General features: G+C 40.7%; 3 protein-coding genes across 4 annotated transcripts; 2 read left to right on the top strand and 1 right to left on the bottom strand.

Moving 5' to 3' along the window:
• Positions 1–27,829: 27,829 nt before the first annotated feature.
• CRYBG1 (crystallin beta-gamma domain containing 1) lies at positions 27,830–69,559 on the top strand. The gene is made up of 22 exons (XM_074581019.1): positions 27,830–27,933; positions 29,146–30,632; positions 36,215–37,679; positions 37,765–37,941; positions 39,339–39,386; positions 39,498–39,616; positions 40,951–41,113; positions 42,259–42,398; positions 45,142–45,268; positions 45,597–45,632; positions 46,042–46,184; positions 46,440–46,566; positions 46,658–46,803; positions 53,057–53,183; positions 53,378–53,410; positions 55,171–55,280; positions 55,552–55,681; positions 59,436–59,575; positions 61,957–62,080; positions 63,265–63,423; positions 66,236–66,398; positions 69,281–69,559. Exons 2-22 carry the CDS (start codon positions 29,884–29,886, stop codon positions 69,367–69,369), a joined length of 4,515 nt encoding a protein of 1,504 aa, XP_074437120.1. The 5' UTR covers positions 27,830–27,933; positions 29,146–29,883; the 3' UTR covers positions 69,370–69,559.
• Positions 69,560–72,148: 2,589 nt separating this feature from the next.
• On the bottom strand, positions 72,149–96,847 carry RTN4IP1 (reticulon 4 interacting protein 1). Of its 2 annotated transcripts, XM_074581017.1 has the most exons (9): positions 96,589–96,847; positions 94,445–94,596; positions 93,567–93,635; positions 93,201–93,325; positions 87,976–88,024; positions 86,308–86,444; positions 84,058–84,241; positions 82,593–82,685; positions 72,149–72,282 (listed from the first exon to the last, which is right to left on the bottom strand). In XM_074581017.1, exons 1-9 carry the CDS (start codon positions 96,845–96,847, stop codon positions 72,166–72,168), a joined length of 1,185 nt encoding a protein of 394 aa, XP_074437118.1. In that variant the 3' UTR covers positions 72,149–72,165. The 2 variants fall into 2 exon arrangements, with proteins under 2 accessions (XP_074437118.1, XP_074437119.1); XM_074581018.1 differs by lacking the exon at positions 82,593–82,685.
• A 128-nt stretch (positions 96,848–96,975) lies between these two features.
• Positions 96,976–110,461, top strand: QRSL1 (glutaminyl-tRNA amidotransferase subunit QRSL1). The gene is made up of 11 exons (XM_074581016.1): positions 96,976–97,170; positions 97,428–97,587; positions 98,747–98,845; positions 100,237–100,333; positions 102,092–102,268; positions 104,490–104,665; positions 104,791–104,903; positions 106,460–106,652; positions 107,050–107,167; positions 109,304–109,509; positions 110,004–110,461. Exons 1-11 carry the CDS (start codon positions 97,147–97,149, stop codon positions 110,213–110,215), a joined length of 1,575 nt encoding a protein of 524 aa, XP_074437117.1. The 5' UTR covers positions 96,976–97,146; the 3' UTR covers positions 110,216–110,461.
• Positions 110,462–144,179: the final 33,718 nt, after the last annotated feature.

Here is a 144,179-nt window from a genome sequence, read left to right as displayed (position 1 = left end):
GCACCTCAATACGAGAGAGATATCGAGGTGCTGGAGCGAGTGCAGAGGAGGGCAACGAAGCTGGTGAAGGGCCTGCAGAATAAATCTTATGAGGAGCGATTGAAGGAGCTGGGACTGTTTAGTTTGAGGAAGAGGAGGCTGAGGGGAGACCTCATCACTCTCTACAACTACTTGAAAGGCCATTGTGGAGAGGTTGGTGCTGGTCTCTTCTCACAGGTAATTAGTGATAGAACAAGGGGGAATGGGTTCAAGCCACAGCAGGGTAGGTTTAGGCTGGACATTAGGAAAAAATTCTTCACAGAAAGAGTGGTTAGACACTGGAATAGGCTGCCCAGGGAGGTGGTGGAGTCACCATCCCTGAATGTGTTTAAGACTCGTTTCGATGTGGTGCTAAGGGATATGGTGTAAGGGAGAACTTTGTAGAGTGGAGTTGATGGTTGGACTCGATGATCCCAAGGGTCTTTTCCAACCTAAATGATTCTATGATTCTATGCCAGCAAGATACAAAATTTAATCTGTTACAGTGATCAAATTCCTTAGTTCAGATTACCAGGAGGCAAAAGAGTGAAATGGTGATGAGCATCTGGTACAGGCCCGACGTAGATCGAGCTTTATATCATGAAGATTTTAACTAGCTATATAATGGCTGGGCTTCTGGTGCAGCTAAAAATATTATTCACTAAGTTTCCAGATTATCTAGGAGATAACCTCGTAATTCAAACGCAGCTATTCCCAGTCTGAAGTGTCTGTATTTGGTTTATTTCCCAATTAGTTGAGGTGCTAAAGAAGTTAACTTTAAACATAATGAATAACTGCAATAATTTATATGACAGTGGGGCTTTTTGATTTTGCAAAAGGGAAAAGGGTCCCTTGGAATAAGAAACCAGAAGCTGCTTGGATTCAGTGTGTTAAAGATTTGGCTACAGAGCAACACTGTGCATCTGTGTTAGGGCCCAGGGAAAACATGTTTTGAAGGACTAATGACTGTAGTATTTCCAATTGCACGCTGTTTGAAGCACAAGAAAGCCCGAAGCTTGAAACCATTTCATCTCGTGAGCAGTTGCTCAGAGCTTCAACAAACTGCCAAATGCAAACAAATACATTTAATAACCTGAAATTAATATATTGTACTGGGAAGGCAGTAGGGCTGAAAAAACAAATACGTGTAGGTATGGCAGTGGACAACAAGTATGACAAGTTTGTGGTGTTACAGTGGCTCAGAAAAAAACTCTGTGCAGTCTTTGTGTGTGCAAATCTATCGTGGAACAAAGCGACGAGGCACCAGACCTGCTCTTCGTGATTTTTGGTGTGACTGGAATGGGAACATTGTGTCCAGCTCTGGATGCATCTTTGCTGGAGAGATGTTGTCAGAAGAAAATAGAGAGGAGCACACAGGAATTAATTTACAAAAGGAAAGATTATGCTAAATAATGGATGAGTGAGAGTTAACAGCTGAAGCCTGCAAATATTTAAATGGTGTGAATTTGCCAAACAAAGAAAGGAATTATTTAGGCTGACATAGTAAGGCAGAGCGGAGTGACTATAATAAAGGGTACTTTTAGGTGAGGTTTTAACCCTGTTATTAAGATGTATGACAAAACCATTCGAAGTAAGCCAGTAGGAATACATCTGCCCCGACAAGATGTGACCTAAGGTAGTTTAAACAGCCTTTTCTATCTCTAGGATCTAGAAAGGTGGAGGCAGAAAGGTAAAACTTGATTCATTTGTGAAGCTGAAGCCTGGCCATTAGATGGCACAAGAGGGTGCGTGCCTCCCCGCCACTTCTGAAAGCCATGCCCCAGGAGGAGCTCAGAGCCACCCATCAGTCCCAGGGCCTGGGGGAAGTTTGAGTTTTTTTCAGTTTCCCTATAAAAATCACACCCTGTCACTCCCACGGCAGAAGGTCATACAACAGCCGTGTCCCAAGCACACGTCCCTTCAAGGACGCGTTGTGTCTGGCTCTGGCTTTTTCACTTCTTGAAACCCTGTGTGGGTGGGTAGGTAGGTAGGTGGGTAAAAGAGGTGTTTAGTTACCCCAGTGTAACAAACCACTTTGTATAGGAGCTGAAGTCGGTTTGGGTCTGAACGATGCTCTGATGAAGGGAGGAGAAGAAGCTCTTCTCTCCTCTAACCGGGGATACAGTAATGGGACTGCTGAGGCAGTGGGAGGAGGTGATGTGAGTGCAGTACGTAGCTCGCTGCAGACTGCTCAGGAAGTCCACATACTGGTTTTGTGGAAGAGATGACAGAAGGCCTAACAAGCAGTAGCTCTGTATGGAAAACTTCAGCCCAGAGCAGGCTGTTTGAAATGCTGAAAATACATTAAGACTGTAGCTACAGCAACTCAAATAATGTGCAATAAAAAAAAAACAACACTTGTTTAAAACAGAGTCTACACTGCTAAAGGATCTGCCCCAGGGAACGATCCTTATATATGCATCCACACCTCTAAAGATTACACGCCTCTAGAGTGAACTGGCTGTGTTTGTGCTGCCTAACACTTGACCTGGGCCTGATGCCCCCGTGGCTCTAAGACCATAATTATATTTTTGTGGCCTCAGTTCAAAGTGTCTGAGGTAATGTGAGGGCTGCTTTGCTGCCTGCAAGACTGGTGTTTTTATACCATTATGCCAAAGGTATGCTGCATACTGTGGGGTGGGGTGTGGGGCATAGAGGGGGTGTCTGAGGGCAGGAGGCTAGCTGGGGTAGTGTAGGGCAGGAGGAGCCAAAGCTGGTATAGTCCCATCCTTGCTCTGCCATCCGTAGGGCAGTCCGTCCACAGAGCTGCGCCTCGGCTTCTCCTCGGAGGGAAGTAGCTGGTTTCCTCCAGAGGAGAGTCCAAGCACAAAGTGGTGCATGTGCAGTATGGCTGACAAGGGGACCAGGACCAGGGAATGAACCAGGGAGGTAAATTATTTGACAGCATAGGTGCGCCCGTCATAGTGATGAGCACCTGTGTGGTGGGTGTGCTGGGGAAAAGCCCTTTACTGCTCTTAATGTTGTTCTATGTTTTGCAGTAAATCTTTAGCATAGACAACTTTGCTGATCGAGTTGATAGTTGCTGGTCCCAGGGAAAAATTCAAGTGCTGATACGGTGTGGGAGGGGGGAGACTGGGCAGAGGATCTGAATAAACAAACAAAATGTCATTCCGTTTTAATCAAGTTGCTCTTGCTCGTACATGCTCTCTCTTTTTTAAAAAATGATCTCATCCTGTGTGAAAGTGTTGATTGAAAAATGGGAATTAATATGCAAGAACGATCTACCGGGCACAGAGTGAAGACAGTTCTAAAAAATAGCAGACTGGAGATGGATATCAGGGCTGAATATGATGGATTATGAGGGAAGCCATGGCTGTAAAATTATAAAGATGCCAATTTAGTAAGCATTATTAGTTTAAAAGGTATGACAATGTCCTCTTTTCTTCTTTTTCTTTGTGCATTGTTTGCTTATTGGTGTCATCTTAGTGTTTTCGTATATTTTTGTCTTCCGGTGAATTTCCTTCAGAAGGATTTGTAATTGTCCTGATATTTTAAGACAATATCTTAAGTTGGTTAATAGGATAGCATTAGAGGCAATAGAAAGCCGAGGTGTGCGGTCTTCAGCATAAAGAGAGCACCGCCCAGTTTAATACCTGTCTGATGGTTTCCTTTGCTAGTCAGTTGTTCTGCTGTGAACCAGTATCCCTGAACTGGTAAAGAGGAGATGTATGTACCTACAGAACTTCTCCTTCCTCCTTTTAGTGCCTCATGCTCTCCTCAAAAGCTTGGTAATTTCCAAGGCCTCCTACCTGCTCTTCCTTTGCTTCACTGTGAAATTAGTTATTATTTTCATTAGCTAGATGAGAACATGCCAGACACACATTGCTGTAGACCAGGTAAACATACTTTGAGCATTTTTTACGTAATTAGTTGTACTATTTAGTAGCCAAACATGTAAAAAACCAATAAACTACTCAGTCTATCATAAATATTCACCCCTGAATATTTTTCCTGATTTAAAAATTCTTACCTCCACAGACAAAGCTCCTCTCCAAGCGCCTCCGACAATTGATGGGCCTTGCAAAATGTCTGGGAGGGTTTCAAAACATGCCTAGCGTGTTGCAAGCACCTTTTTCCCCCTGGGCCCTCGGGGCTTTGAGCGAGAGGGTATGGTTACACAAACAAGGCCGGGTGAGGAAAGCAAGGGTGTGGGTTGACGGTGCGTCAGCTCCTCCACTGGTAACTGTCCACCCGCCTGCCCTTGCCCCACGGTGAGTTTCTCTGCAGGGAGTTGGGGCGAGCTGCTCCCCATTTGGGCCAGAAGGAGGGAAGGTGGCTGGGCAGTCAGGGCAGAGGAGGTGCAGCGCCGTGCCTTCACACCCCGGCTTGCCCCCCCCACCCCGGCAGCTTGCGTGCGTGCCCGTGCCTTCGGGCGGGAAGCATACCGCAGCGTTTCCCTGGAAAACTGCCCGGTGCCATAAAATAAAGCTTTTGGGAGGCTCTGGTGAGCTCAGCTCGTCAGCAGATTGTTGGGAGGATAGACCTTAAACCATGAAGAAATTCAAAGAGTGGCTCTTCTCACCCACTTGGAAATCCGGAGTTGGCTGTTTTCCAGCCGTCTTCGCGTTGAAACTTTTCATGCTGCTTCTGTCAGCTCCAGCTTTTGGCATGAAATAGTGTCTGTTTAACAAAAAAAAAAAAAAAGGTGCCTGAAAGAAACACTGCTGGTTCACCATAACTCTGAAAGCAGCTGCTTCGGGGCTACCGCGCCATGGACCTGCCAGCACCCTGAGGCCTAACGGTGTCTCAGGGACTGATGGTCCTCCTGTGTGGCCAGGAGTGGGCCCGTGGGGGCGAGGTGTGAGGGTGGCCCTGGGCGGGGAGTCCTGCCTCTGCTGCTGGAGGGGAGCCAGCAAGTGCTTCCCAGTTGGATGTTGCTGGCTCACCTGGGGACTGGCACAGCGTCCTTCCACAGCAGGACACAAGGGATCCTGGGGAAACATCATGACTTCCTACCTAGGAAGCATTTGCTCCCAGAACTTCCTCCTCTTGGCACTTCGACATGTGGGATCGGTGGCACGTTGTTTTCTGACATACCTTCATTATACAGCACTTGGGGTGCAGACGCTTGGCACCAGCCCAGAAGCGCCATTGCGAACGGTGGCCTCTCGCGGAGAGTTGGTGTCACCTCAGCACTTGACAGCTCTTCCATCCGCTTCCTACGGCGTGCCGTTATTTTATTCCTTCTTACTCAGACTTCAACCAAACGCCTTCCTGGTCTCCTGCCCATACTATGTCACTTGTTCCACTGCTCTGAGTCACTGAGTTGATAGTCCTCAGTCAACTGTAGCTCCCTTGAGTGGTCTTACAGAGGCCTCCAGTATATACATTAGACAGGGTAGGATGCAACAGAATCTTTCAGCACTAGGTGAGCAGCTGGTTAACGTGACTGCTGAATTCTCTCGTATACAATGTGTGCGGAACTACCCCAAATGCAACCTCCATTGGCAGAGGCAGAAAATGAAAATCAAGATGGACAGCTCAAAGTCAGCTATGGCTTGGAGAAGGTAACCAGCTATTGAGAGGGATGCAGTTTCTTCCTTAGAAATAGGTAAATAAACAAAATAATTGCACATGTTTATTAGGATATGTGTTAAAATGTCAGAACATTTTCACCACAATTATGCAATAAACTGAATGCCTCTGTAAATATGCCTGAGGCTTTTCTGCTCTCTTATTTACTCTTTGAAAACTCTGTATGGCAGTCAGTTATAAAACTAAATTTGCAGCTAAACTACAAACAGAGCTGGATTTGGTACTTTGTTTTTTTGATCCAACTGAAATGGGAAATATGCATATTTTAAGGACAAAACAAAACAAAAACATTTTGAGACTTTTTTTTTTTGCCGAAAGAAAAATATTTGGTGAGGGTATTTTCTGCCTAGAAACATCTCTGTGATTCAAACTGGAGTGAGTTCATCGGATGGCCACCACTACGGTCAGGCGTTGCCTGTGAGGTTGCACTTGTCCTGTGAGGAGAGGATGGAGAAATGGGGCTTGCTCAGTCCGGAGGAAGAGGCAGCTTTGGGGGGTGATGAGAGGCCTGGAGGCCCCCCAGTACATGTGAAAAGGTCCCCAAGAAGACGGACCCAGAGTCTTCACAGTGGTACATGGCAGGAGGACAAGAGACAACAGGCAAAAATTGAGAAAGGAGGGATTCAGACTGCATGTAAAGGAAAACATTTTTGTCGTTGCCCAGAGAGCTTGTGTTGTCTCTGTCATTGCATGTTTTCAAGAGCTGACTGAGCAACCTGGTCTGATCCCATTGCTGACCCTGCTTCGGGCAGGACATTGGACCAGAGACCACCTCATCTCCCTTCCAACCTGAACCGTCCTATGATCCTATGAAAAATACAGTCCAATTTTGAAATATAAATATCAAAATACATAAATTAAAAAAAAGCTGGATTTTAACAAATTGTTGAATCATCCAAAGGACTAAATATATAAAATATAAACCTTTTCAATGAAACCATATCTTAAGAGAATTTTGTATTCTTGCTGCTTTGATTTTTCAGACAGTGAAATGAAAGAGATGATATAAGTTGGTCAGTTTTTAGTATTTTATTTCTCTCTGAGGAGGAGACTGAGTGAACTTTTACACGTTCTTTGGATTCAGAATTTCAAGATTGACACTGCAGAATAAACGTAAGCAAAATTAGGTCTGTTAAGCTTTAGGACTGACTTGCTAAAAATGAATGTATTGTTTTAAAGATTGTATAGGCTTTCATTGTGACAGCATCTTCTCAATAAATGACCTTCTGTTCTGAGAATTCAACTGATTCTTTACTGAGACAGCTTCCAGAAGGAAGGTGAACAGAACATGTGATGTAATGTGGAACTATAAACTCCAAATGTTGTAATCTGCTGTGTCTGTAGAGGTGGAGTGACATAAGAGAAGACGGCTGATTTTTCTGCCTTGTGGCTCTCATGTGGTTATCCTGCTGAATATTGTATTCGGTTTTTGGTTGTTTTGTTGTCATAAAAAAGCTGACAAGTTAGAGTTTCAGATACCGAAAGCAGGTGGGAAGAATTAATGTCGATCAAGAGAAGCAAGTAGTTTGGCTAAAATAAAGCCATAAACTTTAGAAGTACTGGAGGCCTGGAACCACTACAACAGGAGAAAACAGCCTAATGTGTTTTGTTGAGAAATGCAGCAGATATTAGCTCAGACTTTATTTCGCTAGGATGTATTAATTGAACAATGCTTACTCTTCTTTCAGGTACTATGATATACCAGGCAGACACTATACTGTTGAAGAAAACCAAATACCATCAGTAATCTGTCAGCACTCTTACGTTCTTCCAGCGATATCAATGTCTACAGCCTCATTACCAGCAGCACTTAGAAAGGTAAGAGAAAACTAAATATGTGTGTTTACATAAAGTACATATATATATGCACACTTAGGTATATTGTAAAGAAGATGATTATTCTGAAAACAGAATCTAAAACTAGGTATAATTGTACTCTTCCTTTAAAAGACCTGTGTTTAAAGCACTGGAAAATTTTCAAATGAATATCACATACGGAAATAAGGAAGGTACATAATAACTATAGCTGGCATGAAGAGCCAACAAAGGAAATGGCTCGAGGAGATGTTCCACATGCTCTCGCAAACCATACGGCTTTTTACTTTTGTTCATAAAATATATATATAAGCCAAGATAATAAAGGGACAGCACCTACACTTTCACAGTTTCTCACTTAACCTGTACTGTTTTTTATGTTAAGTTTTATTCCAGAGAAGGAGAAATGGCTACGCATTTGTTTTCTTCTAGTGTTCATTTAGCTTATGTAGTGTTACTCATTTGCTTGGCAGTAGTATTACTGCATGGAAGCAAGCTAGGGAAAATGCTAATTACTTCTAATGTGAGAACTTAATTTCAGATTGCAGACAAGGTTGTGCAATGCCATTTTGTCTTTGTTGTAATCTTTCCATGGAGGGAGAAATACTTTTTTTCCACATTAACAAAGTACACAGCAGGCCAGTAATTGAAAAAGTTGCTTTTTTCTTCGTTGTGGAACTAATATTCATCCGAATGTATTTGATGAGGGCTTAAAATATTCTGTCTTTAAAACAAATAAATTTATTCTCTGGTCTTGTCAAGCCAGCAAATCTCATCTACTAATTTCTATATGAAGCCTTTGGAAAAGACTCACTGGTCTTTAGTTGAATACACAAATAATAAAAACCCCGAGCGTCCCTTGTGCATGAGCACAAACCCCTTCAGCATCTTAGTTCTACTGTTACTGTAGAAACATGCCTCCAAAAAGAGCTCAGTTTTTCACAGTTATGAAACAGCAAAATAGTGCAGTACTGCGGTGGGATGACATTTCTATTGCACTAGAGCTAGCTGGGGAATTAGCTTTCCAACAGAAAAAATTGCTGTTCACCCTATTGCTGTCTTGGATGGACTTGTGTATTAACTCCTTGCAAGGAATTCTCCTAGAAAAGCAAGTAGATGTTTGATTTTTTCAGTGGAAATTTAAGAATGGCAGAATTCAGCTGTTATTTAGTGAGCTCTGAGTTGTCAATTTGTTCCTCTTTTGGAATAAATTATTTGTACTTACAGCTAAGTTAAACTGTTGGGGTGTCATTCTTCTAACCTGGACCAAATCCATTCATACTGAGAACATTTAAAAGCCTTTAAATGAAGCATCTAAAAGAGTATCAGAGCAGGCCACATCATTTTATACTTTGACGCATAACACAAAGGTCTGATTGTTAGATAAATCATAAAAATCAAGGAAATTGTGTGTGTGGCGCGTGTGTGTGTGAATTCAGCAGTTTCTTCTGTATTGGCATAATCTGCTAACGTGTGTAATAATAGAGTCACCTGCTGATGATAGATGGTTTATGGGGACTGGGATTTAATGAAGCCCTGCCTTCCCTCAGCATTTCTTGTGGGAGAGCAGTAGAAAATGGTGCATGACACAGAACATAAGCTGTTTGCACCAGGCTCCTCTCTGTTGCTGTTCTCTCTACGGAAATCTGTTCATAAGCCTTTCAAAGGTGAATGTACTAAGTAGAGTCTTGCAGACTAATTTACACAGCCTAATTTGTATTATCCTCTGTTTTTGCCTAATTTAGGTTATTCCCTTTACCTCGGATAATTAAGAGCTGACTCCAGCAATGACTAAAACAGACAAGCTCTCCTGCATTCTTTTATTAATTAAACAGTCTTCCTAAGAAACCTTGCTTATCAGTTTCTGGAGCTTGTTAACATTTGGTTTTGTTTTCGGGGGTGGGGGGGCGGAGTAATTTTATTTTGCTGCTTTCCCTTTCCTTTTTGCAGTAGTGATCATGAAATGATGTGGTTCACTTTCACCTAAATTCCCTTCCACTCTCAGCCAGTTCGTGCCTACTAGTCAGCAGAAGATCTAAAATAGCCACTCCCTTAATGGTTTTGTTCACCTTCTGAAGAAAAAGCTGTCCCCAGCATATTCCAAGAACTTGTTGGACTGTCTCTGTCTTGTATTTCTTTTCCAAAAGAAAAAAAAAAATAATTCCAAGAAGTAATTAAAGCCGTCAGGTTCTGTCCTTTTGGATGCTTCCCTTGCTTGATCAAAAAAGTCTTCTCTCCACCCAATTAACTAGTGTATAATAAACTTCTATCATAATACACGCTGTTTTTCCCCTTTCATCTTCTTCCAGGGTTGTTTAACAAATCTTCATCTTACCTATTCCTGTACTTCACAGCAACTGATCTTGATATACAGTGCAACTTTGTTTCTCTTTCTTTTTGTTTGACTTTCATAAATGGTGTTAGTAAAACAACAGGAATTAAAAAAAATAATGTTTAAAAACACTTGTTTGATAGTGTTGTTCAGTGAGTAGATGTTGTGTGGCCCAAATTATAAGGCAAAAATATTTCCTCTCACTACATCATTGTTTTAGGAAAAAAGTGACATCCTTCTATATCAGTATTGCTTTCTCATCAAATACCTCTGATGCCGATTCCTATGTATTTCAAGTTCTGACAGAGATTTCCACTTTTTTTCCCTTTGTGAGGCCCTCTGGAATTTATTACTGTGTTTCAGTGTAAGCTTCTGATTTGAACAAGTGAAAATGTCAGCTCTGTAACAGTGAAAGAGAGATTTTTAGGTGCTCTTATCAAATATACATATAGCATATATTTATTAAATCACTGGCAGAAATGAAATCTATGAGAAATTAATAAATTATACAAATTTAAAAAAAACATTTCATTTTCTTGACTCTTCTACATATACTATTTAATGTGCAAAACATTTGTTTTACAAAAATGAAGGTTAGCAGTTTCTCTTTTGGTATTTTGGCAAATAGAAGTTTGGTAACACACTATTAAATACTAAAAAAACCCCCAGAAATAATTTAGAGATGTCAGTTCTGCAAAGTACTCTATTTCTAGATTTCTGAAACTCAGCTTATTCCTTTTGCTTTTCCCAAATAATGCATTCCATCCCTGGTTACATTTGCAGAGTTTTACTTGGTGGAGCTAAATAGGAGGACTATTTGGTGTCTTTGAGTTTGTTTGCAAATGAAAGCAAAATAGCTTGATTACATTTCTGTTTATATTTAGAAGGTCTATGCAGATCAACACTGAAGATTATTTGAGCTGTCATGTAACCTATACTGCATGAAGTAGATAGCTGTGGCATAATTTTATGACTGTTTATTTTTTAATATCTTTAAGACTTTAATTAATAAAACACTGTGGACAGTGTTCTCACTACGAATGAAGAAACAACTTCCTGATTGTTGGATTCATTCCACTCTCTTCAAATAAATAAGAATGCCATTTGAGGACCAAATTGCAGATAAATGTATATTCTGCAGTTGTACAGCTTCAATAGGGACAAAATACTAATAGCAATTGAGAAGGAGTCCTACCTGTGATATGGCAAACTCAAATGACCTTAAATTATGTAGTTAAAGACAAATAGGCTTTAAGCTGATAGGTTTCCATATAGTTAAGCTGAAAGGCATTTATTCCTGCAGAGAACAATTTCAAATTTAGATTGACTTCTGCTGATAGTAAAATGAGTGAATGAAAAGAGAGTTCTTAATCCTTCATTATTTATACATTTCCTGTGGAGTAGGAATAATGATCACAAAAATCTAGACTTTAAAATTCCATGTGAGATACTTCGGTCTAAACAGTTTGTTTTTTTTCTAAGTCACATCTATGTGCTCTAATGCTGTCTCTCTTATATTCATTCAGGTGTTGATTAGTCATATGTTCAGACCTATAACAAGGTACCTGTCTAAGGGTTTCTCAGGATTCTCCATCTAGATAAGAGTTCTCACACCTACTTGCTACCTGAACACAGCCACTGCCTTTCACACAAAGATTCAGTCCTATGACATGAATATTTAACGAAGGAAACTGGGTGGAGTACTTCTAACACCCAGGTGTGGCTGTGGAAGCCCATTTTGATTCTGTGTCAAATTACTGGATTAAATAAGTTTATTCTATCGCTGCCTTTGCCATATTCCTGAGACAGCAGATATGCAGATCCTTGATTCCTCCTGCACTTCTAATTTATCTTTCAAGATGATAGTTAATCAAGGTGTAGGATATTTTCAGTTTAGAATTTCTCATCTGCTTCTTTAATTTCATTTCTGCCTTGCTTAGAGAAATGTTTGCAAGACATCCAGCCCAGGTCCTCATACTGCTTCTCCTTACGGTGCTTTCGTTTCTCAAGAAATAACAAAGCCCAAAGCCTATTTGGGATCCCACAGGGTTACAAAATCACCTCCCAGAGTGATGTTTTAAATGGTGGAAACAAAGCATTTTATATTGCCGTTTGATAGATTTCCAATATCAAATAAGTGAGAAGGCAGGTGAGCCACTTTCTAAAGTAACAGGCAACAAAATTATCAGGCTGTGGACAGGTGAGAGGAGGCTGCCCTGAGGAGAACAAGTCTTTGCCTTAAGGTTCACCACAATGTTTAATAGATAAGGCCTTTCAGTGGTTAACCAATCTCCTCCCAAAACTTAAGACCGAAAGAAGAGAAGGCGTCCTTCTCCAGCTTGGAATCCAAAAGCTAAACAAAACCTTACAGACAAAGTCCTACAACGTGAGTCATGCAGGGGGCGAGAACATTTGCTGGTGTAGGTTTTCTCAAAGTAGAAAAACCCAACAATTTCAGGAGAGCCTTAAGCTGCCTTGTGCAAAGACTGAAGGGGAAAAAGGGATGGAAAATTGTATGACGCTATAGGATTTTTTTCTTTTGAGGTGAAGGGCAGGTATAGCAAGGCAGTCACCTAAGAGGGGCCTAGGTGAGGACAGGGGAGTGGTTTGGTTTTGTTTTCTCTTAAAATCGGGATAGGTCCTCAACTGTTTGGAATAGGTTATACCTTTCCAGCTGATTAAATGTTGCAGCAAGACATAGTTTTATTGTATCACCTGAAAAAAAAAATGGGAAAAAGCCTGCTCAGTGCCGTGCTGGACATCCGGATTCTTGCCAGAGTTTCTATCTGTCTAATTAACTTTCGTATAAAATAACGCACTGATCTGTTGGGATTTTTTTTGTTTTGTTTTGTTTGTTTGTTTGTTTGTTTTCCTCTTCTTCAGTATAACTATTGTGTTCTTTAACTGGTAAAATTACTGTAATTCCTCGTGTGGGCAATATAGCAAGGGTCACCAAATTTGGGTGGTAGGCCTCACTAGTACCACATCTTCAGCGCAGACAGTTCATTGCTACCACAGGATGCTTCCAGTCACCTTCCTCCCCACAGCGTAACTTGTTTCCCTGAAACAATGGTCACATTTCCTACCTCCCTCCCAGGCTGAACAAGTTAAATAATATTCCTTTATTTTTTCCTTTCTTTTTTTTTTTCACCAAGAATTCCCCCTTGTTACTAGACAAAATCCCTTGATAATCCCCACAAAAAGCCAACATTTACTTACTCCCTTTTTGATTAGTCACGCTTGTGCTCGCTCCGGTAGGGCTACTTTTTAATCACATTGCTCTCCATTGTCATTCCTGCAGAGGAGACAGTAGCCTCCCGTGTTTTAAATTTTAAAGCATAACTTTTAACCTCTTTAAAAGGCCAGATCTGCCTGTGACAGGCACCACCATGTTATATGCCTCTAATGCACTGATTTATGGGAAATCTTTGGTTTTCTTTGGTTTAAATGAATCAAAAAATACAGCAATGGAGATTTTTATAGGATAGAATATGTGTAGGAATTTTATTTACATTTATATTTATACATGTATACAGATATATACGTATGGATGTATATTTATATTTAGGTATGGATTGAAGAAAGTTTGGGGGATATTATCCATAAGGCAGGGATTTGGGATTGCTGTCCTGATGTATTTGTACGAATTGAAGAGAATGGTATATAGAGAGAATGAAAGAAGATCAAATGTGATGCAGCATGGATCTCATGAGAGGTCTTTGACAACATTCAGAATAGCTACAGTATTCATTGTCTGTATGGCTTCTAATATGGATTTTAATAGGATGTTATTGTGCCGGCCAGCACATTAATTCCTTATTGTGGTTTAAAATGTCTAGGAAAACATGAGAAAGCTGTAATAGTTTATCTAAGTTGGTTTTTTTTCCTTTTATCCTATCTACGCAATTTGTTCCTATTGTTGGGCTGCAACCATGCTGTGGTTTGGGCAAGAAAGTGATGTTAATAGGAGAAGAACACCAAAGTCTTTACTTTGAAATTCATGGGGGGAAAAAAAAGTAATCACATTTTCAAACCAAACCAGTAGAGTAGGGTGGAGAGATGTGGGAAGGGAAAAGAATGCCTCGTTTTGTCCTGGCCATGCCAGCATTTCTTACATGGTCGACAAAGTATTTATACTACACTTAGCAAATATTTAATTTGCTCTGTCCTTTAAACTTTTCAAGTTTTTATAGGATGCTTAGCTCTTAGTCATGCTATGTTTTGCAATAGTTTATGATGATTAATACTGAAATATTGTTTCAGAATTATTTAGTTGATAAATATGCAATTCATAATTAAAAACACAACACCACCACAACCAATAAGAAGCAAAGAAAATTTAAATAGTACTGAAATCATCATGAAATACAGAACTGGGACAGAATTTAAATGCTGACCATTTAAGTCACAGTGATGTCTCCCAGAAACACTTGTGCTCCGAGAAGCCACTGTATCTTAAATTACTTGTCCACAGTATTTGGTGAGTGGCATCATAAACCAGTAACCTGAAATGACATGGTGAAACGTTAAAACCCACAAAGTACAGGGGGAATAACTTGAAGACAGCTTCTATTGAAATGCTTTCCATTGAGAGAATATTTAAGAGCATGGTCTACAGCGACATAATGGCAGTGTTGACTGCCATAAGTATATTTGACAGAAAGGGGTGCTCAGAATCATGGAAACAAAGCTAAACTGGCCCCAGCACGTACAGACAGTCCTTGTGTAATACCACCTGCTAGCAAGAACCCATGTGTAGGCCAGCTCTTCCTAAAGAAGAGTACTAAATAACGGCAGAGGACTGAACTAATTTTTGTTAATTCTTTCAGTTTTTATAACTTATGATGCTGTCTTTTAATGTAAATATTTCTCAACATTGACACTAAAAACTACAGAAGTAGCAAAGCCCCTATACAAGCACATGGGTACTGTGGCACCTTTAGGAATACTGAATCAGGACACTGGGACAGCCATCCGTAATTGTAAATCACTATTGGGAATGCTTCTCGGGCTCACAGAACTTAGATAGTTGCTTTAAAGAAAAAAATAAAGATAAACGTGACGTGAATTTGTGTATATTGGGCACTTTTGCTTTGGGCTACAATAATTGCATGTCCATTGCCTTATTCGTATTTTTGTCAAGGCCTCGATAGGAGGAGAGAGAAGGGACAAGAGGGATACCAGAGAGGAGAGACTGAAAAGATTGGACCAAAGCAAGCCAAAAAAACCAAAGCAAACCAAAAAACCAAAGCAAGAACAATTAATTGTGTATTGAGCAAATTCACAGCAGACAGGAAAGAAAGCAAACCCCAAAATGTAAGTAGGAATGTTCAGAAGATAAAATAAGCTGTTTCTGTTATTTAAGTCCTTTCAGTTACCTGATATCAGGTTTATGCGTTTCTAGGACTTTACCAAGTCTGGTTTATTTTATGTCTCTGGTTAAAGAACTACAATTCTGGTAGTTGCATCCCCAGAAAAGTAAGCCATTGATAATAGAGTTTTCTTTCTAACAGGACTGATCTGTCCAAGGCGCACAACGGAATTAAGAATTCCTGAGTTAAGAGTATCCATAATGATATGTCCCTTTAGTTAAGCATTCTGCCTATATATCCCAGGACACAGCAAGCATTCATAGCACTGCAGCAGAGATGGTCTGCATAAAAACCTATGATTCTTTCACAGAAGAAAATGCCAGGTGCCCTCTATTCAACCGCATTTGTTAATAATGAAGACAGAAGAATGCAGCAGCTAGTTATACATGAACATACTGTGTCGGCAGAGAACAAAATACTGAGAAGTCCCAATGTCAAAAAGCTTGGACATCAGGTCCACTGTAAAACTATCTGATTATTATGCTTTGGCTTTGTACTACAGCTCACTAAAGACCTGCTCGTCCTTTTATCGTCCAAAAAGTCTGGAAATGTATGGCTAATTAGAGCACAAGAGAGGTTCTCAGCTATCCCTGACAGAACTTCTCTGAGTATTGCTCAACAAAATTACTTCTCTGCTTAATAAAATACCATTCTGCTGACTAGACTGATGGCATCACTGCAATTTCCTTGTCAGTCCACTCTTTTCCATATTCCCAGCTCATTATTCCTCTTATCCCCATTTGAACCACAAATTCATTTCTGTATTAACTTAAAAAGGTTTTCATTTTGCTATTTCCAACCTGGCTTAAGACACCAACTCTCTTACTTCCTAAAAATAACATCTAGGTTATGTCCAGTTCTTATGGCTGGTTCAGAGAGACCTTGAAAACGTCTTTCTCTCTTGTATTTCTGCTGCTTTTTGGTGAGGAGTTTAGCATAAGAGGATTGAAACTATGGTTGATTGCAGGTGTACAGGCCTGCAGGTGTACAGGACTACAGCTGACAACTAACATGGGCCTCAGAGAAGAGAGGTGCAAAAGACAGGAGGGAAGATGGCATGGAGTAATGTAGCATTTCCATAGAAAAAACGTAGCTCCTGGAATATTGGTGCGAGAGGAATCTGTCTTGTAGTCTAGCACTTTGGCATTCAAGATGGCAATGGCTGTACTGAGGCAAGAAGGTTCCCTCCACCTCTTCAGAATATAAATAAATTTGAAGGCAGATTAGGAATACCAGTAAATTCTTACTCTGATAGACATCTTTCAAGCACTCACACAGTTTATTGAGGAGATTGCTGGTGTTTTTTTACATGCAGTTTAAACCCCAAACCGTAACATGTATCAGACAGCTTGCATTTATTTACTCTTGGCTGGCAACTTAAGACAAACGTTACTTGGAGGACTCACCTTCCAAGCAGTTCAACACGTCCACCTTGATATAGGAGAATTATAAAAAGGGAGCTATCTTTGGAATCAAATGTCATCTTAGTTATTGCACGCTCCATGTAATACTGTGAACAAATTTAGAGGATGCAATGGGTGAAACTGTGTTTCTGTTGGAGAGGGTTAGCGATGGTTTAAAATACAGACAAGTGAGCAATGATCCAGGATGTGTGGCAATGCTGAGGTCTTCAGGGCTGGATTGCTGAATAACCTACAGTCCCCCAAGCAGTGACAAAATAAAACCAGCGCAGTACTGCGCTGTGCAGGAATGCGATAATATGGATAGCCACATACTCGGAGTGGCACTGCCCAGGGAAGGCAACGAGCCATTCGTGCGTTGCAAAGCATTAAGGAGGTCTGTCGTCAATGATCAAGCATGGACAGTATGTGATGAGTCTGGTAATGGTGACATGGGAGCGTGCACCAGGCAGTCCAGCGTTATCAGTGGCCGTCCTTTACCTGCCCCACCTTTGTGTATCATCATGCCAAACACCTAGCTACAGAGCCTTTCAACATTTCGCTGGTGTTGCTCATGCTACTATGTAACTCTTTCTTGGGATGACACCAGACATTTCACTGCCTTCTCCCCAGAGGGCATGCTCCTCCCTTCTCTTTCCCTTGGTGAGTACAGTCCTGTGAAGTTGCTCTTTGAATCACCAGGGTTTTTTTTTTTCTGGCCTCCACGCTGGGCTACTGTGCAGTGATCCACGCGGAGAGCTGTAGAGGGTTTTACATCATACTTTTCTTGTACCACTTCCACGCTTGTGCAATGAGCTGGAATGGCTTTTCAGGACCTTGGCAGCTAGCTGTGCTCTCTGCTTGGGCGTAACCCTATTTCCATTTTGCCATGCTACGTGACCAGGTGGCTCAGCATATGCACAGGACACCTGTGCGCCCTCAGATCTGAGACGGTTGCGACACAAAGCTTTTAGTAATAGTTCATTCCTCCTGACCAGGCTGTTGCCACTTTATACGCTATATAATGCATATGACAATTAGGAATGTGTAAATGTATATAGATCTATGTGTAATTCATTGCTCTGTAGTTCCAGCTGCAGTATAATAATGGGTTTGTAAAGGGTAGTCATGAAAAACTTCATCTTTCTGGTTTTATTCTCTTGAGAAATGATTTATAGTGAATAAGGTGGAATGCTCCTTCACTTATCCTTTTAAAACAAGCACTTCGTCTGCCATAGCTCAAGATCTGCAAAAGCAAAGTGTGATTCACTTTATTAAAGAATTGCCTAAATTACTGTTTAAGTGAGATTTACAGATTATAAAAGAAATCTACCATTCCTACAAACTGGTTTTGCTCAGATAATTTTCAAAATCACAGTGGGTAACATTTCAACAGGTAAGCTTTGAGTTTGTTGTGGCTGCAAACAATATCTAAAGATTTAAATATAATGTTTCATTCTACAAACATTGCTTTTTATAATGGAACATGCCGTTGTAACTTCCTCTAAATTATACCTTATGACATGCAAATATAATATAACCTCTTTTCCCCTCTCATCTTCAAAATCCCTCTCCCCTTATTTTTCCTTTTCTTTTTACTGATTTGATTTCTAGGGTATTGAGAAGTCTAGCTATTGAAAAGTTAGCTATTGAAAAGTCTGAAAAATCTGAACAAACTATACTGTAAATGTTTAGAAGCCAGAATTTAGATAAAAAGAACATTAAGATCTGTTTACTTTTTTTGTATTTCATCTAGCTAAACTGGTGATTTTAGAAGGCTTATCAGTGGTAATTCTGGATATTCCCTTCCCTCTTCTTCAGGGGAGTTTTGATTGTTTTGCTTCTGGGAATGCTGAGGGTATGTTTTCTCTTTGGCATGTAAGGCTTAATTTTTATCAGATAAATTTCTGACTCTTGGAATTGAAAAAAAGCCTTTCCGAACATGAGAAAGGTATAGACAGTTTGTGAGGGTTTTTTTTCCTAAGCAGCCGCCCAGTGAAACAGAAGCTCACCCTGCTTGTTGCTGGCTGCTGTTCAGAGCCTTGTGCACAACTGGGAAACTGAAGAGACTTGTCAGGTTCATCACGCGGCTGGCTGGGAAAGCCTGAGTTGCACCAGAGACAAAAGATGGAGTCACTTGCAGATGAAAAGGGTAGGTAGCTAGAGGAAAACCATACAGAGTAGCAGAGATTTGTCTTCCCACCCCCTTCCCACCAGGTGCCAAGAAGGCGTGGGAAGGAAGCGGCAGAGTAGGAGCAGGAGAGAAGACACACACCTGCCTTCTACGCACAGGAAGCACTTGTCACCTACCAGGTTTTAATGGTAGGCAACCAGCTCCCTCCTATATTCTCAAGCAGTGACAAATAATGGAGTAAGTTTATGCAAAGTGGTCCCCAAGAGCTGCTGATGGAGTGTTTGTACCATATTTTATTTAGAAAGGATCTAAAAGAGTTTGAGCCCAACACTAGAACTGTTGTAGTTAAAACTGTTTGGTTAATCATGATGCTTTTAAGGGTTAGCTTTAAAAGTACCTTTGTAATATCTCTTGTTCTAAGCCATGGACACCAATGCCAATCCTGGAGTATGTTGGATTGGCCTGTGTGCAAACTAACGTGTTATTCAGAAATTCAAGAGCAGAATCAGTAATCCTGTGTTTTTCTTGACATTTCCTGGAAATGCTGGGATTTCTGAACAGCATAGCTTCATCCAGTTTGATCCAATTCCCTGTTGCATTATTGTTAATCCACAAAATATATTTTTAGAGGTAAGATCTGATTATTTTTTTTAAGAATACCAGGTAGGAATTTGAACTTTCATCCAGTTATCCACTCGTGAAATTTAAATGTTGTTGTAGTTATATCTCTTTAGCAGCTAACATTTAGTAGTTTGGGTGCACAGTAGGATAATGCAACATGTCTGTAATAATATATCTGTAATAGCAGGAAAACATACATCTCCCTTTTTCTTCAGAAGTAATAATGAATCTGTTTTCTGGACAGACACGTATTGTTTATTTTAATGTTTTATATACTAATTAGTTCTGTTCGGAGCCTAAAATAAACACACCTCAGAATATAAATGCATTTCATTAAAACATTTTCTCTTAGAAGTTTCTCTTGCTTAATGGTGAATATTAGGCGATACTGATGTAATCGTGGGATTAAGAGCAAAGAGTTTGCAGGACTGTTCCACTTGATTTAATTTTTGCCCACTGCACTGCAGGGAACCAGTGGGTCTTGAGTCATTCCTATCTTCTCTATACTGGTTTTATAAAGTTTATTCTAATTAATAACAAGGCAATTCTCTGTAATAATTATTATAATAATTAGTTTGAGGGAATTCTGGGAGCCTTAGGTGAACACTGTTATTTAGAATAAATGCTAAATTATAACATTGTAATTCAAATGTAAAATGAGATGTCCAGCCATTTTTATAAATTCAGGATAAGGTATTTTACTAATAATAGTTCCTTGTACTTAGTAGTCTTCATCTGATGAAAAATCTATACATCAAAGAAGTTATCAAGGGGTGTAAACACTTTACACATTTTACAAAAGCACTCTTTGAAGCACATAGACTATCAAGCCCAAATTTTCCAAAGCAGCTGCTGTGTTGGGTGCCTTCATATTGGGGGGTTGACTTGGCAACACATTTCAGTTGAAAGATTCTGTTTGTTTAAAGGTACCAAATGGTACCCTGGCATAATGTGGAATAGAAGTTACATTCCACAATTTTTATCTGTTTAATGAGAACTTCTGTGGAGCAGAGAGATTCTGTTAATTTCATATTTAAATACACTTTGATTAAATATTGTCATTTTTCATCCTACTGAATGATTTTCAGCGTCATAAACACACAGTAATTTTTTCCTGTTTCAATACCGTCACATCAGCTTCCCAAAGCAAGCATGTCAAACATGCAGTTCACTTCGTTGCTTATTAAATTTGTCTTTGGTCAGATGAGCAGTCCAATTTGCAGCTTGTTTACTTTTGCAGTTTTTCAGTCTCACCTTAACAGCACAGTGCTCAGAAGGATGGCTTTCTGCCTTTTGCCCCGTTCGCCTGTGACAACCATCTTCTACTATGCCTGACCTGGGGAAAGTCCTTGTGTTACTAGCAAAAGACTTTCAGTTTTCCATTCATAGTTTCAGACTGTCTGCTTTACCCAGTGAAAAGAATCCCAGTTTTCTAAATTTCAAATGATTCAACAAGTTACTTTTTTAGAGGTTTAGAGCTAGAGCCGCTGAAGGACTGAAACACTTGGGTGCTTTAGTTAGTTAAACTAACTCCTAGGCATATTTTCCCTAAACTGAATTAAAACTGCAGGTAAGGACCTAGGTTTCCCACCTAGTGCAAGCAGAGAGTGAGATAATCTATATCCTTCATCTGCTGAGCACTTAGGGCTAGCTAACAAGAAAGACTGAACAGGAACATGTTCGAAATCCTGCCTTGCTCTTGAGCTACCTGCAGAATCACGTAGAGTTGCCCAAGCTAGCCAAAGAGGAGCCACATCAGTGCTGTGTTTGGCAAAGGCTAATAATATATGTGGCCCCTTGGGATTATTTCCTCTTTGTCCCATAATCATTTAGTATAAAAATGTATAAACAGTCTGGAGAAGATGGACTGGAGTATCTGGAATGAGATCCAAGGATTACAATGAGTGTGACAGTTTTAGTACAACTTCCACAGTCTGATTTCAAAGGTATTTTCCGTGTGCATAATTTCTCTTCTGGGAATATATATCAGTTTTACTGTACCTAAGTGCTTAGCAAATAAATAAATTCGGATTGCTACTTAAAATGCTTTTTCTTAGATGAGAACAATGCAGAACGGAAAACAACTGCTAACCAGCAGTTTTTGTTTGACTATAGGTAAGTTCAGTAGTATTAGTAAAACTATCAGTCTTTGTAATAGTACCTAATTTTGGGTTGCTCAGGGAATTTACTGACGCTTTTATGAAATTGTTGCATGTGCTCTAAAATGCTGCAAGACTTTTTCAAATGTCATACACTTTCAGGACTGTGGAGCTCCTATTGACAGCAATAATTTTGTGTGAAAGGAAGGGGAAGAGATCAAGATTGATGGTGCCTAAGAAAGAGCTGATTTCCAGAGATTTATAGTTTAGTCTGTCGTACAGACGTTCTTAGATTTGCAGCAAAAGGATCCAATTTCCTATCTCCAGTAGTTATACATAAATACTTATTCAAAAAGGAACTGGGAAGTGTTACTGTGATCTAAAGATCTAAATTATACAACTTATGTTAAATCTATACTTACCAATATGCACCATTTAGAGTAAGTGACAGGACACTGTAGGCTCTCACAAAACAGAAGAGAGACCTACAAACCTAGAAGAAAGAGACCTAGTAAATGCAAAACCATTTATACAACAGATTCTTCATCATTGTGAATTGCATTCACAATTGAAAAAGAAAAAAAGGAAAGAGGTTACACTTACTAGTTGTGGCTTCTGGTTAGGGAGACCTGAAAGAGTTCCAAGCCCCTCTCTTCCCCTCCAAAATGCTTTGGTCATTTATCCTCTATTATTCAACAGAAACAGTACTTTCAAGTTCCTGTGTCTCAGAATAAAACACATAAAATTTGTCTATTTTCACTCTTTACTTCAAAAGAGGTGATGTCTCACTGAATTTTTACACTGAGCAGATGATCTAATGATACAGCTCTGACCCAGCAGCAAGACTCGAAATCCTGAGGGCAAAGACGTGAGGCTAACTTATATCAGACTTTCTCCCTTTCTCTTACATTGAAACATGAACAGTTAAGAGTACAATAATTTATGTTAATGCAATTTTTTGCATACAATTTTATTTTGGGAAGCCTTCCAAGTTCAGAAGAGTTTAAATATTCTCTCAGTTCTTCATTGTTGAATGATCCCTCCTCCTACTTTTGGTGCTGCTTGTTTTCTACTTCTTCAAATCCCTTTTTAGTATCATTTATCTACAAGTCGCTAGAAAAATACAGATTTAATATACTAACTCAGGAAGCTGAAGAACCAAGGATGCCTGCATAAATCAATCTCTTGTTGAATAAAGGCACGAGTGATTTTTTTTTTCCTTTAGCCATCTTAAATGTGGATCGGGAAACAGTAATCAAGTTTGTGAGAACCAACGTGTGTGGTATATTTTTTCCTACTGTTGCATATCTACATTCTAGTATTGCATGTTAATTAATGCACGTAAGGCATTTGCCCAACACTAACTTCATAGTTCTTTGCAACAGGTTCTCTGCTTCTGTAGAGGTACTTACTGAAGGACTTGCTGCCACAACTTCTGCAGCTCTTTCTCCTATCCTCTAATTGAGTCCCTTTCATAGTTATAATTTGTCTGCCAAATGACTTATCAGTTGGAAAGGCTCAAGTCAGATACTACTTCCTTTTTTGCTTGTTTTTAACTGAGTGCTGCCAGAAGAAAGAAGGGGTTAAAGCGTGGGAGGATTGCTAAGAAAAGGGGTTTGGTTAATGACACGCAGGACTGCATCTCACACACCATAGTTTGTTTATTCTTCTGTAAACGGCAAAAAGAATTATCATCATCATGGTAAGGCAAACAGCACTCTCTTCTTTCCTCTGTTCAAACGCCACCAGAAATCTTTGGGTTAATAGGCGATTAATTTTTTAAAATCATAAGATCAACTGATCTCCATTAGTTTTATAGAGCGTCTCTTTAACTGACAGATGCTATTGTTGACAGAAGGGGAGGGGGTAAAGATTTTAGTATATGGAAATAACTAGCTCTGGGGAAGAGGAGATGGGAACAGGCATGCCTTTTCTGACATGCCTGCTCTTTTTTATCAACCTCCTTTCCTAAATACTCATGTAAGGATCTGTTCAATTTTTATTTATGCTTCTTTGTCTTTCATGAGCTTTTCCAAAAGATTTCAATTTATTTGATTTGCTTCTTTCAGTTTTGCTGGGGTTTTTTAGATACATCCAATATCTAAATCTCTGTGTTTGGCACCTATGAAATAATATGGGTTTTATACTTACATCTATGCTTCTTGAACTGATTATGTCCTTTCAAAAAATCAGTTAAACACGCAGTCTCAGTATTCTCATTAGTCTCTATGTTATTGGAAAATGGTAAATTTTCAGTGTACATTTGAACTAAAAATATAATTTTACAGTGAAAAAATAAATTGGAAGCAGGTAGGTCTTGTTCTCTTGAAGATGTGGACTGCTTTGCTAAAATATACTGAATTAGTAGAAAATAGAAAATACAGTTTGTGGAAAAATATGACTATTAAGAAAACTTTTGTTTGTTTCACTTCGCTCTGCTCAACAGTTTTACATTCATAGCTCCTTGGTTATTCAGGTAAGTTCCTCAATCTAGATAACTACATTCCGTGTACACAGAATTCAGCTAAAGCTGCAATTGTTTAAAATCCAGCTATTGCTGTTTACAGCCTCTTAAGTGTAGCAGGCAAAGAGCTGGAAGAGGCAGGGAGTAAATGCCATGCTAGAGTGGATGTGTTAAATTTAGAGTGTATTTCTTTCTCAGCCTCGGAAGAGGACTCTGTCAACCTAGAATCTAATACATTTAAAAGAAATGCTAAAAACGTTTAGTGTGTATATGCCAAACTCTTGGTATTTGGAAGAAGGCAGCGTGTGGGCTAAAATAACATAAGTTGTACTTTTCATAACAGTAACCCCTCTTTTGTGGCTTTGTGAAGGGTCAGCATAAACAAGGAAAAATTACTCTACTGAATTGAAGTAATTTAAATCTAGTTGACTGACGGCAAGGTTAAGTTTAGAAATCATTTAGGTTAACTTGAAATATAATTGCTTGTTTTCCCTCAGTGAATCACAAAAAAAAAAATTGGTTTGTGTCAAATGTTTTGCTAGGTATAAATTTTTTCCTGTGCTTTTTAAACAAGCAAAAGCCTTTATTTCCATCTACAGCTCCCCGCCCCCCCCCTCTGCCAGTAGTTAGGGCACTCACCTGTAGGAAAGTGGTATGAAATCTTCTCTCTGTAGGACCTGAAACAGGGACTCGAGTGGGTCTTGTGCTTCTCAGACTTTTCTCTCTCAAATCAGCTTTGATTCGCGCATCCTTCCTTCTAGCTTTCCCACTAATATTTTTCAGCACATTGTGGCAGCAATACTCCAGACGAATTTTCAGCCTAACAAAGCCTGGCATTGCTAGTGTTGAATATTTGAGAGTCAGACGCTGCAGAATGCTAGAGCCTGAAGAGTAGTAGTTTATTTATTTAAATGTTTTTGGCTAATGCACTTTTTGGGGTACCACGTGACTGCTGGAACTCCGAGGCTTTCTGTTTCTCGTGGTTGTGAGAATTACGATACTGTGATTTAAAGATACCCAAAGTTACTGGCATTCCAGTATGAACTTAGAAGGGTCCTACATTATTAGAATTGTTCAAGATAGAAGGGTCTCACAGGTTTTCATGTTACTTGAAATCCAGTTATTTATGACCTTCTAGTGAATGATAAAGCTCAAACTTACTCTTCACTAAATAATGAATACTGCTTTTTTCCCCTCTCTGAAGGTGAGCATATGCTAGCAAATAAATGTTTAAATTACAGAACTGTCCACACTAGATATTACTACCTATTAGCTACCACAAAGTTGCTAATGACTAGTAAAATTACTACTTTTTTCTATAATGTGTGCTCCAAGAACTGTTTTCAGTCATGTTCAAATGACTCAGATGAACTAATCTAAGAAAATAACATCCAATTGATCCCTTGAGACACAGCCTGAAGTTCTGATTCAACAAATCACAGTAGCTTATGCTTTCTCTCCACTGGAGACCAGCAAAGCACATGTTTAATTACGTTGTTAAATTAGGGGTTTGGCTGTGGCAACTTATATTAACTAATGAGAAAAAACCCCAGCCAAAAACAGAGGAAATATTTTAATGCTAACATAAACAGGTATGAATACAAATACAAACAAGATTTACATTTCTTGGTTAAGAAGGCGGCGTTTTGCTTTCAGATTAGAACAGCGCTTTAAAGATTCATGCAGTGTACTTGAAACAGCTTCCTCCATGCTGTCCAAGGAACGGATAGGCAAGTCCTCTGTTTTTTTCAGTTGCCAACGCCTTTGATCAGGGATTCCTGAAACGGCTCATGTCTCAAGGGTAAGAATACTTGTGCAGAGACACGTTGAGGAAGCCTGATCTGCAGAGCAAGGATACTTCTCGCCTTCTGAAAATCAAACGTTTCAGTGCGGTGCTCTGGAAATCAAGCATTCCTGCGCGGTGCTGTGTCAGGCTGGGCCCTACTTGGGAGCCTCTTGAGAAGCTCGGTCTCTGTGCCCTCTTGCACTGGCAATACTGGCTCACCTACATTTATCTGAGTTAAAATACAAGCTCTTCAGGGCAAGTACCTGGCCTTTTATGTGTTTTGAAAGAGCTGTATATAATTAAGGTACTTTGTATGAAGAAATTACTTCAAAACAGTTTACATAGGGCAGCTATTTCAAGATCAAGAAAAAATCTTTAGCCTCGTTCCCTGAGGAAACAAGGCCTATGTGACTGGACTGGCTGGCTGGCTGGCTGGCTGTCCCTCCTCCCTTCCATCCAACACCTTTTGAACTTGTTGGACAGTTTAAACTCCATTTGAAAGGGGGAGACGTCTCAAAGATAATTAAGTTCCCATGGACTTTATGAAAATCAGCTGCTGGGAAGAGAGAAATACAGATCCACAGTTCAAATAAGTAATTTTTCCAAGCATAATCTTGCAAACCCAAAACTTGACTGCAAGTGTAATAATGACTGTCGGGTTGATAATGTAATCCCAACTAATTCAGAGGACTGACAGCCATTATGCATCCAAATATTAATATGCAGATTGACACCATAATGAAGTTAGGTTTCCCCTATTTTGGTGTTTTAGTGGTTTTTAATAGGAACAATATAGGCATCCTCCTCACACTTTTAGTTATTGTGAATTTTCAGAGAAATTAGTGTCACTCATTGCTTATTGGCTTAGGTGTTACTGAAAATTTTGTATTTTTACTTTTTTTTTAGCTAGCAATGTTCTTTACTGTCTCCTTATCCCTTCCCTATAATTAGTTAATACTGGCAATACATACATAACATCAAGAAATTAGATAGTAATTGGGCTGCATTACTCATGATTGTTGCATCTGATAGGGAAATTCATAGTTGTTTTTGTTATCACAAAACCACTTCAACTGTCTGAGCTGTACGAACTCAACGCAACCCTCAATGTTGCTCTTTATTTAATTGAGCGTTTTGGTTGAAAGAAGTCGGCGAAGGGAGGGAAAAAACAGACATAAAATTTTCTCATTTGCAGATCATTTCAGTATCTCTCAAAAAAAAAAACAAACCCAAACAAACCCAAGAACCCAGAAACTCAAGCTTAGGGTCATGATCGTAGACTTGCCTATTTGAAAGATGCTGGGGGAAGATCACTATGTGTGTGGAGATGGGACTTCGCTGGTGGTACAGTTGCTTATTGGTTAAGTAACACAGGTAAGACAGGTCAGCGAAGACAAGGGTTCCTGTGGATTTCTGTTTGGTTGCAGTATGGTAAGTTAAGGCTCCATATTCCCCAGTTCAGGTATTTTTCACGTGTTTGGGCAAGCTTCGCTGCTGCACATCGTTCCGCTGGCAGCAAGGAGGCTCCATGGGGCTCTCCTTGTGCTGAGATGATGTTTCGCAACTCACATTTTGGGGGAAGTTTTGGAAACAGAGGCCAAACGTTAGTCTGCCGGTGAAGCAAAAATAACTAACTAACACGGAGGAAGCGACCGTGTTAAAAAAAAAAACCAAAAAACAAAAAACCATAAAAAAACCCCCTTATTTTCTTCAATAGCCACAGGGCCAGACAGGCTGCGGGCTGGGCGGCCTGGCCAGCCGCAGGCAGGTTGACCTGGTGTCTCTCCCGCCTCCACACCAGGGCCCTTCAGAAGCACCCAGGTGAGACCTGCGTGGTCCTTCCTGCCGAAGCTGTTCCACTCCGCATAAGTCATTAAGCCTTAATTAGAAGAGGACTAGTTTAGCAGTCACTGAACATTACATACTAATTGAGCGCCCCGGGGGAGAGGGCCGGCACCATTAGGCGGCGGAGTCATTCTCACGGCGCCCCGGAGGGGGGGACGGGGGCAGGTGAGGGAGGGGAAACGCCTCGGCGTGAGGCGCCCGCCGCCCCGGCCCCCTACAGCTGGAGCCCCGAGGCTTGGGCCGCCCGCCGCCCCGGCCTGGCCCCGGCCCGCGGGCGGCGCGCCGGGGCCAGGCCGGGGCGGCGGGCGGCCTTGGGCAGCGCCGCCCTTCCCTCCCTCCGCGGCCGAGGGAGGTGGCTCGGGGCGGGCCGAGGCGCGGTGCGGGGGCGGGCGGGGGCGGAGCGCCCAGACAGGTGGCGCCGGGGTGCGCGGCGTGAGGGGCAGCTCCGTGTAGGGACTGCCGAGCCGGGTCGGGCCGGGCCGGGCCGGGCGGTGAGTGTCGGGACCGTTGGCGGCGAGGCGAGGCGGCCGCACCGGAGGAGCCGGGCAAGGATGCGGCGCGGCCGGGGGCGGATAGAGTCCGCCGCGGCTCCTTCTTCCCGCTCGTCCCGTTCTGGGATGGGGAAGGACGGCGGCAGTCTCGGGGGGGGGGTGGGGTGGGAACGGGGGCTTCTCCCTCCCCGTAACGCGGCTCCCCTGTGGGCTCGGGGGGGCGGGCGCTGAGGTGGGACCGGTCCGGTGCTCCGTAGCCCTCCCCGCGGGGAAGGAAGCGGCGGGAGGGGGGGACCCGGCCGGTACCTGCCCCGCTAGCGGGGGGTCCCCATCAAACCCCCCGACGCCCCCGAAGTGTAAAAAGACGGCGAAGCATCAGTGTCCGTAGCGCCGAGGGGGATCCGCGCTCTCCTGGGGAGGGCTGCGGTCCGGCGGAGTGGGGAAATAACTCGGGGTGTTTTTGGGATAGACATCTCCAAACAAGTATTCATCGTACCGGCATGTAAAAAGTGCGACTATATTAAAATGCAAATGTACATGTGTACTCGGCAGTGGTGTTGCGTGTTTCCTGTTTACCATGTTAATTAGAAGTTGTAAGGGAAAACTTGCACCAAGAGTAATCCAGGGCAGTGCTTGACCCAGTAACGCTCACTGAGTGATGCAGTGGCTTTTATAGTTCTGGGTTTTCTGGGCCAAAACCAAGATGTGTATTTAGTGGACTTCATTAACAAGAAATGTATGAACTGTAATACAACTTACACCTTTGAAACTATTCTCTACCATTACAAGTGTCAAAACTAACTCTGCCAGTATGGAGGGAAAAGTTAAACTCCCCACTCTTGTTTCTGTAAGGAAATTTTTGACCAAGCAGTTTGTCCTCAGTCTTGCAGAGTGATGCTTTCCTGTATTATGTTGAGTGACATTAACTAATAGTGCAACAGTTTCAGATTTGGGACATATACTGCTGGTGTTGTACGGCGAGATGAGCATACTTATAAACAAACACAGGCAAAAACATACAGAAGGATCTTGGGATTTTAATTGTTTTTTGAGTGTTTTGTCTTGCTCTCTTTTGAGAGCTAGCATTGTTCAGTAAGCTGTTTTGTTCCAATTCACCGTGTCCTTTTAATTTATAGGTAGTGCTAATACAAACAAATGTATTATAGAAACAAATTTAACATTAACCAAATGTTTGTTTGTTTGTTTTTATAGTCCACCTCACAATTTCCAGATTCGTCCAGAGAAGAGAATAAAAAGAAACCAGTTTTAGAACGACTTGGAAATTTGTTTGGCACAGGGAAAAGAAAGAATGTCAAAAGTTCAATAGAACACGCTTCACATCGGAAAGGGGAGAGGTCAGTTTCTCCTCACAGAGCGCAGCCAATATACTGTAGGCATGTAAAGGAAGCACACGAAGCTCCTCAGGTACAGAAGCAAGTGAGAAGTGTGAGTGCTGTTTCTGAGACGCAGGAATATAATTTTAGTGGGGAAGTAGGACCACCGTATCGCGATACCATTTCGGAATGGAGTTGTAGGGGCGTCTCTTCTGACAGCGAGTGGTCAGCAGATTGGAGTGGCAGCAGTGAAACCATTAAAAACTCTTTCTTTGAGAGTAGCCTGAATGTGGAAACCCTGGAACTGGAGAAAGAGTCCATCACAGATATAAATAATTCCACGACTCCAGATTTTATAAAAAGCTTGAGAAGTTTGTCTAGTGAAGACTTAGAAAAGAGTATCTTAAGCCACAAGCAGCTTGTGAACACGTGGGTGTCTGAGGAGCCTGGGCATGCAAAACCAAAGGATTTGCCATACGAGTTGGAATCTGCAGCAAGTGAACACACACATTCTGCTAGAGTGTTAACGGTTGATATCTATCTAAGAAAAACAGAGGAACTTCTTAATGAACCCGTGACTGTTACATCAGAAGAGAACTGTAGTGACTCGGACACAATGGATAAAAAATCTGCTAATAAAAGATCTGGGAAAAGGAGAAAATCTCAGTCGTCTGGTGACATTCCAAATGGAGACAGAAACCAGACTGACACTGCTGCAAGAGAGGAATCCGTTTTTGAGGATGATGCTTCTGAGGTGTTTTCAGACAAGGTTATAAATTCGGAAAGAAAAGCAAAGTCTCCTCAACAGACTCCTGAAAGGAATCTCTCATCACCAGGTAACAATCAGGACCTAAAAGTTGGATCTGCTCACAAAGGGGCATGTAAAACTGAAGCTGACAAAGGCAAGCAGCAGATCTCAAACACAACCCCTGCAAGGAGAAGATCGTATAAAAAGAATCAGTCGGACGCTGTCCCCATTTCCCCTACTGGTTTGAAGGGTCAGGTAAAAGATTACTCCTCAAAAAGGCAACCTTTACCATCACCAGAGAGTAACCCCATGACAAAAAGAACTTCAGTGGAAAAGGGAGCTATACCTGTGGCTTCTGGGGAAGACAGCTTGGAGTCTCCCAAAGTTTCTTTGGCCGATAAGACAGAAGACACTGCCTTGGCGTTTGCTGAAGGCAGAAATGATACCAAAGCAGTAAAGCATGGAAATGGTTCGGATGGAAGAGCTTTCTTGCGTACTGATGGGATTAAAAATGGAGACCTGTGCATGTCAGCTGAGAGACAGACAAATTCTGATTTAGACAGCTCAAAGCTGAAGAGTTTGGATGCTTCCAGAACAGTCACGACAAAGATTAGCCTGTAAGTAACATAAGCTAGTTTACCTAGTTTACCTTATCCCTGTAGCTGTAATTTTGCCTGTATCTGTGTTTAGGATTCTATAGGAACACTAGCTATGTATCTGTTATCTATCTAGATTATTTTAAATTAAGAACTGCCTTTTTTTTTTTTTGATTTATCATAATTACAGTTACCACTTAATAAGCATTGTAGTTTACGTGTGTTAGAAAAATAATTCTTTTTCTATTTTTTTTTTCTTATGGACAGGGAATTTCTTTGTATGTCAATTCCATTATATGGAATAATTTAACATACATAAAAGCTGCTCTGTTATCATTGTCAGTGCTCCTGTTGTTGCTCAGATTAGCTCGGCTGTCATTGACCTTAATGTAGTTTTTGCCATCTGAAACCAACTGAGGATGTGGTTGAAGATTTTTGTATGTGAAAGTCTTTGAATAAGGAATGTGTTCAAGTTGTTCTTTGAAACAACATAAGCTCTGCTATTATTTTATGAAGAAATGTGGGATGCACTGTAGAACTTGATCCTTCAAATGATACGATAGATCACACTCCAGAAGTTTGAATACGTATAGTTGCTTTCATAAGTATATGCAGGATGACTCATGTAAATTTTTATGCATGTGAATAACATCGGGCATTTGCAGAATTATGCATATATTAGTTTGCAGGATTTGGTTTTACAACTCAAAGAAATTCTCATCTGTCAAACAGAGGTGATCAGTGCTTTCCTTAGGATTATAAAGAAGTGGATGTATTTATAACTTTCACTGTAATCACTCGTATGAGTGCCGTGATTGATTTCCTGGATTCTATTACAGTTCTCTTCTATGGTGAATCATTTTATTACATTCATAATTTCTATTGTTTAATCATCACGGCTGTGTGCTATACGCTATTGCTTTCCTCATTCTGGTACATTCATTTATAGGTGTCAGAGTACATTGAATTCTGTAGGTCCACACGAGGTACACTGAGTGTTCAGAATTGTTGTTCCGCCGTGTTAGAAGGATGTGAAGGTTCAATATTATGGCTTAAGAAACACATACATTTCCAATTATGCTTCCCACACCTGAGAAGCATAGGAGCATTAGGAACAATTTCCTTTGCACTGTTTGTAATGGTCTACATCTGATTTGTTCATTTGTAACTGAATTAAAACCACCTAGTACTGAAAGTTAAATTGTGGTATTTTTGTACATGGTGATGCTTTGCTGTCTGGCAGTATAGATCACAAATCTTAAACTCTAAATTTTTGTGTCTTCATAACTTCAAAGGAAAGGTAGCTTTCATATTTTTCTCTTTGGGTCACTACTGTTAGTGATGATGATGTTCTAAATGCTCACGTAGCTGGATTTCATTTTTCTGGGTATCTCCTTGGCTTGCTGTACAGTGAGTTATCTTCTGCTGTACTCTTAAAGTAATAGACAAGTATCCTTTCTGACAGATTTAATTTTAATGAATAAACAGCCTGTTCTAATTCACCTGATTTTCGTGGGGTGTGTGGCACACTCTGTCTTGGCCTTATCTGCTGCTATAGGAACTTTAGCCCTGGGTGGGGACCACGGTGTTGCATGAAGGGTTCCTGGTACGTCTGATAACTGTGCAATGGCAGCTTCTTTAGCCAGACAAATTGATATGGTCAGATTACCTGGTATAATTTGTAGTCATTCATCAGAACCCACGAACTATAAGCCTGCATGGGGATTAAGCTGCTGTAAAATAGGAAATGAAAAGATGGTGCCATTACTAGATGAAGGTGTGGTTTTGTTCTCTTGATATTGCTTTGAACTAGAGAAAAGATACTCTTCCATTTTCAAAGGTTAAAAAATTACTGTTAGATACTTCACATGAATCCTTTTCGGGTTGAAAAATACTCATTTACTCACAGACTTGCTTGCTTCCTGTAAGATGAATTTTGTATAATCAGAGTAGTTTTCACTTAAAAATGCAAAATGTTTCTTCCTAATGACATTGTGCCGATTCTGGGAATCAAGTTTCTTTAAAAACAATTTTTAAGACAAGTTGGTTTTGCTGGTTCCCTGAAAGTGATGATAGCATTTTCTGTCTTTTCTCCTTTTATGTCTGTGTACTGGGCAACTTGGAAGTCACGGGATACTTTGCTTCCAGCTTTTGAAAGGGAAACCTATCAGGTTTGAGACTAAGCTGAGTTGATGGTACACTTAATCAGCAAATAAAACCTCAGGCAGTAGTTACTTTGATGTGCTTAGCGGAAAACTTGGCTTCAGTTGTCATATTTGATGTTCAGACATGGTTTTGTAGTTGCCTTTGCATTTATGCCCACTTGTTGAATTATTCTGCTCTGTTAATGTGCCGTTTTTCTTTGCTCACCTCAATCTGATGTTTTGGCATCAGTGTTTTTTGGCATCAGTTACATGCTTGACGTGGTCGTTTGGACGGTATGCTTCAACTAGGTGACTCACCTTCCATTTACGACTAGATTGGGAGAGGTTTAACTGCTTGCTTCCACAGGTTAGCTGCAAGGTGTAGCCAAAGAGGAGGAAATCAGTATTTCTCTTGTGCCTGCTTGTTCCTGGCATTGCAGATCAGCAGTGGGTAGTAGGAATCAGCCACACTGGGTTGTTTGTAAGAAAGAGTTTGCACTGTTAAATGAATCCATCTTTCAATGCTTTCCCCTCATACTAGAACGGAGGGTTAAAGGATACTCAAACAACATGCCTTCCTTTTAAACAAGCTTAGAAACTCAGTTCTTGCAATAAGGCGCATCTTTTGGCTGTATTTAACACCAGTATTTCTAGGTGTGGAAAAAGGTGTAATGGAAAGATGAGTTAGTGGAGGCCTGCTGTAGTGGATGGAGCTCCAGGGCTGAACTTTCTATTGCTCTTCGGTCTCAGCTGTTTTGCTGCTGCTGTGCAGAAATACTGCAGAATGTAAACTACCAAGTGCTGAAGTGGTTGTTTCTGGGTAAATTTGCAAAGCTTGAAACTATACCTTTGAGGTGTTAGCTGTTCATTTAAAACAGGTTTTAGGTGTGGCTGATAACAATCAGTGTTAACCATTAAACTTCCTTGTGTCAAGGCATTCAGGGAGAGACAGATTTTATTAGGAAGATACATTTTGTTATGTTGAAATACACATAGTAGTGCAAGTGACAGGCTGACAAAAGGATGGTATGGAAATGAGTCTGTTAAGATAACCAGGCCGTTAGCAATACCTCTTGAAAATACAGGTAGAAGGAGAGGATAAGTACCTTCTTCTGATCAGAAAAGGACATGAAGGGTCCTGGTGAACCGGTAATTTCAGCATGTGTCAGTAGTGCATCCTTGTAGTAGATGAAGGCTACATTGGCAGGAGCATAGCCAGGAGAAGATACTTGGTGCTCAGGAGGCTGCATCTGGGGCATTATATTGAGTTGTACCCCTCCCTCCTCTTCCAACTCTCTTCTCTTGGTACAAGGGAAATGTTCACAAATTGGAATGAGTCCAGTGGTGAGCCATTAAGAAGGTGATGCCATTGGAGCATATCACATATGAGGAGAAGCTGAAGGAGATTGATTTGTTCAACTGAGAGAAGCACACGGGTAGATACCTCTTATCTCTCGCTACCTGTAGATGTACTATAGAGAAGGCAGAGCCAGATTCATCCCTGAGGTGTGCAGTGAAGGGACAGCAGTGGTCATGGTTGCAAGTTGCAACAGTGAAATTTCAATGGGATATAAGGCAAAAATAACTCACAGTGACAGTGGCTGACCTGTTGCAATACTTCCCTGGTAAGGCTTTGAAATCTTGACCCTTGGAGATACTCAGAACTTGGTCACACAAAGCCTGCAACAACTTGATGTAACTTTGAAGTTGTCCCTGTTTTGAGCAGGAAGTTGGACTAGCTGACCTTTAGAGGTCCCTTGCAACTTGTATTCATTTTCCAAAAAGAAAAAGAATATAATAATTTAACTTTGAAAAGTTTAGGAAAAACAGTCATGCTGCAAATGAAAAGTAGTGTCTTTAAATATATTTAATCTTATGCTGTGTGATAGTTCCCTCCCTTTCTTGCCTCTTTCAGGAATAATTTTTTTCTGTTTCCAAGGGTATTTTATTAGCACCTACCTGAATTATGGTCAGTCATTTTTAAGTTTAATATTTACTTTTTTATTGATCATGTATTTTTTGTAAGAGTCTTCCTGTTGTGAACCAACATGAGCAGGCTGGTAGTTACAGTGAGCACTGTCAGGAAGTCTTCTCCAAAAAGACGTGGTGATTTTTAACAGCTGCTTTCTGTATAGATTCATAGGCAGCTGATTTTGGGTTCCTTCTGTTATTTTGGTAAGTTTCTTCTTCATGCTTTTCCCAAGGAAGGAAGCTTCTACAATGGAGAGTCTTGCTTTAGTAAGGTTTACTTTCTTACTTGCAATGGATCTCTTGAGGAAGAGGAGAAAGGAGTGATCTCAGTTTTGGGGTTGTTCATGTTAACTCACTTGTATCTTACACTTCTTTCTTGGGCTAAAGAGCTGTCTGAGAGCTCAGTGAACACAGTTTGTGTAGGTAAAAAAGAACAAAGCACTTAAATACCAGAATCCTCCATTGATTGACAGAGCATTTGAGGCCCTGGAGATTGTAGCCGCCAGTTTCTTTTATCTCCCACCATCGTCAGTTTTCATGTAGTGCAATTTCTGCCTGTTCTCCCACCACTGAGTGTCTCCAGATTCCTCTTTGGAGAACAGGTCTGCCTTTGAAGTGATGGTAGGCTCCTTGACGCTCCTTATATCTGACTGATAAATTTTGAAGACACGTGCCCAGGAAGGAGGCTTAAAACACTCAGCTGCATGTCATCAGCCTTCTGCCATAGTACGTGAGTACTGTGTGCTATGTACTTGTATGCACTTCTCTATCCACTGTGATGGAGAAGTTTCTGTGTTTCCTAATTCAATTCTTGTAAAATCAGCAGGGTTAGTTTACACAATATAAATTGCTGGTTGACTTTACCTGAAGGAAATGGGAGAGTCCTCGCATCTGGTGCCTGCTTAGCCAGGTGGTGATGCAGTGACGGGGGACAGTTACGTTTTCCACCAGCACTAATGAGGCCAGAAGAGGTCTTTTGCTCCATTCAAGGTTGCTTCTGCAGTGTAAAGACTGCAAAGAATCTGGGCAGATGTCTTCAAAACTTGTTGGAGAAGTATATTCAAATGTTAACCAACTCATTATCACCTTAATGAATTGGGATTTGTTTCCTAAACTCTGTAGGGAATTCATGCATATAATTTATTCTGCCTATTCACTATTAAATTTTAATGTCTGTCAGTCATAACTAGTTAAGTTCTCTGCCTCAATTGCAGATGCTGTAGGCTGCTGTGTTTTTTGTTTTACTGAGCATTTAAGAACTGTGTATGTGTTTGAAATGTATTCTCCTTATTTAGTGTATATTTTTTTTTGTCATTTGTATAGTTATTCCTTTTTTTTTAGTTAATTACTTTTGAGATACCAAATTTTAAACTGAATATGACTATGGAAAATTTCATTATAATGCTACATTTTATTGCTTTGAAAATTGTTACAAGTCTTTTCAAGATTAATCAAAGATGTAACTCTGTATCGCTTTGCCTCCTGTAGTCCAGCCAAACCGAAGAATGTAGAGCTGAATTTTAAAGCATCTACGAATCAAGACAGTTTAGAAAGTGAGCAGGATACTCTTGAAAAACCAGTTAATAAAACTAACAGCAACATTGCCAACAAAATTTCATTGTTTGAAAATAAATGCGCTAACCAGAGCCAGAGGCCTGCTGACATCCCTGCTTCAAAAAATAGCACTGTACCAAGCACGTTTGTTGGCAGAGCAAAGCTGAAATTTGGAAAACAACCTAAGGAAAATGAACAGCCTGATAAAACATTAAATAAGCAAAGCAGTCGCCAGAAGTTATTTGAGAATGGCACAGCAGAGAAAGAAAGCACTGCAGAATTAAAAGGCAAAAATGAAGAAGGCTCTGCCTTTTCTGAGGATATTGGGAAGACAACAGAACTTAAGGTAAAAGCTGCAATATCCCTTTTTAACCAAAGCAGCAAAATTGATGCTAGTAGTGTCTCTCTGAAGCAACCCGATCCAGAATTAACCACAGCTAAAAAAGAAAGTTCACCTTTTAAACTGTCTTTGTACTCATCCAGTAAAAATGAAAACGCTCAAGATACTTCCTACCAAAGGAATAACACAAGCTCAGAATTCCACAGAAATGAAGAAAAGGTCCTCCCAAACGCAGAGGTTTTATCATCTAGTGGTGAAGGTAAATATCCTGTACCATCTCATCAGGTTTCTAGATCAGAATTTAAGAAGATGGAAAATGGAGATAAAAAGGCAAAGCTGGGAGAATTGAGCTTTGCAGCACTACAGTATGATGACAGCAGTCAAGATAGTATATTGCTATCAGAGCACAACATCAATACACAGAAGAGCCCAGGCAAAACCTGTAATGGATCTGCTGAAGACGACAGCGTTTTTGATTCCCCATCCGACATGAAGAAGTTTGCTGAAACAATAAAAAACTTGGACAGCTCGGTTTGTTTACCCCAGAAAAAGAAGAGGTCAAAGCTTCCCAAGTCCCCAGCCCCCCACTTTGCAATGCCTCCCATTCATGAAGACAACTTAGAGAAAGTATTTGATCCTAGTGTATTTACTTTTGGTTTGGGATTGAGGAGGGAAAAAACACAGGATCTGTTACCGGCCCAACAAATTAAAATGCAAAGCCTGGAAACGATAGCCAGAGTCAGGCCCAAGCGTGCATCAACAGAGCAGAGTATCATATTCAAAGCCCTGCAATCATGTAATAGAGAGGAACCTGCCTTTACTCAGGAAACAAATGGAAAAGAGAACATTGATGGTATAGATGGTGAAATTAAGAGATCCCGGCTTGAAAAAAGCTCCCTCTTCTCAAGCTTGCTGTCTTCTACATCCAAAGAAAAGTTTTTTAATTCTTCTGTCACCTCAGTAAATAACACCACAACAGCTTTTACAACTGACTCCTCGGGGATGCCTCCTTTACAACAGGATGCTTCTGGGCCATTCGGCATGCCTCAAAAATCTGAGGTAATAAAGGTCATTCATGAAACGCAACCACGTAAATTTTTGTCTACCTGCTGAATGCCTGTTAATTTTGATTTTTGCAATTCAGTCTCTTTCAGATATGAAGTTTCCAAGTTTTGTGGAGAAGTACATGCAAGCAGATAGTGCAAAAAAAGAACTAAGTTTACAAATGCCCAACTATGGGAACCCTGAGAAAAGTTTTGCCAGCTGGTTAGGGACAAGCAGATATGAATCAAATGTCCCCACTGGTTTATTAGATGTGGATGTAAGTATTGTGGCATTTAAAATCTGTCTGGAAGGTTATTCAGCTTTTATATTTTTATGGATGATGTGCATACTTTGTTTTGTTTTCCCTCTTAGGGCCATACGTAGATTACAAATACATAGAGATGAATGTAGGTATGGTACCATCTGATATTGGCTATACATGAAAATGAGATGGCATCTATTAACATGAATGTGTTTCATCATGGTGCTCTTATTTTGTATGATGCGTACCTATTGTGCATCTTCCACTGACTAAAAAAATAAGGATGCAATGGCTAGCGGGTAATGTGAAGGAAAAGAGTAAGCGCAGCCCAAAACAATGACTTTAGTATTCCTTAAAACACAGAGCAAGTTCTAACTGGAATTGAAGCACAGGCTAAAAAACGAGTCATGCTTCAACGTGTTCTGATGATACCTATAAAAATCTGATGGTGGTTAGGAACTCTGTCCTGAGACCACTGGCTGCCCTTCTGTGCTGACTAATATGTTCTCATTAGTTCCTTGCACATGTTGCTGGTTATCTTAGGGTACAACCTATTTTAGGGGCAGGACCTATTAGGTGGTTTTTTGTTTGATGAATAGTTCCTAGAAGAGCAAGACCCTGTCCCAGAATGAGCACTCCTGTCCTTGCTAGGAAACTAAATGCATATTTGCAATGCTCTTTTTATTTGTTTTAAGATGACATAATGCAACCATAACTTTCCCATGTATTCTGTATCATATAATTTACTACTGACTTCAATATTGGTTTAGATTTTGTATACCTCAATGTGTTTTATTTGTTCTTGGCATTTTACTCTATCACTTATTGCACAGTGTTTCGCACTTTTTGGAGAAACCTATCTTGTTACAAGCTGTTCAGCACAAAATGGGTTTTGCTAATTAGTTCATGCTTGCATATACCATCATGCTCTTCAGTCTTTTCATATATTCCCTCAAAATTATTTCATGGTTTATGGTTACCAGACGTTTAAGCTTCCATTACTCTTGTTATCATTGTACAGCGTGTGCTTTATTAATGCCAATTTTTAAAGTAGTCTCTTGGTATGAAACCCCTGGAACGTATAGGAAGTTGATTAGAAGGATTTTAAAACATTTCAAGTCTGAGGTTAGTTGGCTTCAGTGAGATGATAATTCAGTTTAAAAAGATTAAAAAAAAAAATCCCAAGTGTGTAAATTTGTACATTTGTTGCAAGATACTGCTTTTTATGAGGAAGAAGGAATTGAAGCAGTAAGTAGGTGTAGTTGAAGTGTTATCGACTTTTTATGATTCAGACTAGTTTTTATTTTGGTTCACTAGCTCGTTTTTTATAGCTGAGCCTCTTTATTGAATACATTTTTGGTTTGAGGTTTTTGGTTTGGTTTTTTTTGTGACTTTTCTCTCGCCACTATTAGGCACTTTCAAGAAACGGACAAAGTAAAATCAATCCCAGACCTGGCAAGGTAAGATCAGTTTTATGATCCTTACTGTTCCTCTCTATATTTAAAGCATAGCAAGATAGAATTATATGTTGTTGGTGTTTTTTTGTTTTGTTTTGTTGTTTTTTAACATAGCTGGTGATATACTGTGAATCAGACTATCAAAACAATGGTATTGAAGTTTTCCATGATGTTCTGGATTGCAGTTCTTGGGTTCTGTCACCAACAATTTTAGTTAAAGTCATCAGAGGATGGTAAGAGATTAATTTTTACTCTTTATCATTGGTCTGTCCAAAAATCTTTAGAAACAGAACCAGTATGTAATTCACAGTAAGTCTGCCTTGCAAATGGCAATGTAACGTAGATACCTATGAGCAAGAAATGTGGCATTTTACCTCTGCAATAGGAAGTTCTGGTCAGAAAACTTATCTTGCTGACAAATTGAGTGAGTGTTACCATCTGGAGGGGTGCACCATTTCACCAGGCATAGGGATGGGATGAAATGTCAGATTCTGTCCAGCTATGCTGCCTTTTGACTCCTGTCCCCTTTATGGGTGCTTGCATATTATTTGGACTGGGCTAAAAGGCTAGCAAAGGGTTTTAAAGACAGGTCTGACATGAGTTTGGATGCAAGAGATTAATTCCACACCCAAAAGTATAAGGTGATGCTGTAGAGGTAATTGTTTCTCTCATGAGTTCAGAGGGAATTTTTCTCTAAAAGCTAGATTGACTAAGAGTAATTCAAAGCAAGTTGATCTCCTACGTTTTTCGTAGCATTAACAGAACAGCCATTATTAGTGTGGATAGCATGGCAAGTTAAGTTGTGGTCAGGCTATAATACAGTCAAATAGCAGGTTCTCAAAAGTATTGATCTGATAGGAAGCTGCAGAAACAAGGGCTAGCTGCAGTAGGAAGCACTGGGAAGCACACTGCTGCGTAGCTTCAGAAAACTGGAATGAAAATCTTTTGATCTGTGTGAATCAGGTAGTCTTTTCCAGCATGGACTAGAGGACTGTGTTTCCCCCTTGCTCCCCTCTTTAACTGAGAGCTCCAGGGGAGGGTTTTATATTTGCAGATGGACATAGTTTTTATCTAGTTATATATTCAAACCTGTGGTTAAAAATAAAGTTGTGCTTGTCTTCTGAGCAGTCTTATCATCCTTTGGCAGATCTGTACCAGCCCCTGTGGAACTCCAGGCTGCTGTTCACAGGATCCAAGTAGCTTGTGTGTTTATACATGACACAGAAGTCTGCCGTGTCAACATTTTCTGACCTACAAATTGGTCCTGATTAGTATCTTATGCAAAAGTCTGGTATTCATAGACAGTAGCCTTGCTGCCCCAAATCATCAATTTAAAAAGGTGGAGGAGTTTTTGATGGAATTACAGAGTCAGCAGTAGGCATCTTTGTTTTTATCATTGCTTTTAAAAATATCACAGAGACCAGAAATGGCTTGCATCAGCTGTATTGGGGTGGCGGGAAGGGTCTGGAAGTAATACTTCTTGTGAAAGGATTTGTTAAATGGGATCATGATTTTTCCAAATTACACTTGACAAGCAGCATTAATAATGAGAATTTTTTATTTTAAGCTGGGTACTCTATGAGAAACCAAATTTTGAAGGCCCCTCTATTCCCCTGGAAGAAGGAGAGCTGGAACTCCCAGATATTTGGGGTGCAGATACTTCAGAAGAGCAAAATGAATGCAAATCTCTAAAGCCTGCAGTGATTGGTTCAATAAGACATGTTGTTAAGGCAAGTAATAGAAACAAAGAAAACTCTGTATAAGTGTTAATGTTTGGTGATGGTTTGTATTGATACAAAGAGTGGTTGGTGTATTAGGACACAAGTGTAACATGAGTTGTAAATGCATGAAACACTCTTCCATGTTGAATTTCTTGTTTAATCACAAAATAAATGTGGGGAGTTTTGCATAATGGAGATTATAGTAACATCCACTGGAAGGATAGGGCAGGAAGAAAACTGGGTGTTTTTCATTAGAATAGCCTCCAAAATGCTATGTACAGCATATACTTTTTAGCCTGGTCAATCTCTCAGGAAAAACATCAGTAATTCCACAGACTCATATTTTTCAAAAGCATGTGTGTGTGTTTTTCTTTTCTCCCCTCTCTCTCCCCTCTCTCTCCCCTCTCTCTCCCCTCTCTCTCCCCTCTCTCTCCCCTCTCTCTCCCCTCTCTCTCCCCTCTCTCTCCCCTCTCTCTCCCCTCTCTCTCCCCTCTCTCTCCCCTCTCTCTCCCCTCTCTCTCCCCTCTCTCTCCCCTCTCTCTCCCCTCTCTCTCCCCTCTCTCTTCTCACCAAATTTCCATTCAACATGAACTTCAGTGTCAAACACCAAACCTTGTTTGATACTCAAAAAATAGCCCTGTATGTGCAAACTTAGTAGGGAGCTTCACACGTGGTGGAACAGCCTTCCTACATGCACTTTTAACCTGCTATTAAGTAGTTATTTTTGCAGGTTGCCCAAACAAGTATAAGCTATTAAGTTACTTGACTAGGACAGGAAAAAGGAGGAATATATATTGCTTGTAACTACAATTCTTGTTTAAATTGCAGTTGTCTTCAAGAATGGCTTGGTTGGTGTTATGTTAGGATTTAATTTGCTAGAGGAGATGTTAACTGATGAAAGAAGATGCATTCCTAGATGGCAGAAAGTAAACAATGTAAATGTTGATTATAGATTTACTGACTGTCTTGGTCCAAACAGAGACAGGAAAACTGGCCTAGTTATGCTTTTATTATAGGCATCTAATAGCAGTAGTAATTGACAAGAGGGGAAACAATTTAAAATAAACAGGTGTTTCAACACTGATTTAGTTACCTGCATTAATTACAGAACTTGCAGCACAGATCAAGTGATTATGGCAATCTTTATTTTTCAGGATTACAGGGTTTGCCGAATTGATTTGTATACAGAACCTGAAGGCTTAGGAATCGTGACTTCCTTTTTTGACGACACGGAAGAAACAGGGGTGTTTGGCACCACTCAGAAGACTTGTTCTATCAAAGTACACTGGGGCATGTAAGTGCGTAATTCTGTATGAACGTGTTCTGCTATGAAAGGAATTTGTTTTAAACCATTGGTTACACCTATCAGACATGCAAGCAGGCTGTATTTATTCTAGTCCTACATTTTGGAAGTATTTGTTGACAGTAGCGTTAGTACATCATTGTAATGCTTGACTCTTGGAGAGGCTGACCTCTTAATGTTTTGTGTTGGAGCCAGTTTTTCTTCTGCTTGTGTGTAGTAAAGACAGAGTAACCCTTGTGTATTTGTAGCAAAGGAATGAGTTTGCCTCTCCTGCTTTTTCTCATTCAGGCAAACTTATCATATGTGAGAGTGGGGGGATGAACTGTTACGATAAGACCACATTTCCTGCTTGCTCTCTTCTAAACTTGAAATCATTGTACTAAGAGAAGAGAATTCTCAAGCTCTTGTGTTAGAAAGGAAGACTTGGTGTCATGTGTAAACTCTGGAAAGCATTCTTGTGTTTCACAGTGCATTTTAATCAGTGTTTTTATGGTGAAGTTTAGGACATGTATGTACATCACCTGAAAACATCTAGCCGTTTGAGTTATGCGTGTAGTGTATATCATGAACTAAGGGAGCCCTTATGAGAAAGGAGACCTCTCAGGAGCAATCCAGACACTGTACCAGTGGTAGTTTTGATAACTTGATAAACAAACTTGTAAATCGGTACTGAAAATATGCCTCAAAGTGGTACTGGGAAAAGTATGCAGAAGAGGGAGGCTGGTTTCAGAAAAAGTGAGAGGGTGGAACCGCTTTCAATGATGTTGGGTCCTGCAGAACATTTTACAGGGTTTACAGACCTTGGTTGTTACCTGTTGGCCGTGTTATGTTTGGGCCACTGATAGCATTTGCCTTGCTGCAGGTGGTCTATTTAACTGTCAAAAACTGCCCCACTAAAGAGAAGCGTTCCATACCATTGCAAAGATATATTTAAATATGCCACAGGATGGATGGGGCGTTTTAGTTGTTCAGTAGAGGGTATTTTATCTGATTAAATCTTTACACCTTGATTTGTGGAAAAAATGAAGCACTCAGGTATATAGGGAAATTTTAAGATGTCCAAGTAGTTTGTTCTCTGACAGAAGGTTATTTCTGTTGAATGGCAAGCTTAATCCAAATTACACATCTGCCGAGAGTAATGAAATCAGATATATTATTTGGAGGTTGATTATTAATTGATTTATCGACCTCTCCACTTTATTTCTGTCCCTCAGTTAAAAGCATTCTGCGAATAGTGAAATTACAAAATGTTTGGAAAGGAAGCAGAGTCTGTGTACATCTCTCGGGCTTCAGACTGGTCCTTATTTTGCATCAGTGTGACAGTGTTTTTGTGCTAAAGGTGTATAAACTCTTACAGTTGTAATTTCACTCTGTTGCATTTGGATCCCCTGAGGGAAAGCAGGCTAATATTTGCACCAGAAAGCAAAACAGACAGTTGAAAAATAATCATAGAATCGTAGAATGGTTTGGGTTGGAAGGGACCTTAAAGGTCATCTAGTTCCAACCCCCCTGCCGTGGGCAGGGACACCTCCCACTAGACCAGGCTGCTCAAAGCCCCATCCTTTTTCGGATGTCAGTTCATTAGTCCCGTGTAGAAAGAAGTTGCTTCTGCCAGTTGCTTGCATGAGAAATTCGGTAAGCTGTTGCAGCTTTTTTTGCGTGTTGCAGGATTTTTTTTCTTTCCTTTGGTTTACAGGCATAAGATAGTTCACTGCATTGGCAGTTGAAGGAGGCTCTGATTCTGAGTCACCTTGCCATGTGGGTGTGGTTGTATCTTCTTAAGGTTTCCCAGTGTTCATGGTTAATTGCTGTTTACTAAAAGCTGCCAACAAAAATGAGTCAATGCACCTTTATCTTCTGCTTGTGCTCTCTCTTTGGTCTTCCATGTGTTTAAATTCTTGCAGTGAAGTTGAGGGTTTACTGGGTGTTGTGACTACAGGACACACAATATATCAAACATTCAGCTGTAGACAGCAATAAAACTAAAGCTAAAACGTTCCTGTTCAGGATGTGTTTTATACTGCTCCATGCTGCACTTCTGAGAGATCAGTAAATTTAACTGGAAGAAATACATTGCCATTCTTATGCAGAGATCAGCAGTATGTTTCTTTGTTTCCAGTCAGATTACTGGTTAAGATTTTCTTGAAAAAGCTTTGAAAAGCTACTGTTGCTGTCCCAGTCAGGAATTTTGAAAGTCATGTCTTTCAAAGCAGATTTATTAGCAGGTACAAGCCATGTGGAAGTAGATCTCTAAGGACTTGTCAGGTTTTTCTACGTATTAGTAAGTAACGCAAGTTTAGAATTCTCTATTCAACAGATTTTGCAACAAATCCAAGTCTAGATTAGTAGAGATCTTTCAACTTCTTGAAAATTGGTTCTGCATATTTTAAAACTATTCTAAAAATAATACAGAGTAAGCTTAAGTCTTGAAACTTCAGTTTAAAACTTGGGTTCCCCTCAGATAAGACAGTCAAATTCTTAACTGTGTCTCCTTTGTACTGATTTTTTTTTTTTGCCTATTCAAACAAAACACATGCGTTATTGGTGGTTCCTGCACGGGCACAGAACTTTGGCAGTGTGTCAGCTTGTACTTGGCAATTTTGATGGTAAAGAAACGAAGTTTTATTGGGTGTACAATGATGTCTTTTCTAAAGTAAGCACATTGTCTTGTTCTTTACTGTTCAGAAGTGTTCTGGGGTTTTTATCTTTTGCTTTTCTCTCTTCCTTGCTTTAGATGGCTAATTTATGAAGAACCTGGTTTCCAGGGAATCCCTTTAATGTTGGAGCCTGGTGAATATCCTAATTTAGCATTCTGGGAGAAGAAAGAAGCCTACATTAGGTCTATGAGGCCCTTGAAAATGGTAAAATATTGTTATTACTAGCAAGTTATGTGACCTGTGTTTATGTGTTAGAAATAATGTGTTAAGGTGGCTAGATTTTTCAAGGCTAACAAAAAAGTAACTCTTTAAAAACCAAAATTTTTAGTCTATAAAATTCTTGAACTTTCAACAATTGATTGCATCCATTTCTGCCTTTAATCTGCCTTCTTATTTTCACTTGTGTTCTTCAAGGAAGGCTTCATCTTAATTCTGTCTTTTTGTGAAGAGTTGATGACTCTTATAGTTGCCTGTAAGTTGTCTGACTAAGTTTAGGCAACTTATTTTTTCTTTTCTTTTTTTTTTTTAACAGGGTGGTCGCAAAGTTGAATTCAGTGGAGAGCCAAAGGTAAAAGTCAATATTTATTTGATTGTCTAAAGGTATTTTATAACACATGAACTAAACATGGGTAGATAAATATATCTTGATTGTGTACCAACTACTGACAGTTTAGCGGCTAGTCCTGCTGTATGTGACCACACCATGAAACTGCAATTTGTCACATTTATGCATTCGTCATATGTGATGTCACATATGTGACAGCATTAACAGCTATCTGGATAATGCAGATGGGTAGTGAACATTCAAGCCCTCATGTTGCATCTCTGAGGGAAAGACATCTTGAAGACAATAGAGAGATCCCACTAATTAGTTTCATAATCGTGCCTTCTCTTTATGTGTTATGGCAAAAGAAACTGTCTGTTGTCAGTATTTTCATGCTGTCTCTAACTTTTCTTTTACTTCATTTCCACTACAGGTAATCATTTATGAGAAGCCTTTCTTTGAAGGGAGAAATGTGGAAATAGAATCAGAGATCTTTACGCTTGATGACAAGGAATCAGAAGAAAAGACAAGACTTCCATTTACATCAGTGGGATCCATGAAAGTACTGGGAGGAGTGTAAGTGTGGGAAAACAGCAGCAGTATTTCCGCATCACTGAGGTAGTAACTCCATGGGCTGGAAATTGCAGTGGACAAATTCAGTACTTGTTTGTTTTCCCTGTTTCCCTAGGTTTTGGGTTTAGAGATATGCCTGGGTTAAACTTGCAAACGTTCACAGCGAAAGAACAAATTTCACACATCTGTATCTGCTCCATAACAACATGGAGTGGCAGTTGTCCGTTTTCACACGCAGATTCTGTTGTTGTTGTTTAGTTGGGTCGGTTATGAGAAGCCCCGGTTTGAAGGCCATCAGTACTTGCTGGAAGAAGGAGCGTATCGGGATTGGACAGACTGGGGTGGCTATGATGAAGAGTTGCAGTCACTGCGACCGATTGTTGGTGTAAGTTCCAAGAACATGTAGTAGGCATCTCCTGAGTGCAGTGAGACATCCTGTTGCATTTTCCTTATGATGCTTCTCTTTGTTTTAATAGGACTTCACAAGCTCCCATATGATAATGTACAGTGAAAAAGACTTTGGATCAAAGGGTTCCAACATTAATGTGTTAGGAATTATTTCCAATTTGAAAGACACTGGATACGGGCTGAGGACACAGTCTATAAATGTGCTAAGTGGCGTGTAAGTGATATTTTTAATCCCTGTGTAATTTAAAGTGTGCTATTCTTTTTAGAATTTGATAGTATTTGCAGATGTTTTTCAGCACTCGGACTTCTAATGTCTGTGTGGAGTCTTCAGATAAAATTTTCTGCCCTTGACTGCAGAATGTGAAAAGAAGTTTTTGTGAATATGTACAGTAAATTGGTTTTCTTCTCACGATAAGATCAGATGGTCCCAGGAAATGTTGACATGTGATACACAAAGTATGAAAGTATGAGATGAGATTTCATCAGGAAGGTAGAAATAGCATGTTCTCATGGCTGTATTTTTATTTTTCTTTTTAAGCATTTCAATAGCAAAATTGTTACAGAGGTAATTTCCAGGGTTCTTGTGTTTGACCAGGGGCAAATTCCTTGCTCTTTCTCTCAGTGGTGTGTAAAATGGAGATAACTCTTACCATGCTCACGAAGACATTCTGATATTAAGGAGACTTAAGGAGACTTTAACTGTTCTGAAAAGTAATGTTGCTTTCTTTTTTTTTTTTTTTTTTAACACAGTGGTTCCCAAAACTTTTGCATTGTAGTGGTCATTAACAACTCTTACTCTCTGTGCCATGTGAGTTGGCACACACAGTTGATAAGTTGATAGACTTGTTTGATTTGTTTAGTACATCAATTGCAGATTGAGTTTCACAGCCTTGCAGTCTGCATCAAAGTGTTTTGGAAATACAAACAGGTATTAGCAATCATGTCTCCAAACATACAAAATTACTTAAGGTAGTAGAACCAAAAGAGTATGAGATGTGCAGTCTCTCTCCCTGCCTGGTATATGTAGGTGACTTGCTGAAAGCTCTGCCTTACCCAGCCACGCCCTAAATCTTTCTGTGTGTTATGTGTGTGATATCTCTGCAAGTTTTATCTGGATAAAGATTGCAGAATCAAGCTCAGTGCATTCCAGAGGAATGCTTTTAATTTGTACATGAACATGGTGCGACAGCAGGTTTTTTTTCTGCCTGGTGACCTTTGAAGCCACTGTGTCCTTTTGTCTTCTGTAATATGCAAGGGAGATTCATGGGAAAGAGTCACCTCTGAAGGTTGGGAAACAAATTGTGGGTTACCTATCACACCCTTTGTGTAGTTGTTCTAGTAAATGTGTCTGTTGCAGCTGAGATAGGAATCGAGTTTGAGTATTCTAGTCATTAAGAGCGACTCTAATGCTCTGATGGTAAAGGCAGCTAGAAGTCATTACAAACAAAACTCTTGTCCCACAGACTCTGCTAGTGCTCTTGTAATCTCACCTCGTAGTCTCTTAAAGATGTCATTTGTAGCAATAAGCTTTTTAAAAATTTAGGTGCATTGTTCATAACAGGTGACTAGCACTCAACTCTTACCAGTCTTGTACGACCCTTTTGTTTCCAAAGAGGTTGTGAGTGTTTGGGCGTTTTGTGGTGGTGTTCTTGCTAAATGCTAATGTGTGAGAAACGGTGAATGATTCACATTAAGTCATGCTTCGTAATAAAATGCTTTATTTTAAGTATTAAGTAACTGTTCAGGTAGACAATTTTTATATCTTTCCTTCCAAGAAATCAGTCATCGAGTGATGAATAATCCATTGAGCAATTTCCTGAGCTGTTTAGACTGTAACATACATGATGTCATAGTGAACTGTGACAGATTTAATAGAAGCTTCTCATACTATTTCGAAGTAACCTTCCTGGTATCGTATTGAAAAGACTTCATTAAAAAAAATCTCAAAAATGTAAGAAGCCCTGAACCTTTCATAGCAATTTTTTAACTACGGGTTTCTGGGTTAAGCAGATAACAGATGATAACGGATAACAGATGATCTGCATTTCCCACATAATTAATTTGATTGCTCTGTAATTTAAAGGGTATATCAAAGAAAAGAAAGCCTGACACTGCAGAGCACAGATACTACTGAACAAGTTCTAAGCTAAACTGCATCTTTAGACTGTATGCTGAAGACAGCCCAGCTCTGTATTTGGGGAGTGAATACTCCATTTTGGGTTAACTGAGCGCTAGCTGCATGAAAATTTTCGGCTATTGTGTTTCTGAAGAATGTTTCCAAGCAATATTTTAATGTGTTTGCTCAATCTGTTGTAAAGACATCTTGAAAAAAAAATCCTAAAGTGATGAGGATTGACTTTTGAAAAATCGGTACATCTTTTGCTCTTCATCATTCTTCAGAGATTGGGCAAACATAAAATCAGAAGTATTTTTTTCTTCTGCTGTTGGGGCTGGAGAAAAGGAATCCAGGCTGTCTGAAAATAGGAGAGGGCTTTCTTCTTTTAAGTAGGGTTTGATCTTTACCTTCAAGTTGGCAGAGTTTTAAGTGTCGGAAAATGGAAGTGTTTACTAGCAACAAGTAACACCCTTTACAAGTTTAAGCAAGTACTAAAATCAACTGCTGTACAATTTTGATTTCCTCTCTGCTTAATAACTCGTCAACCTTGTATTTAATAGTGATCAAAATAACAGGAATTGCATTTGAAGTGTGCCTTTTCTTTATCCATAAACACACCAAACTTTTGGTAAATATACTGAAAAAGCCCCTGTCTTTTAGTTGATACTTTTTGAACTTAGTGGAAGAACTTCTTCAGATTTTTGTTGGGTGTTTTTTTGTTGTTGTTGTTGTTTTTTTTTTTAAGTAGGCGTTTGTTTTACTGTGGTCCTGTAATCAGCCTGGTTTTCCCCTAATTTTTAAGTTACTAGTCCACAGTGCAGATTTGGCTGCTTCTAGTGTACATATGGATAGTGATACTAAGGAAGTCATTAGGTGATGAGTAGTTCATATACAGGAGACAGAATATATTAAATTTAATCTGGATGCACTGGGGAAGGAAACATGGGTGAAACTAAAGAGACACAAGGTACAAGAACAAACCTCCCCTGGGAGCTGAAAAGGGCAAGAGCCCTTGGGTACCCCGTGGGAGAACATTTCAAACAAATCTTCCCTCCATCTCTGAACCGAGCTGAACTGACATTTGAAAAAACCTTTCAAGGATTCATGAAATTAAAGTTCGCATGTCCCTGGGGTACTAGGAACCACAAGAACGAAGGGGTATGTAAAGAACCTGTTTCCTCTCTTTCCTATAAACAGAATTTTATTACCTCTGTTAATCATGCTACAAATCTGCAAGTGATTTAAACCCCATTGTCTCTGTGTAGTATTTAAGCTTTAAAGATTGTGAATTCTATTTCAGGCCTGAAGGACTGCTTCTGTGCCTGAAAGCTTACTTTTTACAACTATGGCATTTAGTTAAATGAAGATGTTGCCATTTCTTCCGTAGCTGAGAGAGAAGGTCCTTCCAGGATTTAAGTAATCTGTCCTGTCCTAAAATGAGTCTGAGCAATGCAAAAAGGGGGGATTACCCCTCTCAGCTAACACTAGGAAGAGCATACGTTATGAGAAATGGGCAATGTTTTGAAAGGTAAAGTCAGGTAAGATGAATCCTGGGCTAACCATGAGCAAAGCTGATATTTGGCAAGTTACTGCCTCTGGGTTCTTTTCTTGGCTGTTCTTCCAGACCCTGTTTGGAGGTGCGGTTCCTAGATATCATATATAAAAGGGTTTGGGAAAAGATACTGTGCATGTAATAGTATCAATAATATATAATCGACACTTTTCTCTCCATCTGTGGTTCCAGGGACATGGATGGTGCAGAGGAGCGAAGGTCTCCAGCACCACCCTGCCAGCAACCTGGGACGAGGCTGTTGCTCAGCCTAACTAAGGCAATTTGTAGGGCTGGGGGTTACAAAAACTGTTGCGTTAGGAGAATTAGCTCCCTGTGGGGCAGGATTGTTGTTGCCTTGCTGCAGAGCAGTACTTCAGTTTTTGTGGTGCCTGGCAGCTGGGATGTGACGCTCTTGCTTAGATATGGAGGCCATGACTTGCTCTCCAGGCCTTTCTGTTACTCAGAAGTTGGATTAAGGCACTGCTCCTTCCTAGGGGATAGTCATGAGGTCTGACAGGTTTAGCTGGTACCAAATTCAGCTGCCTGTCCTTGCTGCTGTTATTACTAGTCTCAGCAGCTTCTGTGGGCTTCTGAAGGTAGTGTAAAGGCACAAGTATGTCACTTATAAGCCCTGACTCTCTAACTGTATGGGCTGACTTGCATGGGAGAGTGGTACTTGCTTATTTAAATCCCATTGATTTCAACATAAACATGTGCTTAAAGTGAGATATGTTGATTACTTCTATATTCAGCCTTCTTTTTAGATGGGGTGAAATGAAATAACTGCTACCGAGAGATTCTTAGGAGGCATCTGGCATGTTTTATCATTCACTTAATATCAGAAACACTTGTTTGCACAGATGTCAATCAAGTTAAACTGTCATGCACTGTAGTTGTATCCTGGCATTTGTGCATTGAAAAATCTAATGAATGTCTGCTGAAGAAATTGGTTAAGGAAACCTCACTTTCACAGCTTTTGGTATATGTGGCATACAGGTATAGACACACCTGAGACATCTGAACTGCCTGCTCAATTTATTGTACATACCGATGTCTCTTTGATGAATTACTTTGAGGTGATTTTGAAATGTGCCTTGAAATATGCCTTAAGTAATTAGTGCATAACAAGTTAGAATAATTGATTATATCTGAGGCAAACCAAGAGATGTGAATAGTGATAAATGTGAATCACAATATGAGTGTTTGCCATGGATAAATAATACAAATTTCATACTCTCAGCACATACATGTTGATGCAGCTTTATTTCAGTTTGAAGTTATCCCACTTCTTACATTTGCAGAGACTCTGGCGTTTTGTTCTTGGAATAAAACTACAGTTTAATAGAATCCAGTTGCTTGACACATGTAGGCCATTTTATGGTGAATTTAGCTGGTGAGAGTTAGCATCCACTGCAAATTATAAGTTTCGTATCATTTTACTGCTTTATGATGTGAAACTTTTTGTTACTGTTGAAACTATAAGAAGACTGCACTGAAAGTGGGTTTTGGCATAACCTAGCATATACTTGTTGGCTAAAATTAAAAATTGACTATGAGTAGAAGATTATCCTGTAGAACCAGGAACCAGCAAGATGTCTTGATCCCTGCATAAATAAAATGAATGAGACTCAGCTGTTACTGGGGCCAGCTGTAATATCAGCACTCAAAAAAACCCACAAAACCAACAAACAACAGAAAAAAAAGGATGAGTTTAAAAAAGAGCCAGAATATAATTATGGGGAAGGTTGGGAAGTCGAGCAGCGAAAGGCAGCAGAAGTTATGCAGGTTATCACAAAACCAAAGGTAGTGCTGATGTGGGAATGCTTTATCTGGGCGTTCGGTATGGAGTCAGGGTTAGAATGCCGTAATAGAAGGTTTCTTGAATGTAGTAGGCTATGCGTAGCAAGACTAGCTGATAGCAGATAATTCAGATTAGAAGTAAAGCACTCCAGGGACAACTGAACATTGGAGATATATATGTAGTGATTTGGTTGCTTTTCTAATACTTCAAGCGTGTATCTCAAAAGTTCAATGTCTTTAAAAAAGGCATATTCTGACTGAGACAGAAGTTATGGTTTTGATGCAGAAATCTGAGTTTGTGGCCTGTGTTAGGCATGAGATCTGACTGAGCATTCATACAATAATGGCTTTGAATTTAAATACATTAATCTGGTCAAATTTGTGATGGTTTTAATGCTTAACTTTCAAGGATGTTCTTCCTGCTGATGTCTGTGCTTCCTAGCAGGGAGCAGTCTGCTCTCATTAGCATACATGCCTGTTGTTGCAGCTCAGCTTTCTGTTGGGGTGTGTGTTTGCTTAAACACAACTGAACTGTAGGTACAGGCAACACTAAAAAAATCAGTATTCCTATCTTTACTGCCAAGATGACTCTGAAAGTTAGTTTTATCCAAAAAGTTCTATTCCGATATCTGTCTTTTTTTCTAGAGAAGAACTTGATCTAGATAAAACAGTAGAATTGTGAAACATCTCAAAATATTCTTACTGGAGACAGCTTTTAGGATATCTAGCAGATGATGTATTTGAATTTGTGGTCTGCTTTAGCTAATTCACTCTGATTCATATCAACATAGTAGGGTGAATGGAAGTGAAATTTGCATGGGTTTTGGAGTATCAGATACATGTGGTGGTTTAGGGTTTTAATAGCATCACCTTTTGGCTCTTGAGGGGGGAAAAGTTTTTTATTTGTTCTTACATTAAGACAGTAGTGAATATACACATCTGTATTTTGGAAAAGTAGTGTGACTTCTAGCCATCACCACCTTCTTCTGTCTCTCTTAGATGGGTGGCTTATGAGAATCCTGAGTTTACAGGGGAGCAGTATATACTGTCTAAAGGCCTATATCCCAGCATTGAGGCATGGGGAGGAAAGAATTGCAAAATATCGTCTGTTCAGCCGATCATTATGGTAAGGAGTTCATTTTATACTTGTTTTTCAAGTTTCTCTGAAGTGTTTGGAGCTATACTTTTTCTATCAAATTCAATTTATTTACATTCTTTAAACAATAATCAATAGTAAAATTTTGTATGTTTGTTATTTTATCACTGTTTAAAAAGTTGGTTTTTTTTTTTTCTTTTTTTGTCCTCTCCAAACTTATGCAGGATGTTGTTGGAAGCGAAAGGGGTAAAGTCAAGGTAAGATACTTCTCATAAGTGCACGAAACATACTGTGTACTATCTGTAACATGTATAAATAAAGAAATGGTTTTTTGTCTAGTGTAACACCCAGGTATTTGCACAGGTGGTTGACTAGTCAGACAAAGAGTGAGAACTGCAGGTGAAGGAAGGCTGCTTTCCAAACCTCTTAAGTATGGCACATTAAGGCCCAAGGAAGGTGGGATTTAATACACAGCTGCCATCAGAACTTTCTCAGGGCACAGGCAATGATTTGGTTTAGCAAGTGAACTGTTTTTGGGGGTGTTGGTGATTGTTCTGAGGAGCTGGAGCCTGCAGCCCTCTGTGCAGAGGTGCAGGTACCCGCAGTCTGTTGCTGAGGTGAGGGCTCTGCAAGTTAGATGTTGTTCATGGTACAGTTGTGACTTAATTCCTTTTGAACCCAGTTCTTTGTTTAACAGTTCTGCTAATGGTGGTTGCAGTAGAAGGGAGTCTCATTCACTCACAAATACTGCTGAGTTGTGCTTAGAAGTTAATGCCATCTTTGTCAATAACTAAGAGAAGGAAATGGCAGGGAGAACTTGTCTGTTCAGTGAGTTAACATATTTTTACGTTGGACTGTCTCCTGCGTGCAAGACCTAATACGTACTTTTGACAGTGAGACTAATGGGCGGCTTTTTTCATCCTTTCATAATTCTGAACCTTTTCATGTTTGTCTCTGTACAAAGTTACTTTTATTTTCATTTCAGTCAAAATGGTGAGCGTGTTATGGAACTAGAAACTAGGGAGAGAAGTCTTAGCTGTCTCGTTTTGTATTCTTGATTAGTAGCATGCCTTTCTGTAATCTCCTGCATAGGAAAATGTATAAACTGTGGGGAATAAAAATCTCAAGGCTGCTTATTTTCAGCTATGTGCATGAAAAATTATTTGCAACTATATATTATGTGCCTATTAAGACCTTATCCTAAGGAAACAAAGAAGTAATGGCTTGTAGTCAACAGACTGCATCCCTCGTCAGCATGTTCCTCTTTGGAGAACGCTGTACATGCCCACACTTGCATCTCTGCTAAGAGTGAATAAAGCTGGTAGGCATGCGATAATGTGAATGACTTCTGTGTGATCAGGGTTAATTATCCTCTAAGCAAATTAGCAGGTTTGCTGCTTAGATTTTTTTTTTTCTTTTTAACGAGGACAAAAGACTCTGTCTGATGTATCTTCTCTTATCCTCCGAGCAGAGAAAGAAGCACTGACATGACTGTAACTATAGCTGTAACAGGCACATAAAGCCCATCTGCCCTGGGAATATATACTATGCCTGTTGGCATGCTGTCTGAGTACTTTGCCAAGATTATGCACCATTTATGATCTGAGAGACAGTTTTCATTTAGTGGGAAGAGTACGTATTTCGGAGATTAAATGGATTAATAATATAAAATAAAACCACTCATGGCCCTTTAGTAAAGGTGTGCCTATTCTGGCTATTCTGTGGGAATTTAAAAATCTTCTCTAGCGGATAGTCCAAGGAGCTATCTTTGTTAATGTTGTTTTAATTCTTTTGTATATTACTGAGTGATTTACAGCCGGAAGTAATTTTTGGTATTGTTACCTTTCTATCTTGAAGAAGGATTGCAACACTGAAGAGCTAACAAATAATATATGCAACTGAGGATACCTGGGTGTTTTAAGTATGTTTTTATCTAGTTATAGAAGTAATGCTAGAGACATGTTACTGAAGGTTGAAGAATGAATTGTTTTAAACTATGTTTGCAACTTTTTTAAAGGTCCAGTTATTTTCAGAGCCTGAATTCAAGGGTAACTGCCAAATATTTGAAAAAAACACAAGATGTATTGATTCATTTGCTGTGAAGTCTTCAAAAATTTTAGATGGCAGGTAAGTTTTATATTGAGTGAATATTGCAAAATCGCTACAATGGTAAAAGTTGTAAAAAAGCAACAAGATTTCTAATACCTGAAGTGGTTTTGCATATGGGGAGTTACAGAGAACAATGCTTTGAAGTTTACACATCGGTCTTCAGCTTCTCAGGACAAAACATTGTAAATACAGTCTCTGTCAGTAGCTCTTGCTAAAGACTGAGAAACACTAGCATCATTTTACTTAAATAGAATTCTTAAGAGGCAATTTCTTCTCTTTCTTCCGGCAGCTGCGTAGTGTATGACGAGGAAGAATTCTCTGGTAACCAGTATGTGTTAGAAGAAGGAATCTATCCTGATCTGACGGCAATGGGTTGTTCACCCCAAGCAGTTCTAAAATCTTTACGGATTATAAATATTGTAAGTAAAGCTATTAGAAATATTGTAAAGTAAAGCTAAGTACACTGACTCTGCCCTCCCCATTTTTTGCAACAGTAAAAATGCTAGGGACACACAGATAGCAGAGGAGTATTTTTATTTTTATTTTCTATGCAGTAGCAGTTAAATGTCCTAGCTGCAGTCAGTTTTTTTGACCTCTGTGCTGTTTTTGCAAAGGCGAGGACATCACAGAAGCAGCTGCCTGGCATCACTGTTCTTAATAACAGCTTATAAAAAGGCCTTCTGTAAAAGGAGTCAAGGATGTGTCAGATAGACTCTCTATTTCCCAGTAGGAGAGACCACTTAGAGTGGGTTGAGAAAATGTCAGTAGGACAGTTTGAAGAAACATCTGTACTGAGGACCTTGTTTTTTATGCATATTAAAAAAGCAGACTTAACTAAGCAACTTTGCATGAAGTACATGTAATTATAAACCACTATTGCTATCATCAAGGAAATGCAATTTGAGTTAATCATGAAATAATGCACCCTTCCAGATAAAGTAAAGCAACACCCAGTGCCATTTGGCAAAATCAGACAGTGTTGTTGTTATGTGTGGTGGATACAAACTAAACAACATTTACATATTTTGTAACTCATCAGTGGCAAGGAACAAGTTTGCTCAAGCCTATAACCAATCATTATGATGGATCACTTCAGGAATCTGCAAATATCTTTTAAGATCAAAGTAATTACTAGCAAAAGGTGGTCAAGAATCCAGGAACTTACGGCAATATGAAGAGATGGCACTCATTTTTAAAAAGCAGTACACTATTGACTCTCTTTGAATTTGGCAACTTTATTGCACACCACTGTAATTTTGGTAACCAGTCAGTGATGTAGCAGTTGACAAAGGAGAACTAAAATGTGTCATCCTCTTTCATGTCTCTGGAGCATTTTGATGTACGGTGTAAACAAACATCTGCAGCAAGTATGTCTGCCTTCTGAACTCCTTGGCTGTCCAGTAGAACGATCCTATTAAAAGTATTAGAAGTGTTTCTAGCCAAGCTTGGTGGGTGATCACCGTGAACTAAAATAGGCTCTTTTGTACATGTCAGTATTGAGTTCTTGGGTTTAAAATGCTTTTTTCAAGCTGGAATGATCAGCTTGCTTTTGGAAAATTTATTATTTGTTACAGAAACAGTTGTGTTAAAACAGCCAATGCCAGTTCTGTGCCTCTTCCAGTTCTTAAAACTTTTGAAACTTATTCTAGCCCTACAATTTATCACATGTCAGACAGTAGCATGGAGCTGCGTCTGCCTGCAAGTCATGTGCTGCCGCTTCCTTCTTCAGAGGCTTCCTACCTGCAGAGAAGAGGAAAATGGGTTGTTTTGCTCAGTGGTTTATTAGTAAACCAGAATACAGAGAATAAGAAGTTAGGTGGAAATGATCATATTATACTGCTCATTTTTCATAATTTCACATAAGCTTGAACCTTATTATTCTAAATACTGGTTTCACCTGTCAGATTTATTTTGGGACTGTGTTTTTGGCAGTGCCAATCTTAATGCCTCCCCACCATCTGCCATTCCCATAACTTTCCTCATGATTTTTCTGTGACATTTCTGTACAAGAAGCACCTTTGCTATTTTAATATGTCATGTTACTATACGTATCTAGTTTAACTCCCCTTTGCAAAGGTTCCTTCCATTTCGAAGGAACCATAAAAAAAGGAAATGAAAGGGATATTCAATGAACTTGAAAGTGAAACTTAAAAGGGCTTTTATTCATAAGCTCAGGGGTTTTGGTTTTTTGTACCACTGCATCTTTGCTCGATTGTGCTTGCTTTGCATGCTCCATGTGGTTGTGCTGCAGATAGAAAATAGCATTTTTCCCTCTTGAATTGGCTACATGTTCTTTTTCCTGAACATATGATTAAAAAAAACCAAACCTGTGAATGTGGTTTATGCTTGAACAGTCATGCTGAAAATACTTCTTTTTAATGAGCAACTCTGTGAAGTAACTGAATGTAGATAAACAGGAGCACCAGCTTTGTACAGTGGACTACATGGGAAGTACTGAAAGAAAACTCGTGAGCTGACCTTGCACTTCTTTCTGTGGGGAACATTTTATAGAACAGTGGTACTGCTCAATCTAAAAAAAATGCCTAGAGTGGAAGTTGTGGCCGAAAATTGGAGGATTGCCTTTTCTGCCTGTGTGTTTTCTTTGTAAGTAGGTTATTCCTGAAGCGTTGCACATGGCTCAAGGGCTGCTGCCTGGCCAGTAGTGAGTCTCAGAGTGCAGGTTCAGGTCTGTAAAAGGGCTGAGGGGTCGCAGGCACCTCACATCATAACGGTTTTACTGCTCCTGGTGGGCTCTTTACCTGTGATGACGCATGACAGTCTAACTGGCGTTAACCTTTCATGGTGGGGATGAGCATACTCTGATTTTGGTGTAAGTTGGAAGACGTCTTCTGGCATTTGCCACAGCCTGGCAGTGTGGGTGCGATCAGGGAGCATAGCTCAGCTGCTGAGTGATAACCTGGCCTGCTGCGTGGATAATGGTGACGCTCATGCAACGTTGTCATCTGGGCCCTTAAACATCTAAAGGAAGATTAAAGAGGAATTTAAGCACTGTCTAGAAATTGGTAGACATGAGGTCTTGCCTAACAAAGTCACACGGAAGCGCGAATATCCGCTGCCGTGCATCTACGGAGCCACCCTCTGCCTTGGAGGGCCTGTTTCCATGCCTGAGGCCCGATGCGGGTCTGTCGAGACTTCGCGTCATGTCGGGCGTTCCTGATCCAGTTGATGTGTTTCGAGCATGCTGAACACATGCCAGCAGGAAGGAGCTCTTCTGGCTGTGGCGTTGGCTTTATGCAGTCGTTGCTGGAAGACTTGCAAGAAAGGGAGTGTCAGGGTCATTTCTATCTGTGAGCATAAACTAACACCCGGACACTCAGGCTTAATTGACTTTACCCGGAGGGTTTTCAAACCCTTACCTCCCAGCTTCCAAGGGAAGGCCTTAATTGTGAGAGGTTATTTCCAGTCCACTGCAGGCACCTTACCACATGGGGAAAAAAAAATTGAGTCCAAGGTTTATTACCTAGAAGGCATTTAAATGATGCAGGGGGCTTCATGTGGGCAGAATCCCTTTGACACCAGAAGTGTTTTGACAGAGGGAGAAGAATCACCTCCCCACAGCAATTTGGAGGATTCAGATTTTATGGTTTTTGCTTGAGTTGTGAATTTCACCTCAGAAGAACAAATCTTGATGCTTTTGTCTAGTCAGAGATTGATGTTGCCATAAGCTACTTCAAGAGTTAATAATGAGAGCAGCAAGTGATAAGCAGTGAGGCAAGGCTGGCATCATTTGAAGCTGTAGAAATCAATATTATCTTCACTGTGTGTGCAGGTCTGAAGGTAAAAATTACTACAATGAGTGGTGTTTAGTGCAATGGAAGAGGGATATGGCATTAATTAAAATGTATTTAAAAACATACTTAAGGTACTATGCAAGAATCAACTACAGAGACATTTGTGTGTGCCTTAAGATAAGGAAGTTTAACGTGTCATGCGAGAAGATTCCTTGTGTGTTTTGTATAAGAGCTTTTTATTACTACTTTTAAAACTTTCTTCTAAGTAACCTGTTGCAGAGCAAGAACATTATTCAGGGTCTTTGATCTTAAACAATCAAGAGGAAGCCTCTGGAATAAAAGGGCTGTGTGGAGTAATGATGTTCACAGTTAGCATCTGGAGTTCTAACATCCTATAAAAGTGCTCATCTTCCTTTTGCAGGAGCTTTCTGAGCCGTGCATAGCTCTTTTTGAAAAGGTGGGTTTCCAAGGAAAGAAAATTGAATTCAGTACGGAAATCTTAAATCTCCAGTTCCTGGGATACAATCCTCGAATAGCTTCAGTTCAAGTCCTTGGCGGCATGTAAGTTTAAAATCACTTTTTGATTCTTTAGAATGATGTAGTTATTCAACAGAAAAAATACAGATGTTAGAAAGCAAGGAGCATAAAATTAGAATGTCATAATGTGTGTAGTGCATTAATGCAGTTTCTTCTTGTAGAACCTTTTCACATCCTCTTTCAATAAAATTTTATCACTGACTGGTGCCCTGTGCTAGAAGTTTAAATAAATTTGAATAAAGCTCACAAGGAAACTAGTGGCTTCTCTCACACCGTATCATAAAAGCCAGCTTGCACAGCATCCTTAAAAGCAACTTCTGTGCTCTTTGTTTAGATCTCAGTCATAAAAAAAATTAATAAAATCATTCAATTTGTGATCTGTGTTGTAAGTTCAAATGTTTTAACAGGTCTTCACGTTCATCCTTTTACCTGATGTTATGGACGCAATGGTACAATCAGATCGTGATCTGGCCCCTTTTGGCATTAGTAATAATCCCTTTTACTTCAGGAACTGGGTTGTAAATCTATCAGTTAAATTCCTTAGCTATTTTTAAGCAGTTGTGTTCTCTAAATTTCTTTTTGAAGATCTTGTAAAAATAGTCTGTGATGAAGTTTAAAAACTGTCTGGAAGTCTTTTGAAAACTACTGTGCTATCTTCTTCTAGTGCTGTTAAATTTCTGTTTTTCTTTTTTTCCCTGTTGTTAGCCTCTACCTCCAAGATACTTGCCCCAAGTATATGTTCAGGTTTTTTGTAACTTGAAGAAAGTGACTTATTTTTTTTTAATGATAGATCCATGTTACTGTTGCTTTGCATTTAAATGTATTCTTTTGGAGAGGTAAATTTCCAAGGTGTGTGCTAGAGAGATGCTGTTGGATAGCTTAAGACTGCCCTCAAGTGGATAGCTAATACCAGATCTGTAGAGCAAACCATTTTCCCCGTTTGTATAAGCTGATCAAAGGGTTTCCTTAGCACGCTGAACTGAAGTTTGAAACATAAAGGTCAAAAGAGAAGGTACATGCTCCGTATTCTGAAGTCTCCTGAGATTTCAATATCTTTCACCATAACCACAATATAGCTGATTCCCACTTTGCATAACATGAAATAACAAGAACTCAAGCATCAAGTTACTTCTTTGCCAAGAACGTGGTTACCATGAGTCTGGGTAACGGAGTTGTGAACTGTGCATGTTTCCTGTCCAGTGAATAGATATGTTTTTTCTGGTTGATCATTGGAAACGTATAGAGTATGATATGAAAATTCTGATTTCATTTTAGCAGGGTCAGCTGCTGAAATGTGCTAAAATACAGGTTTCAGAGGGTCCTTGCCCCTAGTGCCTCTCTTCATGAAGGGGTTTTCGTTTTCTCTTCCTTTGCTAAGAGACATCCATTTATGATTCTCTTAATTTCATACCTGGGCAGAGATGTGCATTAGGCTGTGAAAAGCAGCAAAATTAAGGTGAGTGTGCTTTTTCTGGATATAGGATATAGACAAATACTGACAAATCAGTTGGAGGAAAGGAGATAACAGGGAAAATGTGCATATTGAGTGTTCTTGTACTCAAAAACCTATGGCTCTTGGACAGTCCCAACAACTCAGTGCGAGAAAACTCAAGGAATTTCACTGCATTGCAGCCTATTTCAAAGTCTAGTTGGAATTTATTGCCTGTGCCAACAGCAGAGAAGCAGAAGTCAGGTTCTGACAGGTTGCTCTCAATCTGATTGTAAGTGTGGTTGGATGTGTGGTAGGCTATGCTAAACAAAATATGTTTTTTGTTTAGCCTATGCCTTTTTTTCCTCTCTCTCTGTCTTTTTTTCTTTTTTTCCCTTCTTTTTTTTTCTTTCAGGTATTTGGAAAGAGGAAAGGTGTTCTGAAATAAAACCTCTATCAAAATACCCTAGAGAACTTCACCCTATTGCAGTTCCAGTATTTGCCTGTTTCAGTCTGCATCCCTAGTAGTTCTTTCCCATGTGGGTCAGGCCTGTGCAAATTAAGATACACAGAACTACTGGTTCTACACATGCAGCACTCTATCATATACAGCATATATATCATATACATATACGCTCCTTGAGGAGTCAGAGTACCTCCTGAAAACAGATGATACTTAAAAGTTGGGTTCTCCCTTTAAGGCAAGAAAATGCTTTGTTTCATTCAGCTTGTAATTTTTAAATAACAGGCCTTTAAAATGTGAACTCCAGTGTACTCATCTTAATGCTATTGATCTAAATCCGAACATGATTTTATTACTTTTGAGTTAAAAAGAAGGTCGTTGCCTTTCCAAAGCTAAATGCTACTACTATGTGGGGAAAATTTCTGTTAAACCCATTTATTGATTCCAAAGCAGGATTTGGCAGTAAAAGCATTCTGTCTTTTTTCTTTTTCTTTTTTTTTTTTCCCCTCATAGATGGATTATTTATGAGCATAGTAATTATAGGGGGCGTCAGATGTTGTTATCACCAAATGAAATTCCAGATTGGCATAAAATGAGTGGCTATCGCCAGATAGGTTCTCTGAGACCTTTACTGCAGGTGAGTAGGCTCTGACGTGAGATTGTCAAGTACTAATTTATATTTTGTAATGGGGTGGGGGAATATTACACAGTTCAAAGCAATGTTATGGTCTTGATGCATGTCATAAGCTTCAGTAGTGGCAATTGTGTAAAGAAATTGCTCTACGGTTTCGCTTGTAATAAAAGCTATTTGATTATGCTACATGGCTTTGCAGTTCTACTTCTTAAACTGTTCATTAAGCATACTTTAAACCAAAATAGAGAAGACAGCATATAAGGATTGGCTAAATGATTTTAACAAATAATGGCTATAACTACTGTATATAAATTATTTTAAGTTGTTTTATAATTAGCACCCACACTGGTCACTGGTGTACTGTCTGTACTATCTGCATTATTTTTGGAACAACAAGAAAGTCGGTCAACAAAATTGGATACTTCAATTAGTAGTGATTTTGTGTTGATTTAGGGGGTAAAGTCCTTCCCTGCTTATTACATAGCAGAATAATTTTCATATCTAATGCAAAATTTATTCTCGTGGTGTCCTTTTCATTTTGTTCTCTAAAAAAGGACCATGTGCTTTGGTCCAATGCTGCAGCAGTCCTGTGAGCTTTAATATTTGAGGGTCTTGCTGAGCCCTATTTTATTGAGGAAGCAAGTTTTTGTAATTCATGGATTACTTGTACCTGTAACCAAATGCATTTGCTTGCTGTCATTGTATAGCCTTAAGCAGAGTTAGGAATAATGCATTTTGACTGCCCTGGCTGAGAGCTTGTCTAAACAGAAATTTAATGTGTAACAAGCAGCAGCATGAATGTGCAGCGTAATACTTGCTGCCAGTGAAATAAGCAGCACTGCACGAGTGCATCCTTAATGAAAGCTAAGAGCGTTTATGCAAGAAGTTACCAGAGAGAAGCTGGTGCTGCTCTGAATTAAAAATTCTTAGCTTTCCACCATGTGCTGATCTGAGTGCAGAGGAAAGTCTAAAATTCTCCATGCAGAATGGGGAGTTCTCCAAGCTTGGCTTGTCCTAGACATTTATGGACTTTGGAATTAAATTCTAGAATGGAAAATTAAGCTTTCTGAAAGAAAGAGGGAGGCGTAGGGTTCAGCACCGAACAGTAATTGCTCTGAAGTTAATCAGAGCAGGATGTGTTCTGTGCTGAGACTGTGGTTAGAGTTATGTTTTTTTTTTTCCTGTAGAAACGTGTGTACTTCAGGCTTCGAAACAAGGAAACGGGAAAATTCATGTCAGCTGATGGAAACTTAGACAATCTGAATCTTCTCAGAATACAGGTTGCAGAAGATACAGACTCAGATGACCAAATCTGGGTTTATCAGGATGGATTCATAAGGTGCCGGGTGAGGTTCAAGTTCAATGTGAAATTTTTTCTTCTCCAATAGTAGGGCTTTCTGAATTCAATTCCTACTGTATCATCTTAATGTATTTTATAAGCTTATTCCATTTCAGCTGTAATACAGTCTTTTTGTAGGGGTTGTTTTTTGGGTAAGGGTTTTTTTTGGTGGTTGTTGTTGGTATCTTTTGTTGAATTCTGTCTTTTCAGGTGTTATAAACTACTTGTAAGATACCTTTTTTGATGTAATTGAAATTTTGAGAGATTTTAGTTATTCTTTACTTTTTCCCCTAAAGAATAGTAGCCTCATAAGTACAATCAACACCAGGAGATCGTTGTCTACTCTTGATGAGCTCCTTCCACTTTCATGCCCTCTTTCTCCACGGTGAAAATATCACAGAAGTGTCAAAGCAGGGGAGACCTTTTAAAATGCTGACCCTTCCTGATAATATTTTTAACCATGCGTACCTTGTGGTGGGTCAATTAGTGTAATGTAGGTTATATCCTCTTCTGCATTCAGGCAAGCTATAAGATAAAATCCCACTCTTTGGGGTTTTTTTTGGTTGGTTAGTTTTTTTTAGTGGTTATCCCTGTATTTGTCAAATTCATCCCTTTTCCATTCCTCTGTACAAGTTTCCAAATGAAGTCCTACTTTTCTCACAGTCCATAAAACTAATCGTGTGCGAATTGTCATTAAGGTGAGCAGAGGTATGCGCAGTTCATAATGTTTAAGCATGAACAGTCTTAGGTAGGGATGCCGGCCAAAGAAAATTAAGTTACTTTAATACTGTTAAACAGCTTGACAGCAAAGAATCATGTGAACTTTTTCTATAGGATTGTATAACTTCAAAGGAGCCATTTATAACTATGTCATCTATGCTGGAGGGAAGAATCTTACTGTTAATAAGCTAAGGCATTGTTTGGACATGTTTACAGGACACATGCGGTAGTAAAAGAGATTTATGCAGACAGCAAAATGGTGCCAAGTAAGCTAAAAGCTTTAATATCGCATACAAAAGACTTCTGTCTTGCTAGCGCCTCTCAAACATTTCACTGCAAGTATTCATATCGCGACAGTGTGGTGTTACATGGCTCTGGATAAATGCTTTTGTTTTTTGTCCCTGTCTCTGCATCTCATAAAGCAGTTTTTCTATGTACAGAAAATACACACTCATGCTGTACAGCAATCGGGTAGCTTAGTGCAGGGTGCAAGCTCACAGCATTGATCTTAAATTACCGAACTCTTACAGAGCTCTGCCATCTTTCTGTTGAATATCAGTAAATGTATTTTGCACCAAAAAAAATTTGGTTTTCACCACATTTTAAAAAGAAAATTAAGCTGGTGGGTGGGCAGACGCGTGCATGTAGGCAGAGACAGGTTACTGGAAGAACTTGTGCCTTTCTTCCTGTAAGCTTGGGTCATCTCACTGACTCGTGAGTCACGGTACCTTGAGGTATGCTGAGGTCTTCAAGGAAGGGCTGTTTTAGATAGGTGGGTAACCAGTAAGCAGGTTATGAAAGTCCTTCTGCTTGTTTTGTCAGAAACAGATACAAATAGCAGATATGAATTCAGGTCTCCTCACTCTTCATGAGTTTCTTGGAGAAGGGTGAAGTAGTAGCCTAGATACAGATGAGAATTTCAGAACTGCAGAACTAAATCAACTTACTTCAGTTCTAGGTTATGATAGTAAGAAGTACTACTTCTTCAAAACTACATATTTAATAATTTAGGGCCGTATCAACAATGGCAGATAACCTTGTTTAATCTGCCATTGAAGTCTATTCAGAAGTTACGAGGTGGCTTATGGTGATCTATTGAAAAATCACTGTTCACGTAAAATAATTAACTGTTAATACAGCCTTAATATTCTTTTCAAGGAAGCTTGATTTGGTTTTTTTGCCAGTTCTTTTTTTAACCATAAAGACATTTGCAGAGTTTTGACATCAAGTAATACAAATGACCAGGAAAAGAACATGGAACAAAGAGGAAAATACTACTGTGACACACTGTGAAATTCATACACTCTACACCATGCAGTTATGTCCTTTATCTCAAAAGGTTATTGCAGAACTAGAAACAATTAAAGAGCAAAAAAAGGATGACCAGATGAGACAGAGGGCTTCTATGCAAGGAAGAGAGAAAATAGCTAGGACTTTTTAGCCTGCAAAGGGTGCGGTTTGAGGGATGATATGATTGAAATTTCTGCAAACGTAGGGAGGGGAAGAGGGGTGAGGAGAACATCAAATAAAACTAGTAGTTGCCTATCAAATTATTGCTTCATTTTATCTTTTTTGTAATAGTAGTAGTTAAGATTTGGAACTGCTTGCCATGGAAGCGTTACGATACAGAAGGGTGTACGTGTAAAAGGGTTACATTGATCTCAGTGGAAAGTGGGTAACAAATTCACATATGGGACAGAAACCCTAACGGTGTCAGCTCTGCATGGAAAAGTCTCTGGACTGGAAATTGCTGTAGACTGGGAGAGTTTACGAGGAACATCCTGCACCCAAGAGCAGAGTGAATGTAATCTCCCATAGCATCTGTTGTTGGCCACTGCTGGAGGCAGGTGCTAATTGCACCTTTTGATCTGATACAGCATGGTTATTTTAATGTTCTTGTGTAGTGGAGAGTGTCAGCAGAAACAGGAACAAAAGAAAAATAAGTAGTCTTGAGTTTGGGGCAAAAATACATTCCTTTAGGGAAAGTAGTTCCTAGATTCCGTTTGCACCTGCTGACGTCTCTCCTATCTGATCAAAAACCAGTGGATACTAGAAGTAAGGCCTTTTGAATAATTGCTGTTGCCTTTCTGGTTATACAGATGGCCGAGGACTGCTGCTTGACAATTGTTGGAAATCTTATAACTCCTGGCTCTAAACTCGGTCTGTCATTTGAGCGGAATGAAGACAAACAATATTGGCATATTAGTCCTGATGGCAGGATTTACAGCAAGATGAAACCCAACCTGGTTTTAGATATCAAAGGTAAGCAAATGTGTTATCTCATTACATTGTGTCTTAATTACACGGTATTTACAGTGGGATAGGCACTAAACGTGCCTATAAATTAAGGATGGTGTTATAGTTACTTTAATCTAGAATCAAAAAAGACCCGATTAGCTAGTCTGACCTCCTGAATTATACAGGCCCTAGGACTTAATTTCATTTTTCCTACATAAGAGTTTAGTAACTCACAGTACTTGCTTATCTTGTATTCCCAGTGTCCACTCACTCTAGATATCCTCAGTTAATTTTAGGTGGCACTGGGTGATGTGAATATAATTATTTAAAAATGCTGAAGCAAGAAAAACCTAGCTTCTCATTAACTTTAATTTGTATAGAGCAAATTTTCTTATATAGTAGTTGTAGATGCAATAGCCAAAGGATATTGGGAAAGCTGTACACTGCTGTACACTGATGTGATTGGATGTAAAAAGTTTTTTTTCATTTGTTTATTAATGGCTATACCTTTATTGGAAACGTGAGATTCTGCCATAGCAGCCTAAGGTCTGTGCACACTTGATGTGTGTTTTACAGTCGCTTTTGTCACAGAAATTTGATTCATGTAGATAGTGTTTCTAAACTTCGTTTTCACAGTTTTGTAGAAGGTCTGAAAAAGCAGCAAATGGAATGATTAGCAGAATTAGCATAATCAGATATTCTTAGATAACTGCATTTTTGGGTGGGGAGAGTAATCATTTTCTATAGCTGTTAATCTTGGCTGTTTTAAAACTAATATTGCATTGATGCTGTGACATTAATTACAGCAATTACCAAAAAAAAAACCACAAACCAAGCAAACCCAACCAGAAAACCCAAAACCAAACCAAAAAACAGAGTCAGCAGCCAGTACTTTAGAACTAAAAAGGGCAGGACTATCAGAACTGTGAGAAAAGCATTATCTGATGTCTGACCATAACACAACACTAGCACAAATAGTCACAAAGTCTCTTTAGTGACGTAAAAAGCTAGTGATAGATTAATTATAAACTTGTCAAAAAGACTGCAGTTCAAGGGAGAGCCTTTAGTCACAGTGACTCTGCATACCTGTTTCTAAAGTCGGTTCTGAGTTGCACCAAACAAGCAGAAATACTATTATGCTGCCTTGTCTTCAGTTAATCGTGTTAAAAACAATTATGTATTCTGCATTTATAATTGAAGAACTTCACAATGGATAGGTCTGGCGATGAAAGTATAGATGCATCCTTAGTTTAAAGAAAAAAGTGAATGTGTAAGGTAAATATGAAAGACTAGGTACATTTAGCTTTTATTTGAGAAAGCCTAGTAGGAACATTACCTGTTTCCGCCAATTCTGCTGATCCATTCTTGACCCCAAATCGAGCACTAACGAATTCTTTAGCAAGTGAATGTAGTTGTTCAGCGGGGCAGTTACCGGTGCCACCTGGTGGAGATACTGGCATAGCGCGAAGCCTTGTCCAGAGCACCGCACTAGCAAAGAAAATAGTCTCTTGTTCCACTGAAAAAAATCCCATCTTTTTCCATTGTAACATGTTTATATTCTGTCAAACACTGCTTACAAAATATTTTTTGTGCGCACAGTGATAACTGAGCTATGTAGCTGATGTTATTTTTTGTAGCCGCTGGTTAGGCTTTTTTCCCGTGGGAGTGTTTGATCTGATATTCCCTTCTTTTTTTTCCCTCTTTCTGAGGAACTTTGCAAGTATTCCTACTGTGTATCTACTGCTTTTTAGTAATTGCCTGGTGATGGCCAGGAGAGAAATCACGTTGGTGTTAACCTTCTCAGAGACCTTTCTGATTTGGGACAGTGGCACCAGAAGGTCCTCCCCAGACTCCTGAAGCGGAGATCACCCAAGGTGCTTGAGATGGCATTTTCTTAGTACAAGAGCTGCTCTTAGTTATGCCTGCCCGTGCAGGACTCCAGGTGCCGAGCATATTTCTTTCGGAGATCTGCTGAATCCATATCAGTTACGCCCATCATAAGCTGTCAGCTGCCAGGCTGTCTTTTGCACTTTCCGGGAGAGCGAGGCTATCGAGGTGCAGAAAGGAAAGACGGTGTCCATAAGAGTGTCCTGGTGCTCTGTATAAATGGTTGGCTCAGGTTACTGTTTCCAATGGGAATATTACCTGCCACTGCAGGTGTGTTGTGCTACACGAGATGCACGTGTCCTACATTTCTGCACTGTGCTAGATTGGAGAAAAACATGTCAGTTCTGACTTTCAGCTCCAGTCAAGCATTTCTTTGCTTCTGAGTTTCTTAAGTCAGGATACTAGTGGTGCTCTTCTATGGGCACGTTTGGCATTGCATCACTTGAGTGAATTAAGCCCTTCTGAGAAAGGGTTGTATGTTGCATTCGGGTATGTTCAGCTGCCAGTGCAAGCAGCTGAACATCGGGTGATATTCTGTGTGTGGTGACTTGTGATGCAGCTGGTCAAAATACAGGATTACAATGGTTAGGAGTAAATGAGTACCAGACCTCATCCCTGGTGTGGTCATGCTCGCATTGTCTGTTAGCAGCAGGACTTTTTTCATCGTGTAAACATCATCCTTAGTGACAACTGTTGAGGGGAACCTGAACAGCCAAGTTTGACTTTTGGGAAGTGACAGTTTTAAAGGAGCTGCACCTGACTGCATTGCAGTGTTTCCTTCCTTTCCCATCCGGGCTGAAAAAGACGAGGGGTGGCTGAAGGGGTGGGGAGGAGCAGGCACCCTCCCCTGTTTCAAAATGAATTCCAATAGCAGGCAGTGATGAAAATCAGTTTGTCTTTTCAGTGCCTTGAGAAGAGAAACTGTCTACACCAGCACTTTATTAGAGTTGCCCTGAAACCTAGCGTGCATGTCTCTTATTTCAAAGATAATCTACACTCTTTGAAATTTTTCTTTACAGGGGGCGCACAATACGATCGTGACCACGTTGTTGTCAACGCAGTCAACGAAGAAAAGTTAACGCAGTGTTGGGAACCACTGGTTGTATAAACCCAAACAAGCAAAGATGATGTTTGAATTGGCCACTATTCTGGACACTAGGATTGGCGCTGCCATCTCTGAAGGATACAGGATCAGCAATGAGAGTTTTGTCTTTTCTTTGCAATTTTAAAAAGAACAAGCAACAGAATGATTTCACCTGTCTAAGATTATTATCTCTATAAAAGCTTGAGTATCTCTCAACCTTTTTTCTCTCTTTTTTTTTTTTTTTTTAAATCATCACAACTCGATATGAGATAAAGAGTGGTAGTTATGCCTCGGGCTAGAATAGAAGAACTAAAGGTGGGAAAGACCCCATGGAGTTACAATGGTGTTAATCCAGAATAGAGAATAAGTATAATTTTAAATTATTTTTTAAAGGTGGTTTTTTTTTTTTTCAACTGAGAGAAGGGCTAAAAAATAATTAAAGCTTATTTCATAAAGGACAGGAGTGCAATGTGTATGTGGGTATAGCAACTTGGACCTATGGGCTATAATATAGAGAAATATTCACTACTGAAAATTAATATATTTGTTTCACTGGAACAAACTTATGTTTACTGAAAGTTTAAAGACTGCTAGCACACAGCACATCCAAAGAGTTTTTAACATGTGCCTTCAAATATAGTTAGTATGCTAATATAGTGAGTTCTAAATTAAAAAATTCTAGATTTTTCTCATGTAGAGAGACTATGTAAATTAGTAGATGTTTGTTAGAAAAAGAGAAGGGTGGCAAAAGGATGCATCGAAATGTGAAGAACCTGCCCATTTTCTAGGCTGCCTAACTTTTTGAGTTACGGCTGTTTTACTTTTTTGCCAAGTCAAATTTTTACCCTTTGGAACAGTTCCAGTAAGTACAGTCTTCCCGAACTCCAAAATCAGGCAGAAAACAAGAATTCTTAGGGAAAGTATCACTCTACATGACTGCAAAAGCACCTAAGCACCATGGTTACTAAGTTTTTCAGCCGCTGACGGTTGGGCTTACCATGGAGAATGTGGGACTCCCAGGTATTTCTGGCGATGTCGGAGAGCAGTGTCTGGTGGGCTGCTGGCTCCTGGTTTGCTGCTGAGCAGAAATGTCAGACTGCTCTAGTAGGGGGCATAGCCAAACCTGGGCACGTGCCCCGTCACAAGAGCTGGGCCCGTTCGAAGTAAGCGTTACTGGTTTAGTAAAGAGCTTGTGACAAGTAAGATACACTAATGATTGCAGAAATACTTCTGTTACCCTGCTCTTAATCTGGTCTTGCTGGTTTTCCATAATAATGTTGGCAAAAAGGTAAAATACAAACCCAGTCTTGTACTATGCTGCTGTGTTTTGTTCTGGTTTAGACCAGTGTTATTACAAGCTGCTCCTAGGAGCATCCAGGCCTTTGTCTTGCATAGTAAGTCTGTTTAAAATTAACATTTTCATTACTATTGTATTGCCTCAAAGGATACTGGTGCTTTTATTGTTACCACCCTAAAGGAAGTGCCTTACTAATTTTCTTCCTTTTGTACAGACGTACTGAAGTTTTGTTGCTCTGAAATGTGCTGCTTTTAGTTCTTCATAGAAAATGTGTTGTTATTAGTTCCAAAGTGGTACTTTGTCATATTGATGTGCTCTTGCTATATATATAATATAGCATTTTACAAATAAATTTAAGGTAGGTAACTTTTTATTGGAATTATTTTTAAAGGGAGAAAGCTGACTTTTTACAGTTAGTTTTGCTCCTGTCTTGTGCCTTTCTCTGTCTGTAATCCCTCTGCAGCAGCTGGCTAATGAGGAGTGAATACACGGTGTGGAATAGCTGCAGGCTCTGAGGAATGGATGCTTCTCCTGTACAAGCGCGTGTTCAGCGCCTTTGTACGTGGGGCCACAGTTCACATGGCTGCTGCTTCTGTCCCCTGGTGGAAGCGCAGCATGACATGGTTTCTCCATCACCGTAGCTGCACCACAGTAAACGTGCAGCTCTCCATTAAGAGGCTGCCACTTTCCTTCAACGTACCTGCGTAATTGCAGGGGAAGTCTGTAGCCCATCTCTGGCAAAATGGTAAGTTTAAAAACAGACCAACAGCCATAGACCCCTCAAAGCACTTCACCACCACCAGCAGCGATAGGGGGCGTGGAAGGAACAGGGTCTCCCGATTACTGCCAAAACCACAACTAGCCTACCTGCCTAAATGCTGTGCTGGGAATTACATAATTAGAATAATTATCAGTTACAGATTGATTTTGTTCTGTGCTTCTGCTCAGATTAGTTATGCCATGAGAGATTTGCCCTATTAAGATTAAGGTACTGGTCTTGAGACAGCAACGTGACTACTTAATTAGGAAAAGCGTACAGGTTCTGAGAATGAACTAGATTGTTCACCTTATTAATATATATTATTACTCAGAACTAGGAAAGGCCACGGAAAAAAGGACAGCACAAGCTTTATATGGACAATTAGATAAAAGGTGTGCCTCAGCACTTCAAGACTTAGTTAAAATATCTGGAAAATAAAAGCTCCAAGATCTCCAAACCAAAAACGCTCCTGGCTGTTCCTCTTATCCCAAGAGTGAGGGGTGTTCCGCAAAAGTCACAACTACATTCTTAACATGGTTATCACGTTGAAATACCTAAGGGACATTAGGACATTTCTTGACTGCATATTAACAGGCAGAGTATGAAGGAATAAAAGAGGCTTTGCTAAAACAACACTTTTTTTTTTTTAGTTATGCACCCTTTGTGAGCTTTTAAGGAAACCAAATGCTATGTACCAATTCATGTTCAAGCGTAATTTACCAGTAAAGGACTGACTGAGGGCAGAATAATGATTACAGATACTTTATTTTTTACTAATTACATCAATCACTGTTTTTCCACGTGCATGTCCTCCTTCCAATTTCAGAAAGGCCTTTGGAACTTCAGAAAAAGAGAAGACTTGATCAATAACTGGTTGAATCTAGAGAATAAAGAAAAAAGTGTCATTACATTAGGAATAAAATAACATCTCACCTTCACATTTCAAAACTGTATGGAGAAAGAGGGGAAGTTTATAGTATTTAGGGCAGAAGTTGCCAAATGATGTAGTCACTAGCTTTTAACTTTTTTCAGGGACCCCTCTGCATGCAGGAGGCGGCTTTTTGCTGCTCTTTCCCCAAGTTTTGAAACATCTCTATTAGCCCAGTTTGGAGCTCTCACTGGAGACTCTTAACAATAAAGTCATCATGCCAGGCTCTAACTTTTAAGTCCCTTTAAAAGATGACATTGTGAGTCAGCTTTTTGTTGTCCATAATGATACACTGAGGAAAAGGAAGAATCTTTTTTTTTTGTTTCTCATATTTGTCTACTATTTTTCTTGTTAAACCCAAGATTTTCAAGAGGTATGTGTTTAAAGATACTTATGAAACTAGTGCCTGTTTGCATCAGTACGTGCCTCAGTACCCTTACAAGCCTTGGCCACAAGTGAAGTACAAAAAAAACGAGTCCACAAACATTTGTTGCTGAATCATTTAGATACACTTGAAAATTCAGCCACTGTGTATTCCAATAGGCATACCTCATTAAGCCCAGCTTGCATCAACTGCTATTTTGGCATTAATTTTGTAGAGTAGCCTTCTGGATTGTTTTAGACTCATTTCTAATACTGAAGGCGAAACAACCCTATTCACTGTCCCCATTAACTAAGGAGTCCAAAAACCCTATGAGCATTTTCTTTAGACATCATCGTGTACCGACAGAGGCGGAAGAAATCCCAGCTGCTTCTGAAAAAGACTTGTTGCTGACAGTCTAAGGGAGGAGACTTTTTCTACTGTCAAGTTCTGCATCAGCCTTCCAAAGGCTAAAATAAGCTCTGTGTACAAAAGTACCTCCCACACCCCCTCCCAAAGATCCTGCCTACCCCCTCGAGTTGGTCTCTTGCCGTGGATGCCTTACCACCAGCCCAGTGCACGTTCTCACACTGACGAGCTGATGCTAATCCTCCTATCGGAGGAAAACATTAACAGTAGATGAGTCTGCAGCTAGCTCGCACAGTGATGAAGATCTGAAGTAACAAAGAGCCAAACACCCTATTTACTGCGCTGGAAAAAGATCCTTGTTACTTGTGTCAGTGAAAAAAACACCTTCAGGCTTTTTCCTCGCAGCTACTACCGTGCACTCTGTCTTGATGAATACTCCAGAGGTGGCAACTGCCCTCTCCTGGTAGGACATGCATCTTGCTAAACAGAAAAGGAATACAACAGCAATAAGGAGACGCACAATTTGCCAGCATCAGAACAGTGCCATCTTTCAGAGGGCTTGCTTGCTTTTCCCAGAAGGCAAGGGGTACACACTCGGACATGCTGCTTAGAAGGTGGAAGTGCAGCACTACCAAGAAAAGGTTTTCATACGCACCCGTTTTCCCAGCAGCAGCACTGACCACCCAGCACCCTCCCCAACAGCACAACAAATGCAGTCTTCTTGTCGTCGTCTGTGCTCACATAGGTCCTTTTCTCAACTCAGTTTTATTTCTATTCATGCGCAGTGCCTTACCTTGAAGCCCATTCTTTGCACTAAAATAACTACTGGTTTTGCTTATATAGTAACAGTAATCCAAATCATCAGTAATCTAACTATTACACTGCAGTATCGCCTATTCTTGTCACTAAATTTTCCATTTTATCTTGTCAAAGCAAGCTTGGCAGTAGTGTGAAACTTTACATGGCAGAAAAGTAGGAAGGAGTGAACCCCCTCCAAAGAAAAAGTGAGAATTAGCGGCCAAATCACTAGGAGAGCAACTGTGCAAATAAATACATTCAACCTTGCCTCAAACTTGCCCTGCTGCAGGGTGCAAGGCTGGGTAATTTCTTCCCCTTGTTCTGCCAGGACAATCCCTGTAAACAAACCTCTAGCAAAAGGAATAGTAACACACGGCACAGGAGCCCAGAAAGATACTGTGCAACACCTGCTGCTGCTCACCTGGGGGACAAATAGGGGGCACAAATGATCAAGACAAAGTCATGTTTGGTCAGCATGCAGCACAGAATGGAAATGTCATCTCGGGCATCAGCAAAGCAGCAAAAACACTGAATGAGATCATGGCTTTGGGTAAACTGAGCACCCGAGTAAACTGCAGCTGCCGTGACTATCAGCAGGAGGAACGTGCTGCTGATCAGCAGTGACTGTTTTGATGAAGACCAACCCTTGCTTTCGTAGCAGAAGCCTGGGAACAAAACAATGCAGCAACCTTGGTGAGCCAAACACAAGCGCAGCACTTGTACAAGTACTTATTGTTAATGGCAGTTACATACAAAGCTGTGCTTCTGTTAAGAAAAAAAAAGAGAGAATACAGAAACTCAGGCTGCTGGAGCATGGACACGGATGACCCGAGCAGGGCAAGAGGCTGGGAGGAGGGGAAAGGTATTCAGGGAAGCAAGCAGTGCAGCTGCACAAGGGATTCCAGGGAAAGGCAGAAGTTAATTTCAGACATGTGCAGCAACTGAGAAAAAAATGAACAAGGCCCTTTAATGTTCTGCTACCCACAGTCATTTATTGTAGGTTGCAGCTTATAACCCTGACAGAGCGAGGTATGTTACGTCCTCAGCCTGTTAGGTAAAGTTCAAAGGACCGCATTTGAAAAGTGGTGACACAGGGATTCAGAGGAACCCCGAATTCAGCCTCACAGTTCAAAACACCGTGTGTATTGCAGCCACCACACGCTCAAAGCCCATCTGCTACATTGATGTAACCTCCAGCTCCATTTAAACGCTGGCTTTAGGCAGTGCTATAGAGAGACATGAATACTAAATTGATGATCCTGACAATCTAGAGCATTAAACATTTTATCTGGCTGGCTGGTCAGTCCCATTGTTTGAATAACCCTGAAAGGGCTGACCGTGTTGCAGCACAGTGATTCACTCAGCCTTTACCATAATCCACTGACTAAGATAAAATTTCTTCCTGTGAACAGACAAACAAGTAGGGGAGCGTCTGCTGTTTGTTGAATGTGTGATAATAAATGGAGATTAACTGGATAATAAAAACACTGCCTATTTACAGCCACACATCAGTTCCTTGCCAGAGGACACCTATTTGTTCAGGGAAAAGGGATTAAACTAAAGTCTGAGAGAGAAAGGATTACACACACCCGCATTGAAATGTTTATCTGAAAACAGACTGGGCCTGAAAGGTATTTTCTTCCTCTTCATTCTCTCCGAAGCAGGACATACATACTATAGAAATGAATCTCAGGTCTCTTGAAATGAACTCATGTGTTTGGAAAAATAGAGAGAGCAATTGCTGACGCTGATTAAGGCTATCCGACATAGAGCACAGAAGCGGTACCACAGCCAATCCAGCTCTGAACGCAGCAGGCAGCGAACAGGCACTGGCAGGAGCTGACTGGTCAGCAGGAACACGCTCCTGCTAATGGCAAAGCCCACCCATGCAGGGCCCTATCTCTGTGTTAGCAAGGACAGTCTGAATTTATCAGGAGGGGACAAGCGAGAAAACATGAAGGGAAGGAAGACAGCTTTGACCCTCGTATTAGCAACAAGTCGCTCCACTCAGTGTGGAGCTGCTTCCTGCCACTGGAGGGAGAGCTAGAGCCTTGAAATCCTCAGGAGAGAGACAACCGGACCTCAGAGGCCCTCAGAGCAAGCCTAGCTCAAAGCAGAAAAGAAAACTGAGTCCCCTCTCCAAGGGCAATGACAGTGCATTGGCTCTCCCCCAGGTTTGTAAAGGATGGCCATGTCAAAGCCGCAGGGCAGCCCTGCTTTGCAGAGTGCCTCCCTCCCGGCTGCTGCCTCCCAGTGCACGCACCCTACTTACGCCTTGGTAAGCAGCCATGAGCACACTCATGTGTACATGCTTTGGAAAAGACTTGCTTGTGCACAGAACAAGAGCTGTGATGTGCTCCACCAGACCTCAAAATCCTCTTGAGGGCTTGCCATTTTGACTAGCTGAGTTAGAAGATAAAGGCTGTCTTCCTTCAGAAATTACTACCATGCCCAAATGCAGTATATATGAGCACAAATGCAGAGCTTGATACTCTCCTTTGGCTTTCAGTAAGTCTCCCTTCAATGACAAGAAGAGGTTTGAACATAAATCATTATGAAGAACAGTCCCTGTCCTGTAATTAAACATTTAGTTATCTGTTCAGCACTTTATTGTCATCTCATGGAAAACATACTGTATTGGGACACTGCTGTTCCCGTCATTTCTTCCCTTTAGCCGAGCATCTCCTTCTCTGCTGTACTCCAGTTCCATGTTCTTTGGGTCTTAATCCCACCCCTTTCTTCAGCCTTCCTTCCTCTTGAAGTGGTGTGCAACAATGTATGCTCAGCTTCATATTGCTTTCCATCATTATGTTCTGGGGTCAACCCTCACTGAAGACAAAGATTAAAGTTCTTATCTTCTGGAACATCTGGCTCTGGTCATGTGTTGTATGGGTAGCTTTGCAACTATACAGTACTATATTTTTGATTAACTTATATTTTGGAGAATACGTACTTTCATCCAACAGCACATTAAAGGATACGTGATAACTTCTATCCCAAATACCTAACAGAAGTAAAAATGATCCCCCGATCCAGTCTCATATGCTCATAAGAACAATGGTGGTGCAGTGGTTAAGACGTGGGAATGGAAAGCATGTGTCCTGGGGTCTACTCCCACAGGCATCTTACAAACAAGTGTATTACCAGGTTTTGCACGTTTTTCAAGGCAAGGTACGTTCTTTCACATCAAGCCTCTGACAGTACCCCACAATAACTCATGAGTATCATTTACAATTATTAAAATACCAGAAGACAAATCCCAGTTAAGCAGGCTATCAGGGTATGGTCTGGAGTGTAGAAGAGGCTTAAAAAAAAAATCTCTAGTTCATTAATTGGCCCTGGCGGAACAGCTTCTATAGAACACAATGAAGAGCAGTAAGAAACTGGAACAAGCCCAGAACTGTAGTGTGTGCCAGCCTAGCCCAAGCTTAAATTAGTAGAAGTGAGGAAGATCCTGGGTTTAGTTACCCACTGAACCACGCCAAAAAACTTACTAACTAAAGGAAAGAGCAACTCTCTCTTCTGGAATCCCCTAGCAGTCATGTTCATAGTAGTTGTCCTCATATGTAGGCTGGTAATTACTGCTACCATATAATTGAGACAGAACAAACTTATGTACAGTTTTTTATATATATATATATATGTGAGTATATATATACTTATAGATGAAAGCATATTATGTATTTTATATATATATTAGAAGAACAGTCCTACATGACCTGCATCTCCCCAGCTCTCAGCAAATTAAACTCACGACAGACAAGAGCTGTCTTGTTGACGCCACGTTTCACCACTGTGCTAGACATAATTCCCTCCTACACTAGGAGACTAGAGCTCAGAACACTAGGACTGACTTTTGACAGAATATGCAATTACATCAGGCTGAGGCAAAACATTTGATTAAATCCCTGGTATATGACAAATTTTTTCCAGACCTCATCATGGTTTATGTGAGCTTACATATTCAAGACCCTATCTCTCCACAGTATGCAAAATTTCCATTAAGTCTTCTTCACAGACATTTTCTGATGTAATCACACAGCACTTTCATAAAGAGCATAAGCAAGCTACCATGTCCTGGAGGAAGAGGAGCAGATGTGTTTTAATAAAAATCACAGTGGTTTTTTTTGGTGGCCGTGACAAAATGCAGATAGAAGTTCCCTTTGGAAGAGAACGGACTGAACAGAGCTTTTGGCAACCTCTCCTCGATCAACATCTCTGGGCTCTAGCCAACCAACCTGGCAAGCAAAAGCACTGCAACAAGAAAACATAAAGTTTTTTAAAAAAAGAAGAAAAAAAAGTGCGAGCTTTGCAATTTAGCATGGAGAAAGATGGCCGTCGGAATGAGTGTGAGTGACTAAAGAGAGCGGGGAGAAGGACTGATCTGTAGTCAATTTAGACATTTAAGTACAGAATTGCTACCCTAGTGTCCTTTTTCAGATAGGGACAGTGAAGCAGGCACCACCCAAGGACGAGTCACCTTGGCTACCTTAAGATACCTTAGCGCAGCCATAAAGACAAAGACTGGGATTACTGCAGAGAAGGCCACATCCAGAGATGCCAGATTTGGAAAACATTCAAGGACTCACTATGTTACATTAGCTGTTTGATACTCATACAGATGAGAGAAATCTGCAACAGTTGTGCAACAAAGGCCAGGGAAAAAGTTATTTGCAGAACTGTAACAAGATGAATTGGAAACAAATCAATACACATGGGTTAAGATAGAATCAAGAATTCGTGATAACCTATGCTAGCAGGAGGAATGTAAACCATCTCAAATCATCGCCATCCAAACAACTCAAAACCCAAGTAATATCAAAGTGGATGACCATATCCATTTGTGTTATTTACTTCCTGAATAGCAAAGACTAGCAATAGAAAACAATTGAATTCCACATTTTAACAGGGCATCTCAGAGCAAATCACCAAAGGTAGATAAAGTCCTCATTAGTAGATAGAGAAATTACACTAGCAAAAGGTTTTGTGATTTGCCCAGCGTCGCACAGGAAGACAGCAGCAGAGCCAAAGAACAGTCAACGTCCTGTCCTCCAAACCACAGCAGCAGGTGCTAAGTCCGAAGCATCTGGTGTCTGCAGCAAAATGTATCATCAACACTAGGCACAAATTACATTAATATAGGCATGCAATTGTTTTTCTTATTTGTGCCTGCGCTGTAACATTTATCTAGAAAGCAAACAACACAGAGAATGATCATTTCATGATCGGAGACTCTACTTGTCCTTTAGCCTTCCTTCTGCAAAATCAACTTTCACCCATCAGCCCATCGGAAGAAAAGAGCATTAAGCCACCCAAAATACTGCACACACACACACACACGCACTGCATTTAAACGGCACTGAATTTCACATTTCTGTAGGGCTGCATGTTAACCCACGTCCTATCATGGTCCAGCAGGAATATACAACATACTTAGTGCTCCCCCTTACGACACTAAGGAGTCTTTTCAGCCTCCATCAGGCAACGTAAGTTATGAGAGCTTGGTGTATTTTCACAAGGACTAAATGGCACATGCTTAGAAAGGAGGAAAAAGTTTAAAAAGTAGCAAAAACCAAGACTGTCAACGTTAAATCCACAATGTTGACCACAAATACATCAAACTGATTCCTAAGAAGCCTTTCAGTGATGATGCTGGCAGCAGAGACCAGTGACAATGCTTCAGCAAACGGGGTGCCAGCAGATCTGTGTCCTGAACTCAAGGCCCTGCTGATTTCAGTTGTCTTTAGATGAGAACCTTGTAATTCACCAGGAACGTTCTGCCATGGAAAGAGATCCCCAACTTCATCAACTCATGTTAAGCCAGTCTTTACTGGCTCGTAATTAACTGGCGGAGTTCAACTCACAACAGGGACTTCCCAGCAGTTCAGAAAGTAGCCAGTATCTCTAAAATTTCACGAGGAAATACTTGATTTCCTCTGTGCCCACTTCTGAGGCATCAGCCTCCCACCCGCTCAGTCCTACAACAGCCTCTTTGCAAGATGTCCAGCTGCAAGGCAGAGAAAACAGCTCATAAACTGAAAATGGTTTTACAACCCTCAGAACTGAGCTGATGTGCAGGTAAATTACAAAAGGAAAATTACTCTCCTTCCTTGCACTACCAGCTCATCAAATCCTCTCCTCCTCCCCATTAAAAAAGGCTGTTGAAAGAACTCCTCATAGCTGACATTTTGCAAATCTTTATTCCTTGCTGCAAAGATCACCCATGTGAAAACCGGGCATCTTTAAACAAAATGCCCTTTTTTCTCATTCTTCATCCACGGAAGGATTGAGAATACTTTTGCTTTCGCAAAAGATTCACTCATCAGAACTAAAAACCTGTGTTGCTGCAAAAGAAATAAAAGAAAAAACCCTGATAAATCAGTATGTTCTGTAACTGCTTCAGGGGTATATACTCTTCAAAGCTTCACTCACTGTAACATCATCTCTTTAAATCATCAGCTCTTTTTAATTTCCTTCATTTAAATCGCCCCTCATGATTATACTTTCCTGAAAAAAGCCTCTCATTTTCAGAAGCTCTCCAATTGCTCTCCTATTCACACTTAATACAATCTCACGTCTGTAACAGAAAAGGCGATTCACTGAAATTTCAAAATAACTAAATCTTCCTTACTCAAAACTGTATTCACTCAAAACTAAGAAGTTCAACTACATGACCTCATTTTCCTGGTTTCCCGAAGTCTTCTTGCTACACGGTTACTCTTTGTGTTTTGTTTTTTTCCAATTCTCATTTATTCCTTCCTAGTCAAACATAAATATTTCTTTTCACTTAGTTAGGAAATTATGGTACACTTCCTCCAGTAATTCTCTCCTGCCTTTTTTCCAAACACCTGCTCTTCTGAATGGATGATTTGTCCATTTAAGAGAACTCTAGTGCCTAGACAATAAAGGTCATAGTCTTTTTAACATCTGTCTAAATACAACACATCTGTGTCTTATAAAATACTGATGATAGCACAGGTGTTTACAACATTTTACAAAATAGAGTAAAATGCTGCTAGAATAATGACTATGCAGATAAACAGTCTGACATTATGACCTGTTTTTGCACAGAGAATAAAAGACCAAGCAAACATCTTTGTCCTCGCGATCATCTTACAACAAAAAGTACATCGGGACATTTATATATGTATGACGTACATTTTAAATGGCATTACCATTCACCTGTCCAGATTATTAGGCAGAGAACACCAATTAAGCCCTATCTCTATTGCATAAACAGGTGTTTCTCAAGAGGCTTTCATGGGCATATTCTGCATTTGTTTTGCACACAAGGTAGGAGCGGAACACAAAACAAATTGTGAGTGGCTAAGAATCAGGACAAACGGTAAGAACGAAGACAAGGGCGTTTCTGTTTCTTAGTCAATTATAATTTAGTAGTGTGACTGGATGCAATCACAGGATGAGGAGCATCTCCTAGGGTTTCTTTCTAGACCATGGGATAATGCCTACAGCGCTGGACATAATGCAAAGCAGAGTGGTGCAGAGCTGTAGCCAGGAACACACTTCCTCACAGCTTATTTGCTGATGCAGCCTCTATTTATGAGTAGGTAACTTTTTAGGCAACAGACTTTCTACTAGCTGTGTCAGCAGCACACTGGACACGACAGAGGAATAGGAGCGGCTGAATCCAGGAAAATTTTTATTCCTATCAGCAGCACTGAGGTGGCAAATGGAAGCAATCAGGCCTTAAGTACGACAGCAATTTATTGACTCTTCTCCAAACTCTGGAGCACAATGCATAGGGAAAAAGGAGATCAATGCTCAAACTCTGAGAGATCTAAATTTATTAATATGCACAAATTTTGAGCACAAGATGGCCTGACAGTTCACATGCTGGGATTTACCAGCGGTCATGACAGACTCTGCTTCCTCTTCTGCTTAGGTACCATACAGAAAGATTAACAGCAGTTGTCCATATTCCCAACTCTGGGAATTTTGGCAACGTGAAATTATCCAAGAGAGGACACTGCACCACACAGTCCAATAAACAGGCAATCAACTGCTCACTCTCATACACATTTTGTAACAAGCTCATAAAGCTGAATTCAGATCCAAAAAGCAATAAGCTATCTGCCACTTCATGCCTTTCCCCCAAGGCCACTAAGAGATTCCCCGAAAGCTTATGAACGCTCACAATATTCCACGTCACTGTGCTGAATTAGCGCAAGCGTTATACTCTGAAGCTCTGAAATAATGAAACACAAGATTCTTGTCACCACTCTGCCGATGCAGATCGTCTATGACCTGCAATAACCTGAATATTCTAGTTCTGCGCACATTAGGGGCAGGACTCCTGATCATCCAGGCTAGGCAACTTTGCATATGCAGATACACACAGTCATGTTTATCCTGACCAAATGAACCAAATGAGGCCTCTTAAAACATATCATTTTCAACACTAAGTTCATGCTAAATGATTCCCACCGGCAAAAATAAACAATCGTGGACATTCTTTCCTCATAACTCGGTAAACTTTGTGTTTTTAAAAACAGGTAGGGTGGAGAAGGAGAAGGCAGAACAGTCTTAACGATTATGAACTCCTAAATTCCATGCCAAAGGTAGAAATTAGAAACTGGAGCAAGTAAATTCTTAACTAGTTTTCCTCACTGTGACTCTTATAACATTTTTATTCCCTAACTGTGAACGACAACCATTTTGAGTCAAAGCAGCACCTCTTTCAGCACAAATACCCAAATAACCATTACTGACATACCTTTCCAGAATCAACTAGTTCTGCTATTTCATCCAAACTTGGGCCACTTGGCATAAAAAATGCCCACCGATAATGGACTCCTTTAAAGAGATGCTGCAAGAAAGATCACAGATATATTAGAAAATCATGAGAGGAAACTGAAACTGGAACTGAAATTAATGACAGAAGCGCTAGAGAAGTAACTGAAGGAAAAGACATGGAAATTATACGCTAGTTTCTGAAAAAAAAAAAAAAAAGTCACTAAGCATGTGGATTAAATGTACAGATGGGATGTTGTATTACCGCAATAGGATCAGGGTGAATTTTGTGTCCAATTGCACAAGTCAGCTAGTTGAGAAAAACAACCACCTTGACTCTGCAGCTAGAAACAGCATTATTTATTACGTAAGAGAGAAATGGTGCTATATAATTACATTCACAAAGAGGGCGAAATAAACCCAGCGATGTGACATTTAGAACCTTCCACCTCAGTGTCAGTGATTAAATTTTCCACAATCCCATCTGCCAAAGGTACCACCATCCAATGACAGATGGCAGCTCACATGAAAAGCATTTTGGGAAGAACTCACAAGCTCAAGTCAAGACCACCTCCTCTGAGTAGATCATTACAGGAAAAAGAGCCATCATCTGCCAGAGAGAGATGATTTTTAATACATGGCATACGATGCTCCTCATCATGGAAACATGCACACTGAGAAATAATATTACATTATTTCTTCCCAGCCTTTTAATTTTGTTTTTGAGCCTTCCTTTGAAAGTATTGGTGCAGGACTTAGAATCTCATTCAACCATGCCATTACAGGAATACCATAGCAACTGCTTGAAAAGCACTCATTTGGAGAGCAAGTACACACGTTGAGAGAAGAAAGAGAAAAGTTCTCAAAAGCCTCACTGATCTGGCCACTGGCAGAACGTTTTAAGATCCACTTATGAAAACTAGAAAAATCAGTATCACCATCCAGACATACGAACATGAAAGAGATGAAAAGACTTTCTAGCCACCCTCAACCAATTTTATTACTCTCTGGTGCTGGAATAGGATGAAGAGAATCAGTCATGGAACAATGTTTTGAGAGAAAGAAAGCCTGACCAGCCTAAAGCAAGCAGCAAAATTACCCTGACTTCAATGAGGCAGGGATTTGCTCTGTTTACTGTGAAACGCGAGCTGTCAGCAGGACTCACTAGGGAAGCCATATGGAAAAGGCCACAATGAAAAGCACTATAAAGACGCAAAACTTCAAAGCACCTCAGACTACCACATACACCAATCAGCACCACCCCAATGCATTTTTTTTTCAGTACAAGAAAGAAGGAAAGAATAAAAATGCATCTGAAGTATCCTTAATGATATATGAGGAAAATAAACCAGATGCCTCTAGATGAGCCACATGACTAGCATCCAAGCCACAAAGGAAGCCACTAGGCTACTACATCATATTAAAATATATAGGATTTTGTCAAATACCTTTACAGTTTTGGAACCAACAGTGACTCCTGTTTGTAGCATTCCATCAGCCACTCCAAGTTTGTCCATATTGATCAGGAAAGGTGTCACCAAGGTAACATATGTTGCTCCTGACCATTTCTTCAGGAGATCTAGAGCCCACTTCTCAGTGGATCCACCAACATTATCTAGGATGAAATCAAATCTGCAGACATGTAAACAACAGGTTTAAAATCATGATATGGGAAAAACAATTTCATCATAATTACGCTAATTCATATCAGAAACTGGCTATAGTTTACATTTCTATCTGTCACTCCAATGCAATAAAATAATCTGCCTGCAAGACAGGAGCAAGAAAGTCCCAAGATTTCCGCTAAATCCCAGTTTTACTGTTCAACGGGAGTACATTTGCTGCACAGCAGACACAGGCTATTTAGATAACTTAAACTGCACTTAAACTCCAAAAAGTAGACTCTTAGATGCACAACTACATTCAGTACTTGCTTAAAGCCTTCTAGAACTCTATCTCTTCAGCCCTCCCACTAAGACTACTGGTACAGTCTTGAGGTCTAGTCCTAGCATTGAACAATATGGTATGTGCATGTAAAAACTAGTCTGGACTCACGCCCTGAGTAGGAACATCTCCTGTACATGCTGTACTCACGTGAAAGTCAGTTTCAGTGGCCAAAGTTACATAAAAAATATTCTCTACTCTACTCCATCTTATCTGCTCACATCTTTCCTGTGACCCAATTCTCAGCTTCACTTCTAAAAGTCTTTTTTGACTTCCGTATTTGTTTGAGGGCCATTTTACCTCTACTGGCAGCTCTCTTCTACCTATTCGACATAGAACCTAACAATGCAAAGGGTCTAAAACCTTCCTTCCCTCCATGAACGGGTATATGCAGCCTCTGGCAACAAGCCACAGTTTCAGCATTCCTTCTCATTATCCCAGCACGTGAGCTTTTTCATCTGTATATTTTCAGCAATCTCCAGATTGCAACAGAAATGCATATACACATGCATCTAACCTAAATAACCTACAAATAAGAGGGAAAATAAGCAAATTAAATAGAAAAGTTCTTATCTCTGGAAAGACAGTTTTCCTGCCTGTCTTCCAAGGATGTGATTTCATGTTACAGTTCAGTCAACCTAACAAGTTACCTGCCAACAAGAGAAATTAAAATCATGAAAACTAATGCTCCGGGAAAAACTAGCCCACTCTGGGGTCTGAAGAGTCAGTACAACTGAAAAGGGGAGGGAAAGAAGACCATTCCCCTAGTGGTCTTACCCGTATCACAAAACTGTACCCTAAGACAGTGCTGTTGACAGCTCCTAAAAAGGGTCGCTTGCTAGAATGGGTGTTTAGCATTTAAGATGTTGAACTGCACAAAGGCAAATTTAGCGCTGCTTGCAAACTGCTAAGTTAGTTGCTGCACACCCTCCCCATACGGTCAGTGACAGTAACCTCACAGTTGACTTCAGGCCTGCTGACAACCACACCACAGTTAAAGGGCACATGGCTTCTCAGCATAGTTATCAGTAAGATTCTTTCGTAGATTGAACAGCTTCTATTTCCTCTCCCAGAAAGTTAATGTGATCTAACTAAAAGGAGCAGTGTAAATAACACATTCAAATACAAATCACAGTAGACTAAACAGATGGAAAGATTACAAAACGAAAAAGACTTCAGTTTTAAAGAAAACCCTCAAGCTAGTTTAAACACAGCTATGACAAGCTAGGTGTAATTGTTTATCAGAGACAGCCACACACAATGGTACAGAAGAGAAATTTAGCCACTGTGCAACTCAACTGGGAGTAAAGACCTTCAGGCAAGTCACTTAACTGCTTCATGACACAGTTCTTCCCTCTAGAAGATCAATTTTACTATTTGCTAACCTCACACAGGATTTCTGAGACTTGTTTTAATTTATTCATGCTTTGTAAATGTTCCAAGAACCTTGGAGGGAAGGTGACAGAACTGTTCGAATCACAGTCATTGAAGAGAACCATGTGAAAGTGAACTTGCCTCCACAAGCCCAATTAACTCGCTTAGTCTTACAATGAAATCTGTGCTTGGGATATTCACTTGGCAAACTGCATTCAAAAAGGGATGGGATGAATTTGCTTTACAAAGTAACACTTTAGAAATGGGGAAGAAACAAAAAAAAAAGGAGGGAGTTCTGATAGACTGGAGTCAAGTAACCAAAAGGCAGAAGGTCCGACCACCAACTCCTTCATCTCAATATAAGCAACACAAACACGTACAAGGGTAATGTTTTAAGTTGCTCTTCCAGATTTCCAGATTTGTAATCAATCACATCATCTGCTCCAAGCTTTTTCATCAGCGTGCTGGCATCATGAGAACAAACTGCTGTTACATGAGCACCCCAGGCCTTCAGTAGCTAAAAACAAGCATAAAAAAAACAAAAGTCCAGAGTTTAAAATTGAGTGAAACATTGAGAACCACTTAAAAAGCCAAAGTCTCATTATATTTATATAATAAATGAGGACCTTTAGTAGGGAGTGGGGAGACTAGGCTCCAACACAGGGTAACTTGTCACACATCCCACAGACAAACAGTGGTTAGAATTTATCAATATTTAAGGAGGTTTTGGGGAGGGGGGAGTTGGTGTGGTGGAAGGAGGGTGTTTTTTTAGTGCCACTTACAGATATCAGGTCTCTGGATAAATAAGACTTTAAATAAAATACTCAGCTAAATGTATACCAAGAGGTATTGCCCAAGTTACCAATCCACAAAACTGTCACCAGATCAACCATTAAATATTATTAAATATTTCAAATTAAAATATTTTATATTCCTACCTGCTCATTAAGTATTTCATATATCTATCTCACTTTAAATAGCTTAAATGTTAATAATGAGAAAAAGAAGGAAGTCATCTGTGATTTACCACAGGGAGGATGTCAGATTATCTTCTACTCCAAAAGCTATAGCAAAGTGAAGGATTTTTCTAGTTATTTATCTCTTTTGTAATCTCATTTTTCATTCACGTTAATTAATCCAGAATAAATGTAAAAAAGATTAATGTAGCTTACTCACAATTAATCAGGTAGAAATCACAACTAGTCAGTGGCTGGTCAGCCTTTCGTACTGATCTAATTTAGCCACGTGCTTTACCATGGATCAGGCAAACAGCATACCACTGGAAACTCTCCTGTAAGCCTCTTTAAAACAACTGTTTACGGTCTAGTAACATGTAACACAGTGATGCAATCGCCGAACTTCTACATTTTTTTCCTATTCTCAAGGGAAAGATGTTTCAGCGTAAGATGACACCAATTAGGATCAAAATCCCCAAATTAAACGACAGCATGAAAAGAGGATGTTCCACAACAAATGGACCAGTAAAAGAGCATGTTGACTCTCCAAAGTTGAAAGCTACTGGAATGAAGACAGCCAAAAGGGCAGCAGGGCAAAGACAGTGAGGGAAAGTTAATCTTAAACCACTGCTCTTTACATATACTGCACATAAAAGCCTGGTGCCTCTCATATCATTTGACCACCTACAACAGTTATGGTAGATGATACATTCTCAATCTACGCATACACCAAGTTCTTTTCATATTTATGGAGCAGAGCGGACTGAAAGATAACGGAAACAGGCTACATATTTCAAGTTGGACCAATCAGACTTCCTGCACGCAAACTGTGAAATGTGATCTTTCACTACCTACATTCACCACTCTCTTCTTTGAAAGTCCCTGCTTCCTACTTTAAAGTAATAAAACATAACAAATCAAAAGCAATAAACCTGAAAATATTTCAGTTTTGGAAATATCGATCAGATGTATCAGACAGATCGATCAGTAGCTTGCTATTTCACTATTCCTTCTCACAATTCCCTTCTGTTAAATTTTTTTTTCATATTGAATAGTTTGAAGGTGGATCCTGGGCATGCTGGTTTATATTACCTGTACAGCAAAAGTACCAACTCCTCCTGAAGCTCCTAATATTAATACTCTGTAAAACAAAATTAAAATATATTAAAAAGTTCTTTAAATAAACTCCATAGTAACTATGTATTCTAATGCTTCTTATACATCGCTGACACCAAATTATTTTAAGCAAAAGATTGTATTTGTCATTCAATGTTACTTAGTGGTTAACTCTTCAGATAACCAATAATGTGACTTAACATTGTTGATCATCTTTCCTATGCCAAGAGCATTACCTCAGCACAGCCAAAGAGACTTCCTTGTATGTGCTTTCCACTAAATCCAGGCAGGGGAGCTGTCAGGCAGTAACATTTATCACCCAAAACCCCTGTCCCTCACTTGCTCAAACATAATTGTTCAGTTTGGGACAAAATCAATTACGAGTCTTTCTGTCTCCCAGACTCCACTGCTGTATCTCCTAAAGAAAAAAAATCTGATTCACCAACATTTTATACAAATTGTTGTTATCTAAAAGTAGTTTAGTATCACATTATTTAGGGAGACTGGGAACTTCAGAATACATACAACATAATTTTCCCATATTGCATAATATTTATCTAACAGAAAGACAAAAAAGCAATGAAGTAGCAACACCATAATCAAGTTTAAGTTCTATTAAATGAAGATATCTGCCTTTTTCTTCAGAAAAAAGGCAGTAGAATTTTTCTAGTTCACTACATCTCTACAAGACCCTGTAAATGCCAGGTTGTGGAAACTGGCAGACAAGGAAGAAAATGAAAGAGGAAATTACCAAATTATTAGCAAGTGAGAGTTCATTTTAACTGCACGCACTACCCTAAATGTCATAAAAATTAATGCAAGTTTAGTTGTGTGAGAACCTTACTGCTAGCAGCCTAATCACTGTTCTAAAATTTCATCTGGATATTTTATTAAATAACTCAACTTCAGAAAGTGAATTAGTAAGAAAGCCTTGCTGCCAAAGTTACTAACAGTACTTGGACTTTGGGCCCATTTGCTAATTCTAGGCCAAAAGGAAGATCCAAGAGGAAGTCTTGGCATAGGCTTGGGGAACATCATGTTTCTCAGAACTTTTGTTTGCCAGAAAAATTTCAGTATCTTCAGAAGCTGCTGGTGTTCCTGTTTTAAATCTTACTGTGCTACATGTTGAAGGAAATTGCTTTTCACAGTGCAAAATTGTAATATACAACCTGGAGTCTCAGTTTACAAAAATTCTTTGAAGTAACCTAAGAGACTTGGCTTTGGTCACAGTATCCATTTAAAAATGCATCCTCTTTTGTAACTGATCAGATTCTGTTCCCTCCTATTTCACTGATCCAAGCTGCAAAATTCAGACTAAGAATCTGAAACCACAATGCCCGCAGCTTTTAAATCTGCACTTATCCTCAGAACCATGCTTCTAAGGACACATGCCTGAAGCAACATTCATATTTAAATTTTGTGATACTTGAAAAGGCTCAGGGATGCTACACTCAAGATATTGGGTTAAGCCCATCTTTATCCTTACAAAGGACAGCTACAATTAAATCCTTTCAAAAAAACCTTGTCAAACTGCCTTTCCAATTTTACTCCATGCTTAAAAGGGCATTTCTTCCACTACAAATTTGGGAGAAAGCTGTCATTTTAAAATGTACTCTTTGCTCAAGGATTTAGGTAACAATATCAGTTTTGGGAGGCTGCTTGGCTAGGACTTCTTTTTATTTTCTCCTTCAATAAAAGCCCTTGAGATTCTTCAGTAGAAATACTTTCCAGATCTGATTTGTTCCTATGTTATGTGGGCTATTTTCTCCCAGACCTTCTAATTTTTAAAACCCTCTCTGTATATTGTGACTTTAAGAAAGCTCTTTGCTTCAGAGACAAACTACGTCTGCACAGGAGGTCCATGTGCTGCAGCTCAACAGATCAGCATTTTTACAGCACTGAGGACAGCAAGACATTTTGTTTGGCACAACACAAGGAAGTGGGGAAGGGTTTGAAGGTGCAGGACCTCTTAGGACGGTACTGAAGGACCATAGATGGTGGAAAGTGCCAAAGCACAGTTTTGTTCGCATTGCCTGGGGAAAACACAGCCAGGAGAAAACATATCAGATAAACTACTTGTTTCACTGCAAAGGTGAGGTCAGGAGTAAACTAATATATAAGCATGTGCACGAGGGAACAAACTAATGAAATATTTGATCTGAAGAAAGATCCAACAGAACCAATTCTCTCGAAAGAACAAAACAAACATTCATACCCTAGGCTTTGCTCCCTTTTGACAGAAGCACATAATTCAAGCCAGCATTCAACAAGCCCCATATGAGGCTCTGGCGGTTGAAATAATCAGAGAGTCAGCAGATCTCTCCAGATGAGCATGCCATGGGATTTGAGAGTTTAGCCCTTCTGCCTGGACCCTGCTTGGAACTATGGTGTGGTCAGAAACTAGCGTCAGAGAGCCAGGAGCACTTTCAGCTCCTGGTGTCTCCCCTCCACCAAAAGACACAGGGGGTGGGCAGTGGGTGTACAGATCAAGGACTAACATTTCCTCCAGATTATAAACAAGTAACAATTTTCAGTGACTCAGCTACATGCCAAATAAAAATATTTATTGAATAAATATATCAATTGTGTATGTATATAAATTTATATATAACATATATTATATAAATTTGTATATATAAATTGCATTTGATTATGCCAACAAAATGTCCCTAAGAGATTTATTCCTGTATCAACAAGCATTTATCCTGTCAAGAAGTTTTACGATCTACACTCACTTTGTACTTCTCAACAGATAAAATGATGAAGTGACACATAGACTTTAAAAAAATACATTTTCTAGAGGTATTATATCATTCAAATTTTCATTGCAACAATAAAAACCAGGAGTACATTTAATAGCTTACAGTAACAAAATCCAGCACCTCTCTCCAGCATACTTAAACAAATAAAATACTGACTCTGTATTTATGTAAAAGACCTCTACATAATATTAACATAAATGTTTTCAAGAACTTCTCAAACTGTCAGGTTTGGGGTTTTTTATCATGCTTTTTGTGAATACAGCAAGCAACATATTTAACAGTTGTTGTTGGACAAACAATCTCTTTTCTACTGAATCTGGACACTGGCACATATGAGAAGCTCTCCTTATCCACAGAGAACTCCAAAATAACAGAGTCATTCTGAACATTTTGGATAACAAGAACATTCACTTTCGGCTCGTGCAAGAATACCAACATAAATTACAGTTGCACAGCATAAAAGTTATGGAGAAATGACTGGAGTTACAGTGAAGTAGGAGACATGAACAATGTGAGCACACTTCAGGTAACTTGCGAAAACAAAATTTGTGAAAGTGTGCGCAGATGCAGCAGATACTCCTGCCAGATCAACACACAGACTGATAGCGAGTATGTCTGGTTAGCCCACCCTTCCACCTTAAAGAGGCAAAGAAAACAATACACACCAATAGAAAAATCTCGCTGTTTCTAAGATGTCTTAACACTGCAATAAAGTATCAGTGAAGTAGCTTTCATCAAGGAATACAGCTGCTCTTTCAAAATAAGACACACTCTTGTGTGTATACACACCCTTCTACATAGCTATTTACATACACCTACAGGAGACAAAAAGACCAACATAAAATCACATATGTAGGTAACTTCTTACCAAACATTAAATTATTTCAAGAAATTAAGAAACATTATGTAAATTCTTGTATTTTAAAATTATTGCCTTGAGAGAGTAATGTATAGCTCTGCTATACAGCTCTGCTGTTTTTACAATTCAAAACTTCTAGATTGGAAACATCATAATTTTGTAAATACATTAAACTGTTTTTTGCCGACAGAGCAACTAAATATTTATTTGGAACATAAAAGTAAATGTTAAATGTAAAGACACGATATAAATGCAGTTTGAATTTCACTTTTAACAATCTAACCACTTACCTGAAGATTGGAAAGATACTTTAAACAAGGCTAGCTTATCAACATATCTTTAGGTTAATTCTATTTACATGTGAAACCTAAGGTAATAAAAAAGTCAAAATACTGAAAAATAAAAAAGGCAGCAATGTATCTAGAATTTTGTCACTAGCTGGAAGGTAATTTCAGTAACGCTTCTTTGAAATTGCTTTAAATTTTGCAATTTCATTTTCTCAAAGCATTGTTTATCTTTAGAACAAACAATAACTTGATATTTTCATGATGAAATTTACCGTGACATATGAACAACCACTCACTCAATTATCTGCTGAAGATGCGGATGAAGAATTTAAATAGATCTAGTGTCCTTTGCAATGTGTTGCACTACAACAGTAACACCTAAGATAAGAGGAGGTCAGGCATATATGTCCTGCTGACCAGTAATTACTCTCTGACCTAAATTTTTGGTGCAGCATAGTAATTTTCATGATTATTTTTCAATTCCAGTATTTTTACTTTTGCCCTTCTTTCCGTTCTGAACATTTTGCTATCTATTTATACAAACATCCATAGGCCAAAATAACTGCAAATTTCAATTATCAGGAAAAAAATGGTATCTGCTCCAATCTTTTCAATGCATTTTTTCTCTTCTGTCCTCCATCTGCCATTGTCAGATTAACAGGCCGATAAACAAAGCCAATTTTTCTATTTGATTTGGCTGCTCATCTTGCACGTTTTCCTCTTCTCTTCTGCATTCCTGACCTCATCAAAGTTCTGATGAGAACTTCTACAGGTCAAATGAGACACAGTCACCTGCTCATTTTTTTCTAAAAAGCTGGAAAACCAGTCTGTTCCAAATGGCCCACATATGTAGGAACTGAGTCAACCCCACCTCCGTGGCTGAGAGGACTTTTTGTGAGCTGCCAAAATAACTCAAAGAGAGGATGTTGCATTTAGAGAGCTGTCATAGCAGGCAGAAAGGCAAAGTCCCTATAAATTCCTAGAGATACCATCCTGAAATTCTTTATATAGTCCTATACATTAGATACACATTGGACTACCTCTGTGTAGTCACTATATAGAGAAGGAGAGCAGCAAGTGGCTAGAGACACTTCAGTGAAGGTCCTTGTCTGAACTTCCCTTGAAAGAAGCCTCCCTCAGCAGTTGTGTAGACTGAACCTAGCATCTTCCGGCCAGCTGGTCTTTGTGAATATCATGGTATAACAGTCTTCATCACTGTTGGACATGTTTTAGAAGCAGCTAATCAGTGTAAAAATGAAACACTAAGTTTTAGCATCAGAACTATTTCCTTACCTTTTCCCACCACAATTACTTTTGTTCAGTCCTCCAACTTGGTTAACTGCAGACCAGGCTGTGAGACCTACGTATGGTAAGGAGGCAGCTTCTGTGTGACTGAGACACTTTGGCTTGAAAGACACCTGAAATAAAAGCAACCGTATCCAAGTCACACAGCAGATCTTACGTGACACTGAAATATTCAACCAAGCTTTACTGAATTGCAGATTGTGTATTCCACATTTTCAATTATCTTCATAACTACCTGGAGTCCAAATCAATCCAAGCACTAAGAAATAAACAGTTACTTAGACAATGAAGAAAAAAAAATACCAGTCTAAAATTTTTGGGTTTTGTCTGTTAGCCACATTTATGAAGGTTTACCTCGTTTCCACTAGCTACCACAAACTCTGAGAGAGTGCCCTGTTTCCATGGAGGAATTGCTGCCCACACCTAAAACCAAACAGAAAACAACTATGAATTTTTGTGACGTAGCGCATGATCATACCTACACAGAAAAGTCTTCTTCGTTAAAATAATCTTTTTTCCAATTTGCAGAATGTCTTTACTATTGCTTATCAGAAACCAGTTTAGCTTACTCTTTACACAAAAGACATCACAAGACTGACTAAATGAAGGACTGCAGAGCTATGTAAATAAATTGTACTATACACTGTGTACAAGACATAATTTTTCAAAAACCCCAAACTACTTCCATGCCAAGAAAGCCCACATTGGAGGGGATGAGGCTAGCGGGAGCAGAATCAGAACTTCTATACTAAAACTGGTGAAATGTGAAAGCAAACTGGTGAAGGTGAAAGCAAACAATAACAGTATTTATGTGGGGACTCATGAAGTGGTTCTTGGGTTATGCCAGAGTTCCTATCCTAAGTTACTCAAGAAAAAAATAACAACTAATCCCTTCCTGTTAGAATTCTGTCTTGAGTCAAAAATGAAGGAGCATCTTGAGTGTGCACTTATAAATAAATAAATAAATTCCTCTCTTGCTGCCACTGAAATGGACCAAAAATTAAAAAACAGAAGGGAAATTAACTTGCAGAAGCAAGTCTGGGAAAGACCACATTTTTCAGAGAAAAAACAGTAGGGAAGAAAGCATTCTAGAAATTTACTGCCAGATTGTCCTCATTCAGAGTGTAACAACATTAAAGAAAAAGAATTTTCTTAAGAGGAAAATGAAAGCTGAACATCTTATAGCATATTTTATCTATACATTTTAGAAAAAGAGATATTGGAAGTACCACCTCATCTCCAGGTTTGAAATAAGACACACTTAGTCCACATTCCATAATAACACCAGAGACATCTCGACCAAGTGTTAGTGGAAATTCAGTGTCCATGCTTTTGATTTTCAGGGGATCTCGCTTCATATTTAGTGCAGTTGCACCATAACCACCTGCAAAACATGAAATTAACCATGACACACCACACTGTGTTTTCATTTATTAATTGGACAATTGCAATTAGAAAGCATTGTCTGTACCTAATGTGCCTCATTTCTGTTATACATTAAGCATGCAAAAAATCCACAATACTTTATATTTTTACAGAGTTTACAACTAAAGAGCAAATCTCATTCTGGCTTATTTGTTCATGAAACGGCTCTCCATTATAAAAATATATAGTATGGTGAACACTGTCAGAAATTCTAAGTCTGCTGGAAATACTCTATTTTCCAACAGCATCATGTAGCTACAAATCCAAAAGAACTCCAAGCAACAAATCCAAGAACTCCATTTGTCTTTTCAAATAAAGTACTATAAAAAGCAACATGAGCATCACTGTAAAAAATATTAAGGCACATCCCCTAAGATGAGGAACCTGAACTTCTGTTCACAGAATGGTAGGGGCTGGAAGGGACCTCTGGAGATCATCTAGTCCAACCCCCCTGCCAGAGCAGGGTCACCCAGAGCAGGTTGCACAGGAACGCGTCCAGGTGGGTTTGGAATGTCTCCAGAGATGAGACTCCACCACCTCTCTGGGCAGCCTGCTCCAGTGCTCTGCCACCCTCGAAGTAAGGAAGTTCCTCCTCATGTTTAGGTGAAACTTCCTATTTTCAAGTTTGTGCCCGTTACCTCTTGTCCTGTCACTGGGCACCACTGAAGGGAATTAAGTAAACTAAACAGGTCCAGGGCACAGGCTGAGCACTGGTACTTAGCTATTTGCAGTGCTCAGTTTTTAGCCTGGTGCGTGGCACAGTTTTGGCTGGGGCCCAGTAAGCAATAGCTAAATGCTGTGAACTCTCGGAATTACCCATCTAAAACTCTGCTCAGCCTAAAAAAAGTCTGCATTCGGGCATGTATGCCCTTTCAAGTGTTTGGACAAGTCTGCCTAGATGCCCTATTACGCTAGAGTTTTAATACTGAAAAGAAAAGAGAGAGACACAAAAGCAGGCACCTTGAAAGCAGGATGAAAGTGTAGTTTCTTCCAAATACTTTTACAGATTCAAAATACTAGTTGCACTTCAAGTGAGTCATTCAACAGGAATCCTCAGACAGCAAATGTCCCATAATCAAACCCACAACTACATACAAAGATTTTTAAAAATGTAGAGACCCCAAACACAAATTACAGCTCTGTCAGTAGGCTGCCTGCAGGTATCTCTGCATGCGCTCCTGAATCTTATTTGATATGCAAGATTACTTCTCAACATGAAATATAAGGTTGTCTACTACTGCAACTTCCTTCTTCTATTTTGGACATTGAAATCAAGGAAAAAACTGGTTAAATGGGTCAAATACAAAGAGTCAGTCATAGATGTAGAGGACAGGAGGTACTCAGATGACAATTCAGGATGAAGACACATGACGACGAACAGCATGGTCTGGACTAGGTCACACGTGCCATCTTTGAGCCAACTTTGACCTTCAGTCCCATTCACCTCAAAGAGATGGGAAAATCCAGGACATCTCAGGGGAAATGGCTGCTCCTTGGAAGGGCGAGTCTCTTGGTCAAGAGAGTGCCACCACCCAGATGGTGGGGACAGGGGAGAAGGCCAGGAGGCAAACCCTGCCATGGTTATGCTACTATCAAAGGGAAGCTGACTTGGGAACTTCAAGCCTGCAGAGGACAGCAATTAGTCACTCAGATTAAAAGCTTCCCCCGGCAATACACACACTCTCCTCTTCAGAAAGGCTTTTTGTACCGTTTTTACCCTAAGAACTTGGGAAAGTAAGTGTCCAAGAGATGGGTTTCCCACAGGGACAGGGGGCAACAAGTGCTTCAAGGGGGTCCCTCTTGACACCGCCGCGACAGGTGCCTCCCGGGGCAGGCTGGTGACAATGTCTCCACAGTTTTGGACGCCGGGGGACATGTGGAAGCCGCGCTCCTAAGCACACCCCCTGCCATCGCGCCAGCCAGGCCCCGGCCCCTCGGGCCCGGCACTTACTTCTCATGCTAAGGTCGATGGGGTTCAGGCTGGCGGCGTGAACCTTAATGATGACCTCGTTGGGGAAGTGGATGGTGGGGAACACCATGTCCCGGGTGAAGCGCAGCACGTCGTTGTGGCCGTACCGGTCTATGACCCAGGAGGGCATGGCCGACCGCGCCCGCGGAGAGGCGCGGAGGCCGCGGACCGGCGGCGGCTGCACGCCCGCCCGCGCCGCTCCGCGCAGCGCCCGCCCGCTCGCCGCCCCCCGTGACAGCATGGCTGGGGGAGCCGAGCCGGGCCGGGCCGGGCCACGCAGCGGGCACCCGCGCGGAATCGGGCTGGGACGCGGCAGTTCCCGCTCCCCTCCGCCCTCAGTCACAGAGACCCGGCCCGGCCTGCCCTACCCTCCTCCTCGCCCCGGCGGCACCCGCGGCCAATGGGGGGCCGCCTTCTTGCTGGCCCGGCCAATGGCGCCGCTGGGTGTTGCGGCAAGATGGCGGCGCCCAGCCGGCGTCCCGGGAGAAGGGTCGCGGCGGACCGGCGGGCGTGAGGCGGCGGGGGGTGTGGGGGTTCGCCATGCTGCGCGCCTCCCTCCGAGAGGTGAGCGGTGTCAGCCCTCCCTGTGAACCGCCGCGGTGCCGGGAGGGCACGACGAGGAGGGGGGCGGGCTCGCAAGGTGACCGGCGGAGCGAGCGGGCCTACCGCCGCGTCCCCTTCGCGTCCACCATCCCGAGGGCGGCGGGGGACCGGGCGCGGCAAGGACCGGGGGGGAGCCCGTCCCGAAACGGCGTCGGGGATAGCACTGTAGCCCCTGAACGCCCCGCAGCGGGATGTGTCAGCTGGTTTGGCGCTTTCAGGTGTCGTCGGCGTTGAAGGAAGGCCATGTCACCCCCACGGAGCTCTGCCAGAGGTGCCTTGCCCTCATCAAAAGCACCAGGTTTCTTAATGCTTACATTACTGTAGCGGAGGAAGCAGCTCTGAAGCAGGCTGAAGAGTCAGAGAAAAGGTACAAAAGAGGTATGTTCGCGCGTACTTGGTGTCAGGTCCTTTAAAAGGACTGTTGTGGAGGAGCTCTTTGTGTTAGATGAAGCAAATTTTCTTTTTAACGTAAGTGTATTCGGCAGACTGTTGGGGGCTGAGGGTTGTGGACAAGACATCAGTGGGTGCATGCTGGTGGGTACATGCTTGGCACTCGGCAGTGTATTCACTTCAGAAGTCAAAGATCTAGACCAAACCAGGGAGTTACTGCAGGTTAAACAGGCTCTGTGATTCTTCAACAGCACTGCTACAGGTTGCCTCCTCCTTCCCTCAGCAGTTTATTTTAAATTGGTGGCCAATGGTTACCACGATCAGGAGGATGCAGTGGTCTTTTGCAGGCCTGTTGGCTGAGGTGGACAGACATCTGGCTCAGCCTGTCAGGTTTTAAATTAAGAAAGCAAATGAAAGTAGAGCAACTTCATTAGTTGCAGTTATTTGTTGGTGAACAGAAGAGCATTAAACCCTGTTACCTGCATTTAGAGGCTGAGCATTCTTTTTTCTTTGTGTTTCCCAGAAGACAGAAAAGGGAAACTTTCACCTAATAGGGTACTTGTTTTCCTTCCTGGGTGACACTTGCTGTCCTCTGACAGCTTAAGAAAATTGCCAGCCAGAGTGTTTTCTTCCTGACATAGGTGTTGTGATTTTATTTTAATTTTTTTCTAGATGGTGGATAATTGATCATCTAGGGAAGATTTTCCCTGCTTCAGTAATTTTTTTTAGATCATAGCTGCTGTGTATGTCACGTAGGCAGAATTTATGTCTCCCAGCCTAGGGATGGAGTAGATTTAGTCAGCACCTATGGCTCAAATAAGCATTACGTAGTCATTTTTGAAGAGGTGAGCACTCCTTTGGGATAACTAACCTACATGAAAGCAGCTGCCTGTCTTTCAGGCTTAGACACATTTGCAGATCTGTGGGGTCAGGTCTGGGCTGGGTAGAATGCTCAATACTAGAGTTAGAATGGAAGATTGTTGTTGAAAATGTAATAGACAACCATTAAAATGCGAAGTGGATAGCATCCTTGCTTCCAAAAAACACCCAAAGGGACAGGTAAAATAAATTGTAATTGATAAGAAGACTATACGTATAGCACGCTTTGCTTTAATCTCTGTTGTCTTTGCAATAATTTCTAATGCAGGTCAGCCACTGGGTGTTTTAGATGGAATTCCTATTGCAGTAAAAGACAACTTTAATACAGCTGGCATTGAGACAACATGTGCATCAAACATGCTAAAAGGTACAGTAGAGCTTTTAATGTAAAATCAGATCTCATTTCAGAGCTCTTGCTCTTCTCTTTAGAAGGTTTATGGAGTGGAGTCTTCCAGAAATCTATTTTCAAAAAATGAGCTGAACTCATTTGAGAAAATATGTTTATCTAATTTCTTCTGCCAAGCTCATCTGGCATTACAGATGCATCTGTTTCTTGTGTAAGCACATTATCTCCTCTATTCATATAGTTACATGCTTTTAACAATGCGATGTTTATTATACTCCATATGCTAAAATAGAATTGGTCTGTAGTTCACATTTTGCTTCGTGGTACTTTTAGGTCCACAGGAGAGCTGTTTGCTGCTGTTATGTCTAGCAAAATGCAAAGACAGTCTTTTTTTTTTTTTTTGTTTTGTTGATAATTGTTGACTTAAGTATTTTTTCATATGGCCATAGGAAGACTAGACATTTATTTTCTCTATGTTCCTGATATACAGACACATTCTATAGGGCTTTTTTAATATTTTAAATTTCCTAAGCTCATTGTTTCTATTAACGTGCCATGGACATTTTCAAGGTGTTAGAATGTTTTCATAGTAAAAGAAAAAGTAGAAAACTTTCCTTATCTCTTTTATTCTGCACAAAACCTGAAAAGTTTTGTGGAAGATGGCTCAATTAAATTAGCAGAATGCTAATCTGATTATGGGGTTTTTTAATAGTAGAAGAAGACAAAATATGAGTTTGCCATTTAAAAAAGTGTTGTATTAGTTGAGATGCTTTTCCTTAAAGCATGTTCTCAGAGCTACTGTGGTTGACTGGAATGTCATGGCTGAGTATTAGGAGTGACGTTGTCCTCGTTATTCCTGTTGAGGGTGGGGGTGGAGAAACCTCTGTCAATATTCACGAAAGGTTGCTATCTAGGGATCTCGTGTAAGTGTCATGGTTCTCATCCTGGTTTATGTAAGGTCTAAGTGGTCAAGGGTGCACACGTTTGATCACAGGATAGCCAGGTAGTATTTCAGCTTGTGGTTAACCATATGCTTCTATATCTCATGGCAATGGGAGATAACTCAAGATAGCTTAGCGCTTCTCTGTAAAGAGCTGTTTCTCATTTCTTCTAATTTTAGACAGTTCCTGCAAATTGGCTGAATGCAGTAATTTGCAACCCTTGTGGTAACTTGTTTATGTGAAGTCTTAGCTCCACACTCTAGAAATTATTGTGTTGAAAGTTTTGGAGGGAAAAAAAAAAAGACATTGCAAACAAAACAGCATTTGGTTTACTTTTGCTAGATTTTTGTAAATTCCTCATATTATCTTGAAGCAAAAATATGGCACTGTGAACTGGCAATTCTTACGCACAAATAATGACAACAGCTGTATCTCACCAATCACTATCTTAATTGTTCTCATTGTTTTCAGGTTATATTTCTCCTTACAATGCTACAGTAGTTCAGAAGTTACTGGATCAGGGAGCTGTGCTTTTAGGAAAAACAAACCTAGATGAATTTGCAATGGGGTGAGTGATGTTTATTATTTTTAATGTGTGATTGCACATTAAATAGAGTACACACCGTCTGTTCCGATCTACCTGTAATCCTTAACTCCTCTTTCCGTGAGGTTAGAAAATAATGAATACTTACCTGTGAAGTGTATACAGAGCTGCATCAGTTTGTCACTGAGGATTTATACTGTTGTGTAAATTATATACATGCTGAGTTTTATGAACGTAGTGTTTGACTATAGTTGTGTTTGAGGAGAAGGAGGTGGTATAGCCCTTGCAGAAGGCAAAGGGTGAGTTGACTTCTTCCAGATCCAGTAGTGTGTTAGTAGAATTGGTTAAAACACCAGTTAATTGCTGCCTTTTTCTCTCTCTTTACTGGTGGTTTTTGCCCTTAGCTAATTATTGTCATGCCCCCAATGGCAGTCACTGCCTCTGCCGTTCAGCCACTGGAGTAATCTGTACGAGTACCGGCTGATTTGCTGTAAACAGGCTAATCTGGAGCAGCACTTTAAATTGCCTAAGCTAGTGTTGATGATTTTTTGTCAGGAGCATGTTGGGAAATGCTCTCACAAATTAATTCTCCAGCAAATCAGTGAAGGCAGCCAAGCTATAGCAGGGAATAGCATTGGGCCATTATGGATGGGCGTCTCTGTCACTACAACTGGTGGGTTCTGGAAAGGAATGTCTGGGACTTCAGTTACATATAAGAAACGATAAGTGTTGTGTTTTGGTTTTGTTTTTATTTTACATAAACTGAAGACAGAGGTTTGATTGGGAATTCACATGGATGGGGTGGAGATACTTTGGCTGTATTGGATAAAGTAATTTCTGTGTTGAAGAGACACTCTTTAGAGGAAGAGCAGGGAAAAAGCATGGAAAAAACTGATTGTGCAGTATCACAACTGGTCTAAGCTCACTAAAGCACAGGATACTCCTAAAAAGGCTTCTCCCACTGCTGGCCTCTCATCTCTGGTGTGTGTTTGCATGGTCTCTTGTGCTATCAGCAACGTGGCTGCACCATGAGCTTGATCAGGGAGCTGATCCAGCTCAAAAGTAATGATGTCTCAATAAGGTTAGTTTTCAACTGCTGTGTCAACTGCCTGCTCTGTCTGATGATTTGGCTGATAACACTGGCACCGTGGCGTCAGGGGGAACATGGGGTAGAGGTTGTGAGGAAGGAGAAAAGTACTCCCGCCCTTGCTTCTGGTGGCAGCTCTCACTTAGGTGACCACAAGCTGACTAAAACCAGTTTCTGAGAAGCCAGTCTGGCACTCTGAACCAGCTAACTGTGGCCTCAGGAGAGGGCTACAGAGTGAGTAATAGTATGTTATTTACAGAAAAGTGCGGGGCTTTTCCCCTCTCTCTCTAGCAGCATGGTTTTCCACAAGATTCTGGTCATCTTCTTTTGCCTTTTCCAAATGCAGGGTTAGGAAACCAGAAGACCTTTGTTTTGAAGCAGACCTGCAGCTTTACTGTTACGTAGCTTAAATCAGTTTTATGGTTTTGTGATTACATTCTTTTCAGTGGCATTAACAGAAGTTAGAAAGAGAGTTCAGGTTGTGTGTCGGAAAGGGGTGAAGATCTATAAACTTTACAGCTCTGTGTAACATTGTCGAAGTTGATACCACAAGGGTTTATGTACACCAGTCCTTTTGTGTTGAAATTGAATTTGCTAGGTTGAAGCATGAAGAATTGGATAAAGAAAAAAACTTGGTGAATGCAGTGTGTTGTCTGTCACTTCTGTCTGTATTTGTCCTATCTGACTTATCTCAGATCTGGGAGTACGGATGGGGTGTTTGGACCAGTCAGAAATCCCTGGAGTTATTCAAGACAGTACAAGGAAAAATCTGTCTCAAAATCGCATTCTGAGGACGAAGAGTCTAACTGGGTAATAGCAGGAGGGAGCTCAGGAGGCAGTGCGGCTGCTGTGTCATCTTTCACATGTTTTGCGTAAGAGGCTTTTTAAAATTGTTTTTTATTAAATGTCTCAAAATATGATGCAAGGTTTTAATTTTATAGTTTTCTTATTATCTATTTTGAAATGTGAGGGATATTTGCACTGGCATGCAAGAACTTATTTCAGCATCCCTAGTTTCTGTGTGGCATATCATGAAGCCAGAATCAATCTATGTAGGCACATTTAGGCTTGCTCATTTTGAGTGTTATTCAGCATACTGATGTGACCACTTTACACTTTGTGAAATAAAATTATAATGGCAGTAAAGGAATGAGAGTTTTATTGTTATTCCCACGTACTCTCTTAAAATTAACATGGAGTTTGTGATGCATCCTCTTCCTCAGTGTGTTACACAAATACCTGCTTTAAATGTAATTCAGCAAATGGGAAGAATTTTTCCTCCCCTCCTTTGTTTCTGTAGCAGAGTTATGTAATAATACTTGAGATTCGGAATCTGAAAGCTTTCAAATCCCTGACTTAACAAAAGGATACACAGATACTTACAAACTTGTCTGTTTTAAAAAGTTAGAAGACAGTTTTCGGTTTCTGTGTTGTGGTGGTTTTTTTTTTTTATTTTAAAGGTATTTAAACAAGCCAAAATAATATTTTTTTCTTTTTACAACTATTATTACCTGCACAGAATAACAACACACTATTTAGCAAATCAGTTGTCTGTGTCTTCCGCACCCAACTGTTAAAAAAAAATCTGATCCTTAAAGCTTTACACCTTTCATTTTATGTAGGTTTTTAGAGCTACATAGTGGAGCACATTTTATAGAAGATGGTTTCAGTTGTGCTCTTAACTGGAAGACGTTCAAGAATGCTCCTTAGTTACTGTGTCCTTGTTTACGCACAGACTTTTTTGCTAATGTTGATTACAGCTTTTTGTAAAACAAATACAATGTTTTTATATACAAAACTCAATTTATTTTATTCTTTTTTTTTTTTTAATGATCCTTCTCTTCATCTCATTGCCCTTTGCTAAGATGTAGTCTACGCAATATTTTAATACTGTTGAAACTGAACTCAGTGCAGCCGTTCTCAAGGACTGCTGGTCCTTGTCTTGAGCAAGACTGGCCTGATCCTGATATGGTCTGGCATCTTTTGTGTGCTGAACTCCTGTTTTGTACTGCTCAGCACTTTGTCTGATCAGGGAGATTTTTCATCCAACTATTTCATTGCCTATAACCTATTGTATATCCACTCTATTAGTTTCTTTCAAGCATCAGGAATGCTGCCAGTCTTTGTCTTTTTCAATTTGAGATTTGGATGTACAGAAATGCTACAAAATTGAAGATGTTTTATATCAACACAAAAGCTTTGAAAAACTTCCACTTCAGCAAAGTCAATTGAATTGGTTGAGCCATCTCAGAAACAGATTCCTATGGGAAGAGTTACATATCCGCTTCAATAAAAATTATACTTCCTTCCGAAGTTTGATTTATTTTTGGCAAAGATTTGGATGAAAGCTGTTTTTTTGGTTTTTTTTTAACGATGCTTGAATTAAAATTATTCAAAACAAGGGAAGAGCAAGTTTCATTTCAATATGAATTTCCAATTCCATTACAGTTCTTTATAAACATTTCAGTTTAGATAGAACAAACTTTCACCTGTGAAAGAACAACAACCAAAAAAAAAAAGTCAACTTAAAAATTAAATACCACGTTCTAAAAACACACCTAAGCTACTCTAAACTGGGAGTTCTGATGCTATGCTTTGTAAATTTGGAAACAGGAAAAACATCCTAGACTTTGAAAAGTATGGCCTATTGTTAGGAGCATAAAGTGTACTGTGTTGCTATTGATTTGTATTCAGAGTGTATTGGCTACTGAATAAATAAGATATCAGTGTCTGAAATGTATCTGCTAAATCATATGAGACACATCTTTTGGAGTCCACAGAATTGGAACAGACCAACAGAGAAGGCAGAAGTAGATCTTTAGGGCCACATACAGATGGCCTAAATTCTGCCTGTCTGCCTCTGCTTTGTGGAAAGAAGTGGGCTCTCCTGATGACTAATTCAGAGGCCCTAAGAAAAATAAGAGAAGAAAGATAAAGCACACATAGGGAGCACACTAAAATTGAGGCTGTGGGGTTATGACTTTTAATGTGGAAGAATTCACATGTTTTTAAATCCATGCATCTTAAAGGCATTTTTATTATTTGGAAGTGTTCTGAATTATTTTACTAATGATAATCCTTTTGAAACCATAGAGCCTTAGGGTCAGACACAGGAGGATCTACCAGAAACCCTGCTGCTCACTGTGGTGTAGTAGGTTTAAAGCCAACATATGGACTGATCTCTCGCCATGGTCTCATTCCTCTAGTGAATTCCATGGATGTGCCTGGAATCCTAACCAGATGTGTGGATGACGCAGCAGTTGTGTTAGGTATTGCTACTTCATATGTCTTTGTATACAACATGTCTTTGCTTACAACATTGTCTCAAAACAGGTTGAATTCTGGCTACCCAGTGTGCTTTTTTCTGTTCTTCATATGTCGTGTCATATTTCAGGTTCACTTGCTGGACATGATCCTAAAGACTCTACCACAATTCAGGACAACTTTAAGCCATTTGAACTACCCAGTTTGCCTGATGTCAGCAAGCTCTCGATAGGAATTCCAAAGGTAACATTTAAATCCTGTCAACAATTGTGGACAGGAACAGCAAGTAGGACACCTAACAAAAAAATATTTGTGTCTTGCCCACCCCCTCTCAGTTTCTCACCATTTAAAACAGAGAAGACAGTACAAGCAGCTCGTGGAAAAGAGCAGTATGTGCTCTGTTGTCTGTGCAGGCGATTCGGAGTGAGCATATGCACATTCTGTCATCGTTGTGGGAAACACTTTCGGGAAGTTCCAAGGGAAACGGGGCACTTCAGTTCTTGGTTCTCTCTGTTTCTTCATCAGTCTGATCTCTCTGACTCTTTCATCAGTCACCTGTACAACCTCAAAAAAGTTGCGTTTAGTGCCTTCTCGTACAGTGACGTTAGTACTGGTTTGTGCGGTGCTGTGAGATACTTGTCTAAATGGCACTGTGTTAATACGAAGCAGAATTTTGAAGGCAATCGAGTGGCACAAGGAGTTATGGTTTGCAGAGCTCTAATAGGGATTGAAAGACAACTGTAATCTGGCTTCTGATGCATGCAATTCAATTGTGTTTGTAACTATAAGCATACTTGTAATTTAGGCACAACCTGTGGGACTTCAGCCAATTTTTAATTGCCTATTGTAATTTAGTAAAGGCTCTGCCTTCAAAGAGACAATGTGAATAACATTTATTAGTTTGATTCTCCGTATTTAACCCTGTGCTAGAATAGGTATACCAAAAGATTTAATTTGGTAAACAGAGATGTCCACTGACCAATTAATTATTCAGGATCTGTGAAATGCAAAAAATGTATGCCTAGAAAACAGAGTAGCTGCATACTGGTTAGATTTTGATAAATCTAAAATAGTGGTATTGGTTCATTATCCATATCCTTTGGACAGTTGCTTTCTACTACTACAGATTCTCCTAAACACATACACTCATATACTAAACATGGGTCACAGCTACTCAGAAATCAAGACAGTATTATGACCCTGGTATTGTGGGTTAGAACTAACGCAAGTATCTTCAAAAATAGAGAATTTGAATGGAATATTTTTAACTTACCTTTTAAACAGGAACGTAGCTTTTCTAAGTCTTCTCCCAACCCCTTGATTGTAGTTCTTCGGTGGCTTGTTTTGTTTGTTTCATGCCAGTTGCTACTGATACACTGTGGCCGTAACTTCTTTTTATCTTTCCTGTTCACAGTAGCCCTAGTATTTAGGATTTAAACCTGAAGAGTTTCTACCTACGAATTGCAGAAAAGGGCAGTGTAGTCTCCATGAATAGACAAATAAGTGGACAACTGGGCAGTTTCTTCCTCAGAAGAAACTGTTGAAATTCCACGGTCTGTGGTACGTGGGTTAATCCTACTGAGATGAACATAATATTCTTAAGAAGGCTGAATCCTGTTAATTTAATACCGCTGGATTGTATAATACTTAATAGATGCAAGAAGCTTTAATAAGTACTTTAAATCATATAGTGGTGAGGTAATAGTTTCAGTGTATTTTAGCAAGGAGTATTTGCATTTTTGTTGCCATTAGAAGTAATCCAATATGTAAAATCACTCCCCTTCTTGTTTTTCTCTAAGGAATATCATGCACCAGGGCTTTCTAGTGAAATTCTGGCTCTCTGGTCAAAGGCTGCCGACCTCTTTAAGAATGCGGGTGCTAAAGTAATTGAAGTGAGTCTACCACACACTCGTTACTCAATTGTCTGCTATCATGTGCTGTGCACAGCAGAAGTGGCATCAAATATGGCCAGGTTTGATGGACTGGAATATGGTAAGGCCTTTGAAAAAACTATTTTTTTCTCAGACAATAGAAACATTGCTGGATGCCATTAAAAATTATTAGTTTTAGTAGAGGTGCTTATCATGGTTGAATGTTTGGTGTTATTTCTCCAAGATGGAATAGAGTGAAAAACCTGTCCAAATAAAAAAGAGTAAATAAATAGATATTGTAATGTATTTCATTTCTAGACACAAAAGTGTCTGGTCTTAAAATCTGTTCAATATTTCTGTAATAAAACAGGAATGTGTTTTGTTTTTTTTCCAGAATAGGAGCATGTCAGACTGCAGCAAACAGTGGTCTATTTATTACTATGTATAACGTTACCTAATGTTGTCAAATCTTAAGGATTACAAAAAGTATTAATTTCCAAATTGTTTTTTGTTTTCAGGACACCGTTCTGACATGAACAAGTCCACAGAAAGTATGTATGCTGCAACACGAAGAGAAGGCTTTAATGATGTTGTAAGAGGAAGAATTCTGTCAGGAAACTATTTCTTATTGAAACAGTAAGCAGAACATCTTGAAACTCAAATTTGCTAAATTAACGATATTTTAAGCAAATGGTGATGAATCGTTCATGATGACATGAAAAAAAAATTGTCCTTATATTAGTAGCTACCTGTATTACTATTGTTGCTTTAGCTATATAATACCTAGTCAACTGTTAATAGTGAAAAATAATGTTTTCCCTTAGTCTTACCAGTGAGCTTTTTTTTTTCCCCTACCACAGTATTGTTGGCACCTATTAGTTAAATTAAGCAAAAATCTATCCTATGGTATTCCATTGAAATCATACTAAAGCCATTACTGTCATAGTGTTAAAAGTTCTGTAGCTGCTAATCTCGTTAAAACTGCATAGAAAAACTGCTGGTACATTCTACTGAGGCTGTTCCAGAGAAAGCCAGAAGATACGGCAATTAAATTAACCACAGTTCTTTGCCTCAGTATACAGGGAAAGGAAGGTGCTGTGGCAAAGATCCTGAGCTGATGTCTTTACAGGAGACAGGATTTTATCCAGCTCACGTAGAGAAGCTGGTGCATGGATCAGTTTGACTTTTTTTTTTTTCCTAGTTTTCACTCCTTATCCAACATTCCTAATTTATGTTAGTGAAACTGCTGTTTTTCTATGTCTTAAGTTGTTCAGATACTAACAGAAATGTTAGTCGTGTAATCAGTCTCAAAGCAAGTACGCTACAGAAAGAGCTCTGTCAGCAAGAGTATTTATCGCATGTGGCTTCTAGTTGCTCTCAGAGACAGGAATGTTGTCAGTCAGTATGTAACAATCATCTTTTATGGAATGCCGATATTCCTGCCAAGTGTGCTCCTTCTGGTTACAACTGTCCCGATCAGATTTCCTAAGGCTGCTTTAAAATTCAGGTAGTTCACTCTTCTGTGAAGAAATATACAATTGGCTTCCATCAAGATTGAACAGGAGAGTCCTGTTCCTGTCCACAGTAAATTACTTTTGAAGAACAGAACCCAGGGTTCAGAAAGCATTCTTAGAATAAATAGTGGAGAAAAAACACCTGTCTCTCTTGCAAATACTGCATTTTGCACTTTTTTTTTTTTTTTTGAAATTTGTAAAATAACTAGGTGGTTGTTGAGGAAGCAATGGAAGCTTGTCAACATTGTATCAGAATTAACAGAGAGCATGTGTTTGATTTAACAGTATTTTTTCATTTAAGCCCAAAATAGTCTTTCCAGTTTAAAATATTGTTTGAGGTCCATTTTGTTCCTTTTACTGTTTTTCTGAAGTTAACAGCTAGGATGATTTCAGAAATGATTGTAGAAAAAAGGCTAATTCCCATGACACAACTTCTTACCTTGAATCTCATGTCTATTATTGATTATAATGATTTTAATTGCTGTTTTTCAGAAACATAAATCCTTAGATTACTCTTACAAAGTGGCTTATGGGCAGTTTCAGTTGTGTTATCTAAAAAAACTCTGGCATATAGCAGTTTTTAATACTTCTCCCTCTTTTCTTTTTTTTTTTTTCTTTAGAATAGCCGTGGTTTTAGGTGGCAATTGCTTTTGAAACTGAACTTCTCTGAATTTAAGGATTCCATGTTTACCAGTTCTGCATTATGAAGTTAAAAGGAACAGTAGACATAAAACTGACTAATTTGTTTCTGCTTCAGAATTGCGTAGAGACAGTTTAGAGATCATAGACCACATGGAGACCTCCGTAGATGATGGGGCTTTTTCACATGCTTTAAGTATCTTGCTGGATTGAATCCTAAATGATTAATGCCTATTTTCCAAGCCTGCTTAGTTCCGTATTGTTCCTAGGCTTTGCTGTGCTGCCCTGCAGTGAAATTCAATCCACGGTTTAGTTTCAGAAAGGTCATAAAAGCATTGTTTTCATTTTTAGTTAGTTATTGTAAACTAGGGTTTTGTTTTCCCTTCACCTTTCTTCAGCAGTATGCCCTCCTCTCTTCCTTCTCTAACAGCTTCGTTGCTATGAGAGCATAAAACACCATGTTTGATGACTAAGCCTCTGGCATATCAAAAACTCAAGTACCAGTGTTAGTCTTTTGACTGGAAGGAATACTGGCCTTGTCTTTTTTACAGTAACTAAGAAATTAAGTTCTGTATTTTTTGAGTTAGTTTCAGGCCCTCATGTCCGTATTTCTTTCTAGGAACTATGAGAATTACTTTATCAAGGCACAGAGAGTCAGACGTCTCATTGCGAATGACTTTTTGAAGGTTTTCGGGGGCGGTGTTGATATTTTACTCACTCCTACCACTCTGAGTGACGCAGTACCATATAGGGAATTCATCAAAGAAGACAACAGAACCCGCAGCGCGCAAGATGACATCCTAACACAGGCTGCAAACATGGCTGGTGAGTAGGGACAGGAATTCAACTACGTTTTCCCCTGCCTAGTCATTTTTAATATCCATTCGCTTCAGCTATTTAACCTTTTCTTCAGAGTCAGGATATTTCCCCTCTGTGTTGTAATCTTAACAGCAATAACCTGGTATAAGGATAGCTTATTTATGAAACGCTATGAAATGTAAGACAAGATTTTAAAATGAGGCACCTGGGAGCTGGATAAGGGCTGCTATGATGAATCCCTTCAAGTTCCAGAGACCAAAATCTCTTTCTTAGGAGAGTTGAGTGTCTTTTCAGAGGATGCTGACTCCTTAAATCACTCTGATTCATTTCTTGTGATCACTTGGCAGTATCCTTAGTTCACTGACTGAAATTATTTTTAACTACTCTTTTTCTACTACATAAAAACAATTCTAAGAGTAGAATTGTTACAAAAAATACTCCAAGTGGATTTGTTTATTAGTAAGTGTTTGCATGTGTATCTTATCTTTTTTTTCTTTCAGGACTGCCAGCCATAAATGTTCCCACAGCTCTTTCAGAGAGGGGCTTGCCCATTGGGCTTCAGTTCATTGGACGTTCATTCCAGGAGAAGCAGCTTCTCACTGTAGCCAAATGGTTTGAAAAACAAGTAAAATTCCCAATGATCCAGCTAGAAGAAGTGAAGAGGCACAACCACGATGTCTTTCAGCATCAGAAATCTGCGTCTTTTTCATAACATGGGACTTGCTGTTCAGCTAAAGCAAGAAGGCTGTGGAGATGGTCTAGAAATGTGTCCCTACAGTTAATTCTCTTATGCAGAAATAATAATCCATTTTAAGAAGACCATATACAGTAATGCAGGATGAAATCGTCACAGCTCTTGTTACTATGTAATCAAGGCAAAGTGAATCATTAAGTAAATATGTCTGTTATTAAGAACCATTTCTAACTGATATTAAAAACACCAAGTTGAAATTATGTATCTTATGTCTGTGGAAGTGCTTTTTTCCATCCCCAGAGGGTGTGTAAGGTCTCTGACCCATTAAAGAACTGACCTGAACTTTCCTGTGAAAATTGCATTGTTGCCTAAGGGCTGGTTTCCTTCTGGAGCATAGACTTTTGTAATGGAGCAATCAGACAAGCTCTAACGGAACAAAGGTATCAAGGATCCATGCACCAACAGATAAATACAAAAGGAAATGAGAATAACATATAGATAGTTAATTAAAAAAAATAATAAATAAAATCCCTTCTCACAATCTCATGCAAGAGGTGAAATAACTTCCAGGTTTACAAATCATGCAGATTACTCTTCTGGGGAAAGATGTCTACTAGTCCTTGAGTAGTTGTTTTCTTCTTCCTTTGTCACCGGTCTTTATAATCAGCACTTAATTTTTTTTCTTAGTAAGTATTCATTTTATCTTCTTCGGTGTAACTCTCCATAAGAGTAATTGCTACCTATTCCTTCATGGATGGCCATTCAGCCCAATAGTAATGTGAATCAAATTTCCAAACCATAATGTTGGTAGACTGGACGACCTACTAAACAGCTAATAATCTGTTTGAATGGTGTAATTTCCATTTTTCAAAAGTTGAAAAAAAAAAAATGAGGGGTAAGTTGGTAAGTTTGATTTTGCATCAGATTTGCTTTCAGTCATAGTTTACAGCTTGCACAAATGTAAAAAATGTAAGGCAGTGAAAACGATTGAGATGTAGTCCAATATGGTAACATACAGAATCTTCCTCAATTATATCTTATCTTAGACCATACTGTCACCTATATAAAAAAAAAAAAAACCCAACACCTTATTTCTAAAAATTGTAAGTGAATTGGTGAATTTTCCACACCCCAAAGTGAGCTGTTCCAATACCTTTCCCACATGATTAAAATGGTACATGGTTAAAAATACCACATGATTAAAATTTGAGAAGTAAAATTAAAATTTTAATTTAAATATTAAAAAAACAAGGTATACATTTTTTTCTCTAGTCCGATGCTATCTGGCTTTTCATAGAACGGTTTTCTGGAAACTTGCTTTTTCTGTTAGTGGGGGTTCCAACAGACTATTTTCACCGTTGTCTTGTTCAATAATTGAGGTACGCTCTAATCATACTGTCACTGTGTGCATCTTCTAGCAGCTTACTGACCAGAGCTCTTGGTGAGGTTATCCGTTGTCCAAGTTGGAATACCTGGACCTATGCTTGGAACACCTGCTCTTTGATTCAGTCACATCCCAAAGCCAGACCTGCCACTCGCTGTTTCTAAAAGTAAGGGTGAGTATCTTTTGCCCAGAGTTTGAGAAAAAAGGCTGACTGTGGAGAGCATTCCCAGAGGGACGTGGGGAGCCTTGGAGTGTTACAGAAGAGAACAGGCGGAGAATTGTGCTCTCCCTTGGAAATTAGTTCTGGCCTGACTTCTGGCCCGACTTCTGTCCCAGAGGAACATGCCTGCTTATGGTTGGCAATCTTTCTCTTTAAACTTCCCCTGATATTAAGAGAAATCCGATGGAAAAACTGGATCAAGCAAAGATCCCCACTCCACGTTTGCCAGGCAGGTAGAGGAGGGGTAGGTGAAGGGGCACTGTTCCCATATCTGCACTACTTCTGGGTTTTTTTAAAGCAGGGCTCTGATTCCAGTCTCCAGCATCCTCTAAACGAGCATTCAGGTGATCAGAGTGATTGGCTGTTCTGACACAGGTCCTTCAGAGTTCCTTCTGTTGGAAGATTTCTGACCGTAGAATAACTGTGCAGTGAAATAAACAGTAGGGAAGGTACAAACCAGACAAGCGGACATCCATTCTGCAACTCTGAAAGTTCATAACTGCATGTTAGTGTTTGAGACCCGTCTTTGAATTCAAAGTTGTAAAGCCTTGAAAACAAAACTCCTGGGTAGATACTTTAATTTCTGGGCTATTAGATTCAAGGCAGCCCCAACAAGGATCCCATCTTGCTCCCACGCCCAGCTGTTTTGCTTTTTGGGGGGCTTGATGCTCTTTCTGCCCTCTCCTATCTAATGCTGGAATTTCACCAAGCCAGAGGTGAGAGCTTGGAAACCAGGATGGTCGAGCAGCTTCAGGATGTATGCAAGAGTTTTTTCAAGAGGGTATCTAAGAGATTTTTGCTGTCTTCATATTAGAAAACCATTTTGAAGTAGTTGACTTTGTCCCCCTCAGCAGTTCCTGAAGTAGCTTAACACCCTGGCTTACCTGTAGGTATCGTGGTTGTGACGGGAAACTCTGAGCAGAGCTTTATGTAGCTGCCACCAGTGTCAAGTCATGGCTACGGAGGTATAAACTGAAGTTTCCGTGATGGATAATTAGACTCTCAAAACCCCTTGTTACAGAAGTAGAGGAATTCCAGGGAGCAGGAAGTTCTGCGGGGTAAAAAAAAAAAAAAAAAATAAAACCCACCCTGCCTACACAAACATTTTGTACAGCTCCCTTGGAAAACAATTGGCTGAAATGATAGAGTTGAAAGTTTTATGGCATTGCAGCTTAGCCACGGCAGGGGGTGGGTGTAACCTTCGCACACAGGGAGCCCAGGTAATTCCAGTGTTTCCTGAAGGAAACAAAAGCTAGAGCTTTAGCAAATGAGCAATCTGCTTAAAAGTTTGGGGTCGCAAATTTTTTTTTCTTCAGGCACTGAGAAGCCGTTAAGGACATTGCTTTTGCTGTAAGATGTTTTTAAATACAACTGCCATCCGCTGTTGCAGTTTATGCAGTTTCCATATATATGTTTTTTCCCTCACCCTCCTTAACAGACTTAGGGTAAGAAAAAAGTCAAAGCAAAATTTAAGCTGACTGCTGCTACTTTATTCCTACATTTTTCATTTTTTAGGCGTTGGGCCAGTCTCCGTGGCCTGTCTGGCCCAAACCATGACAAATAGTTACTGCGACTTCATTGTAGCTTCCCCTTCCACAGTGCTAGTCACTTCTCCATCAATTTTATGATTCATCTAGGAACTGATTTATCTGGAAAGCTGCAACGGGGAAAGGGGTGTCCCAGCCCCCACCCCCCCCTTCAGCTCTGGCCCCCAGGATACTGAGAGCAATACCACTGAACTCGCATACAGGAGACGAGGAACTGAAAAAGGATGAAGATGTGGGCACAGCCCGTCTAAAATTCTAAGAGACTGCTAGGGTTATACAGCAGTCATACTTCATGTTAAACTGGTGCCCGCAATGCCATCAGAGAGGGCAGGAAAAAAAAAGGAAAAAAGCAAAAAAGGTTAATCTAAGTTGCTCATTTTTCAGTATGTCTCTCAAATAAAAAGGAAGGCATCCAATTACAGGAATGTTAGAAAGAGGCAGGAAATGAAAAACACTCGCAACCATCTTAATTAGCTTACCACACCTTTGCTTGACTAATGTCCAGATTCAATTAAAGGAATCCAAGCTAACCTTTTTTTTTGTAAACAGAAGAAAGGCTTTTCCCCACCCAGCATGGGCATCCTCCCATGCTCACTGTTGAACAGCAATAAAAAGTGGTTTTAGCTCAGTTTTTAGCTCAGTGGTACAGGGCATTCAGAGAAAGCAGCAGGAACCCAACCAGGTGGCTCTGCTTGGTCCTGTGTGCAGTTCTACAGCCTGTTCTGTGGTCCCATACTGGTACAATAAGGGTGTAAATGCTGTTGAGAATCACAAGCAACTGCTGCAGCACAACGTACAATCACAGAATGGTTAGAATTGGAAGGGACCTTAGAGATCATCTAGTTCCAGCCCCCCTGCCATGGGCAGGGACACCTCCCACTAGACCAGGCTGCTCAAAGCCCCATCCAGCCTGGCCTTGAATACTTCCAGGGATGAGGCATCCACAGCTTCCCTGGGCAACCTGTTCCGGTGCCCCACCACCCTCACAGTAAAGAATTTCTTCCTGATATCTAAATCTTCCCCTCTTTCAGTTGGAAACCATTACCCCTCGTCTTATTGCTCCACTCCCTGATAAAGAGTCCCTCCCCATCTCTCCTGTAGTCCCCCTTTAAGTATTGAAAGGCCGCAATAAGGTCTCTGTGGAGCCTTCGCTTCTCCAGACTACATGTGATGAAGTGGACTTCAAAGTGCTGGGAACTGATATTTGTTTACCTAGGGGGACTGTTCTTGCATGTCACTGGTGACGCTGGTTGGTTGGTGACCAGATTTGTGTGGCCTGCCTCGCCGCCACTGCTGCTGGTGTGTGATGGATCTCTCCTCTTCAGGAGAGGGTGCAGGGCGGTGGGAGAGAAAAAGGGCTTGGAGTTACTGGGCAAAGGAAAGGCTGGCTGAAAGGCTGCTGCAGGTGGGTGTAAAAGATGCAGCAATGAGGGAGCAGGAGCAGAGGTGGGGAGTGCTGGCTGGCAGCAGCCAGGCACCTGCCTGCACTGTGCTGTGACCTGGGACAGCTGCTGGGTTGCCACTGTAGTTTGCCAACACTAATCCCAACGGAGAGACAAGCTCCTGCACCACAGTGTATGGAGTAAGAGCACCAGGCGCTTCGTTGCGCGACCCAAGAGGGGACCAGTTCTACTTGGGAAGAGACACAGAGAAGCACAGAATGGTTGTCTAGGAGGGCTGCGAAACACCAGGAGGCAGAAAACACATGCAAGAGGGGAAGGATTAAGTGTCATAGGAACTGGTAACTCATTCAAGAAGCCAGAGACTTAGGAAGACCAAAGAGAGAAAGGACACAGGGATGAAGAAGCAGAAGTATTCTGGTGAAGGAGGGGCCTCCAACTTCATGTTCCTAAGTTGAAATTTTTTGAAGGTGGGTACATTTATGAATTCTACCTCTCTAAACTAGAGAGTCTGCTTGATTTAGTCCAAGACCAGAGTATTTAAGACTTGCAACTGCAAGCTTTTAGTCCCAAGGTGAGTGCTATTCAGGCACACATAATGCCTGGCATAATACTTGCTTAACAAAATTCAAAATTAAAACATGTTATTAACAAGTTACTTCAGGAACCCTAGGAACACAATGTAAAAGGGACCCCGTGGTTTCAATTTCTCTTTATAGGTAACTATTTCATACAGACAGCTCCATAAATGTATTAAAATCTATCTGAAGAGTGTTTTAGTTTCTTTCTCCTATTAGTATTCCAGAACCTTTTGTTAGGAACTTCGATCACAGGCAAACCATACACACCAATTTGCTCAAGGCAATATTGTTCCTTTGTTGAAATATGCCTTCTCACTCCTTGTGTTTAATTCACTCTTGTATTTATAGAGCACAGTTGCATTCTTCCTTAGCCCTTATTTTGCTAGGATGGATAAGTCAAGCTCTTCCAGTTTACTCCTGTATATTAAGACTGCCCAGTGCTAATCTCTGTTGGCATTCGCTGCACCTGCTCCAGCTGAATTCATCTGTCTTCCAACATGGGTGAAAAATATGGTAAAGACAACTCCAGGTGCAGTTTTACAAGCAAAACAGCGTTACAGTGGGATTGAGTGCACCCACAGCAAGTTTGCCAACGACACCAAGCTGTGTGGAGCAGTCGACACGCTGGAGGGAAGGGATGCCATCCAGAGGAACCTGGACAGGCTTGAGAGGTGGGCCTGTATGAACCTCATGAAGTTCAACCAGGCCAAGTGCAAGGTCCTGCACCTGGGTCGTGGCAATCCCAGGCACAAATACAGGTTGGGCAGAGAATGGCTTGAGAGCAGCCCTGAGGAGAAGGGCTTGGAGGTGCTGGTGGACGAGAAGCTCAACATGAGCAGGCAATGCGCGCTTGCAGCCTGGAAGGCCAATCACATCCTGGGCCGCTTCAAAAGAAGCATGGCCAGCAGGTCAAAGGAGGTGATTCTGCCCCTCCACTCTGCTCTTGTGAGACCTCACCTGGAGTACTGTGTCCATCTCTGGAGTCCTCACCACAAGAAGGACATGGATCTGTTGGAACACGTCCAGTTGGAATAGGTCCAGTGGAGAGCCATGAAAATAATCAGAGGGCTGGAGCACCTGTGCTATGAGGACAGGCTGAGAGAGCTGGGGTTGTTCAGCCTGGAGAAGGCTCCAGAGAGACCTTATAGCAGCCTTACAGTACCTGAAGGGGGCCTACAGGAGAGATGGGGAGGGACTCTTTATCAGGGAGAGTAATGATAGGACAAGGGGTAACAGTTTTAAACTGAAAGAGGGGAGATTTAGATTAGATATCAGGAAGAAATTCTTTACTCTGAGGGTGGTGAGACACTGGAACAGGTTGCCCAGGAAAGTTGTCAATGCCCCATCCCTGGAAGTGTTCAAGGCCAGGCTGGATGGGGCTTTGAGCAGCCTGGTCTAGTGGGAGGTGTCCCTGCCCATGGCAGGGGGGTTGGAACGAGATGATCTTTAAGGTCCCTTTCAACTCTAACCATTCTGTGATTCTATGATTCTATTTCCCCGTCGTTCTCAAAAAATTCCTCCCCCGAACGCTCTGAAGTTGCATTTGTCTTTTACTCAGCCACATTACACCACAGCGGTAGCTCAAAGCCAATTTATGATTAACCAATGCACTCGGGGCTTTCTCTGTATCCATTGCTTACAACAGATAAGCATTTCTGGTATGAGCTGAGAGCTCATTATTAAGCTTCTAGGTTCATGACCCTACACTCCTTCTTGTTACTCTTATTCAAATTATCTGTGTTTTCCAGTTTTTCCTGTAGAATACCACTCTCTGCTGTTTTGACAGTAACTCCCAGCTTCATGTAATCAGAAGCAAAGAATGTATCCTTGGAATAACTTTGTTTATTGCCATAATTTTATCCTCATTGCAATCATTTTCCAAGCTGTTGTTGCCAATGTACTTAGAGAACAATAAAATCCAGCTTCTCCTATGTAGCCTCTGCAAGTGTCACCTGTGCCCTGATAAATGGTGACAATGCACTGCCTGTTGACAACAGCTAGATACAGGCTGCAGCCACCCTTAACAAAAAACTGGGGGTTTGGTCCTCACCTTATGCCATAACTGGCTTGCTTTGAAGGCTACAAGCAAACAGAGCCCCGTTGCAATAAACACTGTACAAGGAAATCAAGAAAAGAACCTGCCCCTGAAAAGAGCTTGCAACTATTGTGCATCTATCCAAAAAAACCCATAAAAACAACAAAAAACCCACCCCAGGATAATAAGCTATTGTGAACAAGAGCTGCCTTTTTGCTTTGTATCCACGGCACTGGAAACATAAGAGCCTGAATGATCTGCTCTCAATTGCAAACAATGGGAACACGCTGAATCACTAAAACCAAACCTTCAATAGGCAAAATGCAGCCTTGTCACTAAGACAAACTGCTAATAGCAACAATGAGGCTTGGAACAGCTTGTGTGGAGCCAAACTGGCTCTCGTACTTCAGCTGAAGTTCATCCAAAGTTGAACGGGGAAGTCTCCAGATGGTCACTGCAACTGGGGCTAGAAGGGGGAGGGTGGGGGGAGCATTATCTTACTTCTTGTTCATACACAAAGTGTAGAATTTTGTTTAATGCTTAAAATTAAGACTTACCCCTAGAGGAGTGGACAGGATAAACCATGGAGGAAAATTCTGGCATCGCTTCAACAGGGAAGATGTTACCACTTTGAAAAGATACTGTAAGTCATAGCACTTTGGCAGTTATTAACTCAAAAAAAAAGGGGGGAAAGCACAATTGTGTTGCAAAGTTTATGCTGTGCTTTTTTCATACAGCATGTAAAACAGTGTCATTTCTTTTAAAGAGGAAAAGTTCACAGTATTTGAACAGACAAACCACAAAATCCTCCATTGCAGCCCCGGTCAGGAATGCGACAGGCAGGGGGATGTCCGTGTTGTTGAACTGAGCTGTAAGTTACGCTTCATTCTGGGTCTTCCATTTCGGGTCATACTTGCGTCTGTCCCCTGTGCTACACAACCGCGCTGACAATGCAGAATTTGCCGATACCGCCTGGCTCAGGGAGAGCACAAAATACCTCAGAAAGATTTTCAGGGGGAAGCATTGGCTCTGAGTTGATCTGCTTGCTCCCAAGGACACCAGCTTGCCTGCTGGGCTTCATCAGCTTGGTCACACAGGTAGTCAGATAATATATTTAGGAGAAAAAGCTGCCCCTGAGAGGGCTGCCCACTACACACCAGGGCAAAGGCTGTCCTTGGAGAGACCTGAGGGCAGACCTGGTGCCTCTCCAGAAGTATTTACCATAGGAAAGTTAATATCAAGTTTAGGAGAGCGGCATTTCTCAGGACAGGTTTTTTAATAGATCTGTACTTCCAGTTTTCAAACGTAGCAATGATAGTGATTTTTTAGGCTTCTCAGCTTCTGAGGACTCAATGATAAATTTGTGTTTCTTCATTTCCCATCCCAGTCTTGAATCAATCGCAAGGTTCAAAGCACCCATAGTAGCATGCACACGGTGAGTTTGAGGAATGTATAAAAGCCCTGAGGGCTATGTGAAACACTGACTATGCAGTTGAGGTGATAACACATCCCAAGGCATGGGGTCTGCCCTGGGGAACAAGCCGAAACACCCTCAGCTAGGAAGGAACAAGAACCCACCTCTGCTCATGCCGGTTTGATTTGGGACTTACAGCATCCAGTTGACAGAATCACCCTCAAAGCCAAAAAACCCCCTTCCCTCTGTGTTGTAGCCAACACTGCTGCACACCTTTGCTGTGAGACCTTCTCACGTGAGGGCAGCCCAGCAGGACCGCAGCACATCCAGGCAGGAGGGACACCCTCACACAACGAGCAAAGGGACCGTACTGATCTGCAGCCAAAGGGAGAGGAGATTGTACCTCCTAATATCTCTCCCGGGGGAGGAACTCAGTGAAACGCAGTATTCTCAGAAAAACATGCTCTTTGTTTTGTCCCCAGAACGTTTACTGAGACATTGCAGGCGCAGAGTTTATTTCTCCCACCTGGCATGTTTTTCTTGAAAATCAGATTCCTCTTTTCTAGTACATGCTACAAGAGGAAAGGATGGTGGTGGGGCACTTGCGAGCACGCCTTAAGAAATGAGGGGAGGCAAAATGGAATGCCAAAGGAGAAAATTATTTTTGCAAGCAAGTCAGGAAAATATCCTAATGCATTTATTCTTCAAGCACAGTTACATTTGCAAACAGCCTGATGAAAGGGAGGTGCGTTGCTCCAGTTCCATCATCTCAGTGAGACCGAATTGGAGCGCTGAAGTGTTAGGACGTGATCTAACATGCTTCGAACCTGGTGAAAAACAGACTTCAGCTGAACTCGCGCTGAACTAGCGCCCTAACTGAAAATGAGGGAGATAATTATTTCCCTTTCTTCTTTAAAAGTGAGACCCTGAGACAAGTTATGGCATAGAGGAACTTTAGGGAACTGTTGCTCTTCTCTGTGCAACCTTTGCGCTTCTCATGTAGAGCATCTCTGACTCCTGCTCTTCCAGTCTGACACTTCATTGCCACTAAGTTTATTCTATTTAAAAACAAGATTTCTTAATAAATTTGGCCAATAAACATAGAATTCATTTCTAGACCAGAGATGGTGGAGGAAACCTTTCGAAAGTGAAAAGAAAACTGGTTCTACTTAGTGTAAATGGAATGGATGTGCTGTTGTCAAGAAGACACCTCAGTAAACATAGTAATGTGCATGTTTGCCTAACAAAGGTGTCCAAAACTTTCTTCTCCTGCCATTCTTCACTCTGAAAGCACAGACGTTCCCTAAACCGTTGCCTGTGGCTTTCAAACTCACTAAGCAAACGCCACATTTCCATGCAGTATAGTATTACGAGAGTGAATGTGCTATTGAATTAGCAACACTTTGAAGCCATTTTAGAGCATATTTCAATCTTATTTGAGATATGAGAATTTAACTCGTCTCAAACTCCAGTTCTTATAGTCAGAAATTGCTTTAATTGCCTTAAGTATCAGTTAGCACAACGGATGGGTGGGGGACAGGAAGACTAAATACTGCTTAATTTTTCTGTTGATCTACTCCATTTTTAAGACCTGCTGCAAGCACTAACCTTTATCTGTAATTACCATTAAGGAACACTGGCAAGAAACAGTTCTGAAGAATTATGAACTCTCTGAACATGAAGATGAAATCTGAAAATTAGCTTCATTATTCATGAACAGCCTTTGGAGATAGCTACCGGTTTGTATAAGTCTGACAATGTCAGGTCCCTACCCATATGCCACTTTTATAGCATCTGTTATGTTTTTCTGTTTTTCAATATATTAATCTTTACCAGTAGGTAGGAGGCACTGGTTTTCTCTGCTTTGCTGAGGAAGAGCAGCTGCACAGAGAAACCGAAGATATAATTTTCAAACTGATCTTTTTCAGAACTGACTTGGCTCTGTGCTCGTGGCACCCCTTCTGAAAGCTTGATCAGCCATCAGACTTGAGGTTGCCTTCCAGGAGCCTCATGAAGCATTACAAGGGTAAGACCAATACTTGTATCACTTTGTGATAAATAATTTCTCTTGCTATTCTGCTGAAGCAGGTCGTATTTACTTGTATGCTGATTTTGTATCACTATCACTTTCTACGCAAGCGTCAAGTACCATCCAAGAAAAAAAATCGCTCTACAACTCTAAATATATGATAGCAACATTATTTTTATCAGCTACCTTTTACAAGCACATTACAAAGCTCTCAGGTTGGTTTGATGGGAAGCATTTTTCTATCAGTCGTTGACACTCATTGTATTGTTTTCAAAGCATTGTCAGTCCGGTGTCATGGTTTCTATTATTTTTCCCGTGACTTATGATTGGCTGTGTCCACTGAAATGCTAACAGGTTAAACACGTTAGCTTCCTCCCCTCCTTCCTGGGGGCTTCCCCAGCGCCACAAACACTCCCAACACCCCCTCGGCTCCCCTCAGTTTCCTGGAGGGAAGTTACATGCTTTCAAAAGTTTAGCTGCAATATAGCATTCTCCCAAACTATTACCAGTGGGGAAAATATCCTACAGTCATACGACAGGGCTATAACATCCCTGTTTTGTATCTATAAATATCTTCAAGTCCTTTCTCTGCTGTTAGTTGCAAAGCTTTCATTTCACCAATAGCACTGGTAGGCTCAGAAGGGAAGGTCCATTTTTATTCTTAAAAAGCTTAGGGCTCAAGTGTTTAATACCTTACCTTACCTCAAGTGTTTCGTACCTCATCCTATATGAGCTGCATCAGCTTGTCCAGTTAGACATTTCTGTCTTATATTTGTCACTCTCAGTTTCCCATTCTTCCGTTTATTATATATTCACAGAGAGGAGGATTTTTATTTTAACAGCTCCCTCTCAGCCAGGATGTTGTTGTTTTTCTCAAAACTAATGTACCCTTATTTTTTCCCAGTTACAGCTTGTTAGGCAACCTGTAAAATATTCTTAGACATTTTCCAATTATCATTTACATTTTTCCCCCCAACTGACTTAGTTCGGAATTGTTTTCTGCTTTGTGAAATTGTATCAGCTAAAGCTACTGATTTGCATTTTGTTTGCCTTCAACAAACACAATCAAGTTATGAACATTTTTATTTCTTTACTGTACCTCTAATTTTTAGTGCTGTGGCTCCTCCCCTCTGCTGAGGCAAAAGTCTAGTCTAGAGTTTCCCCGGTCTCTGATGCAATACTTTTTAAGCAAGAAAATTAAGACTTTTATTTAGTGATTCTGAAAGTGCTTCAGTGCTGGCAACAGGAGACCGCCAGCATATATCTTTTGGATTAACGTCTTCTACAAAAATGCAACTTTCTTTTTCCTCCTATACATTATAGATAGTAGCTGAAGGAGCTAGTCATCTGCTCCTCCATAAAAACGGCTGCTCTCTCACAGACAGAAACTCATACTCCATTTTGCACATTTCATGGTGGGAAATCAATCCATGAGATCATTTCTTTGTCATTTGTCACTAGTAAATAAATCATGCTGGATTTTTTTTTTTTTTGGTGATACTGTGCCATTTCTCATCCCCTTCTGTCCACTAAACCTTTCTTAAGAGATTATAACCAGTGATTTAAAGATTTCAGTCACCAGAATTTCCCCATGAAGTTCCAACAATGCCATCTCTATTGAATTTATGCTCATAAATGGGCAATTCCAGTTCCTCTATTTATTATCTGGGACCCTCTCATTGGTTTAAGCAGCTACATCATTTCTCCTTATCGTGTCCTTGGGCATTTGGGTTGGTTTTATTCACCATGGCATGGCTTGGGGTTAAACGGGTGCTCATTTGTTTCCCCTTTTCACTTTTTCCTAGTGCTGGGGCTGCCGGAGGTCCCACGCTCTCCGCCGTCAGTCCCTTTATCACAAAGGGCAGAAGCAGCGGAGTTTCCCCCAGCCGGCTCAGGGTCTGCCCACTCATCAGAAACTCTCTGAGAAGAAGAGCCTTCCTTCTCCTTCTTGGCCAAACAAATCTATGCCTGCAGCCTTTCTTGGGCATGCACAAGTGGTTTCTGTCGTTACTCCCGTTAATACTTGACCATGTGTTCCTTTGCCTCTCCCTCCCCCCTTTAAAAATAAAACAACCAAAACCTCGCCCCATGAGTATTTTTGCACCTCAGAGGAGAGTGGACAGGCACGAACCTTTAAAACAAAAATAATTCTTCATGTGTATCCACATCCTTGCTCTTAGCATTTATTGCTTTATAGGAAATGCTGCGTTAAAAATATCAGAGGTCAGTTAAAGGTTGAAGTTGCTTTACTGCACATAAATTCAGGCGTTAATGATGCAGTCCTGTCCTTTGATTTTTTGTATGATACAAAATTTCATCAAGATGGTTATCACGAACAAATACTCAAAACCACAGAAGCCCATTCTTGAAATCAGTGCCGTGTCTTATCAGAGATGTATTGGACACTGAATGAGAACAGCTTCAGCAATCTCCTGTCAACGCCTTGCAAAATGGTCCTTTTATAGGATGTGCTGTAAAACAGGACCAATTATTCTTACAGATTGTAATACGAATCGTAGTGTAATTAGTGCTTAACAGCAATAATGAAAGAAAGTGAGAAAAATAGTGAAATAAAAGAGAGAAAAAGCAATTTGTTCAGAGTAATTGCACTTCCACCTATTTATTTGATGTTTGCCACTTTCAAACCTTGTCATCTTGCCAATGCAGTAGCACAATGTTCTGCTGCTAGCCCTCTATGTTTCTTCGCAGAATAAGAATCCTAGCTACAGTACTCCCTTAGTCTCAGGAATGATGCCTTCCTAATCCAAATCTCCTAATAGCTCAGCATCTTGTGCTGAGAGATCTTACATCATCTTGGGACATCAAATAAGGAACTTTTCAGTTGCAAGTCCTAAAGGAACTATTGTCTATACAGCTACTTTAGAAGCCAGGACTTTTTTTTCCTCCCACATCTGAAGTGTTTTCTTACTTAGGAGATGTTTATTGCATTCTCTGTAACCGCTTCTTACTCAATTTGCTTAGCCCAATACAAAATTCACATTTAATGACCTCCTCATTATTTCAAATGTCCAGAGGAACTTGATTTAATTCAAAGCCTATACTACTGCAAGGGTATTGTAGGTCTAAAAGATTTCCTTGCAAGTCTGTTGGAAGAAAGAAAAAGAATAACGAAACAAACTCAGACTAGAAAATAGCCACCAAGAACAAAGGCAGAGGCTGCATTAAGCATGGCTGAATGGCACCCAGGGTTTTATACTCTTTCATCAATACTCCATGGAGCTCAGGATCCCCCAGTTCTCCAAAATGTAGGGGCTTGGGTTCGGATCTATGTCTCCAGATCTGTAGCTGTGAAAACATGAAACAAGTGCAAATTGCTACAGCGTTAATTCCCAAAGTTGGCAGCCAGACTAAACCAATGGTGTTTGGAAAGTGTGCGTTGCCTCACGCATTTCAATGGTGCTTGGTCTCCAGGCTGCGGACAGCCATTTGGATAATTAGTTTTTTGGCTGTTTCATCACTGATCATGCTACCAAAACCACTGAGAAAACGCTCCAGAACTGGCAACGTGGACCTTTTAGATAGCATGAAACCAAGGCACAGCATAACACAGTGAATATACAAAAAGCATGGGGAAGGCAAATGTATGAATGTATTCATTTGCAACTGTGCAGAACCTCACCAATTTTCAGAGCGGCTGCTTGGACTTCCCAGCCTGCCCTGCCCTCATGTCACAGCAGCCGAGAGCCTTGAAGCAACCTTCAGATCCTGCTTGTCACCAAGCATCCAGGTGTACCTGCCTTCTCTAAAGTGGTCTGTCAGCAAAATAAATGATCAGCTTTACATTTTAATGAAATAGCTTATGCTTTTGTCAGCTGTGCAGGAGTGGATGCAGAGAACCCAGACTTTTTTGCGAAGTCATGTGTTAGCAATATGTGGCAAGATTTAAAGGTTTTAAAGCCTGATTTAAAGCCAAACTGAGTTGGGAAGGGTTCAATAGTTTTAGTTAGTGTGATTTAGTTGGGGGGGAGGGGGGCGAATTGGTTTGTTTGTTGTTGTGGGTTTCTTTGTTTTGTTTTGTTTTGTTTTTAAATACAATACATAACTTGTACATAAGTTTGTCTATATTTCCTGTTCCCCATGGGAACAGCCACATATTACAGAGCACCTATACAGTGTTGTAGTAACCACGTCTGTATCTGTGGTTGTGTAAGGAGCAGACAACCTGCAAAAAGGCCCAAGTACCTGAAATCTCTGTTTTTTCCAGTGCGCTGGTTGCTCTTACAAGGGCGATTACTTTTCTTTGCAAACTTTGCTCGCTATATGCTGTACCCACATTAAAGAGCTTGTGCCACTTCCGATACCCTGGCAGGCCATAGCAGAATAAGCCGTGCTCTGTAGCCATGTCCTAAGGAGCATGAAAGATGAACCTAAATCAGCTTCCTGGATTCCTGCATTTTGGAGCTGCATTTTAAGCAACAGTTACTCCTTGCCTCCTCCATGGCCAGCCCACAGACAGGTCAACTTCTTTCCTGAAGCTTTTAACAGTTTTCAAAGAGCCTGCCTTGCCCACATCCTTCACCGAAGTTACTGGGCACTGCTCAGACGAGGCAGCCTGCTGGCATAGGATGCAGCCAGTCCCTGGTAGCCCCCACGGATGCCATTCCTGAGCTGGGAACACGGCCCTCTCAGCTCCACGTTCAGAGATCAGACCTGCCTGATGGCCACAGCTCTGCACTCCCCTTCCAGTGCCACCAGTACCCCCGGCAGCAGCTCCGTGCCGCAGTCTCCCTTTGCTCCAGGGCCGTGCGTTCTGGGTGAAGCCATGACCCTATTGCAGCATCACTAGTCTCCAAGCCCCGGGTCCTTCCCCAGGGCTGCAGGGGTGGAGACATACCAACCCGTGCGTTCTTGTACCCGGGCAGTCCTCATCGCGTTCTCCTGCACGTGATCGGTTGTGCAAGCATTTTGCCCTTCCATATCGAATAACCTGACCTAAGGTGTCTCACATGATGGGACACAAGGAAACTGAGAGGCCTGAATTGCTATGGTTTCACCTTTCTAAAGTGAAGCACCTGAACCAACAACATTTTTATGCTTCTGAATGCCTGGGGACCTGCATTTTTTGATCATCCCTCTGAAAATATGCAGTGGGACTGTTTTTCACAGAAACAGAGAACAAAAAAGAGTGACACCAAAACAGAAATATTAATATTGAGAGCATACACATAAGATTTGAAGGAGCAGAGGGAGAAGGTCTTTCTGAAAATACCATGCAGATACCTTCTGACTACGTCCAGACTGAGGTCCCAAAGCCACATTGACGTGTGAAACATCCCATCCTACCAGTGAATGGAATAACATCCCTAAAACGCCCACGGCATGCTGCAAAGTAAGCAAAACTGAGCTGCTGACTTTGTGAACGTGCACTCAGTGTGATGGAATTATCATATCATTTTGCAGTGTACCATCAAGAATTTGAGCAGGAAGAGCTTCGTCGTCTCTGCTATGCAACTGAAAAGCCCACAAAATACATCATTCACCTTCTCCATGCAGCACTGCCACTGTGAGTTTTAAAGTAACAATGACTAAAGGGATTAATGCTTATTTATTCTTAAATCAATGCTTCACATTTACTTGGATTCAGGGAAGAAATAATGCCTTTAATCTTCCAGCAGTTCACCCAACTAAAAAAATATAAATATACTGGAGATATTTTTGAGAGTGTAAAACTGAAACATGCTTTCTTGCCACCTCTGATTCTGTTCTCAGCTATAAACCAAAGAATCAGAATATTAGGACTGTGATTATTATATGATGGTATTTTTATCCAAGGCAGGAGGTGAAGTTCCTTGCTCCCATCACCCTGCTATATTGCTGACTTTCTCGGTACCTGAGCAGCTGTGACGTATTGCCAATTTTAAAACAGCAGCTGGCTGTTTATATCTCAAAACCATATAGTTTTCTCTCTGAAAATGCATCTTCTGAAAGTCCAGGATGGCCAATAAAGTTAAGCCTGGTCGAACAATGGTTTTCAAAGGAGATATTGTGCAGTTCCCAGTACTGCCTTCCCATCCCAGTCTCAAGGAAAAGAGATGTAATGAGAACTGGCTGCTTTTTGGGAACACCAACAGCTACTTTAAGGTGACAGCATAGATACAGAAAAGTGAGAAACGAGTAGTTAAATAAATTTGTTAGGAGCTACTCGCTACTCAAGATTACCTTAAAATTCAGTCAAGTCCCTTTTCACATGCTAAAGCTTGGATTTAGGACCTCAGGTTTAGGCTTCTGAGTTTGAAAGTTTTGACATTTGTTTTGGGCAAGAAAGATGCTGTCTTGAGCCCCTGTCATTGCACTGTAAGACTTTCCTCTCGCATCCCAGGACCTGTCCAGGTTTGGGTTTCACAGCAAGACCCAGTGTCCTCCTGTCGGCTCTTCCTGTAGGTGCTGAAGCAGCTTTGACTCTCCATAAAGTGGACAGCAACTTGGCCGAGGAGCTACATCGAGCGTATCTTAATTTCATTTGAATTAGCACTTCATTGGTAATTAGTGGCTGCTGCAGTAAGTTCAACAGTCACCATTTGCAGCAGTCACCATTTGCACAGTCAGCTTTCTTGCAGTCCTCCACACATCCGTTGCCATACTTGCTGCTGTACCAACAGCAGAAAGAGGCCATTTTCACAGGAGAGCTGCCTCTGCCTGTGTCCCGCATGAGGGCTGCTCTCTCCATCACCAGCCTCTACAGTTTTAACCTTCAAAATCTTTGTCCGCCTGTTTGGTGCCTTGAGTCCAGGCCGGCGTGTGCAGACGTGCAGCTTGTGGGAAGCCATACCTCCATAGCAAACAACAGGGCTGCTCTGCGAGGTGAGATGTGCTAAAGCTCGCACAGCAAAGGCTGGAAAACATGCAGAGGTACCCACTGCCTCAGGCAGCTCGTGCAGCCTCTTTTCTTCCTCGTTGCTGTTACTGTCATTTTTTATGAAAGCAAAAAACGCTAGGACTGGAACTTCCTCCTGTGGGGCTCCTGGACAAGCCCTCCACTCAAACACCCCCACGGCACCCTGGGGCACCAGCCTCTTCCTTGCAACATGATGTCCACGCCCCCCACCCAAGACATGTACACAGGCGGCATGTCACACACATGCGTGCATTCATCAGGAAACAAAACCATTAGCTGTTGCTGTCCCTATCATGAGATCCCAGCATGCCTACAGGGATGAAGAGATTTTGGCTTTCATTGAAACTAGCTGCTGTGGCAAAAAGGGCACTTGTGACCCCCAGGAAAGGAGAAGCATATATACAGTGGTGTTGTGACTACTGCCACTAAATGGGCTGTATCAAATGTGTGCAGTGCTGCCAACGAGAAGATACCTTCCTCGCTGGTTGGAGTGTTTTCAGTCCCTGCTCAGACAGCGGCCGCCATACCTTAATAGCCTTTGTCTTCTCTGAGCGTGCAACGCAGGCTTACCAGATCTCCTAACAGGGCACTGTGGTTTTACCAGCCCATTACTGCAATGGGACAGGTTCCCGGAAGAAAAGTTCAGCCACAACGAACACAAAGATATTGACCCTGGTCCAGGGACACCTGGGGCAATGCCAACCTCTCAGTGTGGCTGCTCCTACAGGCTTACATTCGCAACACATATAATTCAAGTTCCCTTTGCATGTCCCCACACATTTGCCACCACCTGAACTCTGTTCCCAGTTTGCTACCCACTCTTGGAGGGCCCTCTGCCGCCTTCTCTGCCTGCAACCCCTTCTGCCCAGGATGTCCAGCCCGTGCCCTGCCACCATCTCTTGGCTCTCCCACCTGAGTTGCGAGGACGCAGCGGGGCTAGTGCAGACCCTGGGTCAGGTGGCCCTAGGGAGACGTGTGCCCTCCTGGCACAGGCACCATGTGGCACGACTGGCTACCGCCATCCAGACAGGGCACGAGCTCCCGCAGAGAGCCCGTCTCCCCTGGGAGCTGCGGCGCTGCCAATGTCACCTTACCCCTCGTTTCTTTTTCCACGTCATTAACTGTTAAACAGGGAGAGAAAGCAGGAGCGAGTCCTGCCACCCTGAGACCAGCAGAACGTCAAAAAGCGTTTGCTACATATTGCCAATCCTCTGCTAAAGCGAGCGTAGGGGATATCTTTGCCAAAAATTAGCAAGAAGAAGGGCGAGAGTACTGCTACAGAAAAAACCCTCCCTAGCCCTTTCTGGCTTTCTGGTGTGAATCGGGCTTTGGCAGCAAGTCCCTACTGACTGTGCCTGACTGGGCCCCAGTGTGACCGTCCCCTGCCTGCTGGTGGCTGCCCGGAGGTGGCAGGGCAGCGGGCATTGCTGGTGGGACTGGGGTGTCCGAATGGGAGAGCAGCTGCTGCCAGAGGGAGCTTGGAGACAGGCACGGGCAGCCCGTCAGAGCCGCACGGTCAATAGCTTGGCTCCATCTCAAGGTTTTCAGTGGACTGCAGTGAAGTCTCAAGGTACTTTTGCTGCTTCAACCTTCATCAAAAATTGGATTTTCCACCTTCTTGAAACCCGCTTGAGAACACGGGTTTTTCCCTGCAGTAGTGGATGGCTCTCTCCCCCCATGCCCCCACTGTTCTCAGTGCAGAACAGTTTCCAGTTTAATGTCCTGAGTGGGAATTTCCAGCCACAACTTGGCTGCACTTTAGTGCAGCGAGCGAGCAGGCTGACTTGCAGCCACATGATTCGCTTTTGACATTGAACTGTTTGTTCTTTTTACATCCTGGACACTTCTACCGTGCCTAAACATCGCTCATAAAACAGAAGGGCTTGAAAACATAACCTCCAAAAAGCTGCAGAGCTCTTTGGCTTGCACTCCTCAACAATTAGATCCTTTTCAACGCTGTTAATCTTTGTTTCTAAGGGTCTCTGTATCCCAAACGCACCGTGCTGTTGTATTCTGGTCACACGGCTCATTTAGATGCGTGAGGGTGCGCTGTGCTGCACCCAGCTCCTTTCCTCCGGGCACCAGCAGCCTCTGATACAATCACGTTGATCAAAAAAAGGTGAACCCAGGGGCATACCCAGCTATCAGCCCTACCTGACCTGCAAGGACTGATGATGTGGACTTTAGAAAGTCCTAGGCAGACCTTTCAGCAGCTCCCTTTGGTTTTAAGGCTGTCAAAGGATGCGGGCACACCTGCAGGATGTGTAGAGGAGCAGAGCAGGAGAAGCTGGGCTTTGCCATCTGCTTCAGTGATGCTTTATTCCCTTCTTTGAAGGCCAGCCAACATGCTGGGTTAATGCTGAGGGAGACAGTGCCACCTCAGCTCCACCTCCTCCCTGCACCTTTGGGATGGTGTGACCTCCCGGAGGCACCAGGAGGAAGCAGGCTCCATGCCCTCCAGTGCGAGAGCTGCAATCACAAGGAACTACCCAGCCATTGGAAATAAACTGTTTTGGAAGTTTTGCTTTTGCAGTGGGCAAGAATCAGACATTGCCTCCCGAAATGAGCAAGGCACAATTCTTCTGGCACTATTCCGGGCTTAAATAAAGATGAGTTATAACACCAAGCTTTGCGGAAAACATTGAGAAAAATGCTGATCAGGAAGTTTTGTGTAACTTCTTGGCAAAACTCAAGAAGGAAAGGATAGTTTAATTTTGATAGATTTATGGTTGCCTATAAGAAGGGGAAAGGCTTGATGTGGCTGTGGTTCAAATAACTAATTTTCAGTGAATTGTTTCTGCATCCTATATTTTATCTGATTGATCCCTATACGTACCTTGAGTCCTTCAGGCAGAGTCTGTCCTCTCAGACACGATGCCAGATTCCAGTGCGAATATTCAGGAGGGAGAAAGAATACGATATAAATCCAAACTGAATTGAATTTCTGCTTCAGCGTAGCCTCCCATCAAGACCGCAATGGCAGCAATTGCCAAAGTCCTTGTGTTACCCACACTACAGCCTGCAGCCAGTCTGAAGGCAACAGCCACTTCTCCCTTCTTGTCTTTAAGCACTCCGCTGCCAGCATTAAAGGTCCTACAGCTGTAACGTTGTATAACATGCTTATTTTGTTATTAGTTTTGAGCCACTGCTTAAAAAAGCCTGACTGGTAGACCAACAAATCCCTAAAGATCTCTACTATATTTTTGAACTTTTATATTGATATGCATGTTTGTTCTCATTGGAAAGAAAATTGTTCTCGTTACTGCCTACGTTCAGTAAAAGATTAAATAAGCCATTATAAATGAACTTTAATTTCCCCATTTATAAATCAATCGGTAAACTTCCATTCATTCTCGCTCATTCTGGTGTTTTCAAACAGGTTGTTCTTTTTCTGCCTTTGCAAGCTAGTTACCATTATAACTAGTGTTATTGGGAATTAGCTTACAGTGTAGAGGAACAAAGACTTATCTTGCCGCTGCCACTTGTTAAATGCAACAGAAAGAACCAATCACTAAAATAAAGCCAACGAATGAATTACTCAACTGCCACAGCAGGCTACTGGGTATGACCTGAGAAAGTTATGGCCTCTCAGCTTACTTTCAAAACCTGAAGTGTCCAGCAAATCACAAGTCAGCTAGAAGTTGACAGAACACTGTCAGTAATGCTAGACGCCAGCTGGTGAAGTGTGGGTGAAGCACAGGACCTATTACTACAAATAAAACAAAAATACTTTAGAATGCATTTTAAAATTAATGTGCTTGACCCAGTTACCCCATCTTTTTTTTTGGTGTGCTCTTTGAAACAAATGGATTAAAATCTGATCCTGAGGCAGGAGGCCGTGACTCTGAGAATAACAACCTGCCAGAGACAGTGAATATCTCAACACGAGATATTGACTGTCAGCCATGAGCACTTCTCTGCTTGAAATGAAAATCACACTAAGACAAGTTGCTTTAAGCAGGGCATGTGAAATTCCATGTAACTCTGTGGCATACGTGTTTCTTTGGCTATGTAAGAGGTAGCTGAATTCATCCCGGTTATTCTGGCCGATCTCTAATCCAGATGGCCATCAAAGGCTGGCTTTACGATTCTACTTTCCCTGGGAATAAGCCATTAGTGGTTACCCAATTCACCTCCAGAGGGTGGTGAGCACTTTTAGAGTTGCTTTGACCCTGCAGCCAAGCCATGGAGGAAAGCCCACATTTGGGGATTTCCACGCTCAGCCTGAAAGCGAGAGAAAAGCACGTCCATGAACAAAGGCCTCGACAAGCACCAGCTCCATGAGATGCCTCGATGTGTGGTTTAATAGTTGACTATTTGCTAGTGACACAGAAACCTCAGGACTATTACCCAGTTGGCACATATTTTTCAACCTACTGAGGGGGGGGAAGAGGGGAAAGGACAAAAAAGAAAACAAAGCTAAAAGGATCCCAGGAAATCATTTACCAGCCCTCCTCCAGAGTTAAACCCAGTACGTGTATTTAGTTCCTGATACGTGTCTAATCTGCTCTACACAGCCAGAAGTCAAGAAATTTTGATGGACTTCTCAGGTAACCTGCTCCACTACTTCACTAGTTTTACCATTGGAAAGCTTTTCCCTTTGCCTAACTTTGCTGTAAGGTGAGACGTCTTTCTTGTCATATCCACCCCCAGACAGAATAAACTATTCATTCCTCTTTCCAAAAGTCTTTTTCATCGACAAAGTTTAATTTAAGAGGGATTTCAGGAAAGGGTTTCTCAACAGATCAGGTACTTTTTCTGGCAAGTGTACATTTTATGCACTCAAATACAATTATATATTACTTGAAGTAACATTTACCCACTTTAGATTTTTAAGAAATCAATTCCTTATACAGGCAATATAAATTAGTTCAAAGTTAGCCTCAGTCCAACTGTTATTTATCAGTTTTCCACAGTATGCCCAAGTCAGTTTACCCGAGGGAAATATTCTTTCAGCTGTTACCTCGGGAGTAGATATGAATGTAGTATTTATAGACTTTATTGAGTAACCAAGAAAATGAGCTTTTACAGATAGATAGAAAATTACACCATTTCTGAAATCCATACTCCCATTGCATGTAAACACATACTCCTCAGTCTCTCACTACATAATACCCTGCACACCAACACAGCGTCCAACATCGTGTCAAGTCTGTAAGCTCTAATAAGCAGTAAAATCACCTGAACTCTACACTGTTTTTCCAGAGAAAGTGGTTGAAATAAACTAAGACAATTGTTTTTTGAAATCAGAAGGAAGTTAGGTATTTCAGAGCTCCTACAGACCGTCACATAAAATGTGTTTGTATCTTACTGTGTTTCTGTATGGGTACACTTATAACCAAAATATTTATCATCAGCTCTTTAATGATCTAATGTATTTATAGCAGCTCTTCCAACGTATCACATTCAAGATGTGACTATTTTGATTTTAAGGCTATCATAAAACATTTGGTATGCTGTTAAAGAGAAGCATTATGCTATTGCTGAAAGGGTCTCTTCATCATCCTTAATAAACAAAGTTTAATTATAGTAGACTTACCTAATGTGCAGAAATAACGTATAGGGGCTGTAAAATATTTTAAGATCCTATTCCCTGCAGTCTAGAGAGATAAACATCTTACTAGGGTGTACCTCAACATTTCCGTGCTTTGAGACCTGACAGAATGATTCCCAATTTTTTTTCTTAGGATCTGCAGAAAAGCAATCAAATGGTTTCACTATATCAACGTCAGGAGTATGTTTTTCCCCTGATTTAAGCTGTCTATGATGTAGAAAAGCAGCTGGAAGCAAGCATTGCTTCTTATTGTCCATTAATTTGCAGACAAAATGGTTTTTTCTAAATAGCATATTAGCCACAGCAACTGCAAGCAGTTGTACATCAGTAAAGCTCAAACCATCTGCCTGTAGTGCAATTTTTACATTTTTAGGTATTCATAATGCTGTTTCACTGAGGTCTTGAAAATACTCATTTAGAGAGCACACTATTCTTTTCTACCCCTTTTCCAGGGTTTTGAGGCATCAGTAGCCACAATCTTTAATTGTTTTCTAAATCGAAAGAGGATCATGTTATTCACAGTAAATGAAGCTCTCACTCTGAAAAGCTAGACTGCTTCAGAAATGGATATAAAACGTTATTGAATTTGCTGTCATAATCAAGAGATTTATATGAATGGCTGCAGAGAGTACAATTGCTGTCTGATGCTTTTACAACGCTAATTTTTGTTGTTCTCTAAAAACCTATTGAGCTTTGTTGGTAGAAGCTATATTACAATTATTTTTTCTAATCTACTCCATTTTCCTGCCCTCTTACATCTGACAGTACCCCGTCAGTCATAAAGAAATATTTTCTGCACGTGCTGATAAGCCTTATGTCCGTGCAGCTGAACTGATCCCTGCAAAGTCATTCCTCCGCTCAGGAAGGCAATGCAGAGCATTTCTTCTAACACAGGCAGGAGTGGAAATGTTGGGGGAAATGCTCCCATCGTACTCACAGTCATGATCCATGCAGACCGGTCAAACCAATGATGCATCACTAGTATTTCAAACTGGTCTTGTTTCACAATCAGCTTTCAGCTTGCAGGCCGTGGATATACTTTGTTTGGTCAATATTTAAGTCATGAGAAATGGGAATAAAGTCACCCCTAGCTCCTGCAGTCTCAACCATGTAAGCATAATCACAGGTTCTTGCCTTTTACATAAGCTACAGCTATTTTGGAGACAAAAGTCAATTTAAAGCGTATTTTGGAGTGGGATTAATGATGTTTCAGATGCTTTGCAATGTAAACTGTTGTTTGATCAAATTCAAAGGACTTGATGTTGCAACAAAAAGGGGGCACCTGGCCTTCTGACACTGTATGTGACAGAAAGTCAGAGAACCTTTCCAGAGAAGTAAAACCCTTCTCCATCTTTCCCAGGTCTTGACCCTCACTCAGCCAGGATCTCTCTACAGCCTTCAAACAACAAGCCTTTGGACAATGTCCATGAAGCCTCCACTCCAGGTCTTCTGAAGGCATCCTCTCCCCCACGTCTTCTCTGAACTCTCATTCAGTTCTTCTCCCCAGCTCTGAAAGCAACATTTTTCTCTTTCCAGGTCCATGACCAAGTCGTGAAACCCTCATTGTATGACTTCCCTCCCTGCTCAGAAAGTGCCAGTAACGCAGTAACTCTTTATGGGCTGGGGGCCTCACCTATTTATAAGCTGTGAGATGAACATTTCCAGAGAGCCTTGTTATGACTTCTGCGCAGAAGTTTCCATGCCATGCCCGAGTGAATTGGCATACCATCACACGCACTCTAGCACAACACACTTCATTGCAGAAGTCAGTTCAGAAATTCGCAAAGCATATCACATTTGACATTTACATAGTCGCTAACGAAACTTTTCAGAAGATCTTCTCCTCACAGAGGATTTCTTTACCCAGTGTACCAGTACAACACCCAATGCATAGTGTAATATAGTAATTTTCATGGGTAAAGTCTGTCATCCTCAGCTACTGTTTAATAGCTTTTTCTTTAGAAAACAGATTTTCTTAGTTTTATCCAAAGACACTAAAGACAAGTGCCTTCAGAGAAGACAGATCGCACTGAAAATAGATCCTTAACCCATAACTACAGCATGCCTTAGACAGAGCTTAACAGGCTGATTTGGTCCACTGTCATGTGACAAAGTGGTGGAGCAAGGGATGCCCCTGAAAATAAGCAGTGGCTGATCACATACACTCAATATGTGGAAGTACTTTCTCCCACTGATCCTAGATTAGCCCTAAAAGACGCTGCAAGCCCTCCTGTCACGCAGCTCTGTCTTTCGTTCAGCTGTATGTACAAGGGTTGGTCAGCCAGCTTGCCTATGTGGTGGAAATACAGCTTCTTTGTTGATCTGTCATCTGCCATCTGCATGTGAGGGACCTTCCCCATGCTCGCCGTGATGAGGACCATTATGTACTGCACCATTCCTCATGCAGGACAGTCACGTCGGCAGTTAGCACCACAGTCCCTTTTTCTACGACATTTCTCTTTGTCTCTCTGTGTTACAGAGCAAGTGCCACACACTCATAAAGCCTGTCCGGCAGTGGCAGCCCTCAGTCCCAGGGTGTCTCTGAACCCTTCCAGCCAGGTTCTCCTGCTCTGCTCCCTCCATGCACTGCAACATCTGCTGTCCATGTCCTGAGCTAAAGATACAAAAATACCCTGTGCCCAGCAACATTGGTTCTGTGAACAAAGAGAGAATGATGCTACAAGAAGAAAGGAAAAGACAAAAGAAGGAAAACTAATCCATTTTTCAGAGGTCATGAGACACTGGGACTCCAGGTTTTTTCTGTCTTTCAAAATGCATCATTAATTTTCAACATTTAAAAATTATCTGTGTGGTGCTTTTCTGGAAAAACATAGCTGACCTCTTATTACAAGAGTTATGCAGATTCTAAAACATGTATTGGACTATCTTAATTCAACCAAGTCTTAATCTAAGACTCCATTTCTCAGGATGTTATGGACATTTGAAAGTAGAAGAATCCGAATTTTAAGACCTGTTATTAAGAACATTAAGCCAATGTACATCAGGCCTTATGAGTTGAGGTCAGTAACATTTACTGCAAGTAATTATTCACAAGTCTTTTTAATAGATTTTAAATCCCAAAGCAACCTTTATATGAATTCCAGCCTTTCCTAAACAGCAGGTATTTAACTAAATTAAAGGCTTTTTGTAACTGAATAACCACTCATGCTTATGTAAGCATTTTCAATGGCCTTATGTATTTTATTTCTGGTATAATTCTTCTAGTTTCAGCACTAAACTTTCACACGACCACCTTTTAGGCTGAAGAACTCTCTATTACAACAACACTTGTTTCCACGAGGTAATGAAAGTTTCTGGAGAGCACACTTGTTAAAACCAGTGTGCCAAGTGCAATGCCATCAGTATCGTAGACAGTAGTAATGAATTACTGAGTGTTGACCAACTTTACTAACATTATCTTCTAGTTTATTTCAACGTTTGTTTTAGTTCCGCCATTTCCCCAAGAGCACTCATCAGTTGATGCACATCTTGGCCTTTGTGTTAGGGTGGATACAAAGGTGTCCCCATGCATTCTCTCCTGATAGAAGGGAGCTACTGCAGAGGACCCCATGGAGACATCTTGATGTCGCCTGGAGGACAACCTCCTCTTCCAACAAGGATGAGGAGATGTCTCTCAGCTCCCAGCACAACACCCAGATGAGGTTCTCCAAAGCTTCCTTGCCCTGGTTTACTGGCAAATGTCTCTTGGTGACAGAATTTTGCCTGCAGGCAACAGAGATAACCATTGGAGGTCATCACAAGGGAGTCATAGAAACTCACACGGGGGTTTTGGCTTCTCATTTATGCCTACTAAGAGACCTACATGTCTCTTAGACCTACAAGAGACCTACCTCTGCTCTTATTCAAGCCTGTGTATTCATTTTAACTTATGCAAAGCTGCAGCTGAGGAAAAAATTCTTTTCCAGCATCCAAAATTTAACAGTTCACCTCATAAATATACCACTTTATAAACCCACTATATCTATCCAGAGATCTTCAGATACTAGTAATTAAAAAAAAATAAAAATAAAATACACGCAGACATGCAGACATATCTTCATTCCTTCTTGCACTGAGGCAAAAACTTTGACCAGGAAACCGTGGATTTCAGTGATACTAAGCAGTAAATTCAGTTGTTCTTCTGTTACACTCTGGAGTCTGTGACTATTCCTGTCTTTTCAGAAACAAGGTACTGAATGTGCACAAAAACCAGCTCCACAGATGAGTAGAATGATCTAATACTTGCAGAGCAATCTTCAAAATGTTTATGCATATGAACTACTGAACTCCGGCACTAGACAGATAACAAATTTAAAAGTATGAAAAGATCTAACCTCGTGTGGAAGTCCTCAGTAACAGAGAAGGTATATAAAAAGTTGACAGATTTGGTATTACTTATCTCCTTTTCTAGGCTTAAAACAAGATTTATAACTACTGTAAAAACACCTTCCTGACATCTTGGCACATAAGACAAACTATTCTAAGAGGAAAAATACTTTATAAACAAAAGAAGAGAAATACAGATATAATCAATCATACTCAGCTATAATTTAATTCTTTAGCATTCCTCTTTCTTCTTATTTCCCCCTCCCTCAACATAGGGATGATTATAAAAATATCTATCAAATTCAAAATCAACAGGAGATATTTTGGGTTATATCTGACCAATGTAGGATTTGCTAGGAAACAAAACCAATACACAAGAGCATTGTCACTGAAATTCTAACTGCAAAGCAAAGTTTCCACCCTCTTGTTTCTTGGACAATTTCGGTTCTCTTATAGAAAATCCAGAAAACAAATTTCTTCACTACTTTTCCTGTGATTCCTTACTCTCTCCTTGGCCAACTGAGTTGAAATCAATAAACATTGTTTAGTGAGTATATAAAAACCTATTTAATAGGAACATCAATCAAGAATGGGAAAGAGAATTTAATGAAAGCAAAACATATTAAATAAGACCACTATTTTACTCAAAATATACAATTATGAGACCAACATGTTTTCTTAGGTGACAGCATTTAATGCATTTAAACACACATGGAAAGCACAGTCTTAAGACTCAGTAACATAGTTCTTTCTGAAGTTTTTACAAGTATCTAGTAATTTTACCCCAAAACTCATAAATTTTCCAATCAGTTAAATCTGAGTTTCAAAATTTGAATATCTAATCTTCTGAATTAGTGCCACCAGTAAAAGACTTGAGGATAAAATAATCTTCTGTTGGTTTTAGTGCTTTTCTGACAGAAGTTTAAGATCTACAAATACTTTGTTTGTGATATAGTGCTGTCTTCATATAGAAACCATATACTTCACAGTCATACAAGAAGCTGGGCAGCTTTCCTGAGCAGCATCTCCACCCTCTATGACTGCAGTGTGGGAGACTCATTGCCTTACTGTCGTATCACAGGAAGGCTCCAGATTTCAAACAGGCTCTTCGGTAAGAAAGCAATTCAGAGAAGTACCATAACTATATTTCCAGCCATTTTGTGGCAAACATTTTCTACTGCTTCCATTCAATTGTTTGCCCCAAAGTATATCCTTCATGCAGGTTTTGTGAAGATTACTTCATGCCGCATCTTCTCCTATCCTGTTTCTAGGGAAATAACAAGGGAAGAAGGGTGGTGATAGAGGCTACTCTAAATGCCCATAAGATTTTCAAAAGCCTGCTGAAATTATTTCTGCCTGGAGAGAGTTTCCAAATTCATTTTGCCATCCATTCAGTTTCCTGCAACCCCACATCAGCTAATAGGATGGTGGTGGTTCTGCACAGGAACCACCCTTATATCGCAGTCCTCAGCACTTTCCGAGTCTGCTTTCAGTCAAAAACGTCATTTTAATTTTGAGACAGTCAGAGATGGCTTAAAAGATGAAACTCTGTGCAGAATACTTCAATGGTTTTGTCCCCAGCAGAATTAAAAACTCTCTGTCGTCTAAAAATGCTTAATATCCCCACCACCTACCACCAAAGAGTCTCTGCTTGGCTAAGTGCCTGAGAGCTGTGGAGCTTGTAAAACCCCAAGCCCTACCACTGGGTACCTGCCAGAGGAACCAGGAAAACAAACTGTCTGGAGTCAAAAGAGGGACAAGAGAAAACCTGGTTCATGGGGACACAAGTGTCGCAGGCACTCAGGCTTTTGGATGTCCTCTCCAGACTCATCCATACAGGTAGATGGGGTTACTGTTTCCCAGAATTTTCCTACCTGAACACTCCCTCATTCATTTAAACCAAATTTAAACAATCAAGCCCATTATTCCCCATCCACCTCTTTGATTTGCCAGGGCTGATTTTGCAGGACGGGCATGAGGGAGCACTCTACCAGGAGCTCACCTGGGGAGAAGCCTATGGCAGAGGAGCTGCAACAACCCCTTTCATCAAGTGGTCATCAAAAAGTGGTCCTGAGAGGAAGTATCTGTTTATGGCTTCCACCGAACCAGAACCATCTCCACATAACATTTTAATTTTGACAAAATCAACTCTTTCTTCTGAGTAGGTGTTCTATTGATATTTTTTTTCCTAACCAGCTGTACAATTGCTAAGAAACTGATGCACTCTCAGACATTTCGGTGACTAAAGTAATGAATAATTGGCACTTAATCCAACCGTCTCATTACACAGTCTCTGAAAGCCTGTTCACAGTAAATACTGGTTTTGAGTGGGGAGTTGCAAGTACAAACATTCCCAGTGTGCATTTCTTGATTCTTACGTCTTCAACTCTTGTCTCCACATAAGCTCATCTCTCCTTTATGTGCATTGTAACTTTCCAGTTCTGTGACATTTTTATCCTGTGAGATTTTTCAGCCTAAAAAATTAAATCCCACAATACTTGCCTGCAGAGGTCTTTATAATCATTCATCATTCATAGGTCTTTATAATCATACTAAAGTGTTTTACTCCACTCAGAGAAATCTATAGGCATAAGGTTATTGTGTGATAAATGACTACCCGTCTACTTTCCTCAAATCAAGTTGCATATTCTATAGCCAGTGACGTATTCCACAGCTGGTGTCCACAACCACATTTGTGGCATCATTTGAAACTTTCTGAGAAGAGCAAATAGACACAGAATTTGAGTCTTGGATATCTGGAACCTTCAAATTCACTATACCCTTCCTTGGGTGCACTAGAAAAGAGCGTTTAACGCCAAAAAATTTAGCACTGTATTGGAATATGAGTCCAAATGATTATGTGAAGTGAATTACCTCTCCACTTGTGCCTTGCACAGAAGAGGATATTGACTGGTTGAAAAAAGACTATATATCTGTCAGCTTGAATGATCAATAGTTTGTATTTGTGTAAAATATTTAGGCGAATGAAATTGTCCTTGTATGGAACAGAGCAGTCTGGGCAAGGAAGAAGACTCTCTCCCCAGGTATCTTACCCAGAGACAGTTGTCTGCCACATCGCATCTAATGTATCTGTTTAGCTTAGGGCATAAAACTTTCCTCCTTCCAGTTTCCATAAGAATGAACAAACCCTGCTACTTACAGCAAAACACAGATCTTGCTCCACGCACACCTCCTCATCACCATTATTTTTAGTGCAAATATTTGAAGCTGTTCATTGAAGAAAAAGCTATTAAGGAACAACAAGCCCTCATTTCCTTTCAGCTTGCAAGGTAATTAGACTGGCAAAGCACTTCCAGTGTTAATTTATTCCTGGCAGATAAATTAAGTGCTGCTTTGCAGACACTGGAGGAATGACTCATATCGTTAACATGAGTTTATTAACTAGTCTTTCCCCCTTCCCTGCCTCCCACCTTCTTCTCCTTTGGGCATAAAGCTAAGACCGGAAGGTCCGCTTCACTGTGTTTTACAGTGTTTTCAGGGTCTCTCTCTGTCTCCTGTCCCCAGTCCCAGGGTTCAGCCTCGCCAACATTTAGGAGTGGCTTCTGCTCCCAGTGCAACTGATCGGCTCCACCGGGAGCCCGTCCAGGGCCTTAATCTGTTCATCATTTTTAACGGTCGTAGCAGTCAGCTAAATACCAGCAATACCTTCTACAGCAGCGAGTCTGCCAGGAATGTTATTAGGATCTGATTTTTAGGTGTTTTTACAAAAAACACAGCTAGGAAGGTTTCCTGCAGACTGAAATTAGAGGGCTGGGTCCTTCAAGCAGTCATTCACACAAGCGGCCCTTACCTGCAAGCTTCATCAATGGCACTATTCACGTGAGATTTTATGGTTTACGGGATTAGACACTGTATGTAATGTCTCGGGCTGAGACGCAGCCACACACCCCGCGCATGGCTGAAACCCAGCCACACAGCACAGCCTTTCTAACCTTCCTCCAGCAGCAGCTGAGGGATTCGGAAATACAAATATTAAAAAAAATGGAACGGAACTTGCCTTTTAAATCCTCGATTTCATCATCACTCAGAAAAATCCAACTGCTCGTGAGATGTATGCAGTCTCCCCTTAAGCCCACCGTGAAGAATTCAGCCTTTACACAGGCCTGCATTGTAAACTGTGGTAAATAAATCGCTGCTAGCCCTACATAACCAGTGAATTCATTTTTTAGGCCTGCCAATATGACATGTTTCAACAAGACTTACATTCAGTTTTTAAAGGCATCATGTTAATATGTTTGTGTAATTATTTACTTATACAAAACCCACCAGAGACGGGGACCATTTTTAAGGACCTCCATCATTGCAAATGCCGCTTTATCTTTGTCACGGGACCCCTGCTAATCCGCAGGCTCTTTGGCTCAGCAAAATTAGCCTCTTGCCACATCAAGAAACACGTCAGGTTCTGCTGTTTTTTAGGTTAAAAAAGACCCTACAGCAACTCTAAGTAGAACCTGTTATACTGGCTCAGGTCTGTCTGCATGGTATGTGAGTTTCAGGTGCTCACTTAAATTAACAGGGATGATGGAGGAGGCACTTGTACCTTAACTCTCTCCAGCCCTTGTGGGAATGACTATTAGAGCCTGCATTTCACTGGTGACACTACCTTGGCATAAACATTACTCTGTGACAAACGTAAACTCTGTGAGTTACAATTTTGGCTACCATGTCTCTCGAGGGAGGTGTTCACCTCATCTGCTCTCAGACAAACTTCTGTAGTAAAAAGCACCGGGAATTGTTGTGGGTTCTCAAGCCATCCACTGCCCGCTGTCACCAGTCCAACGGTCCACCCCAGTGCCCCCGGGGTATGCCAGCCGCAGCAGGTCTCTGACCAAACTGCCCCCCACAGTAGACCAAAGGAAGGACACAGAAGGTCACTGCATTACTCACAGGGGAGCACTGGGTGCGGGGGTGGGCAGTATCTCTGCAGGCACAACCCGTTCTGGACCACTCATGCAGGATCCATCAGCAAACCAACCTCTTTAGCACACAAGGGCCTAACTCCAAATCCAAACTTTCCAATATCCTCAGCATTGCCCACAGCCCAGAGACACTTGTACAACCAGTGTCAAAGACAAACCTTTCAGACCTACACTGGCACCTAATTCCATGCCCAAATTCTAGTTTTGTTGGCTTTGAATGACAAAACACCCCAGCTCTTAGTCCCTGCCATGACTATAACACGACTGCTAGCCCAGACCACACAGGCTTTTTATTTGCTCATTAGCATCAATAAGAGAATTGGCAACAAGCAAGAAAAGAAATGGTGCTAAATGATCTACAGTGCACCTTTTAAAAAAAAATTAAGCAGCAAGCTCCAAAAAGATTCACAGTCATTTGGGGTAGATCCAGCACCAGTGTACCCGCCGCCCCCAGATGTGGGGATAACAAGATTACTGCTTGCACTGGGATTAGGGCTAGGTTAAGACTTAGTATTTAGGAAAGCAGAGAGAGAAGAGTTTGATTTATGGTAAGGAGAAAGTGATATGAATAGCATATGGGGTGGAAGGTTTAATTTTAGCTTTTGGGTTGAGCAGGGTTTAGGGTTACTGACAGAAGGGCCCAAAGTTTGCAGCCAGATCGGAAAATTGCAAGGACTAGAGTAAGACCTGCATGTGAGGACTAAAGCTTAGCTCAGGTATGAGCGGGGCTCATTTGCCTGTGGGCTGGCGTGAGGTAAGAGGGGCTGGACAGGCGGGACGTGGCCAGTTAGGATGAGAAACAGGGGAAAAATGTTGCAGTTCACAAGGGGGATGAGCAAGCTGCTGCTCCCCTCTTGCTAATGAATTAGGAAAGGTTCAAAATGTTGAGTGTGGAAGATGGAGGAGTGGATGTATAGCCTGCTGTCCTGAAGCAGCAGCATTATCAGAATGGAGAATGGCTTATATTTGTGTTGGTCCAGGTGGGGTTTACTGGAGTATTACTGTGTGAGTCTACAATAGCTTTTTAAATCAGAGCTACAATGTGCTTTTAAAGTTAATCCTCTAATCATTCCCACATAGCATGCATTGGGCTGTACTGCACACATCTTTGGTGCATGTAAATAGACTCCTTTCAGACAAAACAAACCTGAAAGGTCCCCTCCTGCTGTAAACCAAGTGCACTCCCACCCTTAAAGCGGACATGTGGGTCACTCATTCTGTTTTGCTAATCCACCAAGGTCTGCAGGACAATCTGTTCTTGGAGACTCCTAAACAGGTTTTAGCAGCATGTTACAAGCTGCAATGGGAGGCATTGTTATTCAGACAGTGTTGTGGGTGTCAAAAGAACCTGGCTAGATAAACTGCTATGCAAGGACCTGAGAAAAAGCTGACCTTGTAATAGGAAAGTTCTTGCTTGTATTTAACCTAGCTCAGTAAGAACAGAAACTGGATGGAGGCAGTTTGGAGATCATAGCAAGGTAAAAGAGACGCCAAGTGAGAGTAAGATTTTCATAGTAGCTGTGATAAAACCTCTGACTGGATGTAAAAACCAGTTTTGCATAGCACATAGGAGCATAACAAGAGTGACTGATGAGAAGAGACAAGTGGTGAAGAAAACTAAAGAGAGAAGATCAGGATCCGATGTCAAGGAGCATTTCCAGGACCTGAGAAACAACGCAAGAACCTGGGATGCTAT

Source organism: Larus michahellis, chromosome 3 (assembly GCF_964199755.1).
Source record: "Larus michahellis chromosome 3, bLarMic1.1, whole genome shotgun sequence".
Taxonomy (NCBI): Eukaryota; Metazoa; Chordata; class Aves; order Charadriiformes; family Laridae; genus Larus; species Larus michahellis.
This window is presented reverse-complemented; position numbering and strand designations above follow the sequence as displayed.

Excerpts from the sequence above, each read along its gene's own strand:
- RTN4IP1 (XM_074581017.1), bottom strand. The coding sequence starts at position 96,847 with ATGCTGTCACGGGGGGCGGCGAGCGGGCGGGCGCTGCGCGGAGCGGCG. Across the intron at positions 93,636-94,444 it reads ATTTCAAACCTGGAGATGAG|GTGTGGGCAGCAATTCCTCC; the intron begins GTGGTACTTCCA and ends GTTTGGTTTTAG. Across the intron at positions 88,025-93,200 it reads AGTAATTGTGGTGGGAAAAG|AGTATTAATATTAGGAGCTT; the intron begins GTAAGGAAATAG and ends TTTGTTTTACAG.
- CRYBG1 (XM_074581019.1), top strand. The coding sequence starts at position 29,884 with ATGGATAAAAAATCTGCTAATAAAAGATCTGGGAAAAGGAGAAAATCT. Across the intron at positions 45,269-45,596 it reads CTATGAGGCCCTTGAAAATG|GGTGGTCGCAAAGTTGAATT; the intron begins GTAAAATATTGT and ends TTTTTTTAACAG. Across the intron at positions 66,399-69,280 it reads CCTGGTTTTAGATATCAAAG|GGGGCGCACAATACGATCGT; the intron begins GTAAGCAAATGT and ends TTTTCTTTACAG.
- QRSL1 (XM_074581016.1), top strand. The coding sequence starts at position 97,147 with ATGCTGCGCGCCTCCCTCCGAGAG. Across the intron at positions 100,334-102,091 it reads CTAGATGAATTTGCAATGGG|ATCTGGGAGTACGGATGGGG; the intron begins GTGAGTGATGTT and ends GACTTATCTCAG. Across the intron at positions 104,666-104,790 it reads TGACGCAGCAGTTGTGTTAG|GTTCACTTGCTGGACATGAT; the intron begins GTATTGCTACTT and ends GTCATATTTCAG.